The 144179-nt window shown below is 40.2% G+C and overlaps 4 protein-coding genes and 1 long non-coding RNA gene across 10 annotated transcripts in view; 1 reads left to right on the top strand and 4 right to left on the bottom strand.

The window, feature by feature from the left end:
- Window positions 1-5926, bottom strand: part of LOC125081203 (olfactory receptor-like protein OLF3) — a 10534-nt gene extending 4608 nt beyond the window's left edge. Inside the window, exon 1 of the mRNA XM_047695745.1 lies at window positions 5816-5926. The gene's annotated coding sequence lies outside the window, so the exon portion shown is untranslated. The remainder of the gene's footprint in view (window positions 1-5815) is intronic.
- Window positions 5927-16391: 10465 nt separating this feature from the next.
- On the bottom strand, window positions 16392-17345 carry LOC125081130 (olfactory receptor-like protein OLF3). Its single transcript, XM_047695621.1, has one exon. The coding sequence runs from the start codon at window positions 17343-17345 to the stop codon at window positions 16392-16394; it is 954 nt and encodes a 317-aa protein (XP_047551577.1).
- Window positions 17346-58398: 41053 nt separating this feature from the next.
- On the bottom strand, window positions 58399-59352 carry LOC125081112 (olfactory receptor-like protein OLF3). Its single transcript, XM_047695591.1, has one exon. It carries the CDS (start codon window positions 59350-59352, stop codon window positions 58399-58401), a length of 954 nt encoding a protein of 317 aa, XP_047551547.1.
- A 3258-nt stretch (window positions 59353-62610) lies between these two features.
- On the bottom strand, window positions 62611-117802 carry LOC125080780 (uncharacterized). Of its 3 annotated transcripts, XR_007121472.1 has the most exons (8): window positions 117723-117802; window positions 107068-107172; window positions 103946-104364; window positions 102604-102770; window positions 92665-93522; window positions 86164-86244; window positions 85956-86081; window positions 62611-62670 (listed from the first exon to the last, which is right to left on the bottom strand). It is a non-coding gene; the product is annotated as an uncharacterized LOC125080780 (long non-coding RNA). The 3 variants fall into 3 exon arrangements; XR_007121471.1 differs by lacking the exons at window positions 62611-62670; window positions 85956-86081; window positions 86164-86244 and adding exons at window positions 89848-89984; window positions 92383-92483 and having other exon boundaries at window positions 106351-107172; XR_007121470.1 differs by lacking the exons at window positions 62611-62670; window positions 85956-86081; window positions 86164-86244 and adding exons at window positions 89848-89984; window positions 92383-92483.
- LOC125080772 (TRPM8 channel-associated factor 1) lies at window positions 92595-138405 on the top strand. Of its 4 annotated transcripts, none has more exons than XM_047694859.1 (9): window positions 92595-92757; window positions 113517-114150; window positions 128273-129267; window positions 129536-129633; window positions 131138-131351; window positions 131663-131902; window positions 132886-133223; window positions 134518-134768; window positions 136979-138405. In XM_047694859.1, exons 2-9 carry the CDS (start codon window positions 113531-113533, stop codon window positions 136986-136988), a joined length of 2766 nt encoding a protein of 921 aa, XP_047550815.1. In that variant the 5' UTR covers window positions 92595-92757; window positions 113517-113530; the 3' UTR covers window positions 136989-138405. The 4 variants fall into 4 exon arrangements, with proteins under 4 accessions (XP_047550815.1, XP_047550816.1, XP_047550814.1 ...); XM_047694860.1 differs by lacking the exon at window positions 92595-92757 and adding an exon at window positions 103888-104044; XM_047694858.1 differs by lacking the exon at window positions 92595-92757 and adding an exon at window positions 106080-106228.
- Window positions 138406-144179: the final 5774 nt, after the last annotated feature.

The following is a 144179-nucleotide window of genomic DNA, read 5'->3' as shown; positions in this document are numbered from 1 at the left end:
CCAAGTTCATCAGGAGATATAAGTGTTTGCCCATCACTTCCCCACATAAACATATCTATGATGTCTACATGTACATAGAATTAAGGTTTTCCCACACAGAAGAATTTCCACACTATCCCCAATCTGATCCTATTCTATTTCTAACTTTTATTATCTCTAGCATTTATTATCATACTATGTGTTTCACAGCAAAGCATTTTATTAAAATAAGCTGTTAATACTCAAGTAACTTTCAGTGATATGTTAGCTGATTATCTTTAACCTACTGAGGCTGCTATTCATTTCCAAAGACCACTGCCTTACTTCAAAATCAATAATATCCAAGTATACCTTTTGTTCACACTCATAGAGTCCTTTGTGGGACTCACAGCAGGTAAAGAAAATAGATAGACCTTTGGAAAGGCAAATGCAGGAGGAAACATGTGTTCATCAGATGCTTTTAGCATGCCCTGCAGTTAATACGATCACCTTATTACTTTAGGAGTGGCTCCATTTAAATTTAGCTGGGTCCATTCCTGGCCTAGGGTGGAAAATGGACTCAGTGCCAGATGAAGACTTCAGACCTCACCACTCCCATCAGAAAGCCAGGATCTGTAGCTCTCCCTGAACATGCATATTTCACTAAGGTCAAAAAACAGAGGAGAAATGTAGGAATATTTGTTCTACTGGTCTGCATAATAAGATAAGAGAGACCTTTTAGTATAGGGTTAAGCGGGCAGCTGATGTTCAAAACCAGTGTTGAACAATGACCACACTTGAGAGCCACATCTCTTTAGCTCCTCCTCCTGCACAGTGTTTTGTTCTCTCTTCTGAGAATTTGTTCTAACTGTAGCTACTTTACTTTTCCTTGCCAGATCCACAGTATTCCTTTAATAAACAACGAAATACTATTTTACATATTTTCTCAAAAATCCCAAACCATTCTCTATATGTTTTGAGCTATCATGGTCTACTCACAAATGAATAATCCATGCTATTTACAACATAGTATTGAAGAATGACATATTCCTTCGTTAATCTCCTTGGATGCAAGCACCTTGCAGGAAGGACTTCAGGCCTGGGTTTTACAAGGTAGGGTGGATGTAGGATAATTACTAGAGCCATAACAAATAGAGCATACTATGTGACTTAGTATGAAAGATGCCACAGAAATAATCAATGAAAAATTTTCTCTGGAAGATACTGATGCTAATGCCTGAAATGTGTTATTTTTATGTGGAACATCTCCTTTTGAGGACATATTTAAATATGAAAAATATTAAATGGGAGTTTTACAATACAAAGCAAATAATCTTTTTGTGAACTAGTATGTAAATGACTCCGATGTTGCAGAAAAAGTCCGGGGTGAGGAATAGACAGCAAGATCAGATTTTCCCAGTTAAAATATTACCTTTCTAGACCTTAGCTAAAACTAGTTCCTGGTGCCTCCTCCCATTATCCAGTAATTACTAGTTACACAAATATCAGGACTAAAATGTTCTCTTCATGACAAAGAAATGAAGACATAAAGTAGGTGAACAAATTTCTCACACACCTTTTATATGACACAATACACCTAATTTAAAAGTTAAATTTTAGCCAACCATTAAGATCTTTTTAAAAAATAAATCTATTCGTTGATTCCATGGAAACGGTTATTTTTTCTGTTATAAACTTGATGTAAATTATAACAAGTTAAATGTTATTTTTCTAACCTATCTCCTTAAATTCAACCACAATTATTTTTCTTATTGTTTCAATCTCCTACCACCTGATGACATCTTTTGTTGAGAGTACATGTCATCTGAACAAGATGAACAGTGAATAATTCAGACAACAATGCTTGCTGATGTTAAAACTGAGGACTGCCCTTTATCTCCATGGGGCAGATAAAATTTGGCTTTAGCTTACTCCTGCCTCCCTTTATCTTATTCTTGTTTCTAACCCTTCATTTACAAGCCCAATATTTTCATGCCGTCTCTGTAACTCTCTATACCAAGGTCTACCTTGTACTAAAATGGTCCATGCTCTAATAAAATTGCCCATTAGAAATAGGGTAAATTCTCAGGCAGTAATTTTTGGTAAAATTTGTAAACACATGGTATTTGGGAGTCATGGAAATGATGCATCTCCAACTCACCTGTCATAATTAAACTCTGACCAGTAGACCTCTCAGATGGGAGCGTCCTCCATGTTGAGCTCACTAAGCTCTGCAGAATGCCTGAGAGGAAGGGTTTTGCCTCAAGAAACAATATGACTTTTCAATGTAGTAAAGTGCCCATTTAGCTTTTGACCACACCCTCCCCAGATTCTTGCTCTAATAGAACGGATAAGCTCTTGAAAAACTATGAGCAACTGCTCATCAAGTAAAACAAGAAACCTGACCCATAGACAAAATCTAACAAGCACTAACAGAATTTTCACTACGTTGTGCCACATAAACAGGATCATTCCTTGTGGTTCGCTGGAGATGTCTGTAGTTGCTGCTGCTCATGTTTTACAATCATTTTTAATTGCATTTAGTTTCCATTGTTACTCTTTGGACAAACACTCCAAAATACTTGATTAAATTTTGTAAGGATGGAACTATTTAGAACTATTTAGAGTTTCACAAATGGGTGAAGGGTTTCACTTTCTCTATTCTCAGCATTTATTGCCAAATTCACTCTCTTAATGTGTAAACATTTTAAACTAACAACTTTTTTTCCACTTCTTTTGGCTAGCTGCTTCAAGAAGTTATCTTGTCCCTCTCCTCATACATTAGAAAGAGACAAATATTGATTTGATCAGACTTAGGATGTATGTATACTACAGGATACCTCAGTGCCTCACTTTCCAGGATTATATTTCAGAACCATATCTCTTCCCATAATTCATGCTAATTCAAAGAGAGCATGGATGGACAAAACACTGGATCAGCCTCAAAAATCCATTCTAAAACAGTGAAGCTTATGGTAAGCCCACTACCCATATTCCCCTTTGCCCCCAGTGATTACATCAATAATGTCCTATATCTAAGGGAGGGAAAGCTGCCTCTCCTCTGAAAGTCTATGCACACTTTTTACAATCCTCCATTGAATCTTAATCGTATTGGCTTCCTGTTTGGAATCCTCTACAACTTCACTGCAGCGGACAAAGACAAAGCACAGGAAGATAAGTCCCACAACCTACAGACATGTTTTGTCTAATGCTGGTCAAAATAAACCAGACCATATATTTACATACTTGAATTGCCAATAGAAATAACACTTTATTTTAGAGAAAGATTCATCAGACCTACGGCTAAGCACTTGGATGCTGTATACATAGAATGCATTCATAATGGTCAGAACTATTTGCAACAACCTAATATTTGGAACAGAGAACCCAAGGATCACTAGGGAGGGTGATCTCAAACAGGTTTTATATTTTCAGAAGTAACCATTTTGCTACTTCCCATTTAGATATGGTGCCTGTCATTTCACATAATCAGCAATTACTGAAGCTCAGTTTCTCCAATATATGCAATACTCAAATCACCATGAATGATATTTTATTATGGTTTCATTTGGTAAATGCACAGCTTCTTTGTGTGTCTTGTCCCTAGTGGGGAGACTATGGCAGTATAATTCCCTCAATCTACCATGTCCCCACAGTGCAATCCCTATAGCCTAATCTAGAGGAACTAACCCCAAAAATGAGAGTCAGGAGACCTCAGTTCTAGCCCCAGTTCACATTCTGAGTGTTGCAGGATTTGAACAATCCACATACTCATCTTATATTTCCATTTTCCAACTCTAAAAGGAAAATCAAAATACTTTGTACACAAACTCCTTGGGAAATTTGAGAAAAGAGAATGCATAGTTATTAACAATTTATCTTTTTTGGAAAATTAATAGTCTCCTACTATATGTTCATGAATACAATACCTAACTATCATCTTACAGATCTGGTTTGTCCCTTAGGTCTTCCCCAAATATGATGCAGAAATCCTCCCTACTATCTTCAGTTTCCAAATAGTAACCATCCTCTTCTGCATCTCCCCCATTTCACTCTCTCTTTTTCTCTCTGTTAGTACATAAGTTCAGCATTGAGAACCCTTAGAACAATACCCGAGCCCCCAGCTTCAGGAAAGAATCACCTTACGACACTCGCCATATTATTTAGGGTGAGAAGATTGCAGCATTTGTGGGTTGTATCCTGAGCCAAAGTCCCTAACAAGTCAGATCAGTTCTATCTCTGCCCCTCTAGACACATCTGTGTACACCCACCTTCTGTTGGTACCTCCATTCGAGCTCTCAAACATTGATTAGTGCCTGACAAACAGATGTGTCTACCTGAGTCCCAGTTCATGTTGGCTTCCAAAGAATGTTCCCTCCAACAAAGTCCTGCACCAGAGAGATAAGAGTCCCAGACTTCTCAGGCTCTTGGCTAAGAACTCATCTGGGACTAGTTTAGATTGTGAGGGAAACAGCTGCAAGAAAGTTCACAGGTGCCCCACAACTGTCTCCAGCATAAACCTAGTGAGGTGCAGCAGTTTGTGAATTAGCAATGTGAGGCTGACAGTCTCCCTTCGGAAGCTTTATGCTTAGAATGTCCATCACTGTCACCACCTCTAGTTCTCAAGGGCAGGGTCTCCATGCTGCCCTTCTTCTCCTTGTGAAGTCTGTTGTTCTCCACTCTTAAAAAAAGAAAACAACAATCCTCTGAAGCTAAGGATCATTCTAAAAAGCCAAAGATGCCAGCTTACTGAGATTTTAGAATATTCTCCTATAGCCTAAACCTGATATTTCGTTCTCTTGCCCCTTTTTTACTGAGCAGTGACTAGATCTGCAACCAAACCCGGTTAAAAACAAAAAACAAAAACAAAAAAACCCAAGTATCTCCTTCAGCTCCTGGATACCCTTGTCTATCCTTAACAAGGATCATTGTGCCTCACTCCCCTGAGATGGGCAGAGACTCTACTGGACCTACTGAGAGTTTTACAAGGATTGATGAACTGTGTGGAGAGTCTATCTCTCATAGAACTAATCAAGTTCCAAAAATAATAGCACTGTATAAAAAGATTTAAGACTCAAGATCTAGGGGTGCTTGGGTGGCTCAGTAGGTTAAGTCTCTGCCTTTGGCTCAGGTCATGGTCTCAGGGTCCTGGGATCAAGCCCCACATCTGACTCTCTACTCAGCAGGGAGCCTGCTTCCCCTTCTCTCTCTTGCCTGCCTCTCTGCCTACTTGTGATCTCTCTCTGTCAAATAAAGAAATAAAATCTTTTTTTAAAAAGATTATTAAAGGAAAAGACTCAAGAGCTATAAAAATAGAGTTTTATGGTCTCCAGGGGAAAAAAGGGAAAAGGAAAGGAGATACAAAATCATTAATTGTCAATTTTCTATACTTCTTCGATTTTTAATATTTATGAAAGGTTGAATGTAATTTTAACAGACTGCAGTCACATTACATCTCTGATACATTCTTCAGGCAATGCTTATGTAAGTGAATTATTTGTCCATTCATCTCCAAGTCCAATACCCAGTCATGCTAGTACCATCATTTACTTATCTACACACTTACCCACTGTCTATAACCATCTCCATACTCACTCAGTCACCTGCTTATCTGTTCCTCCACCAACATATGCATCCCCTCATCATGCACTTGTCACATCATCTATTTCCCTAATGTCTAGTAATTATCACCCACATCTTTTATTCTCACCAGTGTGAATATCATCCTGTTTGTCCTCTCATTCATTCTGCCATGTCACTATAATGTCCGCTACTATAGCACCCAGTGATGCTGACAAAGTTTCTGTGATATTCTAAGCAATAGAAAGAGAAAGTAGAGACGTTTCTCATTCCTCACCTGAATTTCTGAACTCCCATAGATTGACAGAGTTGGTTGGATACTTTCTCTGAGGAAAGCAGGAAAAATTCCATGGCTGAAAGTGTTGTAGAGACAGTGTCTGGATGCTCACATCACTGCTGTTCTCCGCTCATCTGCAGACAACAAAGGAAAACTCCCAAATGCTATGCTTGGTAAAGATCCCATAGCTCTCTCAGTTGCTTCTGCTCCTGCTCCAGACCTAGGGCACCTTCCTTTTCTACCTCCTTCACTCAGCAAGTTATATCACTCTTACTCAAAACATCTGTGCCATAGAAATTTCCTTTCCCTTGTTAATGCTGCTGACTACTGTTGTTTTAGTATTTGTACCAGAGTGTCAAATAATTCACTGCATTTCAAAGTGTGATAGCCTTCTCTCTGCCCAAACTCACTGAATCAGACCCTACACAGGAAGGTCAGCAAACTGTGTCTTAATGAGCCTTTCAGGTGTTTCTGATAGAATGAATTTGAGAATTCTTGGAGCAATTCATTCTGTAAACCATGGTTACGTTAATCTTTCATTATAACACTTTATTCTAACATTATTCATTTCACAAATGTTTCATCTACAGTCTCCAATGACTTGAATGCCACATTTCAACTAACTGAGACAGAAGAGGTCCAAAGTCAACCACAATCTCAGTTTTCACTGCTTCTCTTCCCTGTGAACCCCCACCCATTTTCTAATTCCTGCTGTTCCCCAAACAGGAATTGCTTTCTTCTGCCCAGGCAGGTCATCTCATCAGTGACTGCCTGGGAATCGACATAGTTCTTTTGAGAAGTTTTTGTGACAAATGCAATAACATATATAATCAATGTGAAGGCTTGGTTTGTAAGGTAAACATGAATATAGTGAATTATTTTCTGTGAACACTACACATATAATTTGGGTAAGCTGCTGTTAGAGAAACAGTTTATTTTCCTTAAGTTCCTTGGTTTAAAAATCATTATTTCCCATTTTATATTATTACTTACCTGTAAATTATCACATCTCTAACTTATAATTTTTCTTTAAAAAAATACCTTTAAAAGTAAGTGAAAATGTAGTGCCCTGGTATGGGATGTTTCTAGGGGCAAAGCAGAGAGGGGGACGGGGAAGCGGTACTTTCTGCTCAACTGTGCTATGAATCTAAAACTGCTCTAAAGAACACAGTCTCCTTTAAAGGAAAAGATATAAAGTATTTGAGCATGTTCCAGCTTTCATGTAGGCTGTAAAAACCTGGAAAGAACAATGCTTCCCTCCTAAAACAAGTTAGTTTAAACCACAGAATCATAGCTATTCTCAGAATCATCAGAGAACTGAGATTACAGGCAACCCAAAAGCATGAAATCTCAGGGAAGATCGGCACATCCATGGAGAGAGAGGATGTGCCCTCTTACTCACCCGGCCAGAGCCTGGTGGTAAACAAGACCAGCAAACAGGTCCATGAGAATGGCCTTAACGAATGGCTAAAGTTTGAGGGTGGGTTACTAGAAGCATAGAATGGCTGAGAGCCACAGCAAAAAGAGGAGCGCCCACCAGTCCTCAAGATTTTCTCCACACACTTGGGGCAGCACCGCAAGGATGTTCAGGGAAAAGTGGAGAGCAGAGAAAGCCTCCTTCATGGCGCAGGTTTGTCGAAGGCACCACAGCTGTGCAGCAGCAGAAGGCATGCTCTGGGCACAGGCTCTGCCTGCATCCTGAACAAAAGCCTGAGCCACTGGGGGAAGGGCAGCAAACTGCTTCCCTCAGAGACAGGTGGAGACTCATTACCAAGGGAGGAGAACAGAAAACTAAACAAAACACTCTTTCTCAAGGGTCCTTGGGACAGGAAACCACTCTGTTCAGTGAGCCATCTCCTCAGGCTGCAGAGGTGGAAAGAACACGAAGGAGACCCCAACCCTGAGACACAGGGGCAAAGGATGTGCCTGAGACTGAGACAAAGCCCCACCCTCCACCCCAGGCCAGCAGGATTGAGGAACAAGTCACAGCTGTGGACCAGGGGGCAGGAGCAGCCTGTGCACAGATGCTCTCTCTACATGCAGCGTCACAGCAGAACCTACAACTCAGGGTGGTTCAGCGACACTGGGAAAAGCCCTCCAAGCCCTGGACACCCCACATTAAGCACAAGTCCTGATACAGAAACTTAATTTGTTGGTAGAGGGGGATGATCACAGCAAAACAAAACTCAAGCCCCACTCAACCCCTGAGTGCATTGACTCCCACACTCTCCTCACCAAGCAAGACCACAGCATGGACAGAAGGGATGTGCCCATTTCAAGGCATAATGCTACGTTCTTAGTTTATTATTCTACGCTCAAGATACTCAGTTGCCCGTCCAAACGAGAGGTCAGAGGAAAAGGCAGAAAAATGTCAGTGTCGTTGAACAAAGGAATTAACAGAACCAGAATCAGAAGTACTTGGTTATAGGAACAATCACGCAGGGGTTTTAAATAACTTTCACAAATAAGTTTAAGGATCTAGGAGAAGAGATGGACAGGGTCATAATTGCATGAGAATTTCCATAAAGATTGACGCTGCACAGAGGAATTAAGTAAACAGGCCGGATATGAAGAACACAGAAACAGAAATGAAGTTTGCTTATGAGTTGACTTGGTTGAGCTGAGAAAAAAATCAGTGAGCATGGAAGCAGAGGAACAGGACCAGAGAGGTCACCTGGGCTGCTGACCTTGTGGCCAAGGGAAGGCAAAGGGATCCTGGGAAGAAAAGTGAGAAAGAGTCCAAACATGTCCACCAGATGCAGAAATGAGTGTACAGCATCTTCACACTTTCCTTTTTTGTGTGTCATGGGTACATTTGTATTTTTGACTGATTTTCTGCTTCTTTCATTTCTTTTCCTACTATTGTATATAAAGGGCTGTGTCCATGGTGGTCAATTTTACAGTTTATTCCACAATTTACAGAACATTCAGACAAAATGTGACATTTTAAAGGTGTAGGTCTGTATAAGAATTGCAATTTGAGAGATGAAGTTTTCCTCTGTAATCTCCTTTTCTTTAAACTGAAGCATAATTGACATACAATATCAATTAGTTCCAGGTGTATTGCATAATGATTCAAAAATTTTATATACTATGAAATGATCCCCCAATAAATGCAGTTACCATCTGTCACCATACAAATTTATTACAATACTACTGATACTATTCACCCGCTATAAATTACATCTTCATGACTTATATTAGAGCTGGAAATTTGTACCTGTTAATCCCCTTCACCTATTTTACCTACCCACAACGTCTCCCCACTCTGGTAACCAACAGTTTGCTCCCTGTGTGAGTCTGTTGCTGTTTTATTTTGTTTGTAATTTGTTATGTTTTTTAGATTCCAAATAGAAGTGAAATCATGTGGTATTTGTATTTCTTTGACTTATTTCACTTAGTATAATGCTCTCTAGTTCCATCCTTGTCACAAATGGCAATATTTTTTTTTTAATGGCTGAGTAATGCATATATGTACCACGTCTCCTTAATGCAGTCATCTGTCCATGAACATGTAGGTAGCATCCAGATCTTGGCTATTGTAAAGAGGGTTGCAATGAACATAGGGGTATATATGTATCTCTTCAAATTGGTATTTTTGTTTTCTTAGGATAAATACCCAGAAGTGGAATTGCTGGGTCATATGCTATTTCTATTTTTAACTTTTTGAAGAATCTCCATACTGTTTTAGAGTGGCTGCACTAACTTAACATGCCTACCAACAGTGCACAAGGGTTCCTTTTTTACAACATCCTCGTCAACATCTGTTCTTTTTTTTTTTATTTCAGCCAATCTGACCAGTGTGAGGTGATATCTCATTGTGGTTTTGATTTGCATGTCCCTAATAATGAGTGACGTGGAGCATCTTTTCATGTGCCTGTTTGACATCTTTTTGTCCCCTTTGAAAAAAATGCATATTCAAGCTCTCTGCCCAATTTTTATATGGGTTGTTTATGGGATTTTTAATATTGAGTTGTATAAGTTCTTTATATATTTTTAACATTAAACCCTTATCAGATATATGATTGTAAATATTTTCTCCTATTAAATAGGCTGCCTTTTGTTGATGGTTTCTTTGACTATTTTTAAAATTTTTGCCTTCGTTGTGCTTGCCTAAGGAAACTAGTCCACAAAATATTGCCAAGACCAATATGAAAGACCATATGCCTTTTTTAAAAATTTTGTAGTTGTAGTTGTAGTTTCATGGTTTCAGATATTACCTTCAAATCTTCAAATCTTTCCATTTTGAATTTAATTGCATATGGTATGAGACAGTGATCCAGTTTCACTCTTTTGCATGTGGCTGTCCAGGTTTCCTAACATCAATTATGGAAGAGGCTGTCTATTCTTCAGTGTGCATTCTTGCCTCTTTTTTCATTCAATTGGCCACATATTTAGGAGTTTATGTCCGGGCTCTCTATTCCATTCCATTGATCTATGTACTTGTTTTCATGCTAGGCCATATCTTTTTGATTACTATAGCTTTATAGTATACTTTGATCAGTTATATCTTTAGCTTTATTCTTCTTTCTCAAGATGACTTTGGCTATTCAGGGCTTTTTGTAGTTCCATATAAATTTTAGGAATCTTTGTTCTAGTTCTCTGAAAAATGCCGTTAGTATTTGAATGAGGATTGCACTAAAGCTGTATTTTGCTTTGGGTAGTAAGGACATTTAACAATATAAATTCTTCCAGTCCATAAGCATGGAACATCTTTCCACTTATTTGTGTCATCTTCAATTTCTTTCATCAGTGTTTTTTCGTTTTCAGAGTACAAGTCTTTCATCTCCTTGGTTAAATTTATTCGAAGCAATTTTATTCTTTTTGATGCAATTTTAAGTAGAACTGTTTTTCTTAATTTCTAATAGCTCATTATTATTATATAGAAATGCAACTGATTTCCACATGCTAATTTTGTATCCTGTGACTTTAGTGATTCATTTATTAGTTCTAATAGTTTTTGATGGTGTCTTTAGGATTTTCTATATATATATCATGTCATATGCAAATAGTGATAATTTTACCTCTTCCTTTCCAATTTGGATGTCCTTTTTCCCCTACCTAACTGCCGTGCCTAAGACTTCTAATACTATGTTGAATAAACATGGCAAGACTGAGCATCCTTGTCTTATTTCTGATCTTAGAAGAAAAGCTTTCAACTTTTCACCATTGAGTATGATGTTAGCTATGGGTTAGTCATACATAGCCTTTATTATGCTGAGTTATATCCCTTCTACACCTTCCATATCCTTCTTATTATACTCTGTTGAGAGTTTTTAATCATCAATGAATGTTGAATTTTGTCAAATGCTTTTTTGCCTCTATTGCAATAATCATATGATTTTTATTCTTGATTTTGCTAATGTGATAAATCATATTGATTGACTTGGAGGTGTTGAACCATCCTTGCATACCTGGAGTAAATACCACTTGATTGTGGTATATTAACCTTTTAATGTATTGTTGAATTTGGGCCACCTCAGGTGTATCTGTTGGTTCAGTGTCTGACTCTTGACATTTGTCTGATGCAGTGTCTGACTCAGGTCATGATCTCAGGGTTGTGATATCAAGCCCCAAATCATGCTCCACACTCAGCATGGAGCCTGCTTAAGATTCTCTCTCTCCCCATCCCTGTGCACCCCATCCACCCTCTCTCTCTCAAAAAAAAAAATGTTTTGTTGAATTCATTTTGTTAACATTTTGTTGAGCATTTTCCCAAGCTATGTTCATCAGGGATATTAGCTTATTGTATGTGTGTGTGTGTGTGTGTGTGGGTGGGTGGGTGGGTGGGTGTTGCCTTTGTATGCTTTTTGGCATTAGGCTAATGTTGGCCTCACAAAATGAGTTTGGAAGTGTTCCTTCCACTTCATTTTTTTGGGAATCATTGAATAGAATAGGTATTAATTCTTCTTTTTAAATGTTTGGTAGAACTCACCTGTGAAGCTGTCTGGTTCTGGACTTTGGGGATTTTTCAAATAACATGCATCTTAATTACTTGTAATTGGTCTATTCAGATTGTTTGTTTCTTTTTGATTCAGTCTTAAAAGGTTGTTTTCCTAGGAATAGTCCATTTCTCCTAGGTTTTCCAATTTGTTGGCATATAATTGTTCATAGTAGTCTTTTCTGATCCTTTGTATTTCCAGGGTGTCAGTTATAACTTGTCTTTCATTTTTATTTGAGTCCTCTTTTTTTGATGAGTCTGACTAGAGATTTGTCACTTTTGTTATCTTTTCAAAGAATCAGATTTAATTTCATTGATATTTTCAATTGATTTTTTGTCTCTATTTTATTTTTCCTCTTCTGATCTACATTATTTCCTTCCTTATACTAACTTTGGTTTTTTTTGTTATTCTTTTCATGGTTTCTTTAGGTATAAATTTAGATTATTTGGGGGTTTTCTTGTTTCTTTTTTTAATTTTATTTTTAATAAACATATAATATATTTTTATCCCCAGGGGTACAGGTGTGTGAATCACCAGGTTTACACATTTCACAGCACTCACCATAGCACATACCCTCCCCAATGTCCATAACCCCACCCTCCCCCCAGCCCCCCTCCCCCCCATCAACCCTCAGTTTGTTTTGTAAGATTAAGAGTCACTTATGGTTTGTCTCCCTCCCAATCCCATCTTGTTTCATTTACTCTTCTCCTACCCCCTTAACCCCCCATGTTGCATCTCCTCTCCCTCATATCAGATATGAGGTTTTCTTGTTTCTTAAGGTAGGTATGTATTGCTACAAACTTCCTCTTAGAACTGCTTTTGCAGCATTCCATTAATTTGGGAAGTTGTGTTTCCATTTTCATTTGTCTCAAGATATTTTTTGTTTTTCTGTCTGGTTTCTTCCCTCACCCATTGGTTATTTACTAGCATGCTGTTTAGTGTCTACCATGAAACAGTGGTAGTTAGTATTAATGTTTCTCCAGTTTTCTCATGACTGATTTCTGGTTTTACAACATTGTAGTTAGAAAAGATATTTGATATGATCTGAATATTTTTAAATTTACTGAGACTTGTTTCATGACCTAATATGTGATCTATACTGGAGAATGTTCCATGTGTACTTGAGAAGAATGTAGATTCTGCTGCTTTGGGGGAGAATGTCCTGTATGTATGTATTAAGTTCATCTGGTCTAATATGTTGTTTAAAGCCAATGCATCCTTATTGATTTTCTGTCTGGATGATCTATCCATTGATGTAAATGGGTATTAAAGTCTCCTACTATTATTGTGTAGATGTTGATTTCTCCCTTTATATCTATTAATATTTGTTTGACATATTTAAGTGCTCTTATGTTGGGAGCATAAATACTTACAAATGTTACATTTTCTTCTTGGATTGACACCTTTATTATTATTTAATGCCCTCCTTGTCTTTTGTTACAGTCTTTGTTTTAAAATCTATTTTAAAATTTATTGCATGGAGCACTGGGTGTTATACACAAACAATGAATCATGGAACCCTCCATCAAAAACTAATGATGTGGGGCGCCTGGGTGGCTCAGTGGGTTAAAGCCTCTGCTTTCGGCTCAGGTCATGATCCCAGGGTCCTGGAATCGAGCCCCGCATCGGGCTCTCTGCTCCGCAGGGAGCCTGCTTTCCTTCCTCTCTCTCTGCCTGCCTCTCTGCCTACTTGTGATCTCTGTCTGTCAAATAAATTTAAAAAAAAATTAAAAAAAAACCTAATGATGTACTGTATGGTGACTAACATAACATAACAAAATAAATAAAATAAAATCTATTACTACTTCAGCTTTCTTTTCATTTCCATTTGCATGGACTCTCTTTTCTAGCCCTTCACCTTCATTCTGCATGTCTCTTTATTTTCCTTTTACAGATTTTATTATTTATTTGACAGAGAGAGAAAGTGCCTAAGCTGGGGGAGCAGCAGGTGAGGGAGAGGAAGAAGCAGGCTTCCAGCTAGGCAGGGAGCTCAATGCAGGGCTCAATTGTGAGCCGAAGGCACATGCATAAATGGCTGAGCCACCTCTACGCCACTGCATGTGTCTTAGATCTAAAGTGAGTCTCTTGTAGGCAGCATATAGATGGGTCTGGATTTTTTAATCCATTCAGCTACCCTATGTCCTTTGACTGGAACATTTAGGCCACTTACATATAAAATAATTATTGACATATGTATACATCACCATTTTTTAATTATTTTCTGGTTTATATAGGGCTTCTCTGCTCCTTTTTATTCTTTCAGTCTCTTTTCTTGTGATTTGATGATTTTCTTCAGTGATATGTTTGGGTTCCTTTCTCTTTTATTTTTTCTGGATCTATTATAGGTTTTTGGTTTGTTGCAACCATGAGCTATGTGTAAAGATATAATATATATACATATATTTTTTTCAGTCTATTTTTAGCCGATAGTCAATTAAGTTTGAACACATTGTAAACCAACTTTGAAAGCTGTTAAATCATGTAATTTGACTTGATTTTTCTCTTTCCCTATTGCCACTACTTTAGTTCAGTTTCCTTTAATGTCTCAGTAGTATCACGGCAACAGTCAGCCAGCTGGTCTTCCGGCCTCTAATCTCTTCTTCCTCTGAATCGTTTTCAATAGTGGTAATTCTAAGATTTAAGTTTTTTTTTCTTTTTTTAAACTTTTCCTTTATTTCTTTATTTTATTATGTTGTGTTAGCCACCATACAATACAAAGATGTAAGTGTCTATCACACAATACCCTTGCTTAAAAATCTTTACTACCTCCATAATGCTGGTAGTAAAGGTAAAAGATAGTTTGGCATTTGGTGCCCTCAGTAATGTGACCCTTCTTTACCTGCCTGCTTCATCCTCAAAAATTTTTCAATTTTCTCTGCCCTGTAAACCAGCTTCAGGACATTTTTTTTTTTTAATTCTTGTGCACTCTTCTAGCTTTGCACCTTTCACCATTGTTACTTTACTTGTGTTGTTGTCATCTCAGTAACTCATTCTCACTTTCCTGATTTCCACCAGGACCTTTTCTCATTCTTTCATACAGGAAGACTTCTGCAATTACCCCAAAGTCTCATTACCTGAGAAACTTATCACACTGCACTTTAATTGCTTCGTCATCTATCATACCTGCTATATGGTTATATTATGGTCAGGAATGATTCATATTCACTATTATGTCTCAAAAACCATTCAATGTTACAAACACATACTAGACTCCCCATTAATATTTCTTGAATTAATACCAAGAGAAATTTAGTTCACTAGCATTGACATCCTTTGACAATGCGCCAATATCACACATTTTAAAACTGGATTATTTTAGATTAAATTAAAATATCAAATGGACCCTCGATTAAATGAAACTTCAAACTTTTGTCACTGAGATTGTGTGATAATGTGTTCAGAAAGGGGAGAACTACAAATCTACTGGCTTATCTGAAACACCAGAAGAAAGAACTTTGAGATTTTTTTCGAGTGAGTGAGAAGATGAGCTACTATCCAATCTTTCTCCTCTTTCCCCTTCCTTAACCCTTATACAATATTTCTTCCCCCTTTTGTTCCTTACTTAGATATTTTCTCATAAATGAGGTCCAGTCTCACATATTCCACCTCACTAATTTACAAAGGTCAGCTAGGGCCCTGTTCTGTGTGGGAGGAGGAAGGGGTGAAGGTGTTCAGATAGAGACTAGAGGGAAACACTGCACAGCTGACCAAACTATCCTGATTCCCAAAATACATATTGAAATTGTCTTATCTTTCAGTGGCTTTGGCTTGGAACCCTGTCCTTTCTCAGATTAACTGTACCTCTTATATTTTATATGTTAATTCATATTTTATGTGCTTATTGTTCCTAAAGTCTCAGAAAAAAAGGTTATAGATTTTTCAGAAATTAGACAGTCTTAATATTTAAATGGTACCTCTTACATATGCAGTAAAATTCCTCTCAAATTGCTTGTATACTGTCAAGTAGTGCCCCAAATGTTACTTTTCCTTGGCCAGTAGCTGTCTTGTACAAACAGCTTTACTTATATTCCTATCACTATTAAAACAAGACCTTCAGTTGATGCTCTTCTCCTGAGGTACCTCCAGAACTCAGACAAGGATGCTATGTTCACAATTAGTGGTCCAGCACAAAGATATCTTAACAACCTCTATGACATCTCTTTCCTCAAAACAAGGACTCACACAATTACTGGATGTGGATACATATGCTGTGCAGTATTTTGAGTCTAAAATGTGAAAATGCTTTTTCCCACAGTAGAAACACGGTAACTTCATACAAAATTTGGATGAGTAAGAACCAGTGGTCCAAAGTAAGATCCATGAATAGGTCCACAATTACAAACAATGTAACAAATAAAAACAGCAAACTGTACTCTCAGGCCATAGGAATGGAGATTGAGTAAAGGTGGGAAGTTCTATTACAGCTGTGCTCAACTTCACTGAACCTGCTGCTGTGACATAGAAATACACCCACACCCCAACCCAACCTCCAGCCTCCTACACAGCATCACCAGTACATGTACCGTCATCTCCTTCCTGGTTGCCAAGGCAATGCAGATGATGACTGCCATATCTGAGTCAAATGGAAGAAAACACAGGCAAAGCTCCTTTCTCTAAGTGATGTTCAGGATTCATCAAGTTGCCAGTTTTGATGTTAACACAGATAATTGCCCTAGTAGTTTCTGCCAGGCCCCCTTCACCTCTTTATTCCTTACACTATAAATCATGGGGTTCAGCACAGGCATCAAAATGGCATAAAAGACAGATATCAACTTCTCCTGAAGGACAGAGGGGCTGGAGTGAGGCTGAATGTAAGTGAAAATGGTCATGCCATAGCACAGGACAACCACTGTGAGGTGAGAGGCACAGGTGTGGAAGGCTTTCTTTCTTCCCTCTGTGGATTGGATCTTTAGGATGGTGGAAATGATCTGGATGTAGGACAGGAGAACCAGACAGAAAGGTGTCATCAGCAGAACAATGCTAGAAACCATGATTGCGATCTCATTGGAGGAGATGTCTACACAGGCCAGCCTGATCACAGCTAAAATTTCACATGATATATGATCAATATACTTGTTTGTACACATGGGCAGCTGAAAGGTGATTATAGTCTGTATGAGAGAGTTGACAGAACCACTGACCCAGGATGTGATGGCCAACCTAATACAGAGGCCTCCATGCATGATGACCGAGTATCTCAGGGGGTTACACACGGCCACATAGCGGTCATAGGCCATCACTGCCAGTAGAACAAACTCAATCCCACCCAAGCCCAGGGAGAAAAATAACTGGGCTGCACAGCTCACAAATGGGATTGCTTTATGCACTGCAAGGAAATGCGCCAGCATCTGAGGAACGATGCTTGTGGCATAGGAGACATCAACGAGGGAGAGGTTGGTGAGAAAGAAGTACATGGGAGTGTGGAGTCGGCTGTCCAGTCTGATGAGAAGAATGATGAGGAAGTTCCCCAGCACTGTCACCATGTACATGATCAAGAAAAAGATGAAGAGGGAGATCTGCGTGTCCCAGTCACTGGACAGGCCAAGTAGAATAAACTCTCTTACCCAAGTCTGGTTATCTGTGTCCATTAAAACAATAGGATTATTAATCTGCAGAAGGAGACAGAAATAGCAGAAACTATTGAATTAAAGAACCGTAAGAATAACTTCTTAAAAGAATGCATATTGTGTAATATCTGTCAGTCTTAACCAGATGCTTCTGATCATGTATGCACCATGATGACAGGCTTGATCCTAAGATGCATTATATCTACTCTACATAAGAGAACAAGCCATTCTTTTAAAATGAGAAGATAGTCTTAGAGATTTCATGGAGGCCTGGAGATAATGCAGTGTGATTTTCAGAGCTCTATATCTTTTTAACTTACCATAGTTTCCAGGTCAAGAGAGATTATGGGTGACAACAGGGGATCAAGTGATAAATAATGAGCACAAACATGATTCAAAGTAAAGAACAACCTTACATAAATCTACTACAACAAACATGATAAAAAGAATAAATGACTTACAAAAAAATGAGAGAAATTTTCAGATGTGGCAGATGTATAGTATAAATATGGCTAGTGTCTCATGGACAGATCTGGAAACAAGAGCCTGGATATGAATCCTCTTTTATGACATACCTGATATGTGATTAGGTTCGAGACTTAAGTTTTTATATATGAAATGTGATGTTGCATAACTCAGAGGTAGATTTAAGGTCAAAGGTAGATAATTTATTAGGGAGTTGTTTATAAACTGTTACTGGTAATGGGACTTCAGCAGTATTCAACACTAGGTATCATGACATGAGTTTCTCCATTGAAGAGACAGAGAAACAAATGCACTTTCCTCACATCCCCTCTACCCTATGTTCAACACTAGGATAATCACCCCAAAATGCAAATTAAATTAGACAACTTCTGTGCACATACAGATTTGAGATATCTAACTGCCTACACAATTAAGAAAATCACAGACACAGGGAGTGTTCAAATACTCAGTAAGGAGGACATGCTCTGTCTTTTCTTTTATGAATTTCAGCATTTATTATTACAGGTGTGTTTTAGACCAAAGTGTTTTACCAAAGTATCCTGCTAATACTTCAATGTCTTGCATATATATGTCAACTAGTTATTATTTCTTTTAAAGATTTTTATTTTATTTATTTGACAGACAGAGATAACAAGTAGGCAGAGAGGCAGGCAAAGAGAGAGAGGAGGAAGCAGGATCCCTGCTGAGCAGAGAGCCCGATGTGGGGCTCGATCCCAGGACCCTGGGATCATGATTTGAGCTGAAGGCAGAGGCTTTAACCCACTGAGCCACCCAGGTTCCCCAATCAACTAACTATTTTTAACCTACCAAAAGTATATTTATTTCTAAAGACAATTGCTTTGATTTTAAAATAATTAAATTCAAAATAATTGATAACCAAATATACCTGTCTTCTACAGCTATAGAGTTTCCTGGATTCCTAGGAGATTAAGAAAATAGAAATTGTATCTATATTTGAAAAGCCAAATGAAGGAGGAACTATGGGTCAGTCAGATGAGTTAAACACCTGCAGTGAACACTATTTTCACATTACTTTGGATCAGCTTTCAGCTAAATAGAGCTGGATTCCTAGTCTGTCCTCAGATGCACAATGAAATAATTGGTAGACAGTGTGCTACACATCTCAATCTTTTGTGTTAGAAAAATACAGCTTGGTGTTAGTTTTAGAAAGATAGAACTGAGAAGTCAACTCTAATGAATTAGGGGGATAGCACACTATCCCCAAAATTGTGCTACTCATTGATGTCAACAGGTAAGACACACTTTTGAGATTATTTGTTCCATTTTTTTTTTTCAGGAGAAACAAGATGCTCAAATCCTTTTCATATAGGATGAGGGACACAACTCTTGTTTAAAGCCAGGTGTGAACAATGAACACAGCTAAGAAGCAGTCTGGATAGCTTCTCCTCCTGTACAAGAGTATTTTGTGTTTTCTTCTCAGTAACTGTCCCAATTCCAGCTGCCTTTTCTGTAGGTACTTACCATTCCATTAATATATAATAATTAATAAATAATTATAAAATCCTGTTTTACATCTTTGGGTCATAACTTTCTCATACTCAACAATCCTCAAACCACAACTTTCTATGTATTTTTTGAGATTTATTTACTCAAAACTGAACAATTTGTGTTGCCTCTTCAGAACACAGCATTTTAAAAATGATATACAACAGTCTCTCACGGTATATCCGATTTCCCCCAGTTCACTTTTCCTTTCCTTTTCCTAATGTCCTCCATGTTATTCCTTATGCTCCACAAGTAAGTGAAACCATATGATGATTGACTCTGAGAAACAAACTGAGGGTTTGGAGGGGAGGGAGGTGGGGGGTTAGGTCAACCTGGTGGTGGGTATTAAGGAGAACATGTATTGCATGGAGCACTGGGTGTGGTGCATAAACAATGAATCTTGGAACACTGAAAAAATTAAATTAAATTTTAAAAAGATGATATACCTGTGTAGTTCATCTCCTTAGACATGAGAACTATGCAGGAAAGATTTTCAGATTCCTAGATTTTATGAATTGTGATGGATATAGGATATAGGATAATTATTGCAACCATAATGAATAAAACACAAGGTGCCATTGAAATATTCTGTTATAAATTTTCTCCTTTTTCTCATTCCTATCATGAATGCTTGAAACTCCAATAATAGCAATTTAGCCACCCCCTTTTTTTTAGTTTTTATTTATTTTTAAAATTTCTTTTCAGCATTATGTTGAAATGGTCTTCTTGGTGAATTTTGTATAGTAATTATTCTAAATGGGACTTTTAAAACAAGAATGACCTGACCTTATTGTGCCTTTAAAATAGGTCACAAAACAGTTGATAACTGGGACCCATACAGATAGAAGAGGCATCAGGAATGACCCTGAAATTATAGGGAAAATCAGGTCTCAGGCATGAATACAGACGTCAACTCTTCATTGTTAAAACAGAACCTTTGGCCCCAGTTAAAGTACCTCCATGTGCCTTCTCTGATTATCCAGTTATTAATACAAACAGCAAATAGAACCAAAATTCTTTCCCTCTAAGACAGAGATATGCAAATAAAAAACAAGTGTTCAGATTCCTAATAAAACACATTTTATCTAACTTAATACAACTAATTAGAAAGCTCAACTTTAATCAGTTATGGTTTTTTATTTAAATAAAGAAAATCCATCCATTTCCCTGAAACCGACATGACCTTGGATGTTGGGGAGCTAAACAGTCTTGTCTGGGACAAGTGAAAGTTCCAAATATAGAAGCAGAACACATGAAGGCAGGTCCCACAACCTATAGATAGCTCTCTCACGCTGCTCAAAATAACTCGGAGCCATACCTTCAACAAGTTGACCTGTCCATGGAAATGGCACTTTCAGTTAGGGAGAGATTTATCTGACTCTTGACTGAAGTGTTGGTGATGTAGACACTGAGAGCATCCATCCAGAGCAGGAATGCTTCCATCATCCTAATGTATGAAAACAGAGAATCTATGGGTGGCTTGGGTGGCTGGTATCTCAAACATGGGTTTGGCATCCTGAAAGAAATTACTTTATTCTTTTTGTTGTCTTGTTAACTTCTATCCAGATTTGGTTACCGGACTTTTCACGTAATCTGAGACTAATTACCAAGACCAAGTTTCTCAAACATGTATGAACCTGACATTCACTTTTGGTAACATATTGTATTATGGTCTCATATAAATTCTTCTTCTTACTTCTTGTTTCCAGTGGCCAGGACTAGCATTTTCATGGCAATATAACTCCCTCTTGTCTGGCAAGTATCCACAGTGCAATCCCCACAGCCAGCTCAAGAAAAACCAACCCTGAGATGAGTTAGGACACCTGAATCTTGCCTCCAGTTCATTCCCTGTGTCAAGGGTTTTTGAATAAGCCTTAAATTGCCTTACATCTTCATTTAATTATTACTAAAAAAGAAAATCGTAATATGATTATCGAACCCTTCAGAAATAACTGAGATAGGAGGATTTAGAGAAATTGGTAATTTATCTTCCTAGAAATATAATAGGATACTCCCACATCCTGCTAACCAATATCAACACCTAATGAAAGACTATATTTCTGGGCTTCCTCCCTATGTGTCTTTCTCTCTCTGTCAGTACTGAGCTTTGGAATTGAAAAGCTTGTTGTGAAATTATACCCAAACTTCATGTTCCTGCAAAGTATAATCATTTTACCACATTTGCTATAATACTTAAGATGAGAAGATTTCACCAGTCATATTTCATGCCTCCCATTCAAGTCCCTAACAAGTCACATCATTTCTGTCTCTGTCCCTGCCAAGGCCACACTCCCACAGGCTGTGGATGCCATTCAGATGTTCATCATGCTCACAAAAGAGATGTGTCTGCTTTCCTCTAGGTTCAAACTGGTCTCAAGAGCTCTCCCTCCAACACAGGGATGGACACATAGAAGAGATACCCCCAAATTCCTTGGGTCCCCAGGGTGCTTCAGTCACCTGGGACTAGTTGCCATTACTAGGGACACTACTGGGAGGACGCTGACGAGAGCTCAGACACAGCTCACACACAGACCTAATGAGCTTCAGCAGCCGCTGCATTTGCAGGTGGGGCCTGACACATTCCCCCAGGAGCCTCCTGCGTGGCAGTGTTAATTGTTGCCACCACTCCCAATGCACAGGACAGGGTCTCCACCCTGCCCTTCTCCCTGTGGAAGGCTCTTCTCCATCCCTCTGCCTCTCACATCTTCATTATAGCCTTAGGTCATTCCAAATAGTCAGAGAAGCCAGCCTTCTGAGGTTGGAGGATGTCCTCCTAGAGCCCAAACCAGACGTTAGCCTTCAAGGCCCCATTCCAGGGAACAGTGACTGAGGCTGCATCTAAGTCTGCTGGAAACACCAATTCTCCCCTTTTGGCTCCAGATGCCCTTACTTCTTCTGGAGACAGAAGAGATGTGCTTCCCTCCCCTGATGTACGCACTATGTCCAGTGGGCCTCTGTGATCATTGCAAGTCTGATGGACATCCTAGCACATTCCTCATGATACTATTTAAGCTCCAAAAATAACAGCATCACATAGATAGATTTAAAAATCTAAATGTACAGACAGTTGATAAAGGAAGTATTAGCAACTACTGAAAAAAAATGGAGAAGAATTAAGATCATCCTTTTACACTGTTGGTGGGAATGCAAGTTGGTACAGCCACTTTGGAGAACAGTGTGGAGATTCCTCAAGAAATTAAAAATAGAGCTTCCCTATAACCCTGCAATTGCACTACTGGGTATTTACCCCAAAGATACAGATGTAGGGAAAAGAAGGGCCATCTGTACCCCAATGTTTATAGCAGCAATGGCCACGGTTGCCAAACTGTGGAAAGAACCAAGATGCCCTTCAACGGATGAATGGATAAGGGAGATGTGGTCCATATACACTATGGAGTATTATGCCTCCATCAGAAAAGATGAATACCCAACTTTTGTAGCAACATGGACGGGACTGGAAGAGATTATGCTGAGTGAAATAAGTCAAGCAGAGAGAGTCAATTATCATATGGTTTCACTTATTTGTGGAGCTTAACAAATAACATGGAGGACATGGGGAGATGGAGAAGAGAAGTGAGTTGAGGGAAATTGGAAGGGGAGGTGAACCATGAGAGACTATGGACTCCGAAAAACAACCTAAGGGTTTTGAACGGGTAAGGGGTGGTTGGGGGAACCAGGTGGTGGGTATTGGGGAGGGCACGCATTGCATGGAGCACTGGGTGTGGTGCAAAAACAATGAATACTATTATGCTGAAAATAAATTTAAAAAAATGATAAAAAAAAGAATTAAGATCATCCAAGTTCCTTAATACAGAAAGGTAAAACTTCTACCCCCTTCAAACATTTTTAGTTTCATTTTGTGCTTCTAGAGATTGCAGATTTATATGTTGCTGAATGAAATAATACAGAAGTAACTCTTGTGCCATTTGCCCAGTTGGCCCCAATGGCAACAACTTATAAAGTGATAGTGCAATATAAGATAACATGATATATAATGGGCTATAATTATATAAATTATATGATATGATAACATGATATTGTGATATTATGATATAACAAGATATTGGCATTGATAGAGTCAAGATACAGGATGTTCCATCACCACAAGAGAACCACATGTTCTCTTTTCATAGCCAAACCCACTTCTATGCAGCCCCTACCCTCTCTTTGACCTCTGGTAATCACTATCTATCTGTTCTCCATAATTTTGGAAATTGAAGAGTTATATATTATTAGAATAATACAGAATACCCCTTCTGGGACTGGCTTTTTCACAAGCATAATTCTCTAGAGATTCATGCAGGTTTTGTGTATATCTACCGTTCACTCTTTTTTACTGTGATGAATATTCTATGATATGTATGTACTGCCTTTTGCTTAACCATTCACAGGTTGAAAAACATCCAGATTGTTTCTGGTTTGGAACTATTACCAACAAAACTGCTATAAACACTCACGTGCAGGTTTTTGGGTGTGTATGATCTTCATTTGAATAGGAAAACCCCAGGAGTACAATGGCAGGGTTGTATGGTAGTTGCATATTTAGAGTGTTTGGGCTTTTTGCTTTGTTTTGTTTTTTTAAGAAACTACCAATCCATTTTCCAAAGTGTCTGTATCTTTTTACATTCTTGTCACCAATGCATGAATATCCGGGTTGTCTTCATCCTCATAAGCACTTGGCATTGTCACTATTTTTATTTCATTTGCATTTTCCTAACAGTTCTAAATGTTGAAAGTTTTTCTATGTGCTTGTTTACCATTTGTCTATCTGCTTCAGTAAAATGGATCTTTATGTCACTTTGGATTGTTTGTTTTTCTACTGTTGAAATTTGAATATTCCTTATGTATTCTAGAAAATGGCCCTCAGTTAAATACATGGTTTGCAAATTTTTTCTCCAGCCTGTACCTTAACTTTTCACATTCTCAACAGAGTCTTTCTCAGGGTAGAATTTTATAAGCTTGGTGAAATCCAGCTTATCACTTTTTATCTTATAATAAATGTCACATCTAAGAAACCTTTGCCTGTCCTAGATTACATTATTTTCCTATGTTTTTTCTAAAAATTTATGGTCTTGTGAATTGTGATAAATCAGAGGGTGAGATGAACCATGAGAGGCTGTGGACTCTGAGAAGCAAACTGAGGGTTTTGGAGGGGAGGAGAGTGGGGGATAGGTGAACCTGGTGGTGGGTATTAAGGAGGGCACTTATTGCATGGAGCACTGGGTGTGGTGTATAAACAATGAACCTTGGAACACTGAAAAAATAAAATAAAATTTAAAAAATAAAAATAAAATAAAATGGGGGAGGAGTCAGGATGGCAGAGGAATAGCAGACTGAAATGACATCAGGCCACAGGAGTTCAGCTAGATAGTTATCAAACCATTCCAAACACCTACAAACCCAATAGGAGATTGAAGAGAAGATCAGCAATTCTAGAAACAGAAAATCGATCACTTTCTGAAAGGTAGGACGTGCGGAGAAGTGAATCCAAAGTGATGGGAAGATAGACCGCGGAGGAGGAGCTGGCTCCCGGCAAGCGGTGGAGCAATGGAGCACAAAATCCAAACTTTTAGAAGTCTGCTCCACTGAGGGACATTGCTCCTGAGACTAAGTGGGCGGAGGAGGGGGCGACCCTTGAGGGAACAGTGTGGTCTCAGGACACATTGGTCACCGAAGGATCGGGGGTGTCTGAGTGTAGCAGAGCTTGCAGGTATTGGAGTGGGGAAGCTGACTACAAAGATGGAGCCAAGGAGTGAGCTCTCAGCTTGGGTTTACCTTAAATTGTGATCTGCACCATAGCTGGATCACTGATCATTGGGCAGGGACCCCACAAGTAGCAAATCTGGGGAGACCCACCTTCCTCGAGAGGAAAAGCAGAGCAGCAGGAAACTGCTGGGTTTGGAGACTCCAAATGGGGCTGTGTGCCAGAGTCAGAAATGCTTGGTCACAGGCCAGGTGAGCTTGGAACACAGCCAGAGGCCAGGTAGACAGGAGTGATTGACCGCTTTTTCCCGAGGGTGCACTGTGGAGTGGGGGCCCCAGGCTCTCAGCTCCTCCAGGCCAGAGATTGGGAGGCTGCCATTTTCATTCCCATCCTCCAGAGCTCTACGGAAAGTGTTCAGGGAACAAAAGCTATGGAGAGTGAACCTGAGCAGATTACTTAACCCAGCCCCTGGCAAGGGCTGCAATTCTGTCTTGGGCAAAAACATTTGAGAATCACTACAACAGGCCCCTACCCCAGAAGATCAGCAAGAACATCCAGCCAAGACCAAGCTCACTGATCATGGAGAACAGTGGAATTCCAGAAGAGGGGAAAGCAAAGCATGGAATTCGTGGCTTTCTCCCAATGATTCTTTTATCTTGCAAAATTAATTAAAATTTTTTAAATTTCTTTTTTTTCTTATTCTGATTTTTTAAAACTTTTTGTCTTTCCTCTTTTGACATTTTTTAACTAGTTTATCTTAACAATAACTTGCTTAAAAAATCTTTTTAAACCTTCATTATTATACTCATATTTTATTCTTCATTGTATCTAACTTTATTTTTTGAATACAAATAGAGTTTTTTCTTCTAAAAAATTTTGGGATACAATTTCTTATAATAGATCAAAATATACCCTAAATCTAGCACAGGGCTTTGTTTTAGTCTCCAGCCTGAGCAAATACTCTCCACTTTCTTTTTCTTTCATTTCCAACCAACTTATCTTATCAATTCTTTTTTTAGAATTTAAAAAAAAATTTTCATCTTTACAGTCATATTCCATCCCTTCATCGTGTTTACCCTTATATATATATTTTTTTCTTTCTTTCTTTCTTTAAAATTTTGGGAGGTAGTTTCTTCTAAGAGACCAAAATACACCAAAAATCAAGTGAGTGGCTCTGTTCTATTCTATATGTGTGTGTGTGTGTGTATATCTTTTAATTTTTTTACATTTTTAAAAAAATTTCTTTTTACCCCCTTTCTTCTCCCCCTGATTTGGGGTCTCTTTGATTTGGTTAGTGTACATTTTTCTGGGGTCCGTGCCACCCTTTTACTATCTTATTCTCTCATTCAAATATTCTTATCTGGATAAAATGACAAGGTGGAAAAACTCACCACACACACACACACACACACACACACACACACACACACAGAAAGAACAAGAGGCAGTACCAAAGGCTAGGAACCTAATCAATACATACATTGGTAATGTATGAGCTCAGAATGACTATTCTCAAGGTGCTAGCTGGGCTCGAAAAAGGCATGGAAGATATTGGAGAAACCCTGTCTGGAGAAATAAAAGCACTTTCTGGAGAAATAAAAGAACTAAAAGCTAACCAAGCTGAAATCAAAAACGCTATTAATGAGGTGCAATAATATCCTACTGCTAGGATAAACGAGGCAGAAGAGAATTAGTGATATAGAAGACCAAATGATGGAGAATAAAGCAGCTGGGCAAAAGAGAGACAATTAACTACTGGACCACGAGGGGAGAATTTGAGAGATAAGTGATGCCATAAGAGTAAATGATATTAGAATAATTGGGGTTCCAGAAGAAGAAAGGGGGGGGGAGAAGGTATATTGGAGTGAAATATTACAGAGAATTTCTGTAATGTGGCAAAGGGAACAAGCACCAAACTCCAGGAGTCACAGTGAACTCCTCAAAATCAATAAAAATAGGTACACACCCTGTCATCTAATAGTAAAACTTACAAGTCTTAGTGACAAAGAGAAAATCCTGAAAGCAGCTCAAGACAAGAAGTCTGTAACATACAATGATAAAAATATTAGATTGGCAGCAGACTTATCCACAGAGACCTGGCAGGCCAGAAAGAGCTGGCATGATATAGTCAGAGCATTAAATGAGAAGAACATGCAGCCAAGAATACTATATACAGGTAGGCTATCATTGAAAATAGAAGGAGAGATAAAAAGCTTCCAGGACAAACAAAAACTGAAAGAATTTGTAAACAACAGACCAGCCCTACAAGAAATATTGAAAGTGGTCCTGTAAGCAAAGAGAGAGCCTAAAAATAGTAGATCAGAAAGGAACAGAGACAATATACATTAACAGTCACCTTACAGTCAATACGATGGCACTAAATTCATATCTCTCAATAGTTACCCTGGATGTAAATGGGCTAAATGCCCCAGTCAAAGACACAGGGTATCAGAATTGATGAAAAACAAAAACCCATCAATATGCGGTCTACATGAAGCTCCTTTTAGACCCAAAGACACCTCCAGATTTAAAGTAAGGGGGTGGAAAACAATTTACCATGTTAATGGACATCAAAAGAAAGCTGGGGTGGCAATCCTTGTATCAGATCAATTAGATTTTAAGCCAAAGACTATAATAAGAGATGAGGAAGGACACTATGTCATACTCAAAGGGTCTGTCCAATAAGAAGATCTAACAATTTTAAATATCTATGACCCTAACATGGGAGCAGCTAATTATATAAACCAATTAATAACAAAATCAAAGAAACACATTGACAATAATACAATAATAGTAGGGGACCTTAACACTCCCCTCACTGAAGTGGAAAGATCATCCAAGCAAAAGATCAACAAGAAACTAAAGGCCTTAGATGACACACTGGACCAGATGGACATCACAGATATATTCAGAACATTCCATCCCCAAGCAACAGAATACACATTCTTCTCTAGTGCACATGGAACATCCTCCAGAATAGATCACATCCTGGGTCACAAATCAGGTCTCAACCAGTACCAAAAGATTGTGATCATTCCCTGCATATTTTCAGACCACAATGCTCTGAAGGTAGAACTGAATCACAAGAGGAAAGTTGGAAAGAACTCAAATACATGGAAGATAAAGAGCATCTTACTAAAGAATGAATGGATCAACCAGGAACTTAAAGAAGAAATGAAAAAAAATCATGGAAACAAATGGTAGTGAAAACACAACTGTTCAAAATCTTTGGGACACAGCAAAGGCAGCCCTGAGAGGAAAGTATACAGCGATACAAGCCTTCCTCAAGAAACAAGAAAGGTCTCAAGTACACAACTTAACCCTACACCTAAAAGAGCTGGAGAAAGAACAGCAAAGAAAGACTAAACCCAGAAGGAGAAGAGAAATCATAAAGATCACAGCAGCAATCAATGAAATAGAAACCAAACCAGGGGCGCCTGGGTGGCTCAGTGGGTTAAGCCACTGCCTTCGGCTCAGGTCATGATCTCAGAGTCCTGGGATCGAGCCCCGCATCGGGCTCTCTGCTCAGCAGGGAGCCTGCTTCCTCCTCTCTCTCTGCCTGCCTCTCTGCCTGCTTGTGATCTCTCTCTGTCAAATAAATAAATAAATAAATCTTAAAAAAAAAAAAGAAACCAAACCAAACCAAAACAAAACAAAACAAAACAAAACACCCAACAACAACAGTAGAACAAATCAACAAAACTAGAAGCTGGTTCTTTGAAAGAATTAAAAAGATTGATAAAACCCTGGCCAGACTTCTCAAAAAGAAAAGAGAAAGGACCCAAATAAATAAAATCATGAATGAAAGAGGAGGGATCACAACCAACACCAAAGAAATACAAACAATTATAAGAACATACTAGAAGCAACTATACGCCCACAAATTTGACAATCTGGAAGAAATGGATGCATTCCTAGAGATGTATAAACTACCACAACTGAACCAGGAAGAAAGAGAAAACCTGAACAGACTTATAACCAGTTAGGAGATTGAAGCAGTCATCAAAATCCCAACAAACAAGAGCCCAGGGCCAGATGGCTTCCCAGAGGAATTCTACCAAACATTTAAAGAATTAACACCTATTCTCCTGAAACTCTTCCAAAAATTAGAAATGGAAGGAAAACTTCCACACTCGTTGTATGAGGCCAGCATTACCTTGATCCCAAAACCAGACAAAGTGGGCATCCTTGTCGTGTTCCTGATCTCAACGGGAAGGCTGCAAACTTTTTCCCATTGAGGATGATATTTGCTGTGGGTTTTTCATAGATAGATTTGATGAAGTTCAGGAATGTTCCCTCTATCCCTATACTTTGAAGTGTTTTAATCAGGAACGGATGCTGGATTTTGTCAAATGCTTTTTCTGCATCAATTGAGAGGACCATGTGGTTCTTCTCTCTTCTTATTAATTTGTTCTATCACATTGATTGATTTGTGAATGTTGAATCATCCTTGTAGCCCAGGAATGAATCCCACCTGGTCATGGTGGATAATCTTTTTAATGTGCTGTTGGATCCTGTTGGCTAGGATCTTGTTGAGAATCTTAGCATCCATATTCATCAGTGATATTGGTCTGAAATTCTCCTTTTCGGTAGGGTCTTTGCCTGGTTTGGGGATCAGGGTAATGCTGGCTTCATAGAAAGAGTCTGGAAGTTTTCCTTCTGCTTCAATTTTTTGAAACAGCTTCAGGAGAATAGGTGTTATTTCTTCTTTGAAAGTTTGGTAGAATTCCCCAGGGAATCCGTCAGGTCCTGGGCTCTTATTTTTTGGGATTTTTTTGATCACTGCTTCAATCTCGTTCCTAGATATCAGTCTATTTAGGTTGTCGATTTCTTCCTGGTTCAATTTTGGGAGTTTACAGTTTTCCAGGAACGCATCCATTTCATCTAGGTTGCTTAGCTTTTTGGAATATAACTGTTGATAATAACTTCTGATGATTGTTTCTACTTCCTTGGTGTTAGTTGTGATCTCTCCCTTTTCATTCATAATTTTAGTAATTTGGGCTTTCTCTCTTTTCTTTTGGATTAGTGTGGCCAATGGTTTATCAATCTTATTCTTTCAAAAAACCAGCTTCTAGTTTCATTGATACATTCTACTGTATCTCTGGTTTCTACCTCATTGATCTCAGCTCTAATCTTGATTATTTCCCTTCTTATGTGTGGAGTTGGTTTGATTTGTTGTTGATTCTCCAGTTCTTTAAGGTGTAGAGACAGCTGCTGTGTTCTGGATTTTTCAATTTTTTTGAGGGAGACTTGGATGGCTATGTATTTCCCCCTTAGGGCCACCTTTGCTGTATCCCATAGGTTTTGGACCGAAGTGTCTTCTTTCTCATTGGTTTCCATGAATTGTTTCAGTTCTTCTTTGATCTCCTGGTTGATCCAAGCATTCTTAAGCAAGGTGGTCTTTAGCTTCCAGGTGTTTGAGTTCCTTCTGAACTTCTCCTTGTGATTGAGCTCCAGTTTCAAAGCACTGTGATCTGAGAATATGCAGGGAATAATCTCAGTCTCTTGGTATCGGTTGAGTCCTGATTTGTGACCCAGTATGTGGTCTATTCTTGAGAAGCTTCCATGTGCACTTGAGAAGAATGAGTATTCTGTTGTTTTAGGGTGGAATGTTCTGTATATATCTATGAGGTCCATCTGGTCCAATGTGTCATTCAATGCTCTTGTTTCTTTATTGATTTTCTGCTTCGATGATCTGTCTATTTCTGAGAGAGGCGTATTAAGATCTCCTACTATTAATGTATTCATATCAATATCACTCTTTATCTTGATTAACAGTTTTCTTATGTAATTGGCTGCTCCCATATTGGGGGCATAGATATTTACAATTGTTAGATCATCTTGGTGGATAGTCTCTTTAAGAATGATGTAGTGTCCTTCTGTATCTCTGACTACAGTCTTTAGTTTAAAATCTAATTTATCTGATATGAGAATCGCTACCCCAGCCTTCTTTTGAGGCCCATTGGCATGAAAGATGCTTCTCCATCCCTTCACTTTCAGTCTGGGTGTATCTTTAGGTTCAAAATGGGTCTCTTGTAGACAACATATGGATGGGTCCTGTCGTTTTATCCAATCTGCAACCCTGTGCCATTTTATGGGTGCATTTAGGCCATTCACATTGAGAGTGATTATTGATAGATACGTTTTTATTGACATCATGTTACCTTTGAAGTCTTTCTTTCTGTAGATTGTCTCTATATTTCTGTTCAATGCTATTCTTAGGATTTTTCCTCTTTTATAGAACCCCCCTTAATATTTCCTGCAGTGTTGGCTTGGTGGTTGCATAGTCTTTTAAGCCTTGCCAGTCTTGGAAACTCTTTATCTCTCCATCCATTTTGAATGTCAGTCTTGCTGGATAAAGTATTCTTGGCTGCATGTTCTTCTCATTTAGTGCCCTGAATATATCTTGCCAGACAAAGTCCCCACCAAAAGAGAGAATTATAGACCAATATCCTTGATGAACAAATTCCCACCAAAATACTAGCCAGTAAGATCCAACAGTACATTAAAAAGATTATGCACCATGACCAAGTGGGATTTATTCCAGGGCTGCAAGGTTGGTTCAACATCCACAAATCAATTAATGTGATACAATATATTAATAAAAGAAAGAACAAGAACCATATGATACTCTCAATAGATGCTGAAAAAGCATTTGACAAAGTACAGTATCCATTCTTGATCAAAACCCTTCACAGTGTAGGGATAGAGGGTACATACCTCAATATCATCAATACTGTGTATAAAAAACCCACAGTGAATATCATTCTCAATGGATCAAAACTGAGAGCTTTTCTACTAAGGTCAGGAACACGGCAGGGATGTCCGTTATCACCACTGCTATTCAACATAGTACTAGAAGTCCTAGCCTCAGCAATCAGACAACAAAAGGAAATTAAAGGCATCCAAATTGGCAAACAAGAAGTCAAACTATCACTCTTTGCAGATGATATGATATTTTATGTGGAAAACCCAAAAGATTCCACTCCAAGTCTGCTAGAACTTGTATAGGAATTCAGTAAAGTGTCAGGATATAAAATCAATGCACAGAAATCAGTTGCATTTCTTTACACCAACAACAAGACAGAAGAAAGAGAAATTAAGCAATTCACAATTGCACCCAAAACCATAAAACACCTAGGAATAAACCTAACCAAAGAGGCAAAGAATCTGTACTCAGAAAATGATAAAGTACTCATGAAAGAAACTGAGGAGGAAACAAAGAAATGGAAAAAATGTTCCATGCTCATCGATTGGAAGAACAAACATTGTGAAAAAGTCTATGCTACCTAAAGCAGTCTACACATTTAATGCTATCCCTATCAAAATACCATCCACTTTTTTCAAAGAAATGGAACAAATAATCCTAAAATTTATATGGAACAAGAAAAGACCCTGAATAGCCAGAGGAATGTTGAAAAACAAAACCAAAGTTGGTGGCATCACAATTCCAGACTTCAAGCTCTATTACAAAGCTGTCATCATCAAGAGAATATGATACTGGCACAAAAACAGACACATAGATCAGTGGAACAGAATAAAGAGCCCATAAATAGACCCTCAAGTCTATAGTCAACTAATCTTGGACAAAGCAGGAAAGAATGTCCAATGGAAAAAAGACACTCTCTTCAACAAATGGTGACGGGAAAGTTGGACAACCACATGCAGAAGAATGAAACTGGACCACTTTCTTACACCACACACAAAAATAGACTCCAAAAGGATGAAAGACTCCAATGTGAGACAGGAATCCATCAAAATCCTTGAGGAGAACTCAAGCAGCAACCTCTTCGACCTCAGCCGTAGCAACTTCTTCCGAGAAACATCGCCAAAAGCAAGGGAAGCAAATGCAGAAATGAACTACTGGGACTTCATCAAAATCAAAAGCTTTTGCATAGCAAAGGAAATAGTCAACAAAACCAAAAGACAACTGACAGAATGGGAGAAGATATTTGCAAAGGACATATCAAAGAAAGGGCTAGTATCTAAAATCTATAAAGAGCTTATCAAACTCAACACCCAAAGAACAAATAATCCAATCAAGAAATGGACAGAGGACATGAACAGACATTTCTGCAAAGAAGACATCCAGATGGCCAATAGATACATGAAAAAGTGCTCCACATCACTCGGTATCAGGGAAATACAAATCAAAACCACAATGAGATACAACCTCACACCAGTCAGAATGGCTAAAATTAGTCAGGAAACGACAGATATTGGCGAGGATGTGGGGAAAGGGGAACCCTCCTACACTATTGGTGGGAATGCAAGCTGGGGCAGCCACTCTGGAAAACAGCATGGAGGTTCCTCAAAAAGTTGCAAATAGAGCTGTCCTACATACCCAGAAATCACACTACTGGGTTTTTACCCTAAAGACACAAATGTAGTGATCTGAAGGGCCACGTGCACACGAATGTTTATAGCAACAATATCCACAATAGTCAAACTATGGAAAGAACTTAAATGTCCATCAATAGATGAATGGATAAAGATGAAGTGGTATATATATATAATGGAATACTATGCAGCCATCAAAAGAAATGAAATCTTGACATTTGCAACAACATGGATAGAACTAGAGGGTTCCATCAGAGAAAGACAATCAGAGAAAGACAATTATCATATTATCTCCTTGATATGAGAAATTTGAGAGGCAATGTGGGAGCTTTGGGGGGTAGGGAAGGAAAAAATGAAACAAGATGGGATCGGGAGGGAGACAAACCACAAGAGACTCTTTTTTTTTTAAGATTTTATTTATTTATTTGACACTCAGAGATCACAAGTAGGCAGAGAGGCAGGCAGAGAGAGAGAGGAAGGGAAGCAGGCTCCCCACCGAGCAGAAAGCGCAACGTGGGGCTCGATCCCAGGACCCTGGGATCATGACCTGAGCCGAAGGCAGAGGCTTTAACCCACTGAGCCACTCAGGCACCCCCACAAGAGACTCTTAATTTCACAAAACAAACTGAGGGTTGCCAGGGGTGGAGGGTATGGAGAAGGTGGTTTGGTTATGGACATTCGTGAGGGTATGTACTATGGTGAGTGCTATGAAGTGTGTAAGCCTGACGATTCACAGACCTGTATCCCTTGGGCAAATAATACATTATATGTTAATTAAAAAATAATAAATCTTCACAAATAAATAAATAAATCTTTTTAAAGACAAGCAGAAAAAAATAAAATAAAATGCATTTTAGAAAAAAATAAAAATTTATAGTCATATTTTGTAAGTCTGTAATGCTTTGGGCAGTAACTTTTTCATAAGCTATGAGATGGAGTTCTTTCTTGGCATACAAATTCTATATATGGTTACATTTGCACATAATTGTTTTGTCTTTGAGCTCTTGCATGAGTGTGCCTATGGAGACATTGACCCAGGATGTGATGGCCAACCTAAGACAGAGGCCTCCATGCATGATGGCCAAATAATGCAGTGGGTCATACAGAGCCACATGGTCATAGGCCCTACTGCCAGTAGAACAAACTCAATCTCACCCCAGCCCAGGGAGAAAAATAACTGGGCTGCACAGCTCGCAAATAGGATTGCTGTAAGAATATGTATATGATATAAGAAAATGCACCAGCATCTGAGGAATGATGTTGTGGCATAAGAGATATAATGAGGGAGAGGTTGGTGAAAAAGAATTACATGGGAATGTGGAGTTGACTGTCTAGTCTGATGAGAAGAATGATGAAGAAGTTCTCCAACACTGTAACCATGTATGTGATCAAGAAGAGGACAAAAAGGGACACCCACGTGTCCTAGTCATTGGATAGGCTGAGAAAAATCAATTCTCTCACCCATTTCTGGTTTTATATCCCATTAAAATTTGTCATAATTCTTAATCTGCCGAGAGAGTTAGATATAACAGAAGCTGTTAAAAAAAAGAACCATAAAGGTAACTTCTTGTGAAACATAGTGTATACCTCTGACCAGACTTAATCTGATGTTTCAGATCATTCATGATCCAAAATGGCAGGTATAATCCCAACAGGCACTACATCCACTCTATCAGAGTTGGGCCAGCACCTTCATAAGGACATGAGGTAGTCTCAGGGAGACCCAGTAAAAGCCTGGAGATAATGCAGTGCAATTCTAGGAGCTCTCATCTTACAAATTTACCTCAAGGGCAAGGAAAGAATGGTAGGTGACAACTGTATGTAAAATGATAAATGATGAAGAAAACTTGGTTGGAGAGCTTTTAAAAAACTACCTTACATATGCCAACTAGATCCATCATAATGAAATGGTTGAATTTATTACAAAAGGAAATATTTGGAAGAGTCAGACCCTTACGGAAAGATATGGAATCAGAGACTCTAGATTTAAAATCTGATTTTATTTAGGAACTCTATTATTTTGGTTCAGTGATAAAATTTTATGAAACAGACACTGTTTCATAACTCACAAGTACATTTAAGCTGAAATGTAGGAAAATTACAGAGAACATCCTTGTGAATTGAGTACTGCTGTAATAGTATAGCTATGACCATTAAGGTGATCTCTGCCTTGGAGGAAACTAACAAACAAGATTTCCCCATACATGCCCTCTGAAAATTCAGATGTAAATAATATTAGAGGCAACTTCTAATAGGTCTGAGGGCTTACAGATGACTGGGAAGCTTTGAGGACCTGAGGCCATTTGTCTTTTTGATAAACTTTGGTCTCTGGATTCAGAGGGATAGGATAGGCTAGGGAATGTAATTGGATCTTGTTCTCTCTCTCTCTTTTTTTTTTTTTTCCATTTTCAACTTGTTACTATAAAGAATCTACCCTTTGTATATGGGACCCAAAGAAGGGAAGTAAGAGTATGGATGCATAGACTTTCTCCAGACCAAAGAGGCAGGGAAAGCATGTGTTTAAGGACCCTTCTTCACTGGAAGAGAGGAGGATAAGAATTCATTTAGCTATATATTACAGTGGAGTTTTCTTCATTTCCTTTTGCTCAAGAAGTACTTTTTCAGTAGAACTATATAGTATAATATCAGTTTTGAAATTTAAACAGAACTGTTTCCTTTCTAGAAGCTTTTAATAGGACAGACTCATTCTCATTATTACTCCATGCCTACCTATTCACTAACCAACTTTTCCCGCAGTGTGCAAAATCAGGGTAAGTAGAGGATAAGGGAGAAAGAGGGCATCAGGCAATAAATAGAGCTGCTTGCTCATCCCTGAACCCTTGGGGGTCCTACTAGGATCTCTGAGTAGGAAGATGAAGACTGTCTACAATCTTATTCTCTGTTAAAGCATAAACAAAAGCAAACAAACACATAGTCCCAAAATGCCCATCTCTTTCATGGTTCAGCCACAAACATTTTCATGAACTCTGCTCGTGTCCTCCTCTTAACCTGATCTCCCTGTTCAACTATTCCTCCTCTTTGGCTCTATCATGATCCTTCCACCACCACCCCTCACTTGGTTTTTCTTCGATCATGGTCAGACAAAAAAAAAAAAAATCTACTTGCGTCAAAAATGACATTCAGATTTAACTCTAAAAATAAAAACAAAAAAATCTGTTAACTGTTGTTGAATTTTAGCAAATCTGCAACAGAAAGTAGATGTTTCTTTTTCCACTCATTTGGCAAACATTTGTGAAGTGCCATTGCTGCTAGATGCTGAGATTTCAAAGTGAATATTACACTTCCCTACTCTTAAGTTCATGTGGATGAAAAAGACATAGAACAGATTGTCATCCCATCACAATTCCCCTGTTCCAAGTATGAGCCACTTGGAGAACAAGCCAGCACATGACTCACTCTGCTCCTCTCGCCCAACCCACACATCTCTCTACTACGGTTCTTGTCTCATGACAAATGAGCGACAGTGTCATATCTTAGGGAAACTATGAGCCTCATAGTAAAAACAATTCCTGCTTTGAATTTACATCTACTGCTGCCTGAAGCCTAAAGCAAGCTACTCAGCCTCTGGGAGCTTCACCTTTCTTCATCTACAATATGTGGTCAATACAGATGGTTCGAAAGGGCATTGGTAAAAATCAAGGAGTTGAAGGTCTAGTTGCTGCATGAGTGCCTGAACCAGGGCAGGTGCCTTTCATTTAGTGATGACATTCAGTATACATCATGCTCTTGATCACATTTTGGATCTTATTCCTTCATTCATTCCCCTCTCTTTACCATCCTCAGGCTACTCTTGCACCTGAAGGACTCCTTTCTTATTACAAAAAAAAAAAAAAAAAAAAAGACCTTTTCCCCCCAAATGGAGAGAGAACTATATCCTCTGTACTTATTATTCTAAATCTTACTTTATTTCACATCTCAAACTTTTGCTGTCTGCTTTCTAAATTCATTTCCTTGTAACATTCATCCTGAGATCATGGAAATTTCTGCCCTTCTTAGACAAATGACCTATCAAATTAAAGATACTAATAAGTTGCCATCACTAATTCCACAGATTTTTTAAAATTTCATTCTTCATTTTAACATGTTATGTATTTGCTTCTTCAAACCCTCCTGCTTCACTGCTGTGAAATTCTGGCCAGTTCTGTGCTCACCAACTGTATTCTTCTATGGTTTTTTTCCCTTGAAAGGCTTGTAATTTCTAACAATAATCCCCAATCTGGTCCTGTTCTATTTCTAACTTCTATTTTATTATCTCTATCATTTATTATCATACTATGTGTTTTACAGCAAAGCATTTTATTAAAATAAGCTGTTAATACTCAAGTAACTTTCAGTGATATATTAGCTGAGTATTTTTTAAAATTTATTTTCAGCATAACAGTATTCATTGTTTTTGTACCACACCCAGTGCTCCATGCAGTCCATGCCCTCTCTAATACCCACCACCTGGTTCCCCCAACCCCCACCCCCCACCTCTTCAAATTGTTTTTCAGAGTCCATAGTCTCTCATGGTTCACCTCCCCTTCCAATTTCCTCCAACTCCCTTCTCCTAACTCCCCATGTCCTCCATGCTATTTGTTATGCTCCACAAATAAGTGAAACCATATGATAATTGACTCTCTCTGCTTGACTTATTTCACTCAGCATAATCTCTTCCAGTCCCGTCCATGTTGCTACAAAAGTTGGGTATTCATCCTTTCTGATGGAGGCATAATACTCCATAGTATATATGGACCACATCTTCCTTATCCTTTCGTCCATTGAAGGGCATCTTTGTTCTTTCCACAGTTTGGCAATTGTGGCCATTGCTGCTATAAACATTGGGGTACAGATGGCCCTTCTGAGTATTTTTAACCCACCAAGTCTCTTATTCATTTCCAAAGACCACTGCCTTATTTCAAAATCATTAATGTCTAAATACACCTTTCGTCCACACTCACAGAGTCCTTTTTGGGACTCATGGTAGGTAAAGAAAATAGACAGACCTTTGGAAAGGCAAATGCAGGAGGAAACATGTGTTAATCAGATGCTTTTAGCATGCCCTGCAGTTAATATGATCACCTTATTACTTTGGAAACAGCTCCATTTAAATTTAGTTGGGTTCCTATCCTGGCCTAGGGTGGAAAATGGACTCAGTGTCAGATGAAGACTTCAGACTTCATCACTCCTATCAGAAAGCCAGAGCTTGGTCTTCTCAGATCTAACTGATTTGTAGGATCTGTAGCTCTCCCTGAACATGAATGTTTCACGAGGTCAAAAAACTGAGGAGAATTGTGGGAATATTTGTTTCATTTATCTGCATAATAAGACAAGAGAAACCTTTTAGTACAGGGTTAGTTAGGCAGGCAGCTGATGTTCAAAATCAGTGTTGAACAATGACCAAAGTTAAGAGCCATATCTATTAAGCTCTTTCTCCTGCCCACTGTGTTTTGTGTTCTCTTCAGGGAATTTGTCCTAACTCTAGCTACTTTGCCTTCTTTGCCAGGTCCACAGTATCCCTTTAATCAACAACAAAAACCTATTTTACATTGTTTGGGTCCTATCATTCTCATGCTCAACAAATCTGAAACCACACCTATAGGTTTTCAGTTACCATTGTCTGTTCACAAATAAACAATCCATGCTGCCTGCTAGAACATAGTATTAAAGAATGACCTACTCCATGGTTCATTTCCCTTAGTGAAGGACTTCTTCATGCCTGGGTTTTATAGATTATGGTGGATGTAGGGTAATTAGTGGCTATAACAATTGAGCACACTATATGACTTAATAGGAAAGTTGCCATAGAAATATTCATGAATGATTATCTCCTTAAAGTATAGTTACTTACACCTGAAATCTGTTACTTTTATGTGGAACATTGTCCTTTTAGTGAAATGTTTAAATATAAAATGATATCAAGTGGGAGGTTTAAATTATGAAGTACCAAATCTTATTGTGAACTGTATGTGAATGGCATGACCATGCAGAAAAAGTTGGGGTAAGACATGGAAAGCAAGACCAAATTTTGACAGTTGGAATATTATATTTTTAGACCTTCACTAAAACTACCTCCACCTGCCTTCTCTCATTATCTACTAGTTATATAAATATCAAGACTAAAGTGTTCTTTTCTTCATAACAGAGAAATAAAAGTAGACATAGACATTTCTCCCACAACTTCCATTACATGAGAAAATACACCCAATTTAAGTTAAATATTAGTCAACCTCTATAAACTACTTAAAAAAAGAAATGTATTAGTAATTCCAGGGATATATTTTCTGGATTATAAAACTGATGTTTTTCAACATCTCTGCCTCTATAAATTCAACTACAGTGTTTTTCATATTGTTTCAATCCCCACCACCTGATAACATTTTCAGTTGAAAGTATATGTTACCTAAACAAGATGAACAGTGAACAATTCAGACAATGCTGCTTTCTGAACCCACAGAATGGGAGAAGATACCTGCAAATGACACTACAGACAAAGGGCTGATATCTAAGATCTATAAAGAACTCCTCAAACTCAACACACACAAAACAGATAATCACATCAAAAAATGGGCAGAAGACATGAACAGATACTTCTCCAAAGAAGACATACAAATGGCTCTCAGACACATGAAAAAATGTTCATCATCACTAGCCATCAGGGAGATTCAAATCAAAACCACATTGAGATACCACCTTACACCAGTTAGAATGGCCAAAATTAACAAGACAGGAAACAACAAGTGTTGGAGGGGATGTGGAGAAAGGGGAACCCTCTTACACTGTTGGTGGGAATGCAAGTTGGTGCAGCCACTTTGGAAAACAGTGTGAAGATTGCTTAAGAAATTAAAAATAGAGCTAGCCTATGACCCTGCAGTTGCACTACTGGATATTTACCCCAAAGATTCCGATGTAGTGAAAAGAAGGGCCATCTGCACCCCAATGTTCATAGCAGCAATGGTCACGGTCGCCAAACTGTGGAAAGAACCAAGATGCCCTTCAACAGACGAATGGATAAAGGAGATATGGTCCATCTATACCATGGGGTATTATGCCTCCATTGGAAAGGATGAATATCCAACTTTTGTATCAACATGGATGGGACTAGAAGAGATTATGCTGAGTGAAATAAGTCAAGCAGAGACAGTCAATTATCATATGGTTTCACTTACTTGTGGAGCATAGGAATAACACAGAAGACATTGGGAGATGGAAAGGAGAAGTGAGTTGGGGAAATTGGAGGGGGAGACAAACCGTGAGAGACTGTGGACTCTGAGAAACAAACTGAGGGTTGTGGAGGGGAGGGGAGTGAGGGGTTGGGTGAGCCTGGTGGTGGGTATTATGGAGGGCACGTATTGCATGGAGCACTGGGTGTGGTGCATAAACAATGAATTCTGGAACACTGAAAAGAAATAAAATAAAATAAAATAAACAAAAAAGTACTGGCTTTATGTCTATGGGGTAGATAAAATTTAACCTTAGCTTATTCCTGCCTCCCTTTATCCCATGTCTGTCTTCTAACACTACGAACAAATACTTTCCTGCCATCTCTGTAAATCTCTCCACCAAGGTCTGCCTTCTAGTAAAATGGTCCATGCTCTAAAATTGTCCTTCCCGAATAAGTAGAAACATAAAATAAAATAGCCCTCTTCTCCCCCCATCTGAAAAAGAATGTCAGTGAAGTCAAGATCATAAGTCGAGTTAAATGAATTTCTAATGGTTAATTCAGGCAGTAATTTTTGGCAAAATCTGTAAACATGTGGTACTTGGGAGGCATGGAAATGAGACATCTCTGATTCATCTGTCATAATTTACTTAAACTCTGACCAGTATACCTCCAGATGGGCACCCCTTCCATGCAGAGCTCACTAAGCTTTGTAGAGTGCCTGAGAGGAAGGATATCGCCCCAAGTAATAATATGGATTTTCAATGTAGTAAAGCTTTTTACCACACCCTCCCCAGACCTGCTCCAATAGAACTGATAAGTCCTTGAAGAACTATGAACAACAAGAAATGTGACCCACAGACAAAATCTAACAAGCACTAACAGAATTTTCACTATGCTATGCTCATAGACAGGATCATTCCTTGTGGTTCTCTGGAGATGTCTGCAGTTGCTGCTGTCCCCATTTTAAATCATTTTTAATTGCATTTAGTTTCCATTGTTACTTTATGGACACACACTCCAAAATACTCAATTAAACTCTGCAAACATGGACATAGTTAGGCCTTAACACATGGGTTTCTTTTCTAGTTGCACTATTCATTGCCACATCACATTTTCCTACCCCAGTGAGTGCTTTATACACTTGAAACTATCCAAATTTCCCCACTTCTTTTTGGCTTCTTCAAGAAATTATCTTTGCCTTCCTTATCTGCATTATGAAGGGAGAATTATTGATTTTAACAGACTCGGGAGGTATGTACCACATGGATGGGCAAAACGTTGGATGAGCCTCAAAAATCCAATCTGAAACACAGGCTTATGGGTAAGCCTACTGCCCATATACACCCCCCCCCCATTCATTACATCAATAATGCTCTACAGCTAAGGGGGAAAAAATCTTTTTCTACTGTGAAAGTTTATGCACATCTTTTGCAAACCTCCATCAAGTCTTAACCATATTGGGTTCCTATTTGGAGTCCTCTACAATTTCATGACAAGAGACAGAAATCCTGAATATAGAGATAAAGCACATGAAGTTGAGTCCCACAACTTACAGTCATGTTTTGTCTCATGCTGCTCAACATACACAAGAACCATAACTTCACACACTTTACTATCAATATAAATGGCTCTTAAATTTATAGGATGATTCTTCTGAGCTGTGGCCAAACACTTAGTTGTATATACTTAATATATCCATCATGGGCAGAAATATTTGCACCAACCTAATGTTTTATATTTTAATGGTTTTATATCCTCAGAAAGCAATCAAAGGGCACCTGGGTGGCTCAGTGCTTTACGCCTCTGCCTTTGGCTCAGGTCATGGTCTCAGGATCCTGGGATCAAGCCCCGCATCAGGCTTTTAGCTCAGGAAGGAGCCTGCTTCCCTGCCTCCCTCTGCCTGCCTATCGGCCTACTTGTGATCTCTCTCTCTCTGTCAAATAAATAAATAAAATCATAAAAAAGAAAAAAGGAAAGCAACCAGTTTGCTACTTTCCATCTGGATTTGGTGCCTGGTGTTTCATATAATCGCCAAATATTGAGGCTCAGTTTCTCCGATATATGAAATCCTCAAATCACCTTGATGACATAATTTATCATGATTTCATTCAATAAATGCTCAGCTTCTTTGTATGACTTGTCCCCAGCAATGAGACTACAGCAGTATAATTCCCTTCATCTATATTCTTTCCACAATGAAAACCCTATAGCCCAATCTAGAGGAACTAACCCCAAAAATGAGAGCTAGGAAACCTCAAGTCTAGCCCCAGTTCACATTCTGAGTATTGTAGAACTTTCAACAATCCACTTACTCATCCTACATTTCCTAACACTGAAAGGAAAATCAAAATACTTGGTATACAAACTCTTCAGGAAAATTGAGAAAAGAGACTTCATGTTTACTAACAATTCATCTTTTTTGGAAATTTAATAGACTCCTACTACATGTTCAATAATATTAATACCTATCATTTTACAAATCTGGGTTTGTCCCCTAGGTGTTCCCCAAATATGGCGAAGAAGTACTCCTGAGTATCTTCAGTTTCTTTTTTTTTTATTTAAATTCAATTCAGTTAACATACACTATATTATTATTTTCAGAGGTAGAATTTATTGATTCATCAATTACATATAACAGTGCTCATTACATCAAGTGCCCTCCCTCATGCTCATTAACCAGTTATAGTTACCCCATCCACTCACCCATCTCTCTTCCAGCAACCCTGTTGGTTGCCTATAGTTAAGAGTCTCTTGTGGGCCCCTCCCCCAGAAGATCAATGAGAAACCCAGCCAGGACCAAGTTCACCTACCAAGGAGTGCAGTTTCAATACCAAGGAGAGCGGCAGAATTCCAGAGGAGAAGAAAGCAAAGCACGGAACTCATGGCTTTCTCCCCATGATTTTTTAGCCTTGCAGTTAATTTAATTTTTTTTTTCTTTTTCAATTTTTTTTTCTTTTTCTCTTCTTCTGCTAAATTTTTTTAACTTTTACCGTTTTCTTTTTTAACATTTTTAAAATAGTTTATCTAATATATATATATATTTTTCCTCTTTTTATATTTTTTCTTTATCGGCTTTCTTTTTTTAATAGTTTCTTTTTTTTTCTTTTTTCTTTCTGAACCCCTTTTTATCCCCTTTCTCCCCCCTCACAATTTGGGATCTCTTCTGATTTGGCTAAAGCATATTTTCCTGGGGTTGTTGCCACCCTTTTAGTATTTTACTTGCTCCTTCATATACTCTTATCTGGACAAAATGACAAGGCGGAAAAATTCTAAACAAAAAAAAAGAACAAGAAGCAGTACCAAAGGCTAGGGACCTAATCAATACAGACATTGGTAATATGTCAGATCTAGAGTTCAGAATGACGATTCTCAAGGTTCTAGCCGGGCTCGAAAAAGGCATGGAAGATATTAAAGCAACCCTCTCGGGAGATATAAAAGCCCTTTCTGGAGAAATAAAAGAACTAAAATCGAACCAAGTTGAAATCAAAAAAGCTATTAATGAGGTGCAATAAAAAATGGAGGCTCTCACTGCTGGGTTAAATGAGGCAGAAGAAAGAATTAGCGATATAGAAGACCAAATGACAGAGAATAAAGAAGCTGAGCAAAAGAGGGACAAACAGCTACTGGACCACGAGGGGAGAATTCGAGAGATAAGTGACACCATAAGACGAAACAACATTAGAATAATTGGGATTCCAGAAGAAGAGGAAACAGAGAGGGGAGCAGAAGGTATATTGGAGAGAATTATTGGAGAGAATTTCCCCAGTATGGCAAAGGGAACAAGCATCAAAATCCAGGAGGTTCAGAGAACCCCCCTCAAAATCAATAAGAATAGGTCCACACCCCGTCACCTAATAGTAAAATTTACAAGTCTTAGTGACAAAGAAAAGATCCTGAAAGCAGCCCGGGAAAAGAAGTCTGTAACGTACAATGGTAAAAATATTAGATTGGCAGCAGACTTATCCACAGAGACCTGGCAGGCCAGAAAGAGCTGGCATGATATATTCAGAGTACTAAATGAGAAAAACATGCAGCCAAGAATACTATATCCAGCTAGGCTATCATTGAAAATAGAAGGAGAGATTAAAAGCTTCCAGGACAAACAAAAACTGAAAGAATTTGCAAATACCAAACCAGCTCTACAGGAAATATTGAAAGGGGTCCTCTAAGCAAAGAGAGACCCTAAAAGTAGTAGATCAGAAAGAAACAGAGACAATATACAATAACAGTCACCTTACAGGCAATACAATGGCACTAAATTCATATCTCTCAATACTTACCCTGAATGTTAATGGGCTAAATGCCCCAATCAAAAGACACAGGGTATCAGAATGGATAAAAAAACAAAACCCATCTATATGTTGCCTACAAGAAACTCATCTTAAACCCGAAGACACCTCCAGGTTTAAAGTGAGGGGGTGGAAAAGAATTTACCATGCTAATGGACATCAGAAGAAAGCAGGGGTGGCAATCCTTATAGCAGATCAATTAGATTTTAAGCCAAAGACTATAATAAGAGATGAGGAAGGACACTATATCATACTCAAAGGAACTGTCCAACAAGAAGATCTAACAATTTTAAATATCTATGCCCCTAACGTGGGAGCAGCCAACTATATAAACCAATTAATAACAAAATCAAAGAAACACATCGACAAGAATACAATAATAGTAGGGGATTTTAACACTCCCCTTACTGAAATGGACAGATCATCCAAGCAAAAGATCAACAAGGAAATCAAGGCCTTAAATGACACACTGGACCAGATGGACATCACAGATATATTCAGAACATTTCATCCCAAAGCAACAGAATACACATTCTTCTCTAGTGCACATGGAACATTCTCCAGAATAGATCACATTCTTGGTCCTAAATCAAGTCTCAACCGGTATCAAAAGATTGGGATCATTCCCTGCATATTTTCAGACCACAATGCTCTGAAGCTAGAACTCAATCACAAGAGGAAATTTGGAAAGAACCCAAATACATGGAGACTAAACAGCATCCTTCTAAAGAATGAATGGGTCAACCAGGAAATTAAAGAAGAATTGAAAAAATTTATGGAAACAAATGATAATGAAAACACAACGGTTCAGCATCTGTGGGACACAACAAAGGCAGTCCTGAGAGGAAAAGATATAGCGGTACAAGCCTTTCTCAAGAAACAAGGAAGGTCTCAGGTACACAACCTAACCCTACACCTAAAGGAGCTGGAGAAAGAACAAGAAAGAAACCCTAAACCCATCAGGAGAAGAGAAATCATAAAGATCAGAGCAGAAATCAATGAAATAGAAACCAAAAAAACAATAGAACAAATCAACGAAACTAGGAGCTGGTTCTTTGAAAGAATTAATAAGATTCATAAACCCCTGGCCAGACTTATCAAAAAGAAAAGAGAAAGGACCCAAATAAATAAAATCATGAATGAAAGAGGAGAGATCACAATGAACACCAAAGAAATACAGACAATTATAAGAACATACTATGAGCAACTCTATGCCAACAAATTTGACAATCTGGAAGAAATGGATGCATTCTTAGAGACATATAAACTACCACAACTGAACCAGGAAGAAATAGAAAGCCTGAACAGACCCATAACCAGTAAGGAGATTGAAACAATCATCAAAAATCTCCAAACAAACAAAAGCCCAGGGCCAGACGGCTTCCCGGGGGAATTCTACCAAACATTTAAAGAAGAACTAATTCCTATTCTCCTGAAACTGTTCCAAAAAAGAGAAATGGAAGGAAAACTTCCAAACTCATTTTATGAGGCCAGCATCACCTTGATCCCAAAACCAGACAAGGATCCCATCAAAAAAGAGAACTACAGACCAATATCCTTGATGAACACAGATGCAAAAATTCTCGCCAAAATACTAGCCAGTAGGATTCAACAGTACATCAAAAGGATTATTCACCACAACCAAGTGGGATTTATTCCAGGGCTGCAAGGTTGGTTCAACATCTGCAAATCAATCAATGTGATACAACACATTAATAAAAGAAAGAACAAGAACCAAATGATACTCTCCATAGATGCTGAAAAAGCATTTGACAAAGTACAGCATCCCTTCCTGATCAAAACTCTTCAAAGTGTAGGGATAGAGGGCACATACCTCAATATTATCAAAGCCATCTATGAAAAACCCACCGCAAATATCATTCTCAATGGAGAAAAACTGAAAGCTTTTCCGCTAAGGTCAGGAACATGGCAGGGATGTCCGTTATCACCACTGCTATTCAACATAGTACTAGAAGTCCTAGCCTCAGCAATCAGACAACAAAAGGAAATTAAAGGCATCCAAATCGGCAAAGAAGAAGTCAAACTATCACTCTTCGCAGATGATATGATACTATATGTGGAAAACCCAGAAGACTCCACTCCAAAACTGCTAGAACTTGTACAGGAATTCAGTAAAGTGTCAGGATATAAAATCAATGCACAGAAATCAGTTGCATTTCTCTACACCAACAACAAGACAGAAGAAAGAGAAATTAAGGAGTCCATCCCACTTACAATTGCACCCAAAACTATAAGATACCTAGGAATAAACCTAACCAAAGAGACTAAGAATCTATACACAGAAAACTATAAAGTACTCATGAAAGAAATTGAGGAAGACACAAAGAAATGGAAAAATGTTCCATGCTCCTGGATTGGAAGAATAAATATTGTGAAAATATCTATGCTACCTAAAGCAATCTACACATTTAATGCAATTCCTATCAAAGTACCATCCATTTTTTTCAAAGAAATGGAACAAATAATCCTAAAATTTATATGGAACCAGAAAAGACCTCGAATAGGCAAAGGAATATTGAAAAAGAAAGCCAAAGTTGGTGGCATCACAATTCCGGACTTCAAGCTCTATTACAAAGCTGTCATCATCAAGACAGCATGGTACTGGCACAAAAACAGACACATAGATCAATGGAACAGAATAGAGAGCCCAGAAATAGACCCTCGACTCTATGGTCAACTCATCTTCGACAAAGCAGGAAAGAATGTCCAATGGAAAAAAGACAGCCTCTTCAATAAATGGTGTTGGGAAAATTGGACAGCCACATGCAGAAAAATGAAATTGGATCATTTCCTTACACCACACATGAAAATAGACTCAAAATGGATGAAGGATCTCAATGTGAGAAAGGAATCCATCAAAATCCTTGAGGAGAACACAGGCAGCAACCTCTTCGACCTCAGCCGCAGCAACATCTTCCTAGGAACATCACCAAAGGCAAGGGAAGCAAGGGCAAAAATGAACTTTTGGGATTTTATCAAGATCAAAAGCTTTTGCACAGCAAAGGAAACAGTGAACAAAACCAAAAGACAACTGACAGAATTGGAGAAGATATTTGCAAATGACATATCAGATAAAGGGCTAGTGTCCAAAATCTATAAAGAGCTTATCAAACTCAACACCCAAAGAACAAATAATCCAATCAAGAAATGGGCAGAGGACATGAACAGACATTTCTGCAAAGAAGACATCCAGATGGCCAACGGACACATGAAAAAGTGCTCCATATCACTCGGCATCAGGGAAATACAAATCAAAACCACAATGAGATATCACTTCACACGTGTCAGAATGGCTAAAATTAACAAGTCAGGAAATGACAGATGCTGGCGAGGATGCAGAGAAAGGGGAACCCTCCTACACTGTTGGTGGGAATGCAAGCTGGTGCAAGCACTCTGGAAAACAGCATGGAGGTTCCTCAAAATGTTGAAAATAGAACTACCCTATGACCCAGCAATTGCACTGCTGGGTATTTACCCTAAAGATACAAACGTAGTGATCCGAAGGGGCACGTGCACCCGAATGTTTATAGCAGCAATGTCTACAATAGCCAAACTATGGAAAGAACCTAGATGTCCATCAACAGACGAATGGATAAAGAAGATGTGGTATATATATACAATGGAATACTATGCAGCCATCAAAAGAAATGAAATCTTGCCATTTGCAACAACGTGGATGGAACTAGAGGGTATCATGCTTAGCGAAATAAGTCAATCAGAGAAAGACAACTATCATATGATCTCCCTGATATGAGGGAGAGGAGATGCAACATGGGGGGTGAGGGGGTAGGAGAAGAATAAATGAAACAAGATGGGATTGGGAGGGAGAGAAACCATAAGTGACTCTTAATCTCACAAAACAAACTGAGGGTTGATGGGGGGAGGGGGGGTTGGGAGAGGGGGTGGGGTTATGGATATTGGGGAGGGTACGTGCTATGGTGAGTGCTGTGAAGTGTGTAAACCTGGCGATTCACAGACCTGTACCCCTGGGGATAAAAATATATGTTTATAAAAAAAAAAAAACATGGGAAAGAGTCTCTTGTGGTTTGTCTCCTCTGTTTTGTCTTATTTTTTTTTCCTCTCCCTTCCCCCATGTTCATTTGTTTTGTTTCTTAAGGTCCACATGTAACTGAAATCATAATGGTATTTGTCTTTCTCTGACTTATTTCACTTAGCATAATACCCTCTAGTTCCATCCACATGGTTGTACAAGGCAAGATTTCATTCTTTTTGATGGCTGAGTAATATTCCATTATATATTTATACCACCTCTTCTCTACCCATTCATTTCTTGATGGACATCTGGGCTTTTTCCATATTTTGTCTATTGTGGACATTGCTATTATAAACATTAGGGTACATGAACTCCTTTGAGTCACTATGTTTGTATCCTTCAGGTAAATACCTAGTAGTGCAACTGCTGGGTTGTAGAGTAGCCCTATTTTTAACTTTTTGAGGAACCTCCATACTGTTTTCCAGAGTGGCTGTACCAGTTTGCATTCCCAACAACAGTGTAAGAGGGTTCTCCTTTCTCCACATCCTTGCCCACATCTGTTGTTTCCTGAGTTGTTAATTTTAGCCATTCTGACTGGTGTGAGGTGATCTCATTGTGGCTTTGATTTTTATTTCCCTGACATTGAGTGATGTTCAGCATTTTCTCACGTGTCTGTTAGCCATTTGTATGTCTTCTTTGGAGAAGCATCTGTTCATGTCTTCTGCCCATTTCTTGACTGGATTATTTGCTCTGTGGTTATAGAGTTTGATAAGTTCTTTATGATTTTAGATACTAGCCTTTTATCTGATAAGTCATTTGCAAATATCTTCTCCCATTTAGTTTTGTTGACTGTTTCCTTTGCCATGCAAAAGCTTTTTATCCTGATGAAGTCCCAGTAGTTCATTTTTGCTTTTGTTTCCCTTGCGTTTGGAAATGTGTCTAACAAGAAATTGCTGTAACCAAGGTCAAAGAAGTTCCTGCCTGTGTTCTTTTTCTAGGATGTTGATGGATTCCTGTGTCACATTTAGGTCTTTCATCCATTTCAAGTTTACTTTTGTGTATGACATTAGAAAGAGGTCAGTTTCATTCTTCTGCATGTGACTGTCCAATTTTCCCAACACTATTTGTTGGGAAGTATCCATGGGCTATTTCTTCCTTCTTTGTTGAAGATTAGTTGACCATAGAGTTGAAGGTCCATTTCTGGGCTCTCTATTCTGTTCCATTTATCTATGTGTCTGTTTTTGTGCCAGTATCATACTGTCTTGATTATTACAATTTCTAAATATTAATCATCTTTTTCTGCATCTCCCCATATCACTTTCTCTCTTTGTGAATATGTAATTCAGATATGAGAACCCTTAGAACAGAAATGTACCTGAGCCCCCAGCTTCAGGAAGGCAGAATCACATTATGAAATATGTCATACTATGTAGGATGAGAAGACTGCAGCATCCATAGGTCCCATCCATGATCCAAACTCTCTAACAAGTCAGTTAACAAGTCAGATCAGTTCTATTTTCGTCCCTTTAGACACCCCTGTGTATATCCACCCTCTGTTTGTACATCCATTAGAGCTCTCAAGCATTGATTAGTGCTTGACAAATAGATATATCTACTTCAATCTCAGTTTATGTTAATTCTAAGAATGCTTCCCTCTGACAAAATCATGGACCAGAGATATGAAAAGTCCCAAATTCTTTGCACTCCTAGCTAAGTACTCACCTAGTTTAAATTGTGAGGGAAACAGCTGCTAGAAAGTTCACACATACCCCACAATTGGCTCCAACATAAACCTGGTGAGGTGCAGCAGTGTCTGAATTAGCAATGTGGGGCTGACAGACTCCCCTCAGGAGCTTTATGCATTAGAGTGTCCATCACTGTTACCACTCCCAGTTCAAAAGGGCAGGACAGGGGCGCCTGGGTGGCTCAGTGGGCTAAAGCCCCTGCCTTTGGCTCAGGTCATGGTCCCAGGGTCCTGGGATCGAGCCCCACATCGGGCTCTCCGCTCCACGGGGAGCCTGCTTTCTCCTTTCTCTCTCTGCCTGCCTCTCTGCCTACTTGTGATCTCTGTCTCTCAAATGAATAAAAAATTTAAAAAAAAAAGGGCAGGACATCCCTGCTGCCCTTCTTGTCCCTTTGAAACCTGTTCTTTCTCATCCTCCTCAACCACAGTAACTTCCTAAAGCCAAAGGTCATTCTAAAAAGCCAAAGATTCCAGATGTCTAAGGTTCTAGGATATTCTATAGTCCAAGCCTGACATTTAGCATTCATGCCCCTATTCTACTGAGCAGTGATTAGGTCTGCAACAAAACTTGTGAAAAAACAGTCATCCCCTTTGGCTCCAGAATACCCTCATCTCTCCTTATGAACACAGGAGCACTGTGCCTCACTCCCAGGGGATTTCTACCAAACATTTAAAAAAGAATTAATACCTATTCTCCTGAAACTGTTCCAAAAAATAGACATGGGAGGAAAACTTCCAAATTTATTTTATGAGGCCAGCATTATCTTGATCCCAAAACCAGACAAAGACCCCATCAAAAAGGGTAATTACAGACCAATATCCTTGATGAAAATGGATGCAAAAATTCTCACCAAAATACTAGCCAATAGGATCCAACAGCACATTAAAAGGATTATTTGCCAAGACCAAATGCGATTTATTCAGGGCTGCAAAGTTGGTTCAACATCCACAAATCAATCAATGTGAAATGATACATTGATAAAAGAAAGAAAAAGACCCATATCACACTCTCAACAGATGCTGAAAAAGCATTTGGCAAAGTACAGCATCCTTTCTTGATCAAAACTCTTCATAGTGTAGGGATAGAAGGTACATACCTCAATATTATCAACGCCATCTATGAAAAACACACAGCGAATGTCATTCTCAATGGGGAAAAACTGAGAGCTTTTCCCCTAACGTTGGGAACACGGCAGGGATGTCCACTATCACCACTGCTTATTCAACATAGTACTAGAAGTCCTAGCTTCAGCAATCAGAGAACAAAAAGAAGTAAGGCATCCCAATCAGGAGAGAAGTTAAACTCTCACTCTTTGCAGATGATATGATATTTCATGTGGAAAACCCAAAAGACTCCACTCCAACACTGCTAGAACTCATATAGGAATTCAGTCAAGTGTCAGGATATAAAAATCAATGCACAGAAATCAGTTGCATTTCCATAGACCAACATCAAGGCAGAAGAAAGAGAAATTAAGGAGCTGATCCCATTTACAATTGCACCCCAAACCATAAGATACCTAGGAATAAACCTAACAAAAGAGGCAAAGAATCTATACTCAGAAAACATTATAAAGTATTCATGAGAGAAATTGAGGAAGACACAAACAAATGGAAAAATGTTCCATACTCATGGATTGGAAGAACAAACATTGTGAAAAAGTCTATGCTACCTAAAGCAATCTACACATTTAATACAATCCCTATCAAAATACCATCCATTTTTTAAAGAAATGGAACAAATAATCCTAAAATTTATATGGAACCAGAAAAGACCCCAAATAGCCAGATGAATGTTGAAAAACAAAACCAAAGTTGGCAGCATCACAATTCCAGACTTCAAGCTCTATTAGAATGCTATAATCATTAAGGCAGTATGATACTGGCACAAAAACAGACACATAGATCAATGGAAAAGAATAGACAGCCCACAAATGGAACCTCAATGCTATGGTCAACTAATCTTGGACAAAGCAAGAAAGAATGTCCAATGGAAAAAAGACACTCTCTAAAACAAATGGAGTTGGGAAAGTTGGACAGCCCCTTGCAAAAGAATGAAACTGAACCATTTCCTTACACCACATACGAAAATAGACTCCAAATGGATGAAAGACCTCAATGTGAGACAGAAATCCATCAAAATCCTTGAGGAGAACACAGGCAGCAACCTTTTTTACCTCAGCCGCAGCAACTTCTTCCTAGAAACATCACCAAAGGCAAGGGAAGCAAGGCCAAAAATGAACTACTGGGACTTCATCAAGATCAAACGCTTTTGCACAGCAAAGGAAACAGTCAACAAAACCAAAAGACAACTGACAGAATGGGAGAAGATATTTGCAAATGACCTATCAGATAAGGAGCTAATATCCAAAATCTATAAAGAACTTATCAAACTCAATACCCAAAGAACAAATAATCCAATCAAGAAATGGGCAGGGGACATGAACAGACATTTCTGCAAAAAAAGACATCCAAATGGCCAACAGACACATGAACTCAACATCAGGTAAATACAAATCAAAACCACAGTGAGATGCCACTTCACAGCAGTCAGAATGGCTATAATTAACTAGTCAGGAAACGACAGATGCTGGCGAGGATGCGGAGAAAGGGGAACCCTCCTACACTGTTGGTGGAAATGCAAGCTGGTGCAAGCACTCTGGAAAACAGCATGGAGGTTCCTCAAAAAGTTGAAAATAGAGCTACCCTCTATTGAAAACTGAACTACCTTAATTACACTACTGGGTATTTACCCTAAAGATACAAATGTAGTGATCTAAAGGGGCACATGCACCCGAGTTTTATAGAAGCAATGTGCACAATAGCCAAACTATAGAAAGAACCTTGATGTCCATCAAGAGACAAATGTATAATTAAGAAGTGGCATATATGTGTGTGTGTGTGTCTATATATATATATATATATATATATATATATATATATATATATGTATATATGCAGTGGAATATTATGCAGCCATCAAAATCCCCCTGAAATCTTGCCATTTGCAATGACATGGATGCAACTAGATGGTATTATGCTCAGCAAAATAAGTCAATCAGAGAAAGACAATTATCATAAGATCTCTCTAATATGAGGAATTTGAGAGGCAGGGTTTGGGGTCTTGGGGGAATGGAGGGAAAAAAAATGAAACCAGATGGGACCAGGGAGGGAGACAAACCATAAGAGACTCTTAATCTCAAGGAAGAAACTGAGGGTTGCTGGAGGGGATGGAGGTAGCTGTGCCTGGGGTATGGACATTGGGGAGGTTACGTGCTATGGTGAGTTCTGTGAATTGTGTAAGACTGATGATTCACAGACCTGTATTCCTGAAGCAAATAATACATTATATGTTAATAATGTAAAATTAAAAAAAAATAAATAAAGGTAAGTGAAAATGTACTACCCTGGTACGGGATGTTTCTGGGGCAAAGCGGAGAGGGGGACAGGGAATATATGGGAACTCTCGGTACTTCCTGCCCAACTGTGCTATGAATCTAAAACTGCTCTAAAGAACACAGTCTCCTTTAAAGGAAAAGATATAAAGTATTTGAGCATGTTCCAGCTTTCATGTAGGCTGTAAAAACCTGGAAAGAACAATGCTTCCCTCCTAAAACAAGTTAGTTTAAACCACAGAATCATAGCTATTCTCAGAATCATCAGAGAACTGAGATTACAGGCAACCCAAAAGCATGAAATCTCAGGGAAGATCGGCACATCCATGGAGAGAGAGGATGTGCCCTCTTACTCACCCGGCCAGAGCCTGGTGGTAAACAAGACCAGCAAACAGGTCCATGAGAATGGCCTTAACGAATGGCTAAAGTTTGAGGGTGGGTTACTAGAAGCATAGAATGGCTGAGAGCCACAGCAAAAAGAGGAGCGCCCACCAGTCCTCAAGATTTTCTCCACACACTTGGGGCAGCACCGCAAGGATGTTCAGGGAAAAGTGGAGAGCAGAGAAAGCCTCCTTCATGGCGCAGGTTTGTCGAAGGCACCACAGCTGTGCAGCAGCAGAAGGCATGCTCTGGGCACAGGCTCTGCCTGCATCCTGAACAAAAGCCTGAGCCACTGGGGGAAGGGCAGCAAACTGCTTCCCTCAGAGACAGGTGGAGACTCATTACCAAGGGAGGAGAACAGAAAACTAAACAAAACACTCTTTCTCAAGGGTCCTTGGGACAGGAAACCACTCTGTTCAGTGAGCCATCTCCTCAGGCTGCAGAGGTGGAAAGAACACGAAGGAGACCCCAACCCTGAGACACAGGGGCAAAGGATGTGCCTGAGACTGAGACAAAGCCCCACCCTCCACCCCAGGCCAGCAGGATTGAGGAACAAGTCACAGCTGTGGACCAGGGGGCAGGAGCAGCCTGTGCACAGATGCTCTCTCTACATGCAGCGTCACAGCAGAACCTACAACTCAGGGTGGTTCAGCGACACTGGGAAAAGCCCTCCAAGCCCTGGACACCCCACATTAAGCACAAGTCCTGATACAGAAACTTAATTTGTTGGTAGAGGGGGATGATCACAGCAAAACAAAACTCAAGCCCCACTCAACCCCTGAGTGCATTGACTCCCACACTCTCCTCACCAAGCAAGACCACAGCATGGACAGAAGGGATGTGCCCATTTCAAGGCATAATGCTACGTTCTTAGTTTATTATTCTACGCTCAAGATACTCAGTTGCCCGTCCAAACGAGAGGTCAGAGGAAAAGGCAGAAAAATGTCAGTGTCGTTGAACAAAGGAATTAACAGAACCAGAATCAGAAGTACTTGGTTATAGGAACAATCACGCAGGGGTTTTAAATAACTTTCACAAATAAGTTTAAGGATCTAGGAGAAGAGATGGACAGGGTCATAATTGCATGAGAATTTCCATAAAGATTGACGCTGCACAGAGGAATTAAGTAAACAGGCCGGATATGAAGAACACAGAAACAGAAATGAAGTTGCTTAGGAGTCGACTTGGTTGAGCTGAGAAAAAAATCAGTGAGCATGGAAGCAGAGGAGGAGGACCAGAGAGGTCACCTGGACTGCTGACGTTGGAGAGGAGGAAGAAGAGGCGACTGCAAAGGCATGGGAGATGGCCAGCAAAGTGATGCTGCGATGAACAATGAAGAAGTGTCAGAACATGTCCACCGGATGCCGAAATGAGTGCACAGCATCTTCACACCTTCCTTCTTTGTGTGTCATGGGTACATTTGATTTTTTACTGATTTTCTGCTTCTTTCATCTCTTTCTCCTACCATTTTAAAAAAAGATTTTATTTTTTTATTTGACAGAGAGAGAGATCACAAGAAGGCAAAGAGGCAGGCAGAGAGAGAGGGGAAAGCAGGCTCCCAGCTGAGTAGAGAGCTGGATGTGGGCCTGGATCCCAGGACCCTGAGATCATGACCTGAGCCGAAGGCTTAGAGGCTTAAAGCACTAAGCCACCCAGGTGCCCCTCTCCTACCATTTTACATATACTTGTTCATGGTGGTAAAATTTACACTTTACTCCATGATTTACATAATATTTATCCCAGGATAATGAGGTTTTAGAGGGGGAATGTAGTCCATACCTCCTTCCATACCTGGAACTGCCATCCAGCAGAAGTGCAATGTCCCTCTGAAATATCTTTTCTTTTTTATTTATTTATTTATTTATTTTAGATTTTATTTAATTATTTGACAGATAGAGATCACAGGTAGGCAGAGAGGCAGGCAGAGAGAGAGGAGGGAAAGCAGGCTCCCTGCCGAGCAGAGAGCCTGATGCAGGGCTTGAACCCAGGACCCTGAGATCATGACCTGAGCCAAAAGCAGAGGCTATAACCCACTGAGCCACCCAGGCACCCCTGAAATCTCTTTTAAATCATGTGACTTGGCTTGACTTTTCTCTTTCATTCAGATTCCTCTAATGTCTCAATAGTGTCACTGGAGCAGTCAGCCAGCTGGTCTCCTGTCCTCTAACCTCTTCTTCCTCTGAATCATTGGCAAGAGTAGTAATTCTAAAATGTAAATTTTATCAAGTCATATCCCTGCTTAAAAATCCTTGCTAGTTACACATTGATATTAAATAAAGTTAAAATATAATTTGGCATTCAGTGCCCTCTGTTTTCTGACCCTCTTTACCTGCCTGTTACATTGTCACTATTTCCTCTTCTTCTCTGCCCTGCAATCATGGCTTTAGGGAATTTTTGAACTCTTGTGCTCTCATCCAGCTCTGTATTTTTCCCTGGATGTCCTCTTTTGGGTTGTCGTTATTTCAATAACTGGTACTACTTTTCTGGTCTCCAGCTAAACCTTTTCTGGTTCTTTCATACAGGAAGACTTCTGCAATCACCCCCAAAGTCTTACTCTAACTACTCCACCTCACTGGGGTACAAGGACCAACTACGGTCCTGTTGTACAGGGGAGGAGAGATGGGAGAAGGTGTTCAATATAGAGACTAGAAGGAGATAGTGCATAGCTACCCTGATTCATCTAATGCATATAAAGTTGTCTTACCTTTCTTTGGCTTTGGCTGAGGAATCTGTACTTTCTAAGATTCACTACTTCTTTTACATTTTATACATTATGTAAAAATTTATGTGTTATTCTGCATATAAAGTCTAGGAAAAGAGTTAATACTTATTTCAGAAATGAGATGGTTTTAACATTTAAGTAGTCCTCCTTATATAATTTCTCTCAAACTGTCTGTAGTGCCCCAGATGTGGCTTTTCCATGGCTTTGCCTTGTACAAACACTTTTAGTTATATTCCTATCACTATAAAGCAAGATGTTCAGTTGATGCTCCTCTCCTGAGGTACCTTCCACACTCAGACAAGATGCTATTTGCACAGGCAGCAGGTCCAGCAAAAGGACATTTTAGCAGCCTTGATAGCATCTCTTTCCTCAGAACAGGGACTCACACAGTTACCGGATGTGGATACATATGCTGTGCAGTATTTGAGTCTAAAATGGGAAAATGTGATTGTGGCCTTTGTGCTATGAACATTGGGGTACATATGGAAAGAGCCAAGATGCCCTTCAACAGACGAATGGATAAAGAAGATATGGTCCTTATATACAATGGAATATTACTCAGCCATCAGAAAGGATGAATACCCAACTTTTATATCAACATGGACAGGACTAGAGGAGATTATGCTGAGTGAAATAAGTCAAGCAAAGAAAGTCAATTATCATATGGTTTCACTTACTTGGGAAGCATAAGGAATAACATGGAGGACATAAGGAAAAGGAAAAGAAAAGCGAATTGGGGGAAATCTGAGGGCGAGATGAACCATAAGAGACTGTGGTTTTGGAAGGGAGGTGGTAGAGAATGGATTAGCTTGGTGGTGGGTATTAAGGAGGGCACGTATTGCATGGAGCACTGGGTGTGGTGCATAAACAATGAATCTTGGAACACTGAAAAAATAAAATTAAAAAAAATAATAAAATGTGAAAATGCTTTTCCCCCCAGTGGAAACATGGTAACTTCATACAAAATTTGGATGAGTAAGAACCAGTGGTCCAAAGTAAGATCCATGAGTAGGTCCATAATTACAAACAATGTGTAACAAATCAAAACAGCAAACAGTACTCTCAGGCCATATAATGGAGATTGAGTAAGGGTGGGAAGACCAATTATAGCTGTGCTCAACTCCACTGAACATGCTGCTTTGACATAAAAATAGACCCACACCCCACACCCCAACCCAACCTCCAGCCTCCTACCCAGCATCACCAGTATATGTATTGTCATCTCCTTCCTGGTTTCCAAGGCAATGCAGATGATGACTGCCATATCTGAGCCAAGTGGAAGAAAACACAGGCAAAGCTACTTTCTCTAAGTGATGCTCAGGATTCATCAAGTTGCCAGTTTTGATGTTAACACAGATAATTGCCCTAGTAGTTTCTGCCAGGCCCCCTTCACCTCCTTATTCCTTACACTATAAATCATGGGGTTCAGCATGGGCATTAAAATGGCATAGAAGACAGAAATTAACTTCTCCTGAAGGACAGAGGGGCCGGAGTGAGGCTGGATGTAAGTGAAAATGGTCATGCCATAGCACAGGACAACCACTGTGAGGTGAGAGGCACAGGTATGGAAGGCTTTCTTTCTTCCCTCTGTGGATTGGATCTTTAGGATGGTGGAGATGATCTGGATGTAGGATAAGAGAACCAGGCAGAAAGGTGTCATCAGCAGAACAATGCTAGAAACCATGATTGCGATCTCATTGGAGGAGGTGTCTACACAGGCCAGCCTGATCACAGCTAGGAGTTCACAGGATATGTGATCAATATATTTGTTTGTGCACATAGGCAGCTGAAAGGTGATGACAGTCTGCATGAGAGAGTTGATAGAACCACTGACCCAGGATGTGATGGCCAACCTAATACAGAGGCCTCCATGCATGATGACCGAGTATCTCAGGGGGTTACACACGGCCACATAGCGGTCATAGGCCATCACTGCCAGTAGAACAAACTCAATCCCACCCAAGCCCAGGGAGAAAAATAACTGGGCTGCACAGCTCACAAATGGGATTGCTTTATGCACTGCAAGGAAATGTGCCAGCATCTGAGGAACGATGCTTGTGGCATAGGAGACATCAATGAGGGAGAGGTTGGTGAGAAAGAAGTACATGGGAGTGTGGAGTCGGCTGTCCAGTCTGATCAGAAGAATGATGAGGAAGTTCCCCAGCACTGTCACCGTGTATGTGATCAAGAAGAGGATGAAGAGGGACACCTGTGTGTCCCAGTCACTGGACAGGCCGAGGAGAATAAACTCTCTCACCCATGTCTGGTTGTCTGTTTCCATTAACAAATGTGAAGATTATTAGTCTGCAGAGAGTCAGAGAGAAGAGAATCTCCTGAATTAAAGAACATAAGAATAACTTCTTAAGAGAATAAACATCTTAATGATCTGCCATAGCTAGATATTTTTGATCATATGGGCCAAGATGATAAGCTTGATCCTGATACCCATTGTGTAAACATGGGCCAAAGTTCAAGGACAACCCTACCCATATTTATTGCGCAAAACATGATGAAATGTATAAATAAATTAGAAAAGAAATAAATAAGGCTGGTGTCTCATGGAAAAATCTAGAATTAAAGGACCTGCTTATGAATCTTATTTTAATGACTTAACAGAGATGAGATTGAGTTAGATATTTAAACTTCTACGTACAAAACGGGCAACATTGCATAACTCACAGGCATGTTTAAGTTCAAATGTAGATAACTATGGGGAAAGTACTTCATGAACTCTTCTGACAGTAGCACTCCATTTATGGGTATGAGTTATAGCAGGAGCCCCACTCTGGCAGAGACAGAGTAACCATTTCTGTGTTCTCCTCTCATATCCTGTCCACAATTTCAGACATTAAAAAAAGGAAGCAAAACCTTTAGTAGATTTGAAATCTGGAAGGTGGGAAAATAAGGGTCTTTTGAGAATTTGGTGTCTTTGGTCTTTGGAAGGAAAGGCAGAAGAGTGGTTGTTTCATCTTGTTCTTTTTATTTTGCTACCCTTTTTCCCCACTCATTCTGACTTGCTTTGTATTTTTCTATAACTCCAGCCCTTGTGTATGGTCTCAGTAAAAAGGGCAGTATGTAAATGGCTGCTTTGGCTTTCTAGTATAAAAAGAGGAAGAGAAAACAAATCTGTTAACTTTTGTTGACTATTTAGCAGATCTGCATAGGAAGTAGACATTTGTTTTTGATTTTTGGCAAATATCTGTAAGTGCCATCTTTGCCAGACGCTGGGATTTCAAGGGCGATATTACACTTTCCTGTTCTCCTAATGCTCAAGAGGAAGAAAAAGACACAGAACAGATTGTCTTCCCATCACTGTCCCCCTGTTGCCTGTGCAAACTGCCTGGACAACAGGCCAGCATATGACTCACTCTGCTCCTCTCGCCCACCCTGCACATCTCTTTATTACAGCCTTTGTCTCATGACAAATGAGCGACAGTGTCACACCCCAGAGAAAGCAGGACCTTTAGAGCCTGGAAATTCTTGCTTTAAATCTCTTCTCTCCTGCTTACTGAAAGATAGAGCAAGCTACTTAGCCTCTTTCAGCTTTATATTTTTTAATTTGTAGAATGTGAGAAAATTTGGCCAACTGAAAGCGTCATTGGTGAACTCAAATGTCCAGCAAATCTACAGTTAGTAGTAGTACAGTTAGTTGCCATTAGTGACTGAATAGGCAGGTCTCCATCATTTAGTGAGGATAGCTGGTTGACCTTTCATTTCACATTGATCACAATTGGGATCTTAATCCTTTGTTCATTTTCCTTTCTACCATCCTGGGTTTCTCTTGCTCCTGGTTGATTCCTTTTCCCCTCATTATAGAAACTCAATCTTTGCTACATAATTACCATCCTGATTCTCTCTTCCTTTCATATCCAGAGTTCTTACATGACTGGATCCACTAGCAAGGTTTATTTCCTCACAACATTCATCCTTCAGGCCATGGAAATCTGGTTTCCATCTTCACTAGTCCATGAACGCTGCATTCTTGAAGGGCACTCATGGCTGTCTAATCATCAGATTCAGAGATCTTATTCTACTTTATTTCTTTATTGTTTAAACAACTGAACTATTTGTTCCTTCAAATTCTCCACTCTGTGATGCTCTTTTGTCCTGATTTTCTTCCAAACTAATGGTTTTGTCTGTAGTCTATGATAATTATTTTGAACTCTGTTCCTGTATTACTGTGAGGATTTTCTAAGGTTCTGTGCACAGGGCTTGTACTCTTCCTATAGCTTCTGCTTGGAGGACTTGTATCTAATACTGGATCTTCCATATAAAGCCCACAATGACCTCCTAGACATCTCTGCAAAGTCCAGATGCTTCTTCAACAGCATAATGAATGATTCCTAAATATCCCACCATTCATTCAACTCGTATGTCCACAAACTGTATGCCCTCCAGATTCCTTTATCTCTAGCAAGAGACTAAAATTCCTCCTCTCTCCCATGAAATCATGTTTAATTTTTCCTTCTTCCTTACACTCCACAGAATAAGTCCTCTTCTTTCATTGTTTAATTATAATTCTCCCATCTCTCCCTTCGACTTCATTCACACTGCTAATATACCACCACTGCCTTATCTCCCTCCATCTGGTCAGTGCAATTACTTGCTTTTGAATCTCGCTAATCCACCCATTGTCCACTGTTGCTAATACTTAAATACCCTTCATGGATACATCAGCTAATTACTTTTAACCCATCAAATGTATATATATTCCTAAAAAGTCCTTTGCCTTGGATTTAAAATCTTTAAATTTTGGTTAATTGATATCCAAATATTTCTGTTTTCTACAGTGATAGAGTCCATTCGAATACCTGGTAGATTAAGAAAATAAAAATAACATCTGTGTTTATTCTTTTTGTGTGGAATTATCTTTTTTGTGAATTTTACAGGTGTAATTATTCTAAATGGAATTTTTAAAATATAAATTACCTGACCTTATTGGGACCTTTAAAATAGGTCACATAATAGTAGAAAACTGAGACCCTTAAAAATGGAGGAGGGATCAGAAATGACACTGAAATTATAGGGAAAATCAGGTCTCAGGCATGAATGCAAACATCAACTCTTCATTGTTAAAACAGAACCTTTGGCCCCAGTTAAAGTACCTCCATGTGCCTTCTCTCATTATCCAGTTATTAATACAAACAGCAAATAGATCCAAAATTATTTCTTTCTAGGACAGAGATATGCAAATAAAAAACAAGTGTTCAGATTCCTAATAAAACATATTTTATCTAACTTAATACAACTAATTAGAAAGCTCCACTTTAATCAGTTATGGGGTTTTTTATTTAAATAAAGAAAATTCATCCATTTCCCTGAAACTGACATGACCTTGGATGTTGGGGAGCTAAACAGTCTTGTCTGGGACAAGTGGAAGTTCCAAATACAGAAGCAGAACACATGAAGGCAGGTCCCACAACCTACAGATAGCTCTCTCACGCTGCTCAAAATAACTCAGAGCCATACCTTCAACAAGTTGGCCTGTCCATGGAAATGGCACTTTCATTTAGGGAGAGATTTCTCTGATTCATGACTGAAGTGTTGGTTGATGTAGGCACTGAGAACATCCATCCAGAGCATGAATGCTTGCATCATCCTAATGTATGAAAAGAGAGAACCTATGGGTGGCTGAGGTGGCTGGTATCTCAAAGAGGGGTTTGACATCCTGAAAGGAAAAAAAAATTATTCTCTTTGTGGTCTTGTTAACTTCTTCTATCCAGATTTGGTAACCAGACTTTTCACTTAATCTGAGACTAATTACCAAGACCAAGTTTCTCAAACATGTATGAACCTGACATTCACTTTTGGTGACATATTTTATTATGGTATCATATAAATTCTTGTCTTCTTTATACTTCTTATTCCCTGTGGCTAAGATGAGGGTTTTCATGGCAATATAGTTGCCTCTGTCTGGCAAGTCTCCACAGTGCAATCTCGCAGCCAGTTCTAGAAAAACCAACCCTGGAATGGGTTAGGACACCTGAATCTTACCTCCAGTTCAGTGTCAAAGATTTTTTAGTAAGTCCTTAATTGCCTTACATCTTCATTTATCTATTTTTTTTTTAAAGAAAATCACAATATTGTGAGAGCCACTATTCAGAAAGACCTGAGATAGGAGGAGTTAAAGCAATTGATAATGTATCTTTTCTTGTCTGGAAATGTAATATTCTAATATTGCCACCACCTGCTAGTCAATATCAATATCTAACAAAAGGCATCATCATACTTGTGGTCTTCTTCCCTCTTTCTTTCTCTCTCTATATCAGTACTAAGATTTAGAATTAAGAATCCTGTTGTAGGGGCGCCTGGGTGGCTCAGTGGGTTAAAGCCTCTGCCTTCGGCTCAGGTCATGATCCCAGGGTCCTGGGATCGAGCCCCACATTGGGCTCTCTGCTCAGCGGGGAGCCTGCTTCCTCTTCTCTCTCTCTCTGCCTGCCTCTCTGCCTACTTGTGATCTCTATCTGTCAAATAAAATAAATAAAATCTTAAAAAAAAAAAGAATCCTGTTGTAAAATTATACCCAAGCTTCATGTTCCTGCAAAATACAGTCATTTAACCACATTTGCTATAATACTTAAGATGAGAAGATTTCACCAGTCATATTTCATGCCTCCCATTCAAGTCCCTAACAAGTCACATCATTTCTGTCTCTGTCCCTGCCAAGGCCACACTCCCACAGGCTGTGGATGCCATTCAGATGTTCATCATGCTCACAAAAGAGATGTGTCTGCTTTCCTCTAGGTTCAAACTGGTCTCAAGAGCTCTCCCTCCAACACAGGGATGGACACATAGAAGAGATACCCCCAAATTCCTTGGGTCCCCAGGGTGCTTCAGTCACCTGGGACTAGTTGCCATTACTAGGGACACTACTGGGAGGACGCTGACGAGAGCTCAGACACAGCTCACACACAGACCTAATGAGCTTCGGCAGCCGCTGCATTTGCTGGTGGGGCCTGACACATCCCCCCAGGAGCCTCCTTCGTGGCAGTGTTAATTGTTGCCACCACTCCCAATGCACAGGACAGGGTCTCCACCCTGCCCTTCTCCCTGTGGAAGGCTCTTCTCCATCCCTCTGCCTCTCACATCTTCATTATAGCCTTAGGTCATTCCAAATAGTCAGAGAAGCCAGCCTTCTGAGGTTGGAGGATGTCCTCCTAGAGCCCAAACCAGACGTTAGCCTTCAAGGCCCCAATCCAGGGAGCAGTGACTGAGGCTGCATCTAAGTCTGCTGGAAACACCAATTCTCCCCCTTTGGCTCCAGATGCTCTTACTTCTTCTGGAGACAGAAGAGATGTGCTTCCCTCCCCTGATGTACACACTATGTCCAGTGGGCCTCTGTGATCATTGCAAGTCTGATGGACATCCTAGCACATTCCTCATGATACTATTTAAGCTCCAAAAATAACAGCATCACATAGATAGATTTAAAAATCTAAATGTACAGACAGTTGATAAAGGAAGTTTTAGCAACTACTGAAAAAAAAATAGAAAAGAATTAAGATCATCCAAGATCGAAAAAACAGAAGAGTGAAATTTCTACCCCTCTTCAAACATTTTTTTTTAGGTTTCTAAACATATAATTGACAAATAAAATTGCAAAATATTAAAAGTCCACAACATGATGTCATATATGTATACATTGTGCAGGGATTCAACGTTTATATTTAATTAAACATTGTACTTAAGATCATTGTGGATATACACGCTGTTTTAGGAAATACTATAAGAGTATCCTTGTGCCTTTTCCCAGTTTCCCCATGGTAAGTAACATCCTGCAAAGCTACACTGCCATGTCAAAAGATAATATGATATATAAAAGCATATAACTATATACATATTAAATTTTAATGATATGCCAATGTGGTATTATAATGTCACAAGATATTAGCATTAGTATAGTTAAGAATACTCCATCACCACAAAAATCCCTCATGTTGTCCCTCATGAAGTGCCATACCACTTCCGTGAAGCCCCTACCCTCTCCTTGACATCTGGTAACCACTATCTGTTCTCTATATCTAGAATTTTGGCAGCTCAAGAATTATATATAAATGGAATCATCTAGTATATTTCTTCTAGAACTGGCTTTTTCACTCAACATAATTCTCTGGAGTTTCATCCAAGTTGTATCTATCAATTGTTTATTCTTTTTTAATGTTGATGAATATTCTATGATGTGTATGCACCACCTTTTACTTAATTGCCCACATTATGAAGGAGAACCAGATTGTTTCTGGATGGTGTTTTATAAATAAAGTATTTGTAAACACTAATATTTAAGTTTTTGTGTGAGAATAAATGTTCATTTTATTAGGATAAATGGCCAGCAGTGCTGTGGCTGCTCATAAGAGGATACAAAGCAAACTAACATATATACAAATGGAATCCCAGAAGGAGAACAGAAATAAAAGAATAAAGAATAAATATCTAAAAATATAATGACAGGAGATTTTCCCTAAATCATTAAGTACATCAAACCACAGATATTCAGAGAACACTAAGGAGGATAACTACAAAAAGAAGCAAACAAATTAAAAAAAAAAACGAGATATCATATTCCAACTGCTTTAAAGAAAAAAGATGAAAATCTTGGAAGTAACAAGAAAAACAGGTATGTTATATGCAAAAGAATAAAAATATGAATTAAAAGACTTCTCTTTAAAAATATGCAGGCTGGGGGCACCTGGCTGACTCAGTTGCTGGACTTTGTGACTCTTGATCTCGAGGTTGTAAGTTCGAGCCCTACACTGGGTGTAGAGATTACTTAAAATAAAATCTTAAAAAGTATAAGTTAAAAAAATGAAACAATGCAGGCTGGAAGGCAATGGGGTGATGATTAGAAAGTGCTGCTAAGAAAGAATAGTTGTGAACTCAAATTTCTATACCCAGAGAAAATATCTTCCAAAGATGAAGGAGAAACAGGAGTTCATCAGACAAACCAAAATAGAGTGTACTTCCAGAAAATCCTCCAAAATATGTTCATGGAGATTTCTCAGACAAAGGGAACTTGATACCAGATAGAATTTGGAAAGATTTCACAGAAAGATGTGAAAAGTGCTAGAAATGGTAAAATTGAAGATAAACATAATACTCATTTTTTAAGGATTTAACAGACAACAAGATAACAGCATAAAGTAGAGGCTGCTTGGTGTCAGCTCACAAGAAGGACCAGGAGTTGCACATGACCTTCAGCTTCAACAGACCAGACACAGAATGTGATCCAGACTGGAGATTCAGTTTGCTTCTAATTTCATTTTCTTTTAATTTGGTTTGCTCCTGATGTAGCAAATATATAGTACAAAGAATATTTTTTAAAAACCAGGATATAAGGGGCACCTGGATGGCTCAGTCATCCAGCTCTTAGTTTCAGCCATAATCTCATGGGTTGTGAGATGGAGCCCTACATTCCTCAGCAAAGAATCTGCTTGAGATTTTCTCCCTCTCCCTCTCCCTTTTCCTCTGAACCTTCCCCTCCATGCACTCTCTCTAAATAAAATATATATACATATATATGCATATATGTATATCATATATGTATATATGTATATTTTAAAAATATATATTTTAATAATCAGGATGCAAGTGGAAGAAAGGTAGTCATGAGAACATTTAGTGAATAATTGATACTTGGGATTTTTAAAATTTTATTAAGTATAATGATAGTATTTGGTTATAAATTTAAGAAGTTTTTATCTTTTAGAAGTTCAAGTAAGATATCACTTCAGAATGATTGAGGCAAGGGGAAATGGTGAGGTTGTATATAAACAAGATTGGCCACGATTTGATCATTTTGAGGTTGAGTGTGTTTAAGGGGACTATACACACACATATATACTATGTGTGCCTTGAAAGAAGACTGCAGTAGATGTGTGAAAAAATTTATAGTTTATAATGTACCCTTTGGTGCTATTGGAAAAGTTTTGCCAGGAGCAAGTAATTCAAAAAAAAAGTAATAAAGTAATAAAAATCAATTTTCAAAATCTTGGCTTTATGCCCTGCTAGCAGTGTGGTCTTAAGGATGTTTCTTAACCTCTCTGTGACTCTGGTGACTCTTCTTTGAAATAGGCCTAATAAAAGTGTCTTCCCCCAGGGATATCACTGAGCACCAAATTAGTTAACATGTGAAAGTGGTTCCTGCCTTGCTTATAAGAACTCAAATTTCATCATTTTACTTGTGTTGTTGAGAAAAAGAAATAAGGAAATGGTCTAATGCTTGAGGATTCACAAGTCTCACCACATTAACACATTACTCAGGTAGAATAAATTGTTGAAGAGTTGGGACGTCTTCCACTGGGAAACAATAACTTGTGGGTTGCTTTGTTGTATATGCTCTAACCCAGTGGCTCTCCACTGGGGTGGGGGGGCAATTATATCCATTGGGGACTTGGTTCTAGTGGGTTGAGGTCAGGGGTGCTACCAAAGACCCCACAATGGACAGGACAGTCCCCTACAACAAAGTATATGGCTCAAAACATCAACAGCAACAAGGTTGAGAAACTGTTCTAATCTGTGACCAGCATGTGGAACTGTTTCTTCCAGAGCCAGAAGAACACTCAGATCTAGGTTCCGAATGGTAAATCAGAGAGTAGCATTTTTCATAGTTAGACCTGTCATGTCAAAAATCACTTAAATGCATCCCTTTTAAGATTAAAAATCTACCAAAATCCTTTATTTGCTTTTGTATGCATAGAGAAAATAGATAAATCAAGTTTTTTTGACTAAAAGACATGTGTTCACAGATGTTCTAAGATTCCACACATGCATTTAAGTACCTCTATCCTGGGGCGCCTGAGTGGCTCAGTGGGTTAAGGCCTCTGCCTTCGGCTCGGGTCATGGTCCCGGGGTCCTGGGATCGAGCCCCGCGTCGGGCTCTCTGCTCGGCAGGGAGCCTGCTTCCACCTCTCTCTCTCTTCCTGCCTCTCTGCCTGCTTGTGGTCTCTGTCAAAATACATAAATAAAATCTTTAAAAAAAAAAATAAGTACCTCTATCCTGGTGACTAATTACCCTAAAGCCCTGTGGAGATTAAATGTTATGGTCCAGCAGAGAAACAGGACAACCTTTCATACCCAGAAGTCCCCAAAGGGCTTTTGTTTTACAGACAAACTTTAAGGATGCCTTTATGGTTATTAAATACTAAATCAGATTTTTATTCTCAAATATTTCTCAGTGCCTAACATTAAAAACAAGTTTCCCCTTAATGGCTCTAGTGTAGTATTTCCTCTTATGTCGCCCTTCATCGACAGCCCTTTCCTCTCTCCTGCGTGTCCAGATTGTCCTTCATGAGCATCTACTAATCAGGAATGCCTGTGGTCTCCACGTGGCCCACTAGGATTTAATGTATTGGCAGTGGCTGAGAAAATGTTGCCCTGAAAAATATACAGTCAATGCAACAAAAAAGAGAAAAACAGAAATTTAACCAATAGACTCTGAGGTACATGATATGTTTCCACATACCTAATGCCCACTCTCAACATTTCTGCTTTCTCAAAAGGAAGACTAGATGACCCTTTGGGTGAAGAAGGTCAACAAGCTCTGCAGCTGGGGGAAGGTGAGGGATCATGGGATGGAAAGTGAACAGAAGTCACACTGTAACTACATTCCAGTCACAAAATGGAGTGCAGTGTTTTCAGCTATTCTCCTCCTGGCTGTTGCTAATTTTCTTCTTTCATCTCCTTTCCTGTACCACTTTACACAGGCTATGTTTATAGTGTCGTGTTTTTCACATTAGTACACAGGTAGCAGACTGCCCATGCAGGACTTTGACATCCTAGAGGAAGAGTGGAGTAAACATGGGAGGAAGGTGATATGTTCATTTGGGCAGCTGAAGCTGTGAAATGTAAGCAATTAACCTCTCATGATTTTTTTTTTCAACCAGTATCCGAACCTTCCTTCTGCGTTTGGGGTATCCTACCCCCCAAAAGAGGCTAACATGTTTTCAGCATTCCTGGCAGCAAGAGCACAGAGTGTGACCCAGGCTCTGTCACTCAGGGGTGTTTATGCTGGATTTGGGACAAGGAACCAACAATCCAAAAGGGTGGAACTTCCCAGAGTTAAACACTGTGAGGCTGGCACTGGAGGCAGAGCAAATGTCATTTCTAGAATCAGCAGTGGTACTGGTGCACTAGGGGTATCTGCAGCACACACTACACTCTCAGACCCAGGAAAGGCTGGTGGTGTCTGCCAGGGACTACTTCCGCAGAAGGATTTTCGACCATTTTTTGTAATGTTGGTCAATTCCATGCCTGATTTCAGAGAATCTGTGAGCTATTTAGTCCCCTTTAATAACTGTGTTTTCTGCTTACATTAGCCAAACTTTTCCTTCTCCTGCTTGTAACTATGATCATTGGATGAAGATATATGGAAATTTGGTAAATAATAGGAATAGTTCAATGAGTGGGGTTTTTTCCTTCTTTCCATTTTTGTTTTACTATCGTAACAGGAGAAGGGAAAAAGAAAAAGGGTTTCCTTTTGTGTTTGTTTATCTGCTTTTTCCTTTAAAAGCTTGGCTCAGGATATAACCACAGGGAGGAGGCCTTCAAAGAAAGGTCATGAAGATTAACTCTTGAAGCTTCAAGGCACCAACCTCAACTCACTCACCTGCCATGACCTGCTTTGCACTAAGATGATAGCTTTGCCCTATAGAAGGATGACTCACCACAGAGAATCAGGAAAAGCACTTCAAGCTGTCTGTCAGCAATTGCCTCTCTGGACACCTTTCAAAGCCAGCCTTCTGTCCCTGGCAGGGTCAATTTTCTAGCTTAAGCATTTAGAGCTAATTGAAAATATATTTGGTTTGCTTTTCTAGCTACCTTTATTTTCTGGGAAAGTCTTTAGTATTTCCCTCCCTCTCAATCCTCTCAATCTTTTTGTCCTACTCACCTGAAACCCAGAAGGTAGCTTGTTAGGTCTGCAGAGGCATGTCACTCCTCAAATCATGAAAGCACCTTGACTAGTTCTTTCCAGTTGTAAAGGCCTTTGGGTTTTCTATTTCCTTTTTGAAGAAATGAGATGTAATTCCCTTCCCTTTGTCAAATGGATTTTTCTGATTATCCCTGGTTTAAAGTTCCTTGGCATTTACGAGTACTTCTCAAAAACCTTTGGAATTAATAACCAACAACTTCTGCAAATTCTTTACCATAGTTCTTCTATAAGAGATGTGTCTAAAAGTTTGGATCCCTCCTAAAACAAAACATTTTAGTGTAATATTCAAATACTATTTTTAAATTAACAGATGCAGTTTTACCTCCCAAATTTTCTAAGAACAGAAACTCATGAAAGTGCATCTATAAACCTTAGATAACTAATCTAGCACAATTACAGTCAGCAAAATAGCCATAATATGCAAACTGCACATTCACATGATAGGCAGCAGGGAAGTTTTTCTGGAAAAAATGGACTTAATCACTGATATATAAAATATAAGCTGGAGTTAATATGATGTATGTGGAGAGGGTGTCCTGGAGAGTGGAGAAGTGAAAAAGAACTTGATGTCTGTGAAAGAGAATGGTCTCTGTACGGCTCTGGCTGTAAGAGGTATCACAGAGCTATGTGTTACCACAGGAGCCTGGATAGGTGAGTGAAATCAAAACATAAGATATAAAAAATTTTAGTCCCTCACAACCCAAAAGGACATGATTATATGTGCCTGGCTACAGTGTGGAGAGAGGATTGTTGGATACAGGAATAGATAGAGGGCCAACCAGGTTAGAGGTATGGCCATCCTTGAAGAGAACTGATAGAAGGCTGGACTTGAACAAGGTAGTGTCCATGGAGAAAAGGAAACGAATTTGAAATCTGGGAGGTGAAATTCATGTGGCTTAATTATGCATTGCCTTGATGCTCATCAGCAAATTCTTGATTCTTATCTTGGATGGTTCTGTGCAAGTCAGCCACCCTTGTGACTTGACCTCATCTCCCTCACTCTCTCAGCACCTGCTGTTTTCTGACAATGTTTGGCACTTTCTACCTCAGATCTTTGCCTGGGTTGCTCTCTTGACCAGGACCTTCTTCTCCAAATACCCACATGGCTCATTCAACATCTCCTTTAAAGATCTGCCCAAATAATTGCATTCTCACTGAGACAACCAAGATCTCCCTTTCCTCCACACAACTGATCTTCCTCCTTTTCTTTTTTCTATAGACTGATCATCTTTGAACATCCTTTAAAGTTAACATATCCTTTTCTTACTACTGTGTTTGCTAAATCTCTTCCCAGTAGAAAGTAAGCACAATGAGGAAAAAGATTTTAGTCTCTTTCACTCACGGATCTATCAGCAGGTCCTAGAACACAACTAGAATACATAAATTCACAATAAGTATTCGATGAAGGAATGAATAAATGAAGAAGGAATATATTAATTATCACCATTGTTTTGATGATGAGACCCACTAAATACCAAAGAAATCTTTTTTATTGCCTTCAAGTCTCATCTGAACTTTCTTAGCATGTTTGTTTCCAGGTTGCTGACTGTTATACATGCTAAAGCCAGTTGCCTATATTTTCTGAACTAAAATGACATAAACTCAAATTCTATAGCATTTTCAAATCTGCTAAATCCTTTAATTCACAGCTTGAAGAACATGGTAATAAAAAGCATTCTATAAGGAGAATTAAGGTCAAAATGGAAGGCCATCCATGAGTGAAGTCATCCAAACTCATTTTAAAGGTGCATTTGCTTGGGGACTACATTGCAAAAACTGTATCACCTTGCTTTTCATGGTCAAAATCAAGACACACTTGAAAGACAACTTGTAGCCTCTGGAATCTAGAATATAAATGTTGACCAAAAGACTAATCATTTGCCTATAACTGATTACCTTGAACATTCTAACCTAACATGCTCAGTGGCTTAAGGATTAATATTAGTGCAGTATTTTCTATCACTGTATGTTACTTTTTAAAAATGAGATATGGAGGAGTCAAGATGGAGGAGGAATAGCAGACTGAGATGACATCAGGTAGCAGGAGTACAGCTAGATAGATATCAAACCATTCTGAACACCTACAAACTCAACAGGAGACTGAAGAGAAGAAGAGCAGCAATTTTAGAAATAAAAACTGACCACTTTCTGAAAGGTAGGACGTGCAGAGAAGTAATCTGAAGCAACAGGAAGATAGACCGCAGGGGGAGGGGCCAGCTCCCAGAAAGCGGTGGAGCAATGGAGCACAAAATTCAAACTTTTAAAAGTCTGCTCCACTGAGGGACATCACTCCAGAGGCTAAACGTGGTGGAGCCCTCACAGAGACAGTGTGGTCTCAGGTCCCGTGGGGTCACAGAAGGATCGGGGGTGTCTGAGTGTAGCAGAGCTCACAGGTATTAGAGCAGGGAAGCCAACTACAGAGACGGAACCGAGGAGTGAGCTCTCAGCTCGGGATTACCTTAAACTGTGTTCTGTGACACAATCAGTCCACTGCTCTTTGAGCAGGGACCCCACAAGTAGCAGATCGGGGAGAGCCACAGGAAGAGCAGAGCAGCAGGAATCTGCTGGGTTTGGAGACTCCAAATGGGGCTCTGTGCTAGAGACAGAAATGCTTGGTCACAGGTCAGGTGAGCTTGGAGTGCAGCTGGAGACCAGGGAGATGGGAGTGATTGAGCGCTCTTCTCGGAGGGCGCACTGAAGAGTGGGACCCCAAGCTCTCAGCTCCTCCTAGCCAGAGATTGGGAGGCCAGCATCTTCATTCCCATCCTCCAGAACTCTACGGAAAGTGTTCAGGGAACAAAAGCTCCAGAGGGTGAACTCAAGCAAATTACTTAGCCTGGCCCCTGGCAAGGGCAGGGCAATTCTGCCTCAGGCAAAGACATTTGAGAATCACTACAACAGGCCCCTACCCCAGAAGATCAGCAAGAACATCCAGCCAAGACCAAGCTCACTGACGAAGGACAGCAGAATTACAGAGGAGGGGAAAGCAAAGCATGGAATTCATGGCTTTCTCCCCATGATTCTTTAATCTTACAAAGTTAATTAAATTTTTTCAATTCTTTTTCTTATTCTAATTTTTTAAACTTTTCCTCTTTCTTCTTTTAACATTTTTAAACTAGTTTATCTTAACAATGCCTTTCTTTTATATATTTATATATTTATATTTTAATTTCTTTTCAGCGTAACAGTATTCATTGTTTTTGCACCACACCCAGTGCTCCATGCAATACGTGCCCTCCCCAATACCCACCACCTGGTTCCCCCAAGCACCCCCTACCTGTTCAAAACCCTTAGGTTGTTTTTCGGAGTCCATAGTCTCTCATGGTTCACCTCCCCTTCCAATTTCCCTCAACTCACTTCTCTTCTCCATCTCCCCATGTCCTCCATGTTATTTGTTATGCTCCACAAATAAGTGAAACCATATGATAATTGACTCTCTCTGCTTGACTTATTTCACTCAGCATCATCTCTTCCAGTCCCATCCATGTTGCTACAAAAGTTGGGTATTCATCCTTTCTGATGGAGGCATAATACTCCATAGTGTATATGGACCACATCTCCCTTATCCATTCGTCCGTTGAAGGGCATCTTGGTTCTTTCCACAGTTTGGCAACTGTGGCCATTGCTGCTATAAACATTGGGGTGCAGATGGCCCTTCTTTTCACTATATCTGTATCTTTGGGGTAAATACCCAGTAGTGCAATTGCATGGTCATAGGGAAGCTCTATTTTTACTTTCTTGAGGAATCTGCACACTGTTCTCCAAAGTGGCTGCACCAACTTGCATTCCCACCAACAGTGTAAGAGGGTTCCCCTTTCTCCACATCCCCTCCAACACTTGTTGTTTCCTGTCTTGCTAATTTTGGCCATTCTAACTGGTGTAAGGTGATATCTCAATGTGGTTTTAATTTGAATCTCCTGATGGCTAGTGATGATGAACATTTTTTCATGTGTCTGATAGCCATTTGTATGTCTTCATTGGAGAAGTGTCTGTTCATATCTTCTTCCCATTTTTTGATATGATTATCAATTTTGTGTGTGTTGAGTTTGAGGAGTTCTTTATAGATCCTGGGTATCAACCTTTTGTCTGTACTGTCATTTGCAAATATCTTCTCCCATTCTGTGGGTTGCCTCTTTGTTTTGTTGACTGTTTCCTTTGCTGTGTAGAAGCTTTTGATCTTGATGAAGTCCCAAAAGTTCATTTTCACTTTTGTTTCCTTAGTCTTTGGAGACATATCTTTTTATTTATTTATTTATTTATTTGACAGAGAGAGATCACAAGTAGGCAGCAAGACAGGCGGGGGGGAGGGGGGGAGCAGGCTCCCTGCTGAGCAGAGAGCCCGATGCAGGGCTTGATCCCAGGACCCTGAGATCATGACCTGAGCTGAAGGCAGAGGCTTAAGGCACTGAGCCACCCAGGCGCCCCTGGAGACATATCTTGAAAGAAGTTGCTGTGGCTGATATCGAAGAGGTTACTGCCTATGTTCTCCTCAAGGATTCTGACGGATTCCTGTCTCAGGTTGAGCTCTTTTATCCATTTTGAGTTTATCTTTGAGTACGGTGTAAGAGAATGGTCGAGTTTCATTCTTCTACATATAGCTGTCCAGTTTTCCCAGCACCATTTATTGAAGAGACTGTCTTTTTTCCACTGTATATTTTTTCCTGTTTTGTCAAAGATTATTTGCCCATAGAGTTGAGGGTCCATATCTGAGCTCTCTATTCTGTTCCACTGGTCTATGTGTCTGTTTTTATGCCAGTACCATGCTGTCTTGGTGATCACAGCTTTGTAGTAAAGCTTGAAATCAGGTGACGTGATGCCACCAGTTTTATTTTTGTTTTTCAACATTTCCTTAGCAATTTGCGGTCTCTATGAAAGACCCACAGCAAAAATCATCCTCAATGGGAAAAAGCTCGCAGCCTTCCCGCTGAGATCAGGAACACGACAAGGATGCCCACTCTTACCACTCTTGTTCAACATAGTATTAGAAGTCCTAGCAACAGCAGTCAGACAACAAGGAGAAATAAAAAGTATCCAAATTGGCAAGGAAGAAGTCAAACTCTCTCTCTTCGCAGATGACATGATTCTTTATATGGAAAACCCAAAAGACTCCACCCTGAAACTACTAGAACTCATACAGCAATTCAGTACCATGGCAGGATACAAAGTCAATGACAGAAATCAGTGGCTTTCTTTTACACTAACAATGAAAATACAGAAAGGGAAATTAGAGAATCGATTCCATTTACTATAGCACCAAGAACCATAAGATACCTGGGAATAAACCTAACCAAAGAGGTAAAGGCTCTGTACTCAAGGAACTACAGAACATTCATGAAAGAAATTGAAGAAGACACAAAAAGATGGAAAACCATTCCATGCTCTTGGATCAGAAGAATAAACATTGTTAAAATGTCTATACTGCCTAGAGCAATCTATACTTTTAATGCCATTCCAATCAAAATTCCACCGGTATTTTAGAAAGAGCTGGAGCAAATAATTCTAAAATTTGTATGGAAATAAAGCCTTTCTTAAAAAAAAATCTTTTTAAACCTTTATTATTATTGTCATATTTTATCCTTCCTTGTGTCTAACTTTATTTTTTGTATACATATAGGGTTTTTCTTCTAAAAATTTTTGGGATACAACACTTCTAATAGATCAAAATATACCCTAAATCTAGCATAGGGCTTTGTTCTAGTCTCCAGCCTGAGAAAATTCTCTCCACTTTATTTTTCTTTCTTTTCCCAACCAATTTATCTTATCAATTCTATTTTTAGAATTTTTTAAAATTTTTCATCTTTACAGTCATATTCCATCCCTTCATCATATTTACCCTTATTTTTGTATATACATAAGTTATTCTTTCTTTAAAATTTTGGGAGGTAGTTCCTTCTAAGAGACCAAAATACACCCCAAATCAAGTGGGTAGCCCTATTCTACTCACCAGTCTAATATATATACATACATATATATATACATATACATATCAAAATATACCCTAAATCTAGCACAGGACTTTGTTCTAGTCTCCAGCCTAAGAAAATTCTCTCCACTTTATTTATTTTATATATATGTATGTATGTATTTATTTATATATTATTTATTTATATATATATATAAATATATATATTTATATATATAAATATTTATATACATTATATATATTATTATATATTTATAGATATATTATTTGTATAAAATTTATTATATATATATTTTTTAATATATCCAGAAGGCAACGAGAGGATGTAAAGAGGCAACCAGAGCTGGGTTGGAGAAGGAGAGGGCCAAGGTGGAGAAGGCCGAGGAGGTGGTGGCTGGAGAGGAGGCTCCCATGGAGAGGGCAGAGGTCAAGGCGAGCATGGATCTTTCAGCCCCGGTGAACGGCGAGGCCATGTCCCAGAAGGGGGAGAGCATGGGCGAGGCCATGTCCCAGAGGGGGGAGAGCGTGGAAGACAAGGAACAGGACGAAGGACAGAATTCTGAGGAGGGGCCGGGGTGTGGCTCCTCCGAAGAGCCATTACACAATGACTTCTCTTTACACCCTTTACATCTTTTTCTACACTGCCATATTATCCAGATAAGAATATATGAATGAGGGAATAAAATACTAAAAGGGTGGCAAAGACCCCAGAAAAACGTATGCTAAACAAATCAGAAGAGACCCCAAATTGGAGGAAGAAGATAGGGTGTAAAGAGATGTTTTACACAGTGACAGTGCACAGGAGGGCCCCGAGCTGGACGTGCCTGGGAAGGAGCGTCAGGAGCACATGAGGGGGCGGATAGACTCGGAGTTCCTGGACTCGCAGGACAGCTGAGCCCTGGCGGCCAGGCCTACCCGTCGCAGGTAGATGCCCCAGGCCTGCCCCAGGCCTGCCCCAGCCCCCACCCACCACCCACGGAGCAGAGACCTGTTGGGGAAGCCCCGTGCTGTCCCTTTGTATCTGTCCCCTGGGTTGTTTTTCTGCCTAACTTCTGTGATTTCCAACCAACATGAAATGACTATAAAGGGTTTTTTTAATGAAAAAAAGAAAAACTCACCACACAAAAAGGAACAAGAGGGAGTCCAAAGGCTAGGGACCTAATCTATATGGAGATTGGTAATATGTCAAATCTAGAGTTCAGAATGACAATTCTCAAGGTGCTAGCCGGGCTCAAAAAAGGCATGGAAGATACTAGAGAAACCCTGTCTGGAGAAATAAAAGCCCTTTCTGGAGAAATGAAAGAACTCAAATACATGGAAGACAAAGATCATCCTACTAAAGAATGAATGCATCAACCAGGAACTTAAAGAAGAAATGAAAAAATTCATGGAAACAAATGAAAATGAAAACACAACTGTTCAAAATCTTTGGGACATGAGGCACCTGGGTGGCTCAGTTGGTTGAGCGACTGCCTTGGGCTCAGATCATTATCCCGGACTTCTAAGATCGAGTCCCGCCTAGGGCTCCCAGCTCCTTGGGGAGTCTGCTTCTCCCTCTGACCTTCTCCTCTCTCATGCTCTCTCTCACTCATTCTCTCTCAAATAAATAAATAAAATCTTTTAAAAAAAATATTTGGAACACAGCAAAGGCACTCCTGAGAAGAAAATATATAGCTATACAAGCCTTCCTCAAGAAACAAGAAAGGTCTCAAGTACACAACCTAACCCTACACCTAAAGGAGCTGGAGAAAGAATGGCAAAAATAAAAGACTAAATCCAGCAGGAGAAAAGACATAATAAAGATCACAGCAGAAATCAATGAAATAGAAACCCAAAAAACCACATTAGAACAAATCAACAAAACTAGGAGCTGGTTCTTTGAAAGGATTAATAAGATTGATAAACCCCTGGCCAGACTTCTCAAAAAGTAAAGAGAAAGGACCCAAATAAATAAAATCATGAATGAAAGAGGAGAGATCACAACCAACACCAAAGAAATACAGACAATTATAAGAAGATATTAGGAACAACTACATGTCAGCAAATTTGACAATCTGGAAGAAACAGACATTCCTAGAGACATATAAACTTACCAAAACTGAACCAGGAAGAAATGGAAAACTGGAACAGATGCATAACCAGGAAGATATTGAAGTAGTCATCAAAAATATCCCAACAAACAAGAGCCCCGGGCCAGACGGCTTTCCAGGGGAATTCTACCAAGCATTTAAAGAAGAATTAATTCCTATTCTCCTGAAACTGTTCCAAAAAATAGAAATAGAAGGAAAATTTCCAAACTAGTTTTATGAGGCCAGCATTACCTTGATCCCAAAACCAGACAAAGACCCCATCAAAAAAGAATTACAGACCAATATCCTTGATGAACACAGATGTGAAAATTCTCACCAAAATACTAGCCAATAGGATCCAACAGTACATTAAAAGGATTATTCACCACGACCAAGTGGCATTTATTCCAGGGCTGCAAGGTTGGTTCAACATCCACAAATCAATCAATGTGATACAACACATTAATAAAAGAAAGAACAAGAACCATATGATACTCTCAATAGATGCTGGAAAGCATTTGACAAAGTACACCATCCTTCCTTGATCAAAATTCTTCAAAGTGTAGGGATAGAAGGTACATACCTCAATATCATCAAAGTCATCTATGAAAAATCCATAGCGAATATCATTCTCAATGGAGAAAAACTGAGAGCTTTTCTACTAAGGTCAAGAACACCACGGGGCGCCTGGGTGGCTCAGTGGGTTAAGCCGCTGCCTTCGGCTCAGGTCATGATCTCGGGGTCCTGGGATCGAGTCCCGCATCGGGCTCTCTGCTCGGCAGGGAGCCTGCTTCCCTCTGTCTCTCTCTCTGCCTGCCTCTCTGTCTACTTGTGATCTCTCTCTGTCAAATAAATAAATAAAATCTTAAAAAAAAAAAAAAAGAACACCGTTATCACCACTGCTATTCAACATAGTACTAGAAGTCCTACCCTCAGCAATCAGACAACAAAAAGAAATGAAAGGCATCTGAATCGGCAAAGAAGAAGTCAAACTCTCACTCTTTGCAGATGATAGGATACTTTATGTGGAAAACCCAAGAGACTCCACTCCAAATCTGCTAGAACTTGTATAGGAATTCAGTAAAGTGTCAGGATATAAAATCAATGCACAGAAATCAGTTGCATTTCTTTACACCAACAACAAGACAGAAGAAAGAGAAATTTAGGAGCCAATCCCATTTACAATTGCATCCAAAACCATAAGATACCTAGGAATAAACCTAACCAAAGAGGCAAAGAATCTGTACTCAGAAAACTATAAAGTACTCATGAAAGAAATTGAGGAGGACACAAAGAAATAGAAAAATGTTCCATGCCCGTGGATTGAAAGAACAAATATTGTGAAAATGTCTATGCTACCTAAGGCAATCTACACATTTAATGCAATCCCTATCAAAATACCATCCATTTTTCTCAAAGAAATGGAACAAATAATCCTAAAATTTATATCGAACCAGAAAAGACCCCAAATAGCCAGAGGAATATTGAAAAGGGAAGCCAAAGTTGTTGGCATCACAATTTCAGACTTCAAGCTCTATTACAAAGCTGTCATCACCAAGACAGTATGATACTGGCATAAAAACAGATGCATAGATCAATGGAACAGAATAGAGAGCCTAAAAATAGATCCTCAACTCTACCGTCAACTAATCTTGGACAAAGTAAGAAAGAATGTCCAATGGAAAAAAGACACTCTCTAAAACAAAGGGTGTTAGGAAAGTTGGACAGCCCCTTGCAAAAGAATGAAACTGGACCATTTCCTTACACCACACACGAAAATAGGCTCCAAATGGATGAAACAGGAATCCATCAAAATCCTTGAGGAGAACACAGGCAGCAACCTCTTTGACCTCAGCTGCAGCAACTTCTTCCTAGAAACATCGCCAAAGGCAAGGGAAGCAAGGGCAAAAATGAACTATTGGTACTTCTTCAAGATCCAAAACTTTTACACAGCAAAGGAAACAGTCTACAAAACCAAAAGACAATTGATAGAATGGGAGAGAATATTTGCAAACGATATTTCAGATAAAGAGCTAATATCCAAAATCTATAGAGATTATCAAACTCAACACCCAAAGAACAAATAATCCAATCAAGAAATGGGCAGGGGACATGGACAGACATTTCTGCAAAGAAGACATCCAGATGGCCAACAGACACATGAAAAAGTGCTCCATATCACTTGGCATTAGGGAAATAGAAATCAAAACCACAATGAGATGCCACCTCACACCAGTCAGAATGCCTAAAATTAACCAGTCAGGTAATGACAGATGCTGGCAAGGATATGGAGACAGGGGTACCCTCCTACAGTGTTGGTGGGAATGCAAGCTGGTGCAGCCATTCTGGAAAACAGCATGGAGGTTCCTCAAAAAGTTGAAAATAGAGCTACCCCATGACCTAGCAATCACACTACTGGGTATTTACCCTAAAGATACAAATGTAGTGATCCGAAGGGGCACGTGCACCCAAATGTTTATAGCAGCAATGCCCACAATAGCCAAACTATGGAAAGAACCTAGATGTCCATCAACAGATGAATGGATAAAGAAGAAGTGGTATATATATATACAATGGAATACTATGCAGCCATCAAAAGAAATGAAATCTTGCCATTTGCAATGATGTGGATAGAACTAGAGGGTATTATGCTAAGCAAAATAAGTCAATCAGAGAAAGACAATTATATGATCTCCCTGATATGAGGAATTTGAGAGGCGATATTGGAGGCTTAGCGGTATGGAAGGAAAAAATGAAACAAGATGGGATCGGGAGGGAGACAAACCATAAGAGACTCTTAATCTCACAAAAGACACTGAGGGTTGCTGGGAGAAGGGGGGTAGGGAGAGCATGGTTGGGTTAAGGACATTAGGGAGGGTATGTGCTATGGTGAGGGCTGTGAAGTGTGTAAGCCTAACGATTCACATACCTGTACCCCTGGGGCTAATAATAATTATATGCTAGCAAAATAAATAAATAAATAAATATGAGGTATAACTTTTATAGAATAAAATGTATAGATCTGAATGTTCAGTACTGTGAGTCTTGACATATATACCCACATAAGCTGCACCCGAATAAAATATAAAACATTTCTAGAAACACCTTATGTACCTTTTGCTCCTTTGTAGCCCATATACTCCCTCTGGGGCAACCTCTTTCTGGTCTTTATCACAATAGATACTAGTCTTCCTGTTCTTGCAATTCATTAAAATGAAATCTCCAGTGTCTAGTCTTTGGGGTCTCACTTTTTTCACTCATTACCTAACATATATGTTTATTTTTAAGAATTGTTTATTTTCTGTCTCTTCTCAATAAAGCAGGGATCTGTATTTGTTCAACACTGCATTCTGGGTGCCCAAAACAGGGCCTGGCATATGGAAAGTACCCAAAATTATAATATGTTGTTAGGGTGCAGGTAGTTATAAAAGGGTAGGATGAGGGAAGCTTTGTGGTGGAGTTCTGTATCTCGATCACAATCAAGATACACACGTCTACACGTGTGATGCAATGGCATAGAGCTGTACACACAGACACACACACACACAGGAGTGCATATAAAACATGAAATCTGAGAAAAACTAGGTGAAGGGTACACAAGACTTCCTGTACACTTTTTTTAATGACTTCTTGTGAATCTATAATTATTTCAAACTAAAAACTTTTTCAAGTTGTTGATTTGATTAATGAATTCAGCACAGCATCAGCTGTGTTTTTTAAAATTAGGGGCCGAAAAAAGAAGAAAATATTTAATAATGCTAAGAGTAGCTTTCTTTGGACCTTGTTATGATGGCAGATTTATTTTTATCTATCTAGGTATTTAAGTTCCTAATGGAAAAATAATTTAACTTAGGGTTTCATTTTTTTTGTTGTTTTGTTTTGTCCTCCTTTACATATTCTTCGAGTCTCCTGGCACAGAAAGAGGTTTCAAATAATCTTTGAAATGTAAAGACCTCAACCCTGCCTCACTCCCAGACCCCTAAGCTGAACCCCCAGGTTGCCTTAAGGTGAGACTATGTCCCTGGAACAGAGTGAACCACCTGGATAGCTAACAAAGCTATTTTGGGCTTTAGAAAACAATGGTCTCTCCAACCAGCCTTCCTAAACTGCTTGTGTCTTCTGGCACCAGAGTAGTCAATTTGTATTATTTGGCATTGGAAGCTCAATGAAAGAACAGATTGGGCTCATGGCTTTTAGGTAGTTTGCCTAAAGGAAATATTTTCTCCTTGCCCCTCCCACCTGAAACAGAAAGAGAAGTTTTGTGAGCATGTAAGGGCACAGAGCTCCTAATGCCACTGGAAAGCCATGCCCATGACTCATTCCTTCCATTCCTAGAAGGCAGCTCAGCTTTTTAATTTGTAGTTCTTTATTTTAATGCAAAACAACTTCCTTCCTTCTTTTTGCTTCTTTACCAGATAGCCCCTTGGTAATAATTCTCAGAAGCCTTTTGGAACTAGCAACCTCTAATTGTGCAAAATGTCTCTGACAGCACTTCAGTGAGAAAGGTGTGTCAAAACCAACAGCTAAGAAAGAATTAGATCCTTTAAAAGGAAAAAAGTCACATTTTAACGAGACTAAAATATTTGTAAGTGGTTTTGTAATTTCTTTTCACACAGCTCTGTGAATTCCTGAGCCTCGGAGCTCCACAAGCCACGTCTATAAATCTTACTGAGTCAGGAGCATCTCCACTGCAAGGCTCCAGCCCCTCAGGCCCCCAGTGAAGCCCAGAAAGAAGAATGGGGGCTTCCATGGACAATAATTCTCCTTTTCACTCTCTTTTCCTACTTTAAAAACTCTAGGCTATTTATCTGTCCTTAGCATTTCTCTGAGTATGGCCCTACTTCTAAGCATGTTCTGAACTGAAATTGTAAGTAGTGTAGACAAGGGAGTTTTTACCTTTCAGAGTTTCTAGAATATGCAAGATCAGCTTACCAGGCATCGAGGATGAGAGGGCAGGAGGACCTTTCCTTGGGCAGAGCGGCAGGGAGGGGAGTGCAGTCAGAAACAGTGCACGTGCTTACAGTGGTGGATCTTTGTGAACTTGTGAGGCATAGGAAGCTATGTCTACAAGGTAAAGACTCTCTTTCAACCCAAAGGGGCCAAAGTTTCCTTGAGGATTATCTTTTTCTATTTTACTTCACTTGTGTTATGCTCGTACCTTATTTCTCATCTCAGAATATCATCATCCTGACACATTCCTTTTTTCTTTAGCTGTGTTGAAAGAAATTGTCTCTGTTCATTTCCACGACATGAAAACTGAGCTCCAGGGAAGAATGAGGATTGCTCAGCGTCATGCAACAAATTAATGACAGAGCTCAGGCCCAACTCTCCAGGTTCTCTGCCTCCATATGTTTTTCCATTGCATAACCCCTGAAGCTCAGCATACTCACTCACCAGTTCCACGTGCTGGCAGGACAGACAAGAGTGACCCACCAGCCAGCACTTACACACTTGGCACCCAGGCTTGGGTGCAAGCTTGATTCATGACCCTGGGTCCGAGCTTGATTAACAACAGCAGATGCAGACACAGCCCTTCCTCTCCCAACCACTTTTGTCATCCCACCTTCTCCTTACCCTCCCATCAAAAAAGCAAACAGAAATCTTCTAAATAATCAAATAAAAAAGGCTAACATGATACGAAAACTATGCCAATATGAATAAAGCCAGGCCAGTAGCCTGAGGTATACCACAGCTACCACATTTTGTAATAAGTGAATTTATGGGGTTATAAAATGGGTGCACTAAATTAAAATAGCATTGGAAGACTGTATTACAGGGAAGCTAAATGAGAGATTTTGCTAAACTGCTTGGCAGACATCACCTTAATCAAGGAATGGGCACGAACACATTTGTAATGAGAGAGGTTGAAATAATGTGACATCTGATAGGATGAAGAATTCCCTGTTGCTTCTGTGATACTCTGGCCAAAATGCATAACCTGAAACTCAAGATAAGGAAATAGCAGAGAAATTCAAACTGAGGATATAGAAAGTAACTGGCTGTAGTTGTCAAAAGTGTCAAGGTCATAACATGAAGGAAAGACTAAAACAATGACAAATATAACAGGTATGATACTTTGGAATGGGCAGTGCCAAGTCCTTCCTGGGGATCATGGATCTCCAAAGGTCAGGAGGGCTGTGGGATCAATAATGAGTCGGCAAGACTCTGACTCAAATGTCCAACATCTTTCTACCAAAATCATCCAGTTGGTTATTAAGACATTTTGTTTAACTTCAACATGAAAGTGAAGTCCCTCCAGGAGAGTAAAATTTGTGATCTCCTGACCATTGGGTTTTCATCAATAACAAAAACTGAGGCATCCTTTCTACCTCATCCTCCCTAGGGCAACATGGGTTTTGCTGCCTCTCGGGGCTCTCTGTCCTTAGAAGAGTAGAGCCACCTGTTCAACCTGTCAGCTCGTTCATCATCCTCCAAGACGTGAGCCAGGGTCCAAGATGCAGTCTCAGCTGTTGCATCCTGAGTCTCGTAATTCTCCCTGGCTCTGCTTTCCTCTTCTGCCTCTTCCATTACACATCAGCAAAAAGAATTCCAGGCAGTTCTCAGGCTGGTTTTGCAAGCAGAGTCATGAGTCAAGCTGGACTCTGTGCTTGCCTGAACCAGGCCATATTTTCGGGGTCTCGATTATTGCCTTACAGAAAACTTTTTGTAATCTCGCCCCCTTTACAGACAGTCAGAAATCTGGCATGCATTTATTCAGCCCTCTCTACCCTTCCACAGACCCTAAGACCAATACCTAGTAATGCGCTGAGCTATTGCTTTCACAGCTTTCAATTCAGGCATCACCTTTAGATTCTGCCTGCCATTAAGTGTCCTTTGTCTCTCTAATGTATTTGTTCCATAGTTTAAACTCCTTACTTCTGCCCTGCCTTTCTGTACCTTATAAACACCCTTGGCTTTCTGTACTGGTAGAAAGATGTGAATGTGACCCCAGGGGGTTGTGATTGCTTGTCCTGTTGCCCATCATAGACCCAAAGCCCAGGATTCTCAAAATGAAACCAGCAAATCCCATTCTGTTTGGATTTGTCATATTATCCATTGATCTAATGTTTTCCTCCAAAATATGTTAATTGACATCGAACCATCCTCACCAGCACACATCGCCCACCAAGCTATGAGCTATCATTCCCTGGCATCTTTCACAACTCTGCAATTGAATAATCCTGACTCTGCAATTGAACCATCAGTTTTAAATTATAGACTTAATTTTTAGAAATGAGAGCGTGGCATCCTTTTTTGCCCTCAGAACACATTTTAAGTACCATTATCACTTTCACAGAGTCTACTTCAGCTTCTTGAAACTATTTTTCCAACAGTTTAGCTACCATGGTTAACCAATGCCATTAGCTCAGTTCTATGACCTGATGGTATTCAAACACTGTAGGGTAAGGCACAACAAAAGAACAGCCTTCATGTTACCCAATCCAACACATAACTCATAATCCCAGAGAAAGACTAATAATTTTTTATTAGTCTTATTAGTCTATTTTGGTACACTAGAAATAAAAATATATTTCTTTAACATGATACGTATTATCTCTCCATTTTAAATCAACAGCCAATATCACACTTAAGAGTTTCTTTAAAGAAAAGATCAGTAGAAAGGCATCTGGGTGGCTCAGTGAATGAAGTGTCTGCCTTCAGCTCAGGTCATGATCCTGGGGTCCTGGAATACCCCAGAGTTGGGCTCCCTGCTGAGCAGGAAGCCTGTTTCTCGCTCTCCTTCTGCCCCTCCCCACTGTTTGTGCTCTCTCAGTGTCTGTCTCTCCCAATAAATAAATAAAATATTAAAAAAAAATTCAGTCGCACTCCTTCAGACCAGTATGATCAGTTAGGAAATGTAATAATAATAAAAAAAAGATATTTTAGGTGAACAAAATACATCAGCTATAAATAGGATTTATATCAGTTCTAATGTCAACACCTCACACAATCACAGTGGTTACTACCTGGGTTTGTGCCTCACTTTTTCAGCCCTGCTGCACTTGCCGATGAAAATACACCAGTCCATTTCTTGAGGATATTTTTCAATAATCCAACAGGTATCCAACTTTGTGGGCATTTTAGTTTTCTATCTACAAGCAAATAAAACATAGGGGCTATAGTTTTTTTGTTTACTCTTTGGCAGGAGCAGAGGTTGAGGACAGGCCCCAGTACCTTCCAGGTAGAAAGACATCACCATGAGCATCTCCTGGCCATCGGCTAGACGTCCTCAGGGCTTCCAGGTCAGAAAGAGGCCTAGAGTGGGTTAGGGGCAGAACTGGCAGTTAGCTCAAGGGGTGTGATTGGGTTGAGCAAAGAGGTTTCCTCATACCCAGGGATCTGTTGGAGTCTATTTCCTTTCAGAATGCGTGAACCTAGGTCAGCTTCCAGCCTCTCTGGGGCTTCCAGCCTAGCATCTAGGCCCTGGAAGAAAAGGGATGAGGAGAACATCTGCCAGGCTGAGGAAGGGTGGATGGGCTGGGAGGCTTCTGCTGCCCCTGGCTCTGCTGCGACCATCTCCTAGTGTCTTCAGGATATGGGAGCTTCCTCCACAAATGGCCAGCCTGAATCTGACTTGCCCAGGGGTTATACACTTGAAATCCAGGCCCTGGATCTGAGGGAATTGGGGCCCAGCAGGAGGCTAGCTGAAGGAAATGGGTGGCTTTGGAGGCTCTGTTAGTGTCATCACTAGGGAACACCATGTAAGCCAAGGAGGTCTACAAGTGCCCCCTAAGAGTGTCTGGGCCTGTGTCAGATCTGTCAAGACTTGTTTCTGGATCCCTTAAAATAAGCTTATTTTTCTTCATTTAGAAGGATGATAGCATATTTTGCTTTTCTTTCTCCACACCACCCTATTTCAATTTCCTAAATGGGATTAAAGAGAGACAGACAAAGGGAGAGAGGCCACAGATTTAGGGTATGGAGGCTATATATTTCAGTGACCAGGAGAAAAAAGCCCTATGAATTTTTTTAAGTTAAATGTAAAAGCTGAACATTTGATAATTCTATAAAGGAAAACAGGGGAAATCCTTCCAGGAACATGCTGGTTAGCATAAATGCTGGCTTCTCTTAGAAGGCAGAAACAAGAATTTCCCTACAAAAATGGCGGAAGGAGGCCAGATCACAAAATTCCCTTTCATCAATATCTAGTGAAATTAGTTTGAAGAAAATTGTAAGAGCAATCAAAACCATACTGAGATACCATTTCACATCAGTCAGAACAGCTAAAATTAGTAACTCAGGAAACAACAGATGTTTTTGAGGATGCTGAAAAAGGAGAACTGTCCTACACTGCTGGTGGGAATGCAAACTGGTACAGTCACTCTGGAAAACAGTATGGAAGTTCCTCAAAAAGTTAAAAATAGAGCTACCCTATCACCCAGCAATTTCACTGCTAGGTATTTACCCAAAGGATACAAACATAATGACCTGAAGGAGCACTGCACCCCAATGTTCATAGCAGCAATGTCCACAATAGCCAAACTATGGAAAGAGCCCAGATTTTCATCAACAGATGAATAGATAGAGAAGATGTGGTATATATACACAATGGAATATTACTCAGACATCAAAAATATAATCTTAACATTTGCAATGATGTGGATGGAACTAGAGGGTATTATGCTAAGCGAAATAAGTCAATCAGAGAAAGATAATTATTATATGATTTCACTCATATGTAGAATTTAAGAAACAAAACAGAGGATCATAGGGAAAGGAAGGGAAAAATAAAGTAAGATAAATCAGAGAGGGAGAAAAACCATGAGACTCTTAACTGTAGGGGACAAACTGAGGTTGCTGGAGGGGAGGTGGGTAGGGTGATGGGGTAACAGGGTGATGGGCATTAGGGGGGCATGTGATGTATGAGCACTGGGTGTTATGTGCAACTGATGAATCCCTGAACTCTACCTCTGAAACTATACATTTTACGTTAATTAATTGAATTAAAATTTAAAAAAGAAAGTTGTAAGAGCATAAAAAATATACTTCTTAGTATAAATCAAAGAGGGAATGGGGGTATGACATCATTCCATAAAACCTAACAGTGAATATAATTTAATAAATGCATGGCATTTACTGAGACCTTCTACGTACCAGGCTCTCCTCAAGCCCTGTCTTATATAAGAATGGGTATTTGAAGCCAGGATGCTTGGCTCCAAATTCTCTGCAAAAAAATAAGATTCTTCATCTTGGAAGGATGTTTAAACACCATCCCCCGCTAGTTCTGCCTAAGGCTCCTTCACAGCCTGAGAAACTGTACTAAGGGAAGAAGGTGAGTTGATAAAATGCTAAGAATTCTTGCTGTTATTGGCCAATCCTGAGATAATGGACTGATGAGGTGGGTAGCCCTGGAAAAAGAGTAAAATCCTTCAAGGTAGAAATGTCTGTCTACCTCCAACTTAGTCTGAGGAGACACCAAAGAAAGCTGCAGCACTAGTAGCTTCCTGGGGTTCAAAAGTGCTGCAATCCAAGAAGAGAATACATCCAATCAAATGCAGAAAACTCAGAACACTTTGCAATATTTCAAATATTCATGCTGTGGAGAAGCATTTACCTGAGCAATTCTTTGGTTTCTCAGTTGATTCCAAATTAACTTAAAAGTTACACGGTTGGGATGCCTGGGTGGCTCAGTAGGTTAAGCATCTGCCTTCAGCTCAGGTCATGATCTCAGGGCCCTGGAATCAAGCCCTGGGAATCTGCTTCTCCCTCTCCCTCTGCTGTCTCCCTGCCCCCAACTTGTGCGCTCTTTCTCTCTCTCTCAAACAAATAAATAAAATCTTTAAAAAAAGAAAAAAAAGTGACACTGTTGTGGACTGAATGTTTGTGGCCCTCTAGAATTCATATGTTGAAATTCTAACCCAACCTGATGTTGGTAATATTAGCAGAGAGAGCCATGGGGAGGTAATAGGTCATAAGGGTGCCCTTGAAAGGTGATGAAGAAATCCACGCTCTCTCTTTCTGCCCTGTGAGAAAGTGCTCTTGCACTTCCTAGCCTCTAGAAAATTGTGAGAAAAGACATATTTGTTCTTCAAGCCACCCAGCTATGATATTTTTGCTAGAGCAGCCCAAAGTGACCTTTTAAATTAAAAATAGCATGTGCAGAGGTGCCTGGCTGGCCCAATCAGTGGAGTGTGCCACTCTTGATCTTGGGGTCATGAGTTCGAGCCCCATGTAGGGTGCAGAGGTTACTTAAATAAGTAAAACTTTAAAAAATAAAAATAGCATATACACTTTAATCCTTCCTTTTTTCTTGTATTCCCATCTATTAATGCACTGCATTACTTTCACAAAAATAAGTCATTGTCCTTAAAACAGAAGACAGCACTTAACTGTTCTTTAAAAAAATCTCCTGCTTTACCAGTCTTCCCTCAGTTTTCCCCCATTCTCCCACTGTTCCTATTTTGATTATATTTATTTCTCAGTGAAGTTCCTGCACTTGATTTCTAAACACAAAATGTTCCAAGCATAAGCTTTAAACATGTTGTTTTTGTTTGCACTCGTGTTTGTAATAATTCCATTTAAAAAATTGATTTTAGTCCTGTTAAAGCCCACAGGGAGGGACATATGAGGACATGGGGAGAAAATGCGGAGAGATGGAATCAACCATAAAGGCCCCCCAGTAGCTGATTTATTTTTCTCAAGGCTTTTATCACAGACTACGGTGAAGAGTTACTTTCAGTGTTCTAAAATGTCCCCCTCCCACACTAGAAGTCCTTTGTTATGCAACATAGTGCTTTTAGGGGTGGTGAGGAGAGAAAAAAAAGCTTAGGAAAACACCCAGGAACAAGGCCTGCCTGGTAAATAAAGAAAAGCCCCCAGTGAGGGGCTACAGATAGGTAAATCTGTATAGATAGGGATAGAGGACATTGATTTATTGCAAGGAGTTGGCTCAGGCGATGGCAGAAGCCAGGGAGTTTTGAGCTCTGCAATCAGCCAGCTGCAGACAGGAGAGCGCATGGTGGAATTCCAGTCCAGAGGCCAACAGGCTCAAGATTCTGGAAAAAGGACAGGAGGATCAGTTCAAAGGAAGGAAGAATTCTCTGACTCAGGAGAGGGTCAGCTTTTCTGTTCATGGGTACAACCACTGTCCCTTTCTCCCTGGAAATCTGCAAGCTACCTGTCCTCTTCTTGCCTCCCTGTGGAAACCTAGCCTCCCTCAGAACTGCCCCACCAGGCCTGGCCACAGATGGAGGGCAGACGTGGGGTTCAGTTCTCAGAGGTTTCTAGAAATGAGCAACTGGCTTCCCATTCACAGAGGGTTAGTTTCTGACTAGAAAGTCCTCCGAGGGTGAAAGACAGAGGCAGCATCCGGGGTGTCTGGAGGCTTCAATGGAGGCAGACTGGGTGTTCCTAAAAGACCCAAGGTGCCTTGGCCTTGAGCTTTCTCTCTTTCTCATTTTCTCTGCCAAGGCAGCTGCATTTCTCTCTTGCCATATTCCTCCTCCTCTCAGAAATTCAGAGTCAACAGCACACATGCCTGCCCTCCCCCACTCCTTCCCCTGACACTCACAAAACCCACCATTTTTAGTTATTTTTTTTTTTGCTGTGCAATTGGTCACAGAGTTTGGGAGCTAAAGCATCTTGTCCAATCTCCTACATTCTTAAAAAGGAATACTGAATGCAGACAGAAGAAAGGGTTAGCACAGGTGGAGAAGGTGCATGACCTTGACATTTCTAGGCTTTGTTGGGTGTGTGTGTGTGTGTGTGTGTGTCTGGGGGGACACAGGGGCAGCACCCTGCAAACCTCCTCCGCCCATACAGGCAGACATCACCTACCTCGGCCAGCAAATTCCCTGCCAATGGGGACACCCAGCCGTTTTGCTCAGCTTCTCTCCTCTCACAGCTGACTCCCTTATCCCCCTCTCCTCGCCCCTCCTTCTCTGACGTCACCCACAAGCTCTTTGAGGACTGGCTCTGGCCCTGGAAGGAAAGTCAGGCCTGGGGTGAGGAGCAGGAGAAGAAAGGCAGAGAGGTGGGGTACTAGGACTGACAGGCCTCAGAGTCAAGAATGCCAGTATCACACACAGGGTATCGTGTGTGTTTCCACAACCCCCAAAAGCAGCAGAGCTTTAAGTGGTAGTAAGAGAGCACAACCAAGTGTTCTGTTGACAAGGTGCTCTACCCACTACACTTTCTACCTGCAAAGAAGGAATTATCTTCTTTAGATGAACAAATTCAGAAGAGAAGATGAACAGAAAGAGAAATAAGCATAAAAAGGGAAGTGAGATTCAGAACTGAGGGTGGTCTGTGGGGTCCAGGGCGGAAAGGGAGCTAACAGGTCAAAGTCGCTCAGAAATAAGTGAAAGAGAAGCAAGAGAAATAGGAGGACAGGCAGAGAGATCCAGGTGGAGAGATGGCTGGCTTTGAAGATGGGACCCCAAAACCAAAGCATTTGGGCAGCCTCCAGGAGCTGAACAAGTCAAGGAAATGATTTCTCCCCCCAGGTCCTCCAGAAGAACACAGCCCTGTCAACACCTTGATCGCAGCCGGTCGGCTTCTGAGCTACAGCAGTGTATGATAATAAATGTATTCTTTCAAGTCACTAAATTTGCCGGGCATTTGTTGCTGCAGCCATAGGAAAGGAATGCACTCCACGGATCGTAAGGAGGAGCCTGCCAGACGCTTCAGAGTCTAGGTTTGTAATAGCCACAGCTTTCTTTCTCTCATGCCCAGTGTCTGTCACCTATTTGTTGATTAGCAAAATTTTTAACACCTTCCTCTTTTTTTTTTAACTTACAAAACAATATATGTGCTATTTTAAAATAATTCAGTGGCTTTTTAAAAGATTTTATTTATTTGACAGACAGAGATCACAAGCAGGCAGAGAGGCAGGCAGAGAAAGAAGAGAAAGCAGGCTCCCTGCTGAGCAGAGAGCCCGATGTGGGTCTCGATTCCAGGACCCTGGGATCATGACCTAAGCTGAAGGCAGAGGCTATAACCCACTGAGCCACCCAGGTGCCCCAATTCAGTGGCTTTAAAAAAAAAAAAAAAAAAGATTTTTATTTAGTTATTTGACAGAATAGCACATGCAGGGGGAGCAGCAGAGAGAGAAGCAGACCACCCACTAATCGGGGAGCCTGATACCTGGCTGGATCCCAGGACCCTGAGATCATGACCTGAGCCAAAGGCAGACACTTAACGACTGAGCCACCCAGGCGCCCTAACTCAGTGGTTATGAAGGTAAGTATCAATACCCAACTCCTCTCTTAGCTCTGCCCGGTGTATAAGCAATGTAAGATGGTTTTCTTCTTAAAAGAATGTAATCATATGCTCCATTCTAATGCAACTTGAAGCTTTTAATTAAAAATATCTAGGACCTGTAGTAGATTTACCTCGTCTTTAAAAATAATCCCATATTATCGTCTATAAAAATATATTATATCACTTGCTCACTTGTTCATAAATTATCTCAGATTTATTTCTCAACAAACTGCCCTGCCGCACTCCCTGGACGGGGGCTGGGGTCCCCATCCCAGATCTAGGGCCGCATCTCCCTGCAGAAATGGATACAAAGCGAGGCTTCTTTCGTCCGGGGACTGAGGGCCAGGCTCCGCCCCAGCGCTACAGCCACCAATCAGCTCCTGGGACGCCCCCTCTCCCCCGCCCCGCTCGCCCCCCTGTCTGCCTGAGACTTTCCACGTCCCCAGCCTCATCCGCCGCCCACTCCCTTCTCACCTGAGAAGCTCCTTGCCTTAGGGAACGGCCGTGGCCCTTCCGAGCCAGTCCTCTCCGCCCCGAACCCGCGCTGCAGAAAAGGCCGGGCAAACGGTAAGTGAGAGTCAGCGATGGAATCTGGACCCAAAGAGGCCTGGGATCGACAGAGGCCACCGCCCGGAGCGCTGCGACCCAGGGGTGGGGTGGGATGGGGGAGACCCGGAGACAGAGGGAATGCCCGAGGAGACCGTGTGTGCTGTGGGGTAGAGAAGAATGGGGACTGGTACGGGGCCTCCGTTTGTCCCCAAGGGGAGGGTGGCAGACGTGTTTAATAGAATTTCTTTCTGTTTACCTCTCGGATTCTTCTCTGCTGTCTCCTGCAACTCGGTCTGTGTTTTCATCTTGCTGCAGTGTTTGTCACCCTTGCCTGTCAGGAGGCGATGACCTTCCCTCTACCCATTTTCTTGTGCTTTTTTTGTGCGTGTGCTCTGCGAGGAGCTATTGAGATATGAGCTAAAAGGAACCCTGGAGGTAATGTTACCCATCTCCTGGGGCCTTGCTCTTAAATTATCTAGGTGTTGCTGGTCTCCGCAGGACCACTCCCACCGCCCCCCACCCCCAACTTTGACCCTTGAAAGGTCAAAGTCCTGACATGCTCCAGGGCTCTAGGTGCCCAAAGGCTCTGAGTGTGTCTGCGCTGGGTGAGGGCGGTGCGCTGGGTGAGGGCGGTGCGGGTGCGGGAGGGGTGGTGGTGGTTAGAGTAGGTGCAGTGAAGCCTGCAGAACGTTTAGTCTGGAATGTGTTTGGCCTGAAGCTGTAAATACTGGATTATACAGTTCCCAGGTAAACCGCAGGAGCTGGCCAATGAGTTGGGTAAACCTGCAATGGAAGGAGAAGGCTTTAATTATAGGAGAAAAAGACTTATGAATCAGATAATAATTAAACTTCTTGAAAGAAGTGCAAGTTCAATTAGACATAAAGGACCGAATGACCTGTCTAGCAAACCATGCATCCATCCATCCATCCATCCTCCATCCATCCTCCATCCATCCATCCATCCTTTCATACTCCAAATTATTTATTTGTCCACCGACTTCATTTCAGTATCTTGTTTTCTTTTTTGCTTTGGTTTGTTTTTTTTTTTTTTAATTTATTAGAAAGGGGTATATAAAACATCTAAGAACAGTCTAAAGAATAATGAACAGAATGCCTGACCGTCTCCTAGACTGAAAAAATGACATTGCAGTACCACAGTAGCTCCTTAAGCCCTTCTCCCTTCCATGAGAGGTGACAGCTGATTTTTGGATTAATCATTTCCTTGCTTCTCTTTATAGTTTTGTGATTTGTGTGTGTATTCCAAAAACATATACATGTTTGCTTTCCCTATTTTTTAAGTTTTCATGTTAATGACATTATACTGTAGATACTCAAGTTTTTGAGATTCACCCTTCATGATTCCTTCCTTTTCACTGTTTATGGTAGGAGTATACTATAACTTCTCCATTCTACATTTAGGTTTTGCTAGTTTGGGAAATGTATTAGTTATCTATTGCTGTGTGACAAATTATCCCAACACTTAGCAGCTTAAAACAAAAACCTATTACCTCACAGTTTCTGTCGGTCAGGAATCCAGGAGGAGCTTGGCGGGGAGTGTCTGATGCAGTATCTCTCACTGGCTGTAAGCAGCATTGGCTGGGACTACAGTCTTCTCAAGGCTGAGAGTAGAGGAAAACCCTTCCAAGCTCCCTCAAGTAACGGTTGGCAAGCCTCTTGGCCTCACTGGCTTTGGTTGGACACATCATTTCTTTGCCAAATGGGCTTCTGTTTAGAAACTAGTCAAAACATGGCGGCTTGCTTTCTCCAGGATAAAGGCTACCTGAGAGAAGAAGAGATAAAGATGAAGGCCAGATTCTTGTTGTAACCTAATCTCAAAAGTGACATGTGATCTTCTGTTTATTAGAAGTGAATCACTAGTTGTAGACAACACTCAAGAGAAAGGGCTTACACAAAACCATGAATATCTGGAGGCAGGGATTATTGGGGGCCATTTTAAAGGCTGCCTACTACAGGGGATATTAACAAATAATGTTCTCTAGCATTCCTACATGTGGCTTCTGGTTCACATCCACAGGCTCACTCTGGTTCCCTCAATTGCACACTCGGGCATAGAATTACCAAGTTATAAGATTTGTGTATGTGCAAATTTATTAGGTTATTTCCAATCTGTTTCCGAAGTATTGAGGGAGTAAAGAGGGTTTTTACTCTCTCTTTGCAAGACATGAGAGTTCCTATTACTCCACATACTTGTTATAACTTGGTATTATCAAATTTCATTTTTAGCCTGTCTTGTGCACATGAAATAGTGTTCCACTGTGATTTTAATTAGCATTTCTCTGATAACTAATGAGGTGTCCATCTCTTCAGACATTGGTGAAATATTGTGGTTTCTCTCTGAAATCCTGATTCCTGTCTTTTACTCATTTTCATATTGGGTTGTTTGCTTTTTTTCTTATTGCCTCATTGGAATGCTTTCCTTATATAATGTGGATGATAACCAATTTGTTGTCAGCTATATATGCTGCAAATATCTTCTTCCAATTTGGTGCTTAGTTTTTCTTTCTCTTTATGTCCATTTCTTTCAATGAACCAAGTTTTGAATTTTAATTGCAAGTTACCAATATTTTCTTTTATAAAAAGAATAAATTAATTTTAGTACATTTACCTCTTAAAGCATTTATAGTTTTGCATTTGGCGATTTGTCTTAATCTACCTGGAAACTGATTGTTATATTGTTTATTCAATATGAATAATCAATTGTCCCAGCACCAGTGATCGGCAAGAATTCAGATTTTCATATACATGAATTTGTTTTAAGTTTCCTGTAGTTATCTATTTCCTTAATGATTCTAGGTTTATAAGAAGTCTTAAAATATGGTAGTAAAATTCTTCCCATTTTTTTATTCTTCTTCAAGAGTTTTTAGCAATTCTTGGATCTTTGATCTTCCATATAAATATATTTTTTAAAGATTTTATTTGTTTTAGAGAGAGCATGTGCAAGCAGGTGGAGGGGCAGAGGGAGAGAGAAAGAGAGAGAGAGAAAATCTCAAGTAGACTCTGCACTGAGCATGGAGCCTGATGTGGGGTTCAACCATGTGGCCCTGTGATCATGACCCAACCAACCAACCGAGAGTCAGACACTCAACCAACTGAGCCAATAGATGCCTCCATCTAAATATTTAAATAAACTTATCAAGTTCTCCAAAACAAGGAACAAACGTGTAAACAAACCTGTTGGAATTTTGGTTGATATTGCATTAATTTTATATATCAGTTTGGGGAGACAAGTCCTCTTTAAGATGTTGCCTTTTTCCATCTATGAACTTGGTACATAATGCTATTTATTTAGTTCAACTTCAATGTTTTTTAATGTTTTTTATAATATTTTTTATTGTTTTTCTTCTGCTATGTTTATTAAATTTATTTCTAAATACATTATATTTTTACTGTGATTGTAAATGTTTTCTTTTAGAAAATTATATTTTGTTGCTTATTGTTCCTGGTGTATAGAAAATCAGTTGCCTTTTATATATTGACTCTATATCAAATGTGACAAACTCTATTAGTAATTCTAAATTTACCTGTATAGTCTTTCAGATTTGTTACACAGGCAGTCATATCACCTAAAAATTGGCAGTATTGTTTCTTCCTTTCCAATCCTTATACCTTTAATTTCTTTTTCTTGTCTTAACTGCATTGGCTAGGACTTTCAGTATAAAGTTGAATAAAGGTTTTATCCTTTTTTTATCCTTAAGATAAAAAGAAAGATTTCATTATGTAAACTTTGGCATTTGCAATGGTTAGTTTATAAATGCCTTGTTCAATAATAAGAAAGTTTGATTCTTTTTCTGGGAAGCACTTTTTTTAAATGAGTAGATATTTTATTATAGAATGCTTCTTCTATAGCTATCGATTTTCTCATATGTTTTTTCCATTTAAATATGTTAATATGATGAAGATAGTCTTCAGTCTTAAATATTTAATCAACTTTGCATCCCTGGAATAAACTGTCTTTTGTAAATATGCAATAATTTTTACATAATGATATAGAGATAAGCATTAGATATTTGCATTTATATATGTGAAATGAGATTGGCATGCAATTATCCTCTTTGGTTCTAACTTTATTATTTGTTGATGTCACCTCATAAAATAAGATGGGTAATATTCTCACTATTGCTATTCTGTGGAAGAATCTGGGTTAGGTTGGAATTATCTGGTCCTTGAATATCTCCTCAAATCACCAGCAAAACCCCAGAGTGTGGAGTTTATGTTATCAAAAGGTATTAAACTTATTGGTTCAATTACTTTAAGGATTATAGGACTATCTAGGTTTTCTTATGAGTCAACTTTCATGAATTTATTTTCTAAGATATTTAACTGTTCTATATCTATATCATATATATTTCAAGCTTAATAGAATAAAATTGTTCATAATATTCTCTCATTATGTTTAGTTTATCATTATTATGACCTGTACACTTTCTCATTTTGTTTTGACTAATTTTGCCAGAATTTAGACTACTTTATTAGCTCTTTCATTTACTTATACACACATACATAAAACTTAAATTTTTCCATTAATTGATATTTATTTTATTAGTTCTTCTTCTTTGAATTTTTGTTATTTATTTTCTAAGCTTTTAAGGTATATGCTTAGCTCATATGCTTAACTCATTAAGCTCTTAAATTTGTGTCACTGCTTTTTAGCTGTATCTCAAAAGTTTTGATACGAATATTTTGCAATCATGTAGCTGTAAGTATCTATAATTTTCATTATGGTTTCTTATTTAAGCCATGCATTTTTTTTACAACAATGTATTTTAATTTCTAGTTACTCACATGAAAATTCTTTTATTATCTTGCAGTAAATGTTGCCTAGTTCATTATGTAGTCAGAGAATGTGTGATATCAGTTCCTTTGGACTTTTGAAGCTAGCTTTATGACCTAGCACCTGGTCCGTTAAATTTGTGCTCTTGAAGATAATGTGTAGTGTCTAATTAACAAGTATGGCAATTATACAATCCAGATCTGCCATATCTTATCAATTTTTTATCTGTTTGAATTGTCAATTACCAAAAAAAAAATGTTACAATCTCTCACTGTGATGGTAGATTTTGAAATTTCTCATTGTAGATGTGTATAGTTTTACTTTATGTATTTTGAGGCTATGTTATTAGTGAATTGGAGTAAATTGAAAAATTTAACATTATGTAAGGATTCATTATTATGGCTACCTATTAATGCTTTTAGTCTTAAACTCTTAATTTGCTCAGCTATAAAGTCAAGGTTTCTTTGACTAGTGTTGACCCAGATTGGTAATTACCTTTAAGAAAGATTTATCTTTCGGGGTGCCTGGGTGGCTCAGGGGTTAAAGCCTCTGCCTTCGGCTGAGATCGAGCCCCGCATCAAGCCCCACATCGGGCTCTCTGCTCGGTGGGGAGCCTGCTTCCCCCTCTCTCTCTGCCTGCCTCTCTGCCTACTTGTGATTTCTGTCTGTCAAATAAATAAATAAATAAATCTTAAAAAAAAAAAAAGATTTATTTTTCATCCTTTGACTTTAAATCTTTCTAAATCTGTTTTAAGTCATATATATAGGTCACAAACTTACCTGTAGTTTTTCATTGCTCATTTTGAAATTATTGCTTGAGTGGTGCCTGGGTGGTTCGGTTGATTGGGCATCTGACTCTTGATTTTGGCTCAGGTTATTATCTCAGAGTCATGAGATTGAGCTCGGCATCAGGCTCCACACTCAGCAGAGATTCTGTTTGAGAGTCTCTCCCTTTCCCTTGACCCCTCCCCTTCCCAAACAAATAAATCTTAAAAAATAAGTACATAAATTAAAAAATAAAATTAGTGTTTGACAATTTATAACTTACCATTGAATAATTTATTCCAATTATATTTATTGTGATTAGTAGTGCAAACAGATTTATTTCTGTCTCTCTCTCTCTCTCTCTTTTTTTTTTTGCTAATTATTTTTTTGTGTGCTTTATCTGTCTCTTTTATTCCTTTGTTTACCCATTTTACTACTACTCTTATTTGGAAATTATGTGTTGTAATGTTTTAGGCTGAATGTTTTAGGAATACTCTAGTTGTATAACACATTTAATTCATAATATTTATTGGGGTATAATTGAGAAATTTTTCATATATATAAGATGCACAAAGTGATGTTTAGATATATGTATACATTGTGAAATGATTACCACATCAAGCTAATTAATATATTGATCACCTCACATAGTTTACCTTTTGTTTGTGTGTGTGTGTGAACAATTGAGATGTATTATCTTAGTAAATTTCAAGTATATAATACGATATTATTAACTATAGTCCCTGTAATATACATTAGATCTCCAGAACTTATTTATGTTACATACCTGAATTTTGCAGCCTTTGATCTATACTTCTCTTCATTTCTCCCACCTCCCAGCACCATGCTACTTTTTGCTTCTGAGTTTGACTATTTTAGATTCTACATATAAAGGAGGTCACACATATTTGTCTTTGAATTATTTTGAAACTTTGAAACATTATAATGCCCTCAAAGTTCATCCATGTTGTCACAAATGGCCAGGTTTTCTTCTTTTTTTATGGCTAATTAAATTCCATTGTATATACATACAACAATTTATTTATCCATTCATTCATTGGATAATGACTTAAGTCATTTTCATTTTTCATATCTTGACTACTGCAAATAGTGCTGCAATGAACATGGGAGTGCAAACATTACTTCCAGATACTGATTTCATTTTCTTTGAATATATACCCAGAAGCTGGGTTCCTGGATAATATGGTAGTTCTGTTTTCATTTTGGGGAGGAACCTCTATGCTGTTTTCCATAATGACTTTACCAATGTACATTCACATCAACAGTACATAAGTGTTTCCTTTTTCCCTTACCCTCACCAATACTTGTTATCTTTTTGATAGTAGTCCTTCCAACAGGTGTGAGATAATATGTCATGGTTTAGATTTGTATATCCTGATAATTAGTGGATTTGAGTACTTTTTCGTATACCTATTGGCCATTTGTATGTCTTCTTTTGAGAAATGTCCATTTAGGTCCTTTGCTTATTTTTAAATTGGATTATTTATTTTCTTGCTAGTGAGTTGTTTGAATTCCTTATTTATTTTTTGTATTAACCCTTACTGGGGATATAAAATTTACAAACATTTTCTCCCATTCCATAGGTTATCCCTTCCTTCTGTTGATTATTTCTTTTGCTGTGCAGATGCTTTTTAGTTTGAAGTAGTCCCACTTGTGTACTTTTGCTCATTACCTGTGTTTTTGGGGTGATATCCAAAAATGTGTTGCCCAGACCAATATCAAGAAGTTTATTCCCTATGTTTTCTTCTAGTAGCTTTCCAATTTCAGGTCTTAACATTTAAGTCTTTAAGACATTTAGAGTTGATTTGCATATATGCTATGAGACAAGAGTCCAGTTGCATTTTCTGCATGTGGATATCCAGTTATTCCAACACCATTTATTGAAGAGTCTATCCTTTCCCTATTTCTTTGTACCTTTGTTGACAGTGAGTTGAATGTAAATGTGTGGGCTTATTTCTGGAGTCTTCATTTTTTTTCCCATTGGCCTATGTGTTAGTTTTTATGCAAGTACCATAATACTTTAATTCCTATAGCTTTGTAATATAATTAGAAATCAGGTATTTGTAATGCCTCAAGTTTTATTCTTCTAGCTGAAGCATGCCTTGGCAATTGGAGTTCTTTTCTGGTTTATATGATGTTTAGGATTTCTTTTTTCTAGTGTTATAAGAAATGCCATTGGAATTTTGATAGGGATTGTATTAAATCTGTAGATAATTTTGGTTAGTATGAACATTTTAACATTACTAATTCTTCCAATCCATGAACATGGAATATCTTTTCATTTATTTGTGTCTTCACTTTCTTTCTTCAATGTTTTGTAGATGTCAATGTAGAGATCTTTTACTTCCTTGGTTAAATTGGTTCCTAAGTATTTTATTGTTTTTAATGATATTGCAAATGGGATTGTTTTCTTATGGTTTTCTATATATGAGTTTTATGAATTTTAATTCTATAGTGAAATTCTCCAGCCTTGCTTCTATAATTTTTCAACATATTGACTCAGTTAAAGTCAATCCCTAAGAATGCAAATGTCCAAATCAACCATGAGTCTATTTCTATTATTTGTTGTTTCTTCTGAGTACTTGGCAATGTAATCGGATTTTTAGCCTCTCCCTAAATTTTTTATTGGGTAAAGGACATCATGAATGAAAAATTATAAAGTTATACTTGATGTTATTGTTACTCAGAGAGGATTTTTTGGGGGATGAGAAATGATAAAGCACCAGAAGATTACTTTTATGCTATCAAACATTAGTTTTAAGCTTTCTTAAAACTGATGCACTTTAAGTTTTTACTTTACTCAAGACCATATTCTTTACTCCAAAGGTGTCATTATTTTGATATGCCATGAATCCTCTCATGTCTCAACTGAAAGCAGAGTGTGTTGACAAGAGTATATTGTTTTTGTGGGACTTGACCTCCATTGCTTTATTCCCAGAACAGTATAGCTACTGAAATAACTGTCACCTGTTTAACATTTAACCACCGTTTTCAACAAGTTTTGGTGGATTTTTGGAGGTAGCAGTCCCTCTCTGTATGTGCATAGCTTAAGAGAAAGACAGTGACAAATTAAGGGGAATTTGTACATAGATTTTTTTATATTCAGTTCTCAGAGATACCTTCTTGTCTGAAATTTTGCCCTATGAGTTCAGTTGGTTTGAGAATCTTGATTCACTAAGACTGACACTTTCTGTTTGGCCTCACTTTTTCTGCATTGTGAACTAGAAAATGCCCTAAATGGAAAATCCCCAGCAGATGTGGAGCTCATGTCCTGTGTGTTTCTTCCCTTGGGATTATAGCTTCTCAAGTTCTCCTTGTGTTGTTTGCTCTTCAGAATCTTCCTTTGTCTCCTATATTTTGTCCAACTTTTACTGCTGTGAGTTTTCAGTGGAAGGGTTGTTCCAAATAAGGTATTCTCTCAATGCCAGATTTAAAACTCTTATCATTTTGTCTTGCATTTCAGGTAATTTATCTAATATTATTGTATTTCTTCTTGAGATACATCCTTTAGAATTTCCTTAAAAATCTTTTGAAAATAATTTCTCGAATATATCTGAAAATAATCTTATCTTTGTTTTTAAGACACTTGTAATGGAAGATAGTGCCAGGTCAGCACTAGGGGTAAGAAAGAAGGGAGGGTAGTATCCAGTTTTAGATTATTATAGATGCCGCTGCCTTGAACATCCTAGTATGTGTCTTTCGGTGATGCAGATATATACATTTCTCTTTGGCATAAACCTAAGAGTGGTATTACCAAATAGTCCTTTTTACCTCCAAATTATATTTGTAATATCTTAAAAATACAAAAAGTCTAAAGAAAAAAATTAGTAGCCAACCCTCTCCACTTCCAGAGGTAACCAAATATGTCCATATTTTTCCTGCTTAGATAAACATAAAAGCTCAAGAGAAGCATTACAAATTTTTAGCTGAAAATATATATGGAGAGCGTTCCTCAAGATATGACTTGAGCTTGTCCTTTTTAAGAACTGCATAATATTTTATAGTATGGATTTTTAATAAATTGTTCATGCCGATTTAGCTGAGTATTTATAGAACATAATATTTCAAAAGTTATTTCATTACATTCAGGATTTCATGGCAATCTCATGGTAGAAACTGGAAAAACAGAAACTCTAGAAGGATATAGGATTTAAAATGGTGCTAATGAAGTGAAGTCTGAAACAGAGAGAGGCTAGAACTAGCTGAAATGTTAGCAGATACAGGAAGAAAGCAAAGTGCTTATTGAAGATTAAATAAGAGAAGATGAAGAAGAGGAGAAAACTTACAACATAGGAAAGCTGTGATTTGATTCATTCTCACTGTTAAGCTGCTCTTTGTCTTGTTGAGGAGTGTGCTAAGAGTTCCTCATCCCACATTCATGTATCTTGTCCATCCATCCACCAAACAGACATTACCAAACACCTGTTCGTGGCCACATGATGAAGTGGAGAATCTGAAGAAGAATAAAATAAAGTTCTTGACTTATGTTTAGTCTAGTTTGGAAACTTTTAATGAAACCCTGAAGTGATACAGGATATAGGAATCTATCCCCTTTATCACTGAATCCACATTCCTGTGGAAGGTCCAGCCTGGACACTGTTTTGTGGTAGGGGACCATTTTTAACGGTTTGGTCAGGGACACCTTCTTCTTAGGCACCAGAGAATAAGGGCCAGTGCAGTGATTGGTTAAGGGTGAGGAAACAGCAGAGTGTACAGAGGCCACACAAATCTTTCAGGCCTTTGGGACCAGCCATAAAAGGGCCAAGTGGTTTTTCTCCCAGCTTCTAAAGTTGAGCTCCCCAAGCTGGATGAGAAGACATGGATTCAAGGCGGGACCATATTTTGAGCTTATGGCTCAAAAGTCAGGTGTTATATTTTGCTCTTACTTGACTAAAATGAGACAGGACTAGGGACACAGTTCAAGAATTCTCCACACAGAGAGAAATCATACTTATGGAGGTGTCACTACCAGCTATTTGTGCAAGGATATTTCATCTATTTTAGTTCATTAAATTTATCAATTTTTGTCACAAAATAATATATATTCCTACTGAAATGTTAGAGGTGTGTGAAGAAAACATACTTAAAACTAATCTACTCTTAACTCTCTGAAGTAACTGATTCTAACAGTTAGATGTATGCTTTCCATATAACTTCTGTGTTTATATAAGCATATGTAATAAATTTTTCCCTACAAAAATGCAAGCTATTTTTAATACCTTGTTAAATGTTCATTAAAAATATAAACATAGATACAGCCTAACTCCTAGCACATATATGTATATTTAACTCATCCTTGTAAATAGTTATGTATCGTTTTATATACAAATCTATATTTATCAACCCCTCCCTTGTTGGTAAATAGTTCACGGATTTATTTCTTAACAAATCGCGCCGTAGCACTCCCGCACTCCCGGAGTCCTGCCGGGACTCCATCCAGGATTTGGGGCTGCATTCTCTGGCAGAAACAGACACAAAGCGGGGCCTCTGAGGTGTGGGGGCGGCCGGCCAGGCTCCGCCCCCCCGCCGTAGCCGCCAATCAGCTCCCGGGTTGTGCCCCTCCCCCCCAGACCCTCTGCACTGCAGCCCATCTACCCCTGCACGCCTCCCGCCGCCACCTCCAATTACCGAATCCGCAGGCTGACTGCCCTGTCTCCTTGTCGCGTCTCTGCAGAGCAGTCCCTTCCCCCTTCAGAGTAGCCCCGTGTGAAAACTGCTGGATAACGGGTGAGTATCGTCCAAAGATGGTTCCGGAACCGGAGCAGGCCCCGGCGTGCGGAGCAATTCCGCGCAACCGGAGTGGGAGAAGGAGCGACCCAGACGAGGTCCAGAGGAGCGCGGGGGAGGGGCGCCTGTCGGGCTGCGAAGGTAGTCAGGGTCTGGGCCTGAGACCGCTTGGGCCTAGGGAGGCAGATGTTTTCCAAAGATTCCCTCTGGGGTCTCCATCTCTGTGTCTGGTTCTCCTGGCTCATATTTCTTGCGTGCTTCATTTTTCTCCAGGAATTTCAGCCCTTTTACAACACTTTTCATGATGAAATATTTCGAACCTGCAGATACATAAAGAAAATAATATAACAGAATTATCAGATGCGGACATTATATTACCCTTGCTTCAGCACACTTGCTCTCCCTGGCCCCCACCCCGTAGGTGTGTATGTGCGTCTCCCCCCACCACTGGTATGTGTGTGTGTGTCCTTCTTTCTAAGAAACAAAACCTGACAGCTAAAATCCTTTCCCTGTCAAATTTCATGTCCATCCTCAGATGTAAGTTAGTGTCTATCCTTCTCACGTAATATTTTTGTCTATTTATTATTTATTTTTATGTAAGCAATAGGTGCGTTTTTGTTTTGCATTTTAAAATTTTCCAGACAACTCAGTATTTGGGGGGGTTGCCTTGCAGTGCTATTATCTTGTCATTTGAGACTGGAGAGGGGCTTAGCAAGCAAGTCTTCAGTCTTCCTTGTTTATTAGCTCAGAACCCTGAGCTCTGTCAGGAGGGAGTTAAAGGACTAAAGGACATGCTCACTGTCAGTCAAGTGGTCCTTCACGGGGCAGGATCCTGAAGGTTCTCTTGATTTCTGTTCCTGTCATTCCCTCTATGTTTTATGCCATTGAGCTCACCAACCCACATCCCCTATTGGCTATTAATTATATGATTCAGTTTGGGGAAAGATTTGAAGAAGAAAGGAAAGAGGAAAAGGAGGTAGTAGGGGGCTCCAGAAAGAAAATATGACTTGGATTTGGACCAAAATTCTAGCCAGTATATTTAAAAATATGCATTTTCCTGGAACATGAAGTATTGAGTCTTAGGACAGCCTGAATGTTTTATTTAACAGGCACTGGTCCAGTCTTACTGTATGCCAGTCATTGATCTAAGAACTTTACAAGTATTCAGTCACCTAATTTAGGCCTTACAATAAATCTGTAATATAGGTACTAATTTTATCATTCCCACTGTACAGGTAAAACTGAGTGCAGAGCAATTAAGTAACTTGCTGAAGCCACTCAGCCTGTAGATTGTAGCATTGAGACCTGAACCCAGGACATCTGGTGACACTCTGAGTTTTTAACTGCTGTCCTAGCTTGCATTTTACATGCTAGATCTAGCATCCGAGGACAATGAAGTCATGAACAAAGTAGAACTCACAGTTCACAGAAGGGAGGAGCGGCTGTCAACTGGTGATCAGAGAAGACTTCAAGAAAGAAATAGGAACGGAAATGTACACAGAAGGGTAGACACTAGCTACCTATTGTCTATTTCAAATGTAATATATTCTTAACTTACAAAAGTAACATAGACAACAATGCAAACAATGCAGAGCTATATAAAAGTTGCCGTGTGCTCTTCCTCAGGTCAGACATTAACGGGTAGAGATGTAGCCCTCCTTTCTCCCATCATAGTACAAATATGTAAAGGGCGATTTTTTATTATAAAAATGAAAGCACAGCTAATAGTTTTGTATAATTTTTGCCCCCCTCCCGCAGTATGTCAAATATACCCCCTGCCCACAACCAAATGGAGATCTAAGCTTTTCCTAAGAATTGAATAATATCGCACAGAAGGTGTCCTATCATATATTCAGCCTTTCCCTTAGTAACGAATAGTCAGAGAAGTTTGTCTGTAATAGAACGGCCGTCCACTCTGCCAGGATGGGGGCCACTGCAATGCCAAGCCAGCAGGGCCAGCGACACAAAGAAGCGCTGTCCCTTGCCAAGCGCCGCCCCCTGGGCTCGCTCTCGCGCCCGGGAGGAAGTGGGAAGGAGGAACCCCTCCCCCCCCCCCAATCCCGGCTGCGCCTCCTCCCGGCTACCAGCTCGCTCGCCCGCGCGCCGCGGGGCTGCCTGCAGGGAAGCCCCTTCCCCAGCGCACCGTGCACCCCCAGCCCTGCCCGCAGCTGCCGCCGAGACCCGGTGAGTGGCCCTCTGCCGACGCCCTGCAGGCGGGAGAAGGGGTGGCTGGCGGGGGAACTCGGCCTGGCTCTGGGGGAGGGCGGTGCCGGAGGCCGAGGGGGCGCGAGGGGGCGCGGGCGGACCTGCGGGACCTGCGGGAGGGGCGTGCCGCGGGCCCGGGGGCGCCGGGATCTGGGACGGGTCTCTGCATGATTGTGTCCTAGCCCCCGTTGCTGACTGTTTTCTGCTCTGGGCTCCGCGTCGCCGCTGCCGCATTGCTGCCCCTCTCCGGGTTCTGACATCTGATGTTTGTGTCTGCGTGCTTTGTGTGGTCGAGATTCGTACAGGCCCGACCTCAAGAACAGCATCTCCTCCGCAGCTTCGTCGGAGCCGAGGGAGGAGTCAGGGCTTGCTCAGGGTCACACAGGTGGCTGGTGACAGAGCATCACTTCTGTCCTACTGCCCTTTGATCTTTGCAAACACTGGCTCTAGGTCTGACTTCCCTTACCCACTCTCACTAGTCCCCGGAGACACACGTGTGTGTGTGTGTGTGTGTGTGTGTGTGTAAGTAAATGCAAGAGGCGGCAGTGGTCTGTGTACCCCTACCTCACCCAAACGGTGCCTGTGGGTCTGGAGCATTCCCTGCCAGGCAGAGCTTTTCCGCTCTGCTCCCCTCCTCCCCCTACTACCCTCCCCACCCCAGGCCCCCTCCATTCCTCCACCGACGTCACGGACAAGCTCTTTGCGGACTGGCTCTGGGCCTGTGTAAGAAAGTCTGGCTGGGGTGAGGGCCTGGAGAGGAGCAGAGAGGATCCCACACCAGAACTCAGTATGGACAACCCCTCGAATTTAAGAACGACCTGTGTCCCGCGTTGTCCATTTCTTAGGACACTGTCCTCTGGGAGGCAGGCTGGTCAACACTCCGGGGCTTGTGCTCCCCATGATGCTGCTCTCCTGGGAGTTCCCTGGTCAGAGAAATGAGCAAATTCGAGTGAGAGAGAGGCCCTGGGGGACTCAGGAATTGAGAAGGGAGCGTAGTAAGATAGGAATAGGGGAATAGAAAAACAGCATTTTAAATCATGCTTACTTTTATGGGAATGGGGGGTATTGGAGAGGACCACAGGAAGGTCTTCAAAATTATTGGTAATGGTCTGTTTTTTAAGCTGGGTAGTAGGTATATAGGAATCTGTTTAATTTTTTTAAAGTATTGTTCTTCCATATGTATTTCATATTTTTTAAAGATTTTTTAATTTATTTATTTGATAGAGATCACAAGTAGGCAGAGAGGCAAGAGAGAGGAGGAAGCAGGCTCCCCGCTGAGCAGAGAGCCCGATGTGGGACTGGATCCCAGGACTGTGGTATCATGACCTGAGCCGAAAGCAGAGGCTTTAACCCACTGAGCCACCCAGGCGCCCCTGTATTTCATATTTTTAAAAATATATTAATTAAACCATTTTTTTCCATGAAAAATAAATAAGATTGATCTGGGAATATGTAGAACAGAATACAAAAGAAGGGTGAACCCACCCCAATTCTAGCGTAGTAGAAGTTGACGGGCATTGGACAGGGTATTGGATGTGTACGGAAAAAGAAACAAGGGGTTCATGGAAGAAAATGGCAAGAAGAGGAGAAGACCTATAGGACTGGATGTCTGTGTGAGTAATCATTTGTCAAGGCCAGGGTAGCTCTTTACTGAAGAAGTGATCCTAGGTCTGCCCTTGACACCATCCATCACTCCCCGTTATCCACCACGGAGCACCTCTTCGTTCTCCTGGAGAATCCAAAGAACCACACATACCCCTGATCTCAGATACTTACTCTACTTGGATTTGAAATCACACTAGAAAGCAGGATCTGGTGTAATACCCAAGACAGGCCTGCTACCCTCCTTCCCTTCCAAATACATCTCTTAAAGGGAAACCCCATTTAGGTTGCATGGGGCTCTTTGTGATAGGAGTAGGGGATTTGTAAAGCTCTCTGCCTGAGTTATAGGTTGTGCCTGAGGTACCTTCTGCTTTAGAGGTGTCTTGAGTTCCAGCAAGCCGAAAGAGGCCACAGTTGGCACAGAGGAGAGAAAGCAGGAGCCATGGAAGGAGAACCAAGGACGAAGAGAGGGAGAGAAATAAAAGGGATCTCCCCACCCCACCCCCACTTCAGGCTGTTCCTCTGAAGTCCCCAAGCTGGAGTAGCAAACAGGGATTCCAGCATAAACAGGAAGCATTCGGTTAAAAAGTCAAGTGTTGGAGTCAAGGATATAGCTGGTTAAAGTGGGAACAGAACCAGCTGCAAAGTTCAAAGGACCCCACAGAGAAGGAAATCAACTTTTTTAGTAGATAAATGCTCAACTGATGAAAAAATGCATTTTAGGTGAGATATGATCAGTTGAGCAATCCATTAATGTATATACTCCATCATTTAAAGTGTGTTTACTTCCTTGTTTGGAGTTCTATTACCTGTGGTATTTTTTTTTTTTAAAGATTTTATTTATTTATTTGACAGAGAGATCACAAGCAGGCAGAGAGGCAGGCAGAGAGAGAGAGGAGGAAGCAGGCTCCCTGCTGAGCAGAGAGCCCGATGCGGGGCTCGATCCCAGGACTCTGAGATCATGACCTGAGCCGAAGGCAGCGGCCTAACCCACTGAGCCACCCAGGTGCCCCTACCTGTGGTATTTTTAACTGTAACAGTAATATACACAACAATTCAAAGGATGCAGACCTGGTTAAGGAGAAAGAATACGGTTCACCTCTCCCCTTCCTAATGCAGTTAATGTTGGTATGTTGAAATATGGCCTCCATAGATTTTTCTCTTGTGTATAAAATCCAGGTCCTTTTTTTTTTTTTTAAGATTTTATTTATTTATTTGACACACAGAGAGAGATCACAAGTAGGCGAAGAGGCAGGCAGAGAGAGGGGGAAGCAGGCTCCCCGCTGAGCAGAGAACCCGATGTGGGGCTTGATCCCAGGACCCTGAGACCATGACCTGAGCCCAAGGTAGAGGCTTAACCCTCTGAGCCACCCAGGCACCCCTAAAATCCTGGTCCTTAACAGGCTTGTATATTTCTGGTACTTAAGAATGTGGACTCAGTACAAGATTTTCGGGGTTTGAATCCTGGATCCACTACTCACACTTGTGTGACTTGAGCAAGTAACACATTCTCTGGCCATCACATTTTTTTGTTTTGTTTGCTGTTGCCCACCTATAAAGTAGATAGTGATTGTACAAACTCACAGGTTTGTTGTCAGAAGTAAATACTTTATGAAAGAAACTTATAATAATACCTGGGACCTAGAAAGCAGTGTATTGTGATTACTCCTACTAAAATTACTAGTACTATTATTACTGTCTTTATCCCTACAAAAATGGACTTGTGTCCTAAAATTACAATGATGTGAGGTTTCTACTTAAAGTATATCAAGGGTTGTCTACATAGATGCAAAACAGATTTAACTCATTCTTTGTAGTAGTGATGTGATATTCTATGATACAGATTATCATCCTTTATCCAAACATTCTCCCTCTCAGATGTTGGCTTGCCACGCATGCAGCATTTGTATCAGGCTGAGGCTGCATTGCAGTCCCGCTCGTGGAGCAGGACAGGGGAAACTGGTCCAGAGGAGGGGAGCCTGAGTGTTCCTCACCAAACCCTGGCAGGTAGAAGGAGGCAACTCCACAGGAAGAGCCCTCTTCACTCTGGTGCCCTACTTTTCAAATCTCCAGGCCAACTTCCCATCCCTTTGTCACTTTTCCACAGACAGCTCCCCCATGAACTAGCTTGAAATACAGTTAGTGAGACAAAAAATGTGAGTTCTCTGCTCTGAGTGTTTCTGGAGTACCAGCCCTGGCAGTGACTAGGGCCCGGAGAGGAGGGGTCTGATGGGCAGCTCTTTAGGGGGTAGGTATGCATGGCTGGCTGGGGACTATGCCCCAGGGTCTTATGTTGTAACACTAGGCTGTGGGGTGAGGTAGCATGCAGAAGTGGGATCGGTATGGCTTTGGGTTAGAGGGTTGCACCCACAGAAATCATAGATGGTTCTGGAAAACCTTCCTTGTCACCTATCTCCATTTCTAGGTTTGCATTTATCTATCTCCAATTGTAGTTTTGTGTGGCAGTGAGCAAGCATCCTTGTACATAGGTCTTCAATCCTGCGGCTCTTGTTTCTGTAAGAAAGGTAATCAGAAGAGGATTGCTAGTCTGAGGATCTCACCTCTGAAGTGGGGCTGCCCACTGTTGATTGCTCTCAGCGTCTTGGTCCTTCCAGCAAATTGTTGTCACATCCTCCTAGCCTTTTGGACATTGGGCATTATTATCTGCCTTTATCTTCTTCACCTTCTCTTCCTCCTTCTCCTTCCTCCTTTTTGATAATCTTAGAGGCAACATCATGCATTCTATTTTCAATTGTCTGACTAGTGAAATTGAGCATATTTTCATAGACTAATTGGCCATTTAAATTTCCTCTTCTATGAATAACTTCTCGTAGAAGGGTAGGATTTCAACATGTAGAAAGAGGTGGGAGAGGGAACAGGAAGGAAAGAGCATGAAAAGAGACTCTAAATTGAAAGCAGGGCATGTCCAGGGATGCCAAGTGTTCTGGAAGCACAGAGAGGTTAGGTAGCCAGAGACATGGCTGGAAAATGTTAGGAGCAGCCAGCCCTGGAGACCTCAAACCCCAAGATGAAGGTGTCAGATTTAACCCTGTGGGGAAAAGCAAAGCTCTGGGAGGGGGTTCTCTTCTGGGAAATAATACATCAGTGGCTTTAGAAGAATAGAGGCAAGATCAGGCCCTGGTGACTCAGAAACTGGGTCAGTTTAGTCGAGGAATGAATTACTGAGCATCTGAACTGGGTTCCTGGCACTATGGTTGGAAACCATGTACGATGACATTGATGGGACTGTGACCAGCTGGATATGGGACAGGAGGGAGAAGGGCACAACTGTGACTCTGTGCAGTTTGCTATTCTGGCTATTTGTGGACACCAGGAAGAGCAGGGAAAGGACAAGCTCTTGTGAACCAACCGCCTGTTCTATCATCTCAAAACTTCTCTGAAGTAAATGTCACCCTCTGTAGCAGCTAGGGACATTGAGCTCATGTAATGTGCCTAAGAAGAGGTAGTTTGGAAGGAAAAGACTAAATTTAAGACTTCTTTAGTTTTAGAGACCACTGCAGTGGTAGAGTGCTCTGTCGGGGGGGGATCTTGAGTTTATTCATTACCTCAGAACCAGGGCCTTTTCGTCTGTACCTGAGGAAGGCACAGTGCCTGTGCCCAGGACTTTCTCAAGGACCCGTGGAAACACTTGAGAACTAAATGTAATCATAATTAATATTACTGTTAGCTTTGGCTCCATAATGTGAAAACTATAAAATCGGAATCATTAAATGTTTAGTTCAGTATTTACAACACAGAGACATCTGACATTAGGTTTGGTTTTTGCTCACTTTATAAGAATTCTCTATGGGGCGCCTGGCTGGCTCAGTTGGTTGAGCGTTTGACTCTTGGTTTCGGCTCTAGGTCATGATCTCATGGGTCATGAGATTGAGCCCCATGTTGGGCTTCATATTCAGCTGGGAATCTGCTTGAGGATTCTCTCCCTCTGCCCCTCCCCCCACTCACTCGCTCACTCTCTGTAAAATAAAATAATCTTAAAAAAAAAAGAATTCTCTCTTATGCACATTTGCAAATTAAATAGCTTACTTTTACCAAATAATTAAACGTAAATACACACACACACACACACACACACACACACACACACTCATATATATAATAAATAATTGAAAGACATTTAACCTGTTATTTCCTTTAATCCTTGGGACAACCTTATGTGCTAGACACTTTTGTCCCTACTTAATGAATGAGGAAATGATGTCTGAGATGTGTTGCCCTATCTCACAGTTAGTAAGCAAACAAAGCTAAGATTCAGGCCCAGATAGCCTCCCTCCAGAGCCAGAGCTTGTAACTGCTTTGCCTATTATCTTGGGAATGAACATATTTTCTGACGAGAAATAGATAGATGTTAAGAACCAAAGATAAAAACACAAGAAATATCTGCAGTTTCAGAAGAGGTCAGGGAAGGATAGAAAGTGAATGGGTCAGCAGATTGAAGATGATGACGTTGGCTCTGGCCGTAACGTTACTGGTGGTGAGAGTCCCAGGGAACAGGACAGCAGTATTAGCCGGTGCCACTGAGTGGTCAGTGAGAACGCCAACCACTAGATGTCCCGATTATGAAAACACATCTGCTGTCGGGGAAACTGCTTCAGTAAAGTGAACATAGTGGAGGTCAGACGTTGCGCATCTGAGCAGGGAGTTCAAGGTGAAGAAGCAGAGGATTTATATAAGGTCACATCCACAGACATACACACCTTTCTCCAGGTACAAGGTACAAGGAAGAAGAATCTGCCATAATTCCTGGTTGATGGAGACCTGGATTCAAGCCACAGAGGACTTATTTTTTTCCTCTTCCCCAACCTATGACTGCGACCAAAGAAGATCCTATGAGGACCCAGACCTTCTAGACCGATATTCTGGGATTCCACAAGCTGGGATGAATAAGATCAACGTGGTTGCTGAGGGGGACAAGGGGCAGCATGAGGCACCGCTGTGTTAGTTTCTGGTGGCTGTTGTAACACATCACCACAAATTAGGTGACTTAAAACAGAAATATGCTTCTCTCACAGTCGTGGGGGCACAGAAGTTTGAAGTCCAGGTGTTAGCAAGGCGTTCTTTCTGGAATCTGAAGGAAAATCTGTCCTACGCCTCTTCCAGAGCTTCTGGAGCTCACCAGCAACCTCTGGCCTCCCTTGGCATATAGACGCATCACTCCAGTTTCTCTTAGCGTTCTCCCCTGTGTGTCTCTGTGTCCAGATGTTTCTTAAAAGATACCAGTCATTAAATCAGGGCTCATTCAAATCCAGCATGACCTCATCTTAACTTGATTTTACCTGCAAGGACACTATTTTCCAAATAAGGTTGCATTCACAGGTACTAGGAGGTGGATTTACAGGTAACTCTTTGGGGGCACAATTCTGCCCACATTCTCCACTTCTGTTTGTTTCCTTCTGCAATGGAAAAGTGTCGAGCTCTTTCCGTTTGGTCTCAAGAGTTTAGGAGGACCGGGAAGGGTGTGATGAGGTCTCCTGGGTTGGATACCTTGACACCCCTGGTGAGTCCCTGAGTCAGTTCACAGAGTCTGTCTCATTTGCGTCACAGGAAGAATTGCCCCTGCTAGGGGAGGAGTGAACGGTTTGGCTCCTTTGTTTATTTGTTTATCTATTCTTTACCAAACTGAGTCTTTGCTTTCCTCTTACAGAAGTCGATCCAGCCATGGCGACTCCCTCTGCTGCCTTTGAGGCCCTTATGAATGGAGTGACAAGCTGGGATGTCCCTGAAGATGCCATCCCATGTGAATTGCTTCTAATTGGAGAGGCCTCCTTCCCAGTGATGGTGAATGACATGGGCCAGGTCCTCATTGCTGCCTCTTCCTATGGCCGAGGTCGCCTGGTGGTGGTGTCCCATGAGGACTACTTGGTAGAAGCCCAGCTCACTACCTTCCTCCTCAATGCAGTGGGTTGGCTCTGTTCTTCCCCTGGAGCTCCCATTGGTGTACATCCATCCCTGGCACCCCTGGCCAAAATCCTTGAGGGTTCTGGGGTGGAGGCGAAGATTGAGCCGGAAGTGAAAGACTCCCTCGGGGTTTACTGCATTGATGCCTATAATGAAACCATGACGGAAAAGTTGGTCAAGTTTATGAAACGTGGAGGGGGCTTGCTCATTGGAGGCCAGGCCTGGGACTGGGCCAACCAGGGCGATGACGAAAGGGTGCTTTTCACCTTCCCTGGCAACCTCGTGACCAGTGTGGCCGGCGTGTACTTCACCGACAACAAAGGGGACACAAGTTTCTTTAAAGTCTCCAAGAAGATGCCCAAGATCCCAGTCTTAGTTAGGTGAGTGCACTGCCCCAGTGGGGATTTGGTCCCACATTAAAAAAGACACAGTTCTTGTCTTTAGGTTGCCCCCAAGCTAACAGACGAGCCCTTGACACTTAGGCATGGATTCCCCCTAAATCAAGCAGAGTTACCCTTAATCAAACAGATCACCCTGAATCAATTAAGGTCCCCATTGCTGCTGCCTCCCCAGACCAGACCACTTAGCTCTTTGAGCAGAGAAACTTCTTAGTGACCTTTATGTTCCCCAGCGTCTAGCTTAAAATATATTGCTGAATCCCAGAGCTGGCGTTGCTATTCCAAGAAGGGTCACAGCAGAAGGTTGCTTTGAAATGAAATGTGAGGAAAACGAAAACAGACATAAAGGGGCCCCATAAGACAAAGTCTAAAGAGCTGTGGAAAAGGCTTTGAAATGTCTAGCCAGATGGGATGGGGATGGAAATAAGAACTAGAGGATTCAGAAGGTGATATAGAAGAAAAGATGGCATGAGTTGTTTGTGCTAAATCTAGGAGTTAGGGGAGGATTTTACGTCTGCAGGCAAAAGACCTGATGTTGGAGAATGAGGGAGACAGGTGATGGGTATAGAGACAGGCTACATGGAAGTTCTGTAGGAGCATTGCCCAGTCTGTTCTGTTCACAGTGTACTCCAGTATCTCACACAGTGCTGAACGTGGAACAGGTGAGTAGGTGCTCAGGAAACACTTGTTGGCTGATGACTGGATGGATGGATGAATGGGGGAGATAAGAGCTGGAGTAATGGAAGTGTACCAAGCCATGCCCTATTGTATGTTAAAACTCACAGCATCCCTGGAGTAGAGAGCTTTGGAATTTCTGATTGGCAGAAGCAGAGTAAAGCAGGATTGGGTGAGAAGGGGATTTCAGGGTCAGTATAGACAAACAGGGAATGGGCCACGGCCTCTTCTTGGCATGGGACATTTGAAAGAAAACCCCACATGTGGAATGAGGAAAGACACACTTGTTCTGAGGCATAGTGATTGTGCCTCAGTTGCGATAGTGATTGACCAAACTGATCAAATTTTCAGCTTACCAGTGATCTTCATCCTAAGGAATAGAGAGGTAAGACCTGACTGCAATTCTATTTCTAAACAATCTAATCCCCCTATTTGCATTCACAGATGTTTTTCTCTACCAAAACCATAGCTCTGTTTTCTTTGGTTATACCTAAATCATCTCTCATCATGAATGATTCTCAACTTGGGGGGTTAGGCTGTACGTGTGTGTATGTGTACTCATAGATATGTGTGCACACATGTAAAATCACCTTGAAGACTAACATCCGAGAAAAAAAATCAGAGTTTATAAGGGAAGTATGCAGACTCTGTTGTGGAAATTGTGGGTTATTAGTATTGTTTATTTACTAGGTAAGACTGCATCACAACTCTTGACTGTCTTCGCTTATACAGCTAGGTATAGCATAGCATTGCTCATTTCTTAGGTGGGTCATTTTTTTACTTGTGGATGGATTGAAGATGGCAGTAGTGATTTTCCTGAGCTGACTGGCTGACAGAAGTATGGGGTAAAAAGTAAAAGGCAAAAGAGGGTGTGTGTGTGTGTGAGAGAGAGAGAGAGAGATGTGAAATACTGATCAAATGCATGGGTTGAGATTAGTATGGAAAAAGAGAAAACAAAAAACCCTCTCCTTCTTACCCCATAGTCTTAATATTCACTCTCACTGGGGCACCTGGGTGGGTCAATGGGTTAAGCATCTGCCTTCGGCTCAGGTCATGATCCCAGGACATCAAGCCCTTCACTGGCTTCTTGCTCAGCAGGGAACATGCTTCTTCTCCCTCTGCTCTACCCCCCAGCTGTGCTCTCTTCTTCTGTCTCTCTCTCTAATGAATAAATAAAATCTTTAAAAAAAAAAAAATTCACTCTCACATAGCCAAAGCTGAAATGTAGACCTTGAGCGATCTTTCTCCCACCTGATGTTGTGGTTGCCAAACTGTATATCAAAATCCATAATTATAAACCTTAATCAAGTGAATTTTACTTTATGTGAATTAGGCCTTAATAAACCTTTAATATGTCTTTTAATAGGACTTTTAAAAAGAATCAGATAGATTCATATACAAGGATATGTAATTCAGCATTATTTGTAATAGGGAAGAATAGTATATCTAAATAAATTATAGATTTAATAACCAACCATTCAAACTATGTTTCCAAGAATAATTAAGGCATGAAAAAAATCTTTTAGGGGGTATTACTAAATGAAATAAAATAGGATGGTAATCTGTTATTCAGTATGTTCCTACTTTTGGTAAAAAAAATACAGCTATGTGCAGAAAATATTATAGAAGGAAAAGGTCAAAATATCATTAATGGGTATAACTCTGGGTCATGGAATAATGGTAGATGATTTTTACTTTTAAACTTTTACTTTCCAGACTTTCTATGAAATTTTATTAATAAGGTGTATATTTCATTAGCTCAGTTCACACTTAGGAACACTAAAAGACAAAAAAACAATTCATGTCATATTAAACACCTTCCAATCTGTCAATGCATAAATACTTTTTATGACATAAACAGAAAACATAAAACCAAATTTAACTCTCCGAATGATTCACTTTTTGTCACTTACCTTTTAAAAAACTCCGATATACATATAAATATGTCTATGTGTGTATGTGTTACCAATTGCCAATACTTTTGAATTATGATTCTTCTTTTAAACCACTTTTTCAATATTTTTCAATATATCCTATTTTTTAAATGTTCATTTTTAAAAGTAATAGGTCATAAACACACAACATAACTCTTCATTTTTGCATATTTGAATTCCACTCACAAATATTTTTCACTCTATATAATCTTCCAAGTTATATTTGATTCACTTCATGAGAATGCTTGATTTATTTTATCATTTGCCTGCTGTTGAGCATGTGGATCTTTCTCCACTCTTGTAATAGGTGGTACTATACAGAATAACTTCAAAATGTTTTAGAAACATTTGACAATGCAAGATACCAGGATGCTTCTATTAGAATTCAGGGAGGAAGATCATTTCCATCACATGCTTAGCAAAGTTCAGGTTGAAAACCCCTATGGATTTAGTTACTCTGTCAAAGGATCTTATTTATTTTTAAACCCTCATTTAAACATGAGAGCGTGAATTAAGATAACTTTATTTGACAGATTACATATTTCTTACTAAATTCTAAATAAGATCTTGGGATCCTCTCACCCTTCTAAGAGTAAAGTGTGGCAGATCTTACCAAGATGAATCAAATTTTTATCAGAGGAAGTCCACTTTATGATCAGAAAAACAAATCCCTAAGTAATAAAACCATATGCTCTTTTAGCCTGGTGAGAATACCCACGGATGTCAGGACATGAGCCTCCTACTTGCTGCCCTCATTTCCTGCCTGGAAAGCATCATCATCTGCATTTAGAATGCTAGTCTCCATGCCCTCTGCAAGACCAAGCCACCTGTACTCTGTTCCCCAGGTGATTTCTACTCTCTTATCATCTTCATCCTCAGTGTCTCTACTGTGCCTCCAGCTCTGAGGTCAATGGTGTTGTACTTTATGTGCAGAAGGAGACTCACCTTCTGTTAAGTATTTCATTTGACAAAACACTGGATCCACAATCTCATTGCAGGACTCAGGATTCATATAACCTGGAAAAAGCACAGATTTTAGAGAAGGAAGGCTTCAGTAAGTTCCCAAGCTCTGTCTGATACATATATGTATCTGATAAATATATGCTCTATAACCTGATGTCACACTCACCCTCCCTAAGCCTCATCTCTGAAGTGGGATTAATAATGACTACCTTTCAGGATGGTTGTGAGGATTCAATGAATTAAGAAACACCCTCAAATACCTAGAACACTTTAATTATTTCCACATCCAGCCTATGGTACATAAGAGTAGGATGTCATGAATATCATTCCCAATCATTGACACTTACCTGGCATTCATCATTATGGTCGTTTTTGTTGTCCCAGTTGTATTAAGTATTGGCATGTTAACTCTTGTTTTTACCTACTTCCTCCACCAAACCGAGATAGCATCATCATGACTAACTGCCACATTTTACCTCTTCGTACATTTAATAAAACAGGTACCAGAGACCGAATTGGCTCCACCAATTAGACATGTGATGCAGATTGTGTCATTAGTTGATCAATCTTAGGGAGGTTTTACAAGAATCAACCCGAATAGTTTTTCTAGTCCTCTGTGCAATAATAGTCCCTTGTCTCATTTTTACCCAAATCTCGGGCTTCTATTAAAGAGTTTCAACTCTGTATTTTGTTCATCCATTTATATAGCCAGTATTTACAGAGTATATTCTATATCCCAGGCATTATTTCTTATGTCAAGAAAATAATTTTCAAAGACCTGAGAATGAAAAGCACATAAACATCTCCAGTAACCAGACCTGGAAGGAATTACAAAAACTGAACAACTGTTGTAGGAAGAGGGCTGTGATATTGAGTTTCACTGGAACCTGGAAACCCGGGATCTTACTCCCAGTAAATGCAGCATGACCTTGGCATATCCTTCCACCTCTTTTTCCCTCTAAATTGAAAGTGCTGGAGTGAACATCCTTGTCCTCCTTTTGGCTATATGTCATTGAGACTGGTTTTCTGTCTGCAGTGATTCCCATCTATACTCAAAGTCATCAGAGGTGCTTAGAGAAGAATGTTGTACAAATGGTCATACCCTGAAATGTCTGCATGCTCCAAATTCCTCGGCTTGAAAACACCCCTGTGAAACCTGAATTGACGAACATTACACATTGATAACAATTTATACTCTCTTCATTTTGAAAGATCATAAGAGGATATTATACACACAAAGTCTTTGAATTCCAGATCATTAAAATTTCAGAATTTTGAAAATTGAGTAATCTACTTGAAATTAATTCAAATGAAGCAAGAAAACTGTCAGTTTATGGAAGATAATCATGACTCTGACTTCCCAAGCAGTTTGGAAAGCCAAAATATCTAAGTGGATATTAATCATAAGCTTATTTATAACAAGGATCCACAAATTGTTGGAGGTCATTGCTTGTTACATGTTAGGGATTTTCAGAATGCTAACTATAGAATTTTATGTCAGGATCATGGCCAGGCATTGAGGGGGGTGGTAAACATAATGCCCTAACTCCTTCCTACTTGACCCTTCTCACTTCATGCTTAATTATGTAGATTAAAATTGCATTAGCTGGTTCTCAAAAAATAAGCAGTTTTAGAGAGCAAATCCAAGTGGGAAGACAGGGCACTTCAGAAGAGTAATTGCTAAATCACAACTCAGATTTCTTTGCCTTTTTATGAACAGTTTCCTTTCTTCAGTTTCAAAATATATGCTTGTAGTGCTCGCTTTGGCAGCACATATATCAAAATACATGCTTGTTGAAAAAGAACTGAAATAATCCATAAGTGTGCAAAGTAAAAAGTAAAAGAGCTTCGTCTCCACCTCTCCCTCTGCCTGCACTAATTCATTCTTTTCCCCAGAGTTTGGACTCTATCTTTTCTGACTTTTCTTCCGTGTGTGTGTGTGTGTGTGTGTGTGTGTGTGTGTGTGTGTGTTTGTAAGTGGGAGGGGGTGGTAGAGTTGGGGAAGCAGAAAGAGAAACAGAGAGAGATCTGCAACTTGATTTTTCACTTAATGTATCTTGAACATTTTTCCATGTGCACCTGATAAACATATCATCTTCTTTCAGAATAGCCATAGAGCATTTCACAGTTGGATTTTTTTCATAAGTTACTTACCATTTACCTATTAGTATACAATAAAGTTATTTTCTAATATATCTTGAATATCTAAATATTTATAAGTTAAAAACTACATGAATACCCTACAAGTCAAAAAAGAAGTTACAAAGGAAATTAGAAAATATTTTAACCTGAATAAAAATGAAAACACAACATGTCAAAATTTGTGTAATGCAGTTAAAGTCATGCTTAAACAGAAAAGTATGCCTTATATAAATGCTTTTATTAGAAAAGATTAAAGCTTAAATTCAGTGACATAAGTTTCCCATATCAGGAAGCTAAACAAAAATGAAAACCTCACCCAAAATTTGTGGAAAGAATAAGAAGATAATAAAGATGAGAGCTGAATTCAATGAAACAAGAAATAGAAAACAATAGGGAAAACAGTAAAATCAAAAGCTGGTTAGTTGAAAAAAATCAATAAAAGTGACAAATCTCTCTATATAATGATCACAAAAACAAGACAGATTATGCAAATGAAAAATTCTAGGAGTGGAATATGGTCGATTAATACAGATCCTACATACAGTAAAGGATAATAAAAGAATATTATAATTGTATGCCAATGAATCTGACAACTTAAATGAAATGGACAAATTTCCGGAGAGAGACAAACTACTAAAATTGACACAAAAAGAAACAGAAAATATATGTTTAATGAGTTGGAATTGTATTTTAAAAAATCCTACTAAATACAATGTGGTTTCCTGGTTTGGATCTTAGGAAATGTTGGTGGGAAAACTGATGAAATTTGTCTAAAGTTTGGAGTTAATAGCATTTTACCAGTTTTCACTTCTCAGTTTTGGCAAACATACCACGATTGTTAACATGCTAACATTAGGAAAACTGGGTGAAGGGCTTATATAACTTGGTACTATTGTTGCAATTTTTATGTTTTTTTAATCTTAAAATAAAAATTTTATTTAAAATCAACAACAATGAAAAAAAGTCCCAATAAGGAAAACTTCACATCTAGATAGCTTCACTGATGCATTATATCAAATATTCAAAGAACAAATAATACTAATCTAACATAAACCATTCAAGAAAATAGAAAAGGAGGAAAATTTTTGCAACTTGATTTATTAAACCAGTATTTCTCTGATGCCAAAGCCCAAGAAAGACACTGCAAGAAAACTAAAGAACAATATCCTTCAGGAACAAAGATGCAAACATTTTTAATAAAATATTGTAAAAAGAATTAAAGCCACTTTGGAAAACAGTGTGAAGATTCCTTAAGAAATTAAAAATAGAGCTACCCTATGACCCTGCAATTGCACTACTGGGTATTTACCCCAAAGATATAGATGTAGTAAAAAGAAGGGCCATCTGTACCCCAATGTTTATAGCAGCAATCGCCAAACTGAAAAGAGCCAAGATGCCCTTCAACAGACGAATGGATAAAGAAGACAGTCAACAAAACAAAGAGGCAACCCACGGAATGGGAGAAGATATTTGCAAATGACAGTACAGACAAAAGGTTGATATCAAGGATCTATAAAGAACTCCTCAAACTCAACACACACAAAACAATCATATTAAAAAATGGGCAGAAGATATGAACAGACACTTCTCCAATGAAGACATACAAATGGCTATCAGACACATGAAAAAATGTTCATCATCACTAGCCATCAGGGAGATTCAAATTAAAACCACATTGAGATACCACCTTACACCAGTTAGAATGGCCAAAATTAGCAAGACAGTAAACAACATGTGTTGGAGAGGATGTGGAGAAAGGGGAACCCTCTTACACTGTTGGTGGGAATGCAAGCTGGTGCAGCCACTTTGGAAAACAGTGTGGAGATTCCTCAGGAGATTAAAAATAGAGCTCCCCTATGACCCTGCAATTGCACTACTGGGTATTTACCCCAAAGATACAGATGTAGTGAAAAGAAGGGCCATCTGTACCCCAATGTTTATAGCAGCAATGGCCACGGTTGCCAAACTGTGGAAAGAACCAAGATGCCCTTCAACGGACAAATGGATAAGGAAGATGTCCATATACGCTATGGAGTATTATGCCTCCATCAGAAAGGATGAATACCCAACTTTTGCAGCAACATGGACGGGACTGGAAGAGATGATGCTGAGTGAAATAAGTCAAGCAGAGAGAGTCAATTATCATATGGTTTCACTTATTTGTGGAGCATAACAAATAGCATGGAGGACAAGGGGAGATGGGGAGGAGAAGGGAGTTGGGGGAAATTGGAAGGGGAGGTGAACCATGAGAGACTATTGACTCTGAAAAACAATCTGAGGGTTTTGAAGGGGCGGGGGGTGGGAGGTTGGGGGAACCAGGTGGTGGGTATTAGAGAGGGCACGTATTGCATGGAGCACTGAGTGTGGTGCACAAACAATGAATCTTGGAACACTGAAAAAAAATTACAAAAAAAGAAGAAAAAGAATTAAAGGGATCTATAGAAAGGTTACTACATCATGACCAAGTATGGCTTAACCTAGAAATACATGGCTGTTTTAACATTCTAACATGGAAGTAAATCACCAAATTAACAGAACGAATGAGAAAACCATATAACTCAATACATGCGCACACACACACACATACAAACAAGCACTTGACAGCATTCAATACCAAATCATGACAATATCTTATTTAGAAATAAAAAGGAACTTCTACCATATGATGAGCCATCTTTGAAAAAGCTATGGATAAGAACGTGCTTAATGGTGAAATATCCTAAGGTTGAAAACAAGACAAGGAAGGATACCTGCTCTCACTGCTGTTACTCAACATTGTACCAAAGGTCCCAGCCAGTGCAGTAATGCAAGTAAAAAAAAAAAAAAAAAAAAAAAGGCACAGAGGTGAAAAATTAAGAGGTAAACCTATGTCTATTTGCAGAAAACATCATCATCTATGTAAAAAATTCCTTAAAACTACAAAAAATGCTATAATTGAATTTAGCAAGGTTGCAGGATACAAGGTCAATATAGAAAGATCAACTACATTTTTTAAAAAGATTTTATTTATTTATTTGACAGAGATAGAGAGAGAGAGAGAGAGAGAGTGTGTGTGTGTGTGTGTGTGTGTGTGTGTGCACAAGCAGTGGGAACAGGAGAGGGAGAAGCAGGCTCCCCACTAAGCAGGGAGCCTTAATGTGGGGCTGGATCCCAGGACTCAGGGATCATGACCTGAGTCAAAGGCAGACACTTAACCAACTGAGCAACTCAGTTAACCCAATCAATTACATTTTAGTATACTAGCAGCCAAAAGTTGGTAATTGAAATAAAAAAATACAATATCAGTTAAAACAGGACACAAAATTGTGAAATACTAATGAAGTTAATAAAATATATTATAAGACCCATACCCTGAAAACTATAGAAAGTCACTGACAGAAATTAAGACCTAAAGAAATGGAGAAATACACCACATTGATGAATCAGAACACTCAGTACTTTTAAGATGTCAGCTTTCCCCCAAATGATGTATAGATTCAATGCAATAATCCCAACCAAAGTTCAAATGGACTCTAAAACTAATGCAAATGAAAGGAACTAACATAACCCAATTTTAATGCTTATGAGAAAGCTAAAGTAATCAAAATACTATGGTATTAGTATAGGATAGGGATACAGATCAATGAAACAGACTACATGATTCAGAAATAGACTCACAGATCCATGCTCAATTATTTTTTGCCAAAGGTGCCAAGGTAATTCTATGAGGAAAAGTTAATCTTTTCAACATATGGTTCTGGAATAAATGGACACCCTTATGGAGAAAAAGTGAATCTTGATGCTTATCTCACTCCATACAAAACAAATAATTTAGAAGATCTGGACTGAAATGCAGAGACTAAAATTCAAAAACTTTTTTCAATTTTTTTGTTTGTTAAAAACTTCTAAATGAATGTACAGGAGAGATTATCTGTGACCTTAGGGTAGGCAAAGATGGCCTAGAGAGGACACAAAAAGTACAAGAGCCATAAGAGGAAAAGATTGATAAATTGAGCTTCATCAAAAATTTTTTTAATAACTTCTGCAATTCAGTAGACAGTATTAGGAAAACAAAAAGGCAGTCTACAGACTGGAAAAATTATTTTCAGTACTTATATCTGATAATGGACTTGCATTTAGAATACATAGAGAACTCTTACATCTCAATAAGAAGATAAACAATCTAGTAAAAAAAAATATTTTAACATGCTTTACAGAAGATAAATGATGAAAGGACAATAAGCCCATGAAAAGATTCTTAACATCATTAGTCATCAGAGAAATGCAAATTAAAATCACAATTAGATACCACACACACACACACACACACACACACACACACACACACACACACCAGAATTGTCCCTAAAATGACTCACAAAGAGTTCGCAAGAATGTGGAGCCACTGGAAATTTCCTATGTTGCTGTTGGGAGTGTACAATGATACAACTACTTTGGAAAACAGTTTGGCAATTTCTTAAAAATGTAAACCTACTCTTACCATACTACTCAACCATCTCATTCCTAAGCATTTATCCAGAAGAAAGGAAAACATGTCCACACAAAAATTTTGTGTATGAATGTTCATGGTAGCAAGCCTCACACTGGAAGCTACTACCTAAATATTCATCAACAGATGAATGGATGAACAAAATGTGGGATGTCTATCTACCTAGAGGCATACTACTCAGCAATAAAAAGGAATGGATTACTAATGGGCTTAATAACATGGATTGCTCTCAAAAATGTATTCTGAGTGGAAGAAGCCAAACATGAGAGGATATACTTTATGATTCCATGTATATGAAACTTTAGAAAAGGCTGATCTCATTTACACTGAAAGCAGGCATGTCAGTGGTTGCCTGAGGACTGGATTGACTGAAATGGGACAAAAGGTAGTTTTCTGTGGTGATGGAAATGCTATATATTTTTATTGTGATTATACAAGTGTATAACTGTAACAAAATCTCATCAAGACATAGACTTTAAATGAATTTTACGTGTCAATGAAGTTGATTTTTCAAAATTGGCATGTTCAACACAGTATTAGAGAACAAAGTTGGAGGATGGACACTATCTAAGGCTTACTATACAGCTACAGTAATCAAGAGTGGTATTTGTGAAAGAACAGACGAACTGAACAGAGTAGAGAGCCCAGAAATAGACACACATAAGTATGGTCATCTGATCTTTGACAAAGGAGGAAAGGTCATAAAATGGAGCAAAGGAAGTCTTTAAAAATGATGATGGAACTGGATATCCACAAGCCAAAAAATGAATCTAGACACAGACCTTATAGTTTTCACAAAATAACTCAAAACAGATCACAGATATAAATGTAAAACAGAACTGTAAAACTCCTAGTAGGTAACAGGAAATAAGCCCTAGATGACCTTGAATATGGCTATGACTTTTTAGATATCATACCAAAGATCCATGAAAGAAATAATTATAGGCTGGGTTGCATTAAAATTAAAAACTTCTGCTCTGCAAAAGACAATGTCAGGAGAATAAGAAGGCAAGCCACAGACTGGGAGGAAATTTTTGCAAAAGGCACATCTGATAAAAGATTATTATCCAAAATATACAAAGAAATCTTAAAATAATAATAAGAAAACAATCCAATTAAAAAATGGTCCAAATACCTTAAGAGACACCTCACCAAGATGTACAGATGTCAGATAATCATATGAAAAGACATGTCACATCATGTGTCCTCAAGGAAATGCAAAATAAAACAACGAGAGGTCAGTAAACTGAAAATTCAAAACACAGATACCACCAAATGCTGATGAGAATGTGGAGCCTCAGGAACTCTTCATTCACTGCTGATGGGAATGCAAAACGGTCCAGCCACTGCAAGACAGTTTAGCAGTTTCTTATAAAACTAAACTGCTCTTACTATAGGATCCGGCAATCACACTCCTTGCTATTTATGCAAATGAGTTACATCCACACAAAAACCTGCTTGTAGCAGTTTGTTCATAACTGCAAAGACATGGAAACAACTAAGATGTCCTTCAGGAAGTGAATACATTTGTGGTATGTTCAGACAATAGAGTATTATTCAGTGCTAAAAAGAAAAGAGCCAATAACCCATGAGCAGACAGGTAGGAACATTAAATGCATGATTCCACCTAGACGATGTCTGGAAAAGGCAAAACTACGGAGACAGTAAAAAGATCAGTGGTTGCCAGGGATGGGATGAGAAGATGAATAGGCAGAACACGGAGTATGTTTAGGGCAGTGAAGATACTCTCTGTGATACCGTAAGTATGGATACATGTCATGCCTTTGTCCAAACCCACAGGATGTACAATAGGAGTGCACTCCATCTATCACTATTACTTCGTTGGGGGTTGGTTTTCTCAGGTTATTTTGGTGCTTCTCCTTCATGCTGTTACTTTTCATCAAATATTTGCTGATTCTTGTTTAATTAAATGCTAAATGGCATTGAAATTCTAGGTTGATTATTATTGGTTATGGAAGTATATTTTCTCAGTAATAATTATCTCAGTATTTTCTCATAATCCCTATTCTTTTTTTCTTGATCTTTTTCTTTCACATATATGCAGTTACAAATTCTTCTGTGCTTATGGGTTTCTGATCAGTCTGATTCCATTTGATTTATATTTTCAATAAATTGTCACTAACCCAGTTTACTGATTGTGCCCTTTTCACAACTCAGTGCAATCATGGATTTATTCTGGTTTTAAAACTTCTGTTTCATATCAGAAGAGAATGGGAAAGAAAAGTAAACAATCCAGTTCAGATTTTTTTTTCAGAAAAAAATTATTTTTTATGAAATCATTTTTTTATTAAATAAAAATTTCTCTTCCTCTGTACCAAAGTCATAGCTATTAGAAATAACATGGCTATTAGAAAACAGATGTTGTTGAGGGTGCCCCCGGCTAAGCATGAACAGGACCTCACCTAAGGTCATTGTCTAGATGATATGCTAGTGATTTGGTGTCTGGGCCTCAAGTTTGCCCATTCATTATCACCCACCTTATCATAATAGGCTAGTGTATAAACCTTGATGCCAGTATATTAATCTAAAACATAGTAGATTACCTTTTCACTGACTTGGTTGTCAAACAACTAATTGCATGAAATTTATAAACAGAACCCCTTATGAGAATTAAAACACATTTTCTTTTAATTTTGTATACAGGTACAAAGTAATAAAAATTTTAAAAACTAATATTTTTAAATTTAGAATCACCAAATTAAAGATAGACTGTGCAAGATGTTGCTTGAGAAATAGATACGTCACAGAACTAGGACATTCTACTTGACCTGGCCCCTGACTTCTTTGTGTAGGCAGATGATCATCAGAAGTGAGATTATCATCACAAGTTGGTTCAGTAAACTTGAATCAGAGCAAGAAGAGCCAGTTGAATGATTTCAGTGGTTAGTGCTTCCAGGAGCAGGAGAGTCACTCGTAGGGTGATACCTTTGTCTTCAGGAAAGGATCATACCTACTAAGGGCACCACAGTCTCCCTTCAGTTAACTGGGGTTCTTGCAACCAGAGAGAGCACATCACAGACACACAGTGATACTGTCTACCTGACTCCCATCATCCAGTGTTTGCACGCACTGCCTTCTGGCTGTATGTTGCCAATGTTTACCTAACAAAAGTGGCATAGCCAGTTCTGGGATCTCCAGGTTTTAGAGGTCACTCTACCTCTTCCCCACTAATGATCCCACTAGGTACCCAGGGCTACATCTCCCATTTGGGGGACATGGATGTCCTGAGGTCTTCTTACAGGGGTTTGGTGCCCACAGACAGGCCCAAATGGACTGAGAAACACCTTATAGCATGGATATGAGCCTCCTGTAAGCCATCCATGAATGGGTGGAGTTTGGGTGTAGATAGTCAATCCTTTGGGTTCAGGTAACAAGAGGGTCTCCACTAGAGTTGAAGCCAGCCAGCTCCCCTGCCCCACCTTTTGAAATAATAGTGATTCTTCAGTGGTGCCACCAACTCAGCCCTCCGTTGACTTTACTTGAAAATTGGCTGCATAAAATTTATAAATAATCTTTATAAGAATGAAAACATGATGACCCATTCAATTATTTATATAATGCCCAAAAGGCTGAAATGAACACTTAAATCTAGAATAGCTAAGACACGATACTGGGTAAACACAGCAGGGCTTCCTATGAGATTTCCTTTGGAGGATTTGAATTCCAAGAAGGGGCAGAGCAGAATGGATGTCCCTCTGTCTTCCCTCAGACCAGCCTGCATACCCAGTGAGGTCAGATTTGTCTTCTTTGCTCTCCCAGCTCTCCCTCGAGAGCTAAAGGTGGTCATATTAGTAAAGCTGACACTTGCTGTATGCCGGGAACTCTTCTCAGAGCTTTATGTGATCACTCCTTTAATAGAGAACGCCTGTATCTTTTGCAGCTGTGAAGATGATCTCTCCGAGGACAGAGAGGAGCTCCTGCATGGGATTTCAGAGCTGGACATCAGCAACTCAGATTGCTTCCCCTCCCAGCTTCTTGTGCATGGGGCTCTAGCCTTTCCCCTGGGGTTAGATTCCTATCACGGCTGTGTCATAGCGGCTGCTCGCTATGGCCGGGGCCGGGTGGTTGTGACTGGCCACAAGGTATTATTCACCGTGGGAAAACTGGGCCCCTTTCTGCTCAATGCTATTCGCTGGCTGGATGGAGGCCGCCGAGGCAAGATCGTGGTGCAGACGGAACTCAGGACACTGAGCGGCTTGCTCGCGGTCGGGGGCATAGACACCAGCATTGAGCCCCATCTGACCAGTGATGCGAGTGTCTATTGCTTTGAACCCGTGAGTGATGTGGGGGTCAAAGAGCTGCAGGAGTTTGTAGCTGAGGGTGGGGGATTGTTTGTTGGAGCCCAAGCCTGGTGGTGGGCCTTCAAGAACCCTGGAGTGTCTCCTTTGGCTCGGTTCCCAGGAAACCTCCTCCTCAACCCCTTTGGCATCAGCATCACAAGCCAAAGCCTTAATCCAGGGCCCTTCCGTACGCCTAAAGCAGGGATAAGGACCTATCACTTCCGCACCACATTGGCCGAGTTCCAAGTCATAATGGGCAGGAAAAGAGGGAACGTGGAAAAGGGCTGGTTGGCCAAGCTGGGGCCAGACGGTGCAGCTTTCCTGCAGATCCCTGCCGACGAGATCCCTGCATATATGTCTGTGCATCGGCTCCTGAGGAAGCTGCTGAGTCGGTATCGGCTCCCAGTCGCAACCCGAGAGAACCCTGTTATCAATGACTGCTGCAGGGGGGCTATGCTTTCCCTGGCCACTGGCTTGGCCCACTCTGGAAGTGACCTCTCTCTGTTAGTGCCAGAAATTGAAGACATGTACAGCAGCCCCTATCTGCGCCCCTCCGAGTCTCCTATCACCGTTGAGGTCAACTGCAACAATCCAGGTACTAAACGGGGAGGGGAAGAAGCGCTCAGTGTGGGGTGTCCTGGGGGTGGAGGGCTCAGCATGGGGGCTGCGGGAGTGGGGCCTGATGACTTCGGAAGGCCATCTCCACTCTTGGCCATGCACTTTCAAGGAGATGGGGGTGGGGGCCTTAGGGAACTGTTGCAAGAGTTGAGTCAGGACAGCATGAAGGGAGAGAGCTGTGCAGAGCTGGATGGAGATGGTGTCACAGAGGAGGGATAAAGGCGGCCCTTCCCGTGCTTTGGCAGGCACCAGATATTGCTGGATGAGCACCGGGCTCTACATTCCTGGAAGGCAGATTATAGAGGTCTCGCTGCCTGAAGCCGCTGCCTCTGCTGATCTGAAGGTAAGGCCATACCCCATCTCCACTTGACGCAGAACCCAAACGTTCCTGCTTTTACGGTCACCGTCTTTTTTGATCCTCATAAAAACCCTATTGGCAACCTGGGGCATGTACTTTTACCCCATTTTAAGGATGAGACAACTGAGCTGCGGGTGTAGATTGAAGGTAGGTAGATTGAAAATATCTAGTACGCCTGAAACTAATGTTAACATTGTGTGTCCACGATTACTCCAATCAATCAGCCAATAGATAGGATACATTTCAGAGCCCAGGACTCAAACCTAACCAACTCCTGGCTCTTAAGTTTTGTGCTTTTCTCTTATGTCCCAGAGTGGAGAATAAGAAAGGCACCAAATGGGTGCCTGGCTGGCTCAGTCAGTAGAGCATATGACCCTTAATCTCAGGGTCACGAGTTCAAGCTCCACTTTGGGTATGGAACCTGCTTTAAAAAATAATAATAAAGGGGCGCCTGGGTGGCTCAGTGGGTTAAAGCCTCTGCCTTCGGCTTGGGTCGTGATCTCAGGGTCCTGGGATCAAGCCCCACGTCGGGCTTTCTGCTCAGCAGGGAGCCTGCTTCCCTCTCTCTCTCTGCGTGCCTCTCTGCCTACTTATGATCTGTCTGTCAAATAAATAAATAAAATCTTTAAAAAATAATAATAATAATAAAATGTTTTCAAAACTAAAAAAACAAGAGGCACCAAATGGAGAGTGCCCTGGCATGCAGAAGTGTTCAGTCCATCTCAGTTCCCTTTCTGTGCCTGTCCAATCCCCCACTGGAGAGCAAGGTCTTTCTTTCTCTTTCCTATGACACTGAAGACTGTTCCTTGCTCCCCCAGTCTCCCTCTAGCTCCGTCACTTTCACACCCATGCACACACTCTGTGTGAAAATTAAGTAGCCATCCTGCTCTGTCCCCCTGGAGAGTCATTGTGACATGTAGGGTCTGTTCTGTGCTCTTGTTCTGGAACCTGTTTAGCATAAACCTGGGAGAACAATTCCAGGACTCCACCCAGTACAGGAGCCACTCCATGGGCCCAGGAATGGGGACCTGGCCAATGGGAGGAACTGAATCCTCCCTCCAGTTCATGAGCCTGTCACACTGCCTCCCCCTGGGGCTTCTCTCCAGTCAGCAAAGGGCTGAAGTCCATAAGACTCCTCTGCCCCACTCCCAAGATGACCAGTCACCACAACAAAGTAGGCAACCCAGGATTCTGTGGGTTTCAGAGACACCTAGGGGCCCTGTGTGGGAGTCAGCCCTCCTCAGTATTAGCCATGTGCTACACCTGGTGTCTCTCACTTCAGCGTCTCAATACAACTTTGTGTGGAGCTGACGCTCCTGGGAGGACGTTTACACACGATTCGGTCCACACAGCCCCGAAGAATGATGGAATGGTGTGGGCTAGCACGGGGTCATGGCCCAGTGACCTTTCCTGTCCCCACCTCCTGGAAGCCCTCCCTTTCCACCTACACACACCCGAGGTGACTTTGGGGGGAATCTCTCTGCTCCAGATACAGATCGGCTGCCACACGGATGACCTGACCAGAGCCAGCAAGCTGTTCCGAGGTCCACTCGTGATTAACCGGTGCTGCTTGGACAAGCCCACCAAGTCCATTACCTGCCTCTGGGGCGGTCTGCTCTATATCATCGTGCCACAGAGCAGCAAACTGGGCTCTGTGCCCATCACTGTTAAGGGGGCTGTGCATGCCCCATACTATAAGCTGGGTGAGTGGGAACTGTGGGGTGAACCCCAAGGGAGTGGGAGAGCTGGGTCAGGAGATCATCTGGGGCTGTTTGCTGTAGGAAGAGAGAAACTCCGGGCTGGTAGAGGGGAGGAAGCTAAGTTTCCTTATTTTCAGCGCTGGGGCCAAGGAGATGAAGACCAACCCACATTCTTGGAGATTTCCTAGAAAAGGATAAAAGGGGCGATATGGTCACTTATGACCTCGGTGTTCTCTTCCTGGGGTTCAAGTTGGATGTTTTAACATAAGGGATTTGGGAAAGTGAGTTTCAAGGCCTATGGCCTCTCTTCCCAGGGGAGACCTCCCAGGAGGAGTGGAAGAGGCGCATCCAGGAGAATCCAGGTCCCTGGGGAGAGCTGGCTACGGACAACATCATCCTGACAGTGCCAACCGCCAACCTCCGAACGCTGGAGAACCCCGAGCCGCTGCTTCGCCTCTGGGACGAGGTGATGCAGGCCGTGGCACGGCTCGGGGCCGAGCCCTTCCCTCTGCGTCTGCCTCAGAGGATCGTTGCTGACGTGCAGATCTCAGTTGGTGGGTGCTTTGCGCATGCTGCCCCTAATGGCCTTCCCTTTTTCCAACAGCCATGCAGCAGGCAGCCAACATAGTAAAAATGTTTTTCTAGCAACACATAGAAGATATAAGTCTTGAAAGGGGGGAAATATGTATTTTAAAAAATAGACTCAGCCAAATCCCCCAATCAAAAAATTGGAAACTACCTAAGTGTCTAACAGAATGGAATGCTTAAGTAATATATCGTGTGCACCTCCAACAGACACTTTCTAAAGTAATATTTTGATGGCATAAGGAAATACGATGGGATTATGGGACCGGAGGAAAGCAGGCTGTGGAAGGTGTGTGAGCAGTGTGTGAAATTATGAACAATCTAAGCTGGCATGTCAAGGGTTGTCTTCCAATAGCTGGGATAGCATAGGAACAGAGTGCTAGGATTTCACAGGGATCCCATCGGGGACTTCAAGGAGAAAGTAAAAGGGGTGGGGGGACTCGCCCCAGGTCACAGTTGTTGGACACAACATTGAGAAGATACGGAAAGAAGAGATCTCTGCCAGTGGGTCAAGAGCCTAACAAATCAGGGGTGTGGAAATGAGAAAATGATGGAAATTTCTTTAGACCACAGTTTTCTTGCCTTACAGAGATGATTACAATAAAATAGCATCAATGCGGGCAACACTGTATCTAAGTAATGAAAAAGGGAAGCCACCATCCAGGAGTTCTCCATATTGAGAAAAGAGTATAATGAGACAGGTTCCCAAGACAAGACACCCTCACAAAAGTGGAAAAGCTGAAGAGTAATGTGAAGGATTGTTTGTTACGTGCACCAGTCCCACTCCTCTCAGGTCAGAGTGAGGGGGAAGCACAGTTACAGAAAGAGAAGATGGTGGAGAGCCCTGGTGGGTCAGTGTGGATTGCCCTTCTGAGCATTATGGGGTTCTGGTAGTCTTGGTAAAGGCAGGAGGGTGTGTTCTAACCCCTCTTCCTCCCTCCTGCATTCCCAGGCTGGATGCATGCGGGGTACCCCATCATGTGCCATCTGGAATCTGTGCAAGAGCTCATCAATGAGAAGCTGATCAGAACCAAGGGGCTGTGGGGACCCGTCCATGAGCTTGGCCGCAACCAGCAGCGGCAGGAATGGGAGTTCCCCCCACACACCACCGAGGCCACCTGCAATCTGTGGTGTGTTTACGTGCATGAAACAGTCTTGGGCATCCCTCGAGGTCGTGCCAATATTGCTCTATGGCCCCCAGTTCGAGAGAAGAGAGTCCGAATCTACCTGGGCAAGGGTCCCAATGTGAAAAACTGGAATGCGTGGACTGCCCTGGAAACGTATCTACAGGTACTGGGCAAGAAGGGATGGGGATGGGGAGCCCCCACTGTGGGGACCCCAAAGTGGACTTAATTGTCCTGGCCATACCCTCACACGATGATTTTGAAGAGATTCATGAAAGGACCAAAGCAGAGGCAAAGATAATACTATACAGTTACCATGGCTGGCTTTAAAGCCAGACTTACCAGAGACTGAAGCCAAACCATGTCATGGAATAGCGATATCACACCAAACATCCTGCCCATTCCCCCAACCGCCCCAACCACACGTCATGGGATGGGACCCATTTTTTTTCCTTAGAAACTGCCTCAGCTTCTCCCTTAGAAGCAATCCAAGATGCCTCACTGGTCTCCACATGAGGTTAGCTCTGCCTTTGAATGACTGTCCGGCACCCCAGTTCCCTCACCCCAGTCCCTGGAGCAGCTCCCAGGCCACCATGCAGAGTCTCACCACCTGGGATTCTGGAACTCACTCTCCAGCTGGGTTCTTCCACCTGCCCAAATACTTATCTGTGTGTACCCACTGCCCTGGGAATGAGATCGAAACTGCCCGGAGACTCTAGTCTCCTCCCTGGGCCATTTCACCCCAGGGACAAAAGCTGCTCACCTGTGAAATCCAGCTAAGGGTGTTTCAGAGAACTGCTAGTGTCGTCCTAACTGTAAAGAGCCATAACCAGGCCTCACACGGGCTACTCCCTGTGGCCTTGGGACAACTGCTTTTTCCTAAAATCTGTCTTACTTAACTTCATTCCATCCACCTAGACTGTACATCGTCTTGTGTTTCTACCGAACTCACATTTTTTTCCGAGAGGCCACACCAGTAGCCTCACAGATTGGCACAGACCTGTGACTGATGCAGGTTATGTCAGGGTAAGGGAGAGAGGGACAGTTCCCCAGTTTGGGGGGTTTAACGTTGCAGCTGTGAAAGATACAAGGATTTTTTTCACTTTGGCCAGCTTTAAATCCTTGTGTGCTACCCTGCCGACACTTTGACGATGGAGTGAGCTACATGAATAATGACATAGGTGGTAAATACTGAGAATAATCCTAACAGGTATTTCCGCAGCCATCCTTTCTTGCGTGTCTGCTCTGGGCTGAGCACCGTGCTTAATCAGACGCCCTACTGAGATAAGGCAGAGCGAGTAGCCCATGAGGCCAGCAGCGAGAACTGCAGAGATGGCCACTGACAGAAATAAAGCCAGTGCATTAGGGGTTAAATACATTATATTAGTTGATTACAGTGTTTGTTGGGACTTCCTTCTGTGGATTAAATGTCTTTTTATGCTGCTGCTTTCTCTCCCCAGCTACAGGAGGCCTTTGGTTGGGAGCCATTCATCCGTCTCTTCACTGAGTATAGGAACCAGACCAACTTGCCCACAGACAACGTGGACAAAATGAATCTATGGGTGAAGATGTTCTCCCACCAAGTGCAGAAGAATCTGGCTCCGTTCTTTGAGGCCTGGGCCTGGCCTATCCAGAAGGAAGTGGCTACCAGCCTGGCCTATCTGCCTGAATGGAAGGAAAATATAATGAAATTATACCTCCTCACACAGATGTAAGGAGTGCCCAGCGAGGTGGCAGGTAGAGAGGTTTGGGGAGGTAGGCAGAGATGGGGATTCACTCCTCGACCTCTGTCTCTTAGGGTTCTAGCCTTGCCCTCATGGCTCATTGCCCCCATATCTTAATACCTAGTAGGTATAGCTCCATCTCTAGAAAGTGGGTTAAGAACACAGCAAAATGGGGAATCAGAATTTCTTAGGAGACAGAACTTCTGTTTATGAGTCTCGTTCCTCTGCTCTCAGCTATCAGATTCCTTCCTGGCCCCATACTGGCCTGGTTCTGAGAGCTTTGGCATCTGCTTCTATGCCAGCCCTTGGTTCACCACTGTGGGCCATGGCCCTTGGGGGTGGTACTCATTCTGACCTGCCGAGGACTTTTGTTTTTTGACAAGTTTTTCCAAAAATCTGACCATAGAATCCACTGAAACACAAGTTTACCAGGATACTCAGACAGTTCCTTGATATTCTGTGTCTTGGGCAGTACTCAAAGAGCTTGAAAAGCAGTCTGGTATAGTAGAAAGAGCCCATAGCTAGCATTAGCTCTTGGGAAAGTCATTGTTATCTCTACTCACATTTCTTTCTCTGTGAGATGAGGACAAAAATGCCTTCCTCTCAGGGTTGTCCTGAAGACTCAGACTGATAGTTCTGAAGCAGATTGTGAATGGAGGGATTCTTCCATGTTCTGCTGGTCCACAGAGTAGTGAGCTGAGTACAACCCTTCTCTCGCCATAGCCTGGAGGTTAGGACCATCATCTCTCACAGTAGACTCCCTGCATCCAAAGCCTGGTTCTTCCATCTCTTGGTCACATGATTCTGGACAAACTCTTATCAAATGGGATCTGTTTCATAGAATTATTGTGAGGATTAAATTTAAGTTCCCTCTAAAAGGAATTAGAACAGTGCTTGGCCGTTGGTAGGTATTGAGAAAATGCCTGCTGCCGTTATTACTAATTAACATTAATCAATCATTTCAGAGCTAGGCTGTCCTTTTATATGGCATTCACAGGCGCAATGTGATCCATCCATTCCATCCTACACCTTATACATCAGCTTCTGGAAGGATTGGGGTCTGTTGCTTTATAAGCTCTAGGATCGACAGGATCCACAGGCTCTAAAATCATAATGGGGGTCTTAATAGCTACTTGGAGTTTGGTCTCTTTATTCAATTCCATCTTTCAGGTAGAATTCCTTCTTTGATTAAATCATAAGTGGAAGTCACTTGAAAAATCAGAACAAATCCAGGAGAGCATTTGTCTTTAGAAACAATGCGCATCCGGCTTAGGCGTGGTGTTTATGTTTCCGTGGTGACACAGACTCCTAACACTGCCCAGAGTTTCTCTCCAGTTTGGCAGATGAGGTCTCACACACAGAGAGAAATCTTTACTTCTGAACCAGATAACTGGATAAGACTGACCCAAAATTTTATTTGAACTATACTCGTTCTTTTATATGGATTGTTTCATTTAATCTTCACAATAGTCTTATGAGATGGAAATTTATTGCTCCCGTTTTAGGAATAAGTAAACTGAGGTTTGTGGAGATCAAGTAAATTGCCTAAGTCTACACTGCTAATAGATAGTAGACCTGGGATTTGAACCTGGGCACTCTGATTACAGAATGGGTGTTTGTAACTACAGTACTCTCCATGTACAATGAATGAGTCAGTGAAGAAACCAGCCAGCAAACAGAAGGATCTTTATGTCCCTACTTGCCAGCTCTTTGCCTGCTTGTACTCACCCTTCATGCAGTTTTACCAGAACAGAAAGTCCCTTTCATTCTCCCAAATGCCAGTTCAAAGAAAGAACTTAAGGTAGGCTCCTAAGGTACTTTGCAAAGACAGAGATCACTTTAGCATCATGAGGTCTTTTAGATTCCGGTTTCTTCAGTTTTCATTTATCATCACTGGCACACCATGAAAGCATTCTAGTAGTGCATTGGGATTTGAATGATGGGTCATTTTGGTAAAGCACCTGACTCCCAGAAGAGACACTGCATGTTCTCAGCAAGGAAATCAGATTTTTAGTGCTCTAGAATAATATTTGTAACCACCCTGACCCTCTTTAGTTCATTTTTAGCGTTATGGCCCCTGGGACCTTTTTAAAATAGGAAGCTATTCATGTCACTCCCCTGTTTTAATGCTTCCAGTGGGACTTTGAATATAAGATGATGAACTGAGCATATAAGTTTACCTCCCCTCCCTCCCCAGGCCCCACTGAAATTGAAGTCAAGAAATGCAAAAGAGAAGTGAAAACATCTCGGCAAAGAAAACTGAACAGATTTGATTATAAGTGAAGAACATCTCAACACATTTCTGAAAAAGAGAAAGTGGATGAAGCATGACAATGAATGAAAGATTGAAGTTATCTTTCAGACAGAAGAGAAGCTGATCTGAACAACATAATCCCAAAGAAACGTGAGCACCTGAAAAGTCTATAAAGAGTTATACCAGTTGTAAAAGTGAAACCCATCCTACCCTGCCCCAACCATTGTGCTTAGAACACAGGCAGACCATTACTGGTATCCATTAAAAATCTACTGTTCTTGTTATTGTTTGTATAGTAATTGAATAAGCTGCCTGAGGAGAGGTAGGAGTTGGTGTCCCAGAATAAAATTTCTCTTTTTGTCGAAATAAGTGACCCCCTAGCCTATCAGCTAATGCTCTGACTATAGAAACCCCTTCTCAAGTGACCCAAGTGCTTCTAGTCCTAGAAGAGGCTTATTGGTGAAACAGACCCAACCATACACTGCCAACCCCGGTAACAGTTAACAGTTACTTGATTCTTAAATGCAAATAGTCAGCTAGGAATTCCCAGTCTCTGGGCATCGGGGGTTGAAGGGAGAGGACACAGGAGGAGTAGGTAAGAAAAATAACCAGTTAGAATTTGGAGACCTGAAAAATACAAAAAACTCTAGAGGAAACAAAGTGAACGTGGAAAGAATAACTTTAAAATCTGTATCTTCAGAGAGATTGCAGGTGTAATTGTAAGACGAGTTCAGAATGCTACAAAAAAAGGAGAAACTGAGAATAAAAAGAGGCCTTGAAAGTGAAATTAAACTGTCAAAAATATCCAATAGGCAGGCTGGAAAATAAAGTTGAAGGAAGCCCTTTAGATATAGAACAAAAAGAAATAGCAGAGAAAATGAGGAAAGGAAAAGATCTAGACAATCAATATCTAAGCATTAGGACTATCTGGAAAAAAGAACACACAAAATATAGGTGAAGAAGTAAAATGGACAAAAAATGAAAAACAGAAAGAACCAAGTCTCCAGATTGAGGGGTCCCAATGAAACCTATATCTTGACAGAATCTTGTGAACTTTTGGAATATTAAGTCTACAGGGAACATATTAAAAGTGTCCACAGAGAAAATAAAGTTAAGTCATCACCATTAGCTCAACCAAAAAAGGAATAAGAAATAGACTGGCAGCAGATTTTTCATTAGCAACACTGAATGCTAGAAGCCAGTGGAGCAATTTCTTCACTTATGGAAGATTTTTGTACTCGGAATACTATTGCAAGCCAAACTGCCTCAAGTAGTGTCAAAATAAAGACATTTTCTGACATGCAACTTTTCAGTCGACCTACTTCGAATCTTTTCTGAGGAAGTACATTGAGGAAGTTCTCTGACAAAATGAGGAGGAAAGAGGAAAATATAGAACCCAGAAAACAATGGATCTCACCCAGGATGTCTCACTCTAGAGTGACAGTTGTCCAGCAGGATGTGTCATTCTAGCAACCCATTTGAGATGAGAGTACACCGTCTCAGCCTCTTTGGAGAAAGTATGCATTCTGTTCCATAGTTTTCTTGAGAAGCTGGAATGTTTGAGAGTATGGAGACATACATTCTTTACTCAGCAAAAAGAAAACGGAAATGTGTCAAGACGTTCAGGTCCAATTGTGAAACAACAAAAACTCATGGGATGTAAGAAGAGCCTCAGCTGGACATTGGCGGTAGGTACCTCTCCTTTCAAGTGGCACAGGCTCATGAACACTGAATATGTATGGGAGAAAATGTCCTAGTTCCTACTCAGCTCTCAGTAAACACGATTTACTTGACCAAAGTAATGCAGATGCTGTTTGTTGGTATTCAGTGTTCTGATCAGCCTAGAGACAAAACATGAATGGCTTACTGTTTTGTTCAGAACTGAAATGGAAAATAATTAATCCTGACAAGTTAAGAAACAAGAGAGCAGAAAGAGGTTGAGAATTGGTTGGGGAAGAGAAGTGGCAGGAAGACTGGGGCTACTTAGAAGTCACAGTAGGAATGAGAAGATAAAGTCTGCAGTTAATGGGACAAGAACTGGAGGATAGTATACTGTCCAAAGTTATAAATTAAATCAATAGAAGTATAAAAATGGCATATCTATCAAAATTTGGGAAAGGATAAGCAAAGGAAAGCCAGGGGTAGTGTCAGTTAAATCCTTATCTTTTGTAATGGGAAATTATTAAAGATTGTCTAAAGTTAATAAGTCAAGAATTGTTGTCCAGACATATTATTTAATGTTAGCAAGTTAGTCAACAGAAGATCTAAAAATAGAAATTGTTAAATGCATTGCCTCTAGGAAATGGGTCTAGGGTTAAAAGGGGTGGGGTGGGAAACTGTGTTTTTCATTTCAAGTCCTCCTGTACTATTTAATTTTTTTACCTTGTGCATGTATTTGAAAAATTTTTAATAAACTCAAATAAAAATCTCCAGTGACCTCATATTGACTAAGATATGCCCCAACCAAAATCCTTCAAATGGCTTATGATGCCTTCCAATATTGGGAACCACCTGTGTCCAGGTTCATCGTATCTCCGCATTACTCTCTGGTTCTAGCCATACTAAATATCTTCCAGCTAATCACTTCACGTTCTCAATTCTTCATGTGTTCCACAAAAAGCAAAGCCTGTCCCTGATCTCATCATGTATCTGAGATTAACCTTACTCTCTGCAGATTTTCAGTATTTGTTGGGTGAAGGAACACTGAAAAGGAGTTGCCTGAAGTTGGCCAACCAGTTTTCTTTCCCAAAAAGGTATATATTTGTCCCAATTCCAGGAAGCATTTCAAGATCATAATGGGTTTGTATGTTTGCCTGCATTCTTATTCATTTACAATTTTAGAAAGTTTTAGTTCTATATGAGACCAGATGGTGTCTGAGGATCCTATCCACTGGTCAGTCTCCTTGTTACGTTCTTTGCCACTTTGTCCGAACGTCATAATCTGCTTTCTGCTGTTTAACCCCTCTTCTCCCACCATATTTTGGATAAGCAGTCAACTATCTAGGGGAAATCTTCAAGCTCCCAGATTTCTTGTGTTTTGCTATTCATAGTATCTTGGTGGCTCTTTCTTCCCCATCTGTTTACTTTCTTCCATTGTCCAAATCCAAGGCCAGATAGAGCTCCCTAAGGAGTATTGGCCTTACGTTCTCACATACTGACCTTACAGATTACTCTGATATATTTAGTCCCTAAACCAATGTGCCCCCTGATATCCCAACCTCTCCTAATGTATATACTTAGCAAGCCAACAGATAACCAAATAATGTCTTAGATGTTGACTATTTTTGCTGACAGTAGTTAACACATGCTATTCCTTCTTTCAAGACTACATCACATCTATGCTTATTCTTTTGAAGATTTTGGTCCCCTGCTCAGCTTCCATTTTGAAAAACATTTCTTTCTTTGACCCTCATCCTTGAAGTCAGTCTTCCAAGTGTGGTAGACAAAGATCTTCTACTTTTCAGACATATTATTTTTGTTTGTTTATTGTGTTATGTTAGTCACCATAGAATACGTCATTAGTTTGATGCAGTGTTCCAAGATTCATTGTTTATGCACCACACCCAGTGTTCCATACAATACGTGCCCTCCTTAATATCCACCACCAGGCTCACCCATCGCCCTACCCACCTCCCTTCTAAAACCTTCAGTTTGTTTCTCGGAGTCCACAGCCTCACATGGTTTGTCTCCCCTTCCTATTTCCCCCAATTCAATTTTCCTTTCCTTCTCCTAATATCCTCAATGTTATTTCTTATGTTCCACACGTAAGTGAAATCATGATAATTTACTTTCTCTGCTTGACTTATTTCACTCAGCATAATCTCCTCCAGTCCTATCCACATTGAGGCAAAAACCGGCATTCCTCCTTTCTGATGGCTGAGTATTACTCCATTGTATATATAGACCACATCTTTATGCATTCGTCTGTTGAAGGGCTCTTTCCACAGTTTGGCTATTGTGGACATTGCTGAAGGGCTCTTTCCACAGTTTGGCTATTGTGGACATTGATTCTATGAACATTGGGGTACGTATGGCCTTTTGTTTCACTGCATCTGTATCTTTGTGGTAAATAGCCAGTAGTGCAATTGCCGGGTTATAGCGTAGCTGTATTTTTAATTTTATGAGGAATCTCCACACTATTTTCCAAAGTGGCTGCACCAACTTGCATTCCACCAACAGTGTAAGAGGGTTCCTCTTCCTCCACATCCTCTCCAACACATGTTGTTTACTGTCTTGTTAATCTTTGCTATTCTAACTGGTGTAAGGAGGTATCTCAATGTGGTTTTGATTTCAAATTCCCTGATGGCTAATGATGATGAACAGTTTTTTCATGTGTTTTCTAGCCATTTGTATGTCTTCATTGAAGAAGAGTTTGTTCTTGTCTTTTCAGACGTCTTCTAATTACACACACACACACACACACACACTCCACATCCAATTCAAGAGAACTATAGAAATTCTTTTTATACATTTGGATTCTTGTAGATTTGAACAGTATAAAGAAGCAGCATTTCTTTGTGAGGAAAGGTTGTTTAGAGTAAGTTATTATTAATGTTCTATCATCATGTTGGATGTTTAGTTTTATAGGTATTCAGTATATTAGAAAAAATGGAATCAATGAATGAGTAAATTAAAAATAAACCATGCATTGTGCTATGATGACAGTACCAGAAGCCAAGGATTATATTAATACAAATATGTGTACATGAGGGCCATTGCATGTTACTTCTATTCATCTGGACTATAAAAGAATTCAAACATACATAATTAAGAAATACATGTAGGTGCCAAAAATTTCTTTGCATGAATGGCCTAAATTTTGACATAAAATTCATTTTCACAGAGTTCCAAAATTATTTAGTATAATTTGAGATCTGAAATAACATAGGTGGGAGGCAGACAGTCAGGGGTAAGGGTGGGAACCAGGAGGCAAAATGATCAAAGGTACAACATAAAAACAATGAAATCACGCAGTCCAGAAGAGACCGCACAAACGCAGAAGACATGCCTCCCTTCCTCAACACAACTTGTAATCCAGGGCCAAGGAAACGTAACGGGTTATATCAATACCTTTTCCTGTTATCTACAAAGTGTCTGGGTTTTAAGTAGGGTCCAAGTACCTGACAGAATTCATAAACTCTTCCCTTAGCCTCCATCAAGATATGGAGACAGAGGCAACGCCAACTTTTTGCTTTTTGTTTTTTGTTTTAACATCGAATTTCTCCTTTTGTTCTCACTGTCAGAGCAGCCTTGAGAACCAACTGGTACCAAGGAAACAATACTAAGCCTCAACCAAGGCTTTGGACATTCATTCACAAGAACCTGTGGCACTGTGAGTTTGACCACTGGTAGCGAACAATCAAAATGCAGAGCGGACTTAAATCTCATCCTCATAGGAAACTGAAATGAAACTATAAAAAGGCAAGAAGCTGAGTTGTGTCAGTACTGTTGGAGCAACCATCGGATAACACCTGGTGGATCTCTGGTACTGGATAAAGAAGAGCGTCTAATGGGATGGGGAGGAGAGAATGTCCTCAGGTATAACAGATGATGGAATTCCTGCCCTCCAGCCAGAGCCCACCAGCAACACAGCTATAGTTCAACAGGTTAGATTGCAGTGAGGGTTAAACACAGCAGGAACTGGGCATCTCAGTAAAAGGGTGTAAAAAGAAACTACTAGAGAATTGGGGCTTTGGCTGGATAATGTGGGGGAGAGTCTAAGGAAGCAAAAAGCAATTCTACGATCATCTCAGTAAATCTCATCTGTTGGTGGGGCTAACTGAAGTGCCCATAAATCTATAATTGCTTCCTGAAAAAAGTAGCAGGTCCTCATTTCAGCCAAGAAAGAGGGATTTGGTCTTGTGTGGTTGCCCAGGGATTTTGCTCTTGTCTTGCTTCATCATGGTCTCAAGAGTGCTCTTGTTTGAGGTGGATGTTCTATGAAATTGTTAATGCACAAGGGATTGAATAACAGTGCCTCGCTGTGAGTGTGTCAGACAAGCTCTTGCACGTCCACAGCTGCTTCTGTTTTCTTTCTCACCCCAAAAGAATGGATGAAGAGCCCCTGTTCCTCCTACACGATATGAAATATGCATTGCTCTTGATTGAACACAGGGATAAATTAGGGAAAAATTAATCTCACACAAGGTACCCAAGAGTGACCCCTGAAAAGGATGACTCCCTAATGCTCCCCTAGACCGGATGGAAGCCTTGGTTGCAATTCAAGATGAAGTTGGGACCACAAGTCAATACTGATGGGTCACTTACTTACTGTCTGAAACATCCCCCCGTGGGACAAGCAGATTCCCTGAGCCCTTCCCAGGAGGAACAGAAAGTAGGCACGAGGGCAACAGTTTGCTTTTACCTAGCAGGAATAACGCAACAACAATATACCTTCACAGTCTGTTTAAATGCACTTGCTAATTGAGCCTTACAAGGGGAAAAAAAAACAACTGGAATTTAAAACAGAAACTAAAGATGCCTGTACATTCGATACATAATGCTTCGATAAAAGGGGTATCGGAAACCATTTTCTCCACCGTTCAAATTCCCCCTTTGCATTTACAGTCTCTGTGAGACAGGGAGTAAGGTAATAAAGATCTGTGGCCTCACGGAATTTTAAATATTTTTTAACACTAAAAACTAGCTGAAGCCACTAGGAAAACACTTTCCCAAGTTAAATTAAAATCCCTTATGTTTTATCTGCCCTCTTTTAAGAAATGATCATGGAAAAGTTACCTAAACATTCATAAAATCACCATAAAATTTTTATAAAATCCGTAAGATATATGTCACACATTGGGCATCCTTTTCCAATCAGGTCATTGGGTCACCTATAAATCATTCAATCAACATTTATTGAGCACCTACTACAATGCTAGTTCCAATTATAGAGTCTGGAAATACACAATAAACGTAATAAGACATCTGCCCTCATAGTGCTTATTTCCACTTTGAACATTAAAATGAAAAAAAATAGAGGCTCCTGGGTGGCCCGCTGATCAAGCATTTGACTCAGGTCATGATCTAAGGGTCATGAGATTGAACCCCGTGATGGTCTCTGTGCTGGGCATGGAGCCTGCACTTTACAGGAGATTTTCCCTGTGGAATTTAGGAGTAAGAGGGGCTCATCTCAGCAGTTGCT

Source organism: Lutra lutra, chromosome 11 (genome assembly GCF_902655055.1).
Source record: "Lutra lutra chromosome 11, mLutLut1.2, whole genome shotgun sequence".
Lineage (NCBI taxonomy): Eukaryota > Metazoa > Chordata > Mammalia > Carnivora > Mustelidae > Lutra > Lutra lutra.
Note: the sequence above shows the minus strand (reverse complement) of the source record. Positions and strands in the feature narration are given on the sequence as shown.

What these genes read in the sequence shown, in the direction of transcription:
- LOC125080772 (XM_047694859.1), top strand. Translation starts at nt 113,531, where the DNA reads ATGGCGACTCCCTCTGCTGCCTTTGAGGCCCTTATGAATGGAGTGACA. An exon ending in TGCCCCATACTATAAGCTGG is followed by an intron (nt 131,352 to 131,662) that starts GTGAGTGGGAAC and finishes CTCTCTTCCCAG; the next exon opens with GGGAGACCTCCCAGGAGGAG. An exon ending in TGACGTGCAGATCTCAGTTG is followed by an intron (nt 131,903 to 132,885) that starts GTGGGTGCTTTG and finishes CTGCATTCCCAG; the next exon opens with GCTGGATGCATGCGGGGTAC.
- LOC125081112 (XM_047695591.1), bottom strand. Translation starts at nt 59,352, where the DNA reads ATGGAAACAGACAACCAGACATGGGTGAGAGAGTTTATTCTCCTCGGC.
- LOC125081130 (XM_047695621.1), bottom strand. Translation starts at nt 17,345, where the DNA reads ATGGACACAGATAACCAGACTTGGGTAAGAGAGTTTATTCTACTTGGC.